A 136755-nucleotide genomic window follows, 5' to 3' on the forward strand; every position below is an offset into this window, starting at 1 on the left:
GTTTATAGAGGAATTTCCCGTAATTAGTCTCGTAATTGTCGTTCTAAATCATTTGGGTTTTGTTGACAATCACTTAGTTATGTGCTAGAAAAAAAAACTAAAAATATTATTCATCTGCATGCATAGATCGGTCCGTACTGAGAAAAACTGTGCCCTCTGTCTTGAGTTGTGATTTTCCAATGCCTCCACCACGTCGTATTTTTGCGGTACCTCGGGACACACTCCCCTTCTTTTCACTTCCCGGCCAAGTGGACCTCTACTCTTGTTTCGCTTCCGCACAGCATGAGCGCCAAAGTTGTCTCAACACTGTTGCAAATAGTGCAAATGTTTATAGTTTCGTGTTCTGATTGATTTCATGGAATTATTAACAAGACGAATATGGCGATTATGAATATCCATATCGTGCTACCTTGCGTTTTACCGCTGCAGCCATGTAGCACTGGCTTACACAAGATGGCGACCGAAGGAAGAAAAGTAAACATGGTTACTCCGACGAGTTTTGCTGAAGATATTGCCGCTTTTCGCAAATTAATTAGTGCAGCTACATCGTGTCATGCCACTGCAACAGCACTATCTCGAGGGGATCTGATTCTTTAGACCTGAGATTTGGCAAAACTAGCACTACCCACGATGAGGAAAATTTATACCGCATTCCGCCACGGTCCGTTACAAATTAAATTGACAGAATAAGAAGGTACTGGATCTCAACCTTACTTTTTTCATATTTTGACGATAAAATTGTCAAAATAAAATATTCTTTGGCGGACTGGGCTGGAAATCTTTACTCCCAATTTCTTTGTACATATGCGAGACCATTTTGAATAACATTAAATTGGCTCGGATTTAGAGAGGTGTTTCTCCAAAATGGCCTTTTGGACACACCCCTTAATTCCATGAAATTTCACAAATTTCATAACACCTAGCGAAACACTATTTTTCAGATTATATGCAGAATAACATATCATATGTGAAAACTGGAAGTCGCTGCAACAAATCTGTCGCGAGATATTTTATTCTCAAAATTGGAGATAGTTCACCAAATCAGCCTCCGGTACCACCTGAGATCTGCTACGTCTCGCCCTATCCCTCACATTCTAACGTTCGATGTCCCCAACCTCAAGAATTTCTGCAGGAACCATTCTTGCTTCCCTACGGCAACGAAGAAGTTTTCGAAATTCTCTTTGGAACTCGCCATTCGTGAACATGTAAATAAAAGGATTTATTGAAGCACTCACAAAGAGCAGCATCGTGCACGTTAAAGCTACTGCTCTTGGGCAGGTATCGGGAGAAAAACGCCTCCAAAAGATGATTATCCATAGTGGTATCCAGGAACACAAAAACCCGGCAGCTATATAAAGTAGCACCCGAGTGATGTTTATTTCTCTCACTGAACTGCGTACTATACTGTCACTGGCCGATTGACGAAGCGAGGAGGCCATGTGCAATTCATGTTCACTGGTTTTTGAAAATACTTTGTAGTAGCTGAAACTACCAATGAAGAAAGGTAGAAGAAAATAAAATCCAAAGATGATCGAAAAGTGAACAATCTGAATTGTTGAGTTTGCGAAACCAAGGGTACACACTTCATAGCCAGGACTGAATTCAAAATAGAGGCGATTTGAGACTCGACCAGTCAACAGATAAGATGCAAGGAAAAGCCACATACAACACAACCAGATGATGGACTTTTGTGGAGAAAACAATCTATTGTACAGATTGGTTTTGACAATTCGTATGTAACGGTTAAAAGCCAGCAAACATAGGGTTGCTGGGGTCGAGTAGGTGGCGAATGCATCAACAAAGCCTTGAATTTGGCAAAGGGCGTCACCAAAATCCCATCTTCCGATGATCAAGGTTGCAGCCGTTAACGGCATTTCCACCGTTGCACACAGTAGATCGCTGATTGCTAAAGCAGTGATGTACAGGTTGGTGGTTGATCGCAAGTTTCGGTTTTTGAACACCGCTAAACAGACCATGACATTTCCAATGAAACTCGTGATGTTCAATGCAAGGCACACAATCGCTTCAGTTATAATAACTTCTAAACTTCGGTGTGGTAATACCAGGTTGGACATCTTTACCAACAGAAATAGAAGGCAACGTTTCGTTGTTTTATGATTTGTGTCCTTTGGAAAGAGAAAGTTTTGTTGCACCACAGTTGTATTCCAATTGCTTAGGGTTATAGACGATGATAGGGCTGAATGCGTTAGGTGAAAACAAACGATTATTGTGAAAAAAATCCAATTCAGTGACACGTTTCTAATGATGTACAAATTTAAGCAGAAAAGTCCCTTTTAAGTCTTTTTTTTAAGTTCATGTCATTACTAATGACGCAAACGTATACAGTCATCTATTCATCGATAACTCACTGGGATGGTTGATTCTTACGTTCTCTCTTTGAAAAGTGGAAAGAGTGCTTTTATATTCAATTCCGGCATTCGCCAAGTGCGAGTAATGTCTTCGAATGTCAGCGAATAAAGTAAGTAAATTAAGTAAAAGATGATAAACTGACTAAGGGGAATCGAGTCATCATTGTACCTTAGTTTGCCATCGAGTTACCAAAGGTTTCCAGATAATCTCTTCCCACGGCAAAGTAACGAATTTTCTGCTTTTCAAAGAAACAGGCAATATAATTATTCTTTATCACAGATCAGTAAAAAAGTAATCAAACTGAATCGTGTCGAAGGTACAATGGAGTCTCTCTTATCAGTTGACAGCACCTGTTGGAAGTCACGAGAGCACAATTTCATTACCACAAAAGGATTTTGTAATGATTTCGAGATCTTAAATATAAAAAAGCACTTTGGGAGACAGATCTGTACAAGTAATTAATTTCACGCACGATAATCACTTTCAACTCAGGTGACAGAGATTCGTGCTGCATGGCTGGCAAGAAAAAAAACTCAATCATCTGACCATGAAATAGATATTGACATTGGTTTTAACCAACGAAAGTCTGACGCTGGAAACGTCAAGTTTCTTTCTGAGAAGTATTATAAACTATAGTTGATTAATACGCGGAGATAAAAACAGAGGATAAAATACAAATAAAACTCTGGAAGAGTAATTATGCTTTCCCCTATCGATGCACCTGTCCATGTTGTGGTTAGCAGATTAATGAGCGAGCCTTAATGAATATAAACTGGCGCGTTTTTTACTTGATTTGATTTATTATTGTAAGTGAGGTAGCTCTCCCATAAGCCCCGCTGGCTTCTTTGGTCTCCTCGCCTTCTACTGAGCTGTTATCGCTGTAAATGAATCTTTGTATTCGTAAAATAAGGCAAATGATGATGATGATGATGAACATAACTTGACATCAGATACAATGAATATATGAAGCTCATATATTTTGAACTGCGGTAGTAGATACGTATGATGCACGATCCTCGCAGAAGAGAGCGCTATTTATGCAATAGCGAAAATCAGACCTGAAAAAAATCAGGCCTGTACGGGATTCGAACCACTCACCTCTGCGATACTAGTGCAGCGCTCTACCAATTGAGCTAACAAGTCAACTGGGAGCAGGCCGTTAAGTTGATTCGTAATAAACCCGTGATGATAAATCAGATACAATGAATATATGAAGTTCATATATTTTGAACTGCGGTAGTAGATACGTATGATGCACGATCCTCGCAGTAGAGAGCGCTATTTATGCAATAAATATCATAAACGCGGTTTAATCTCATTTCCAGTTTTTATCAAGAACCTTTTAAACAAGCAAGACCGAAACATTTTGAAGAAACTAAAATCAACGGATTGCCACCCCCTGAAAGACATCATTCCTGTCCAAAAGACATATGTACACAATCTTAGGATAAAAGGCTGCGCACGCCCGAAAATTAATACACAGCGCTTTATGAACACCTTTGTAAATAGGTTGATATTTAAGCTCCATTTATTGTAATGAAGTACTTTTTAATTCATAATATGTATGTAGATTTCTGTTGTAGTTTTTCCAAATTCATTGTAGCATAAGATATGTAGTTTTATCTTATGATGGAATAAAGACTTTATTATTATTATTATTATTATTACTATTATTATTATTATTATTATGCAATAGCGAAAATCAGACCTGAAAATAAAAAAAAAGGCCTGTACCGGATTTGAACCACTGCGATACTAATGCAGCGCTCTACCAATTGAGCCAACAAGCCGACTGGGAGGAGGTCGTTAAGCTGATTCGTAATAAACCCGTGACGATAAATCAGATACAATATCTACATAAATCAGATACAATATCTGCATCATACGTATCTACGACCGCAGTTCAAAATATATGAACTTCATATATTCATTGTATCTGATTTATCATCACGGGTTTATTACGAATCAACTTAACGGCCTGCTTCCAGTTGGCTTGTTAGCTCATTTGGTAGAACGCTGCACTTTAAGTACTGCAGAGGTGAGTGGTTCGAATCCCGTACAGGCCTGATTTTTTTCAGGTCTGATTTTCGCCATTGCTTAAATAGCGCTATCTACTGCGAGGATCGTGCATCATACGTATTATTATCATTGTCATATCAATAAAATTGTTATCAGCTCTAGGCGCCAATTTCTATCTCTTCGCCGGTTTCTTTTTCAAATTCAATATTTGACTTCTAGAAAGACATTGATTAACTTTAAAGCGCGCAACTGTAATTCGATTTTCATACCTCTTGCTGGGGAATGTCGCATTGTCAACTTTTGTACCCTTCTTCGTATTTCAAATTTGCCTGTACTCAAATTCTCCTGCCTAATGAATGTAAAGAAAGTGAACACACAAACCGAAAAAAAAAAAAGAAGACGGACACATACACAGACATAGTAACAAGACAAAACTGATCAGCAACAAGAAAGAAAATGACGAGAAACAACAATACAAAAAAAAAAAAGAGACAGAATAGAATAACCTTTCCGTCCTGCTTCCAAAATCCACAAGACTTAAAGGTTTGATTCTTGTTCATACCGTTCCTTGCGATCGTTGCTGGTGAAGATAGTAGCTTCCCTTAGCGAAATTCTTGTTTTTTCACTGCGGCAACAGGGCAGTTTGCGAAATTCCCTTCGGAACTCACCATATGTGAAATCGTAAATAATGGTATTAATTGAAGCACTTCAAAATACAAGAAAAAGTAGCAAGCAATGCTGCAGTTCATGAGCTGGTTTCAGGAGAAAAACCAAACCAGAGGACAAGTGCCCATATTGGTATCCAGCAGCACAAAAATCCAGCGACCACGAGAAACATCATTCGAGTAAGCTTTGTTTCTTTCACTGAGTTGCTTACTGCACTATTGTCAATCCTCTTCTGTAGCGATGTGACTAAACTCTGTTGATGCTCATGTATTTTGACAAATATCTTAAAATAACTGAAAATGCTGTTGAACAACGGTAAAACAAAAATAATCCGAGAGCGACGTAATAATGAACGATTCGACTTTCACTAGTTGGAAAATAAAAATGAGCATATTGCTTAGCTTTAAATAAAATCGATATTCAGCTAATTTGTGACTCGGACAATCAGCATGTAAAGTGGAAAGGGAAAGCCACAAGCAATTCAACCATATCTTAGATCTCCAGGGTGAAAAAATTTTCTTGTACTGGCTCGTCTTTACAATTTCCACGGAGCAGTTAATTGCTGTCAACCAAGAGTCGCTGGGATCACGTTTGAGGCGAATATATCAACAAAGCCCTGAAATTGGCATAGCGTGTCGCCAAGGACCCAACTTCCAATGATCAGCGTTGCATGCAGCAGCCATACTTATCTCTATTGTAACACAAAGCAAGTCACTGACTGCTAAGGCAATTATGTACAGGTTAGTGGTTGCTCGCAGGTTGGCGTTTCTGTATGCTGCTAGACAAACCAGACTGTTTCCAATAATGCTAGTGATGTTCAAAACAACGCATGCACTCGCCTCGGCTCAGTCATGACTGTAGTTAAGCTTCAGCTTGGTAGCGCTAGGTTGAACATATCACCCCGTGAAAATAAGAGAAAATAATAAACAAACAAATAAACAATTAGGTAAGCAAATATGAAGGTAAATATTGAAGGACTCCGAAGAACCCCTTTTTCCCTGCTTAGTTCATCTTCCGCGCCCTTTGTTGTCAGGGTTTGCAATTGTAAACTGTCCAATTGTTCTTCTGTCCATTAATTTTAATGATTCATCTATTTGTTCGTGTATTTTTTGGCCTTTCGTATTTCACCTACGTGCCCCAATGAAGTCTCTTTTACCGTCTCAAACTATTATTTTATCCAATACGAAGCAAAGTCAAAGAGAGGCTTATTACAGTTAAAGAAGTATGAGGATTTAAGGGAGGCTACAATCGCGTTTGCTTCGGCATCATTTTATTGCTGTTGTTATTTATTAACGCTTAAGTCTCAAGAAAAATACACAGTCTTCATTGTTTTACTTTAACTATTATGATGTTAACTCTTAAAATGGCTACGCACTTCCATCGACTATTCTCTCTCCAAAAATAATGTTTGTCTCGCATGGGAATCTCGTCTTCCTGTTTATCATTGTTGGTTAGTAAAATGCAGGTGTTATGTGTTTGTTATGAGTTCATGAGTTTCTGCAGGTGCTTCCATGCAGTTGTATTTCCAAACCGTAAAATTCGCTCACTTTTTCCGTTGATTCTTTTAAGAGTTTATTGTCTCCTTTTGCAATCGTTGCAACCATTGTGGCCTCACTCGGCGCCCCTTGGGATGACCAATATCATTGTCGATAAGAGTACAGACCACACCACAGGCGTCGCAAGCTCACGTCTCTAGCAAAAGCGAACGACTTTCATGAAAGCGTCACGCGTTGTGTGACGCGGTGTTAAGTTACGCGAGCAACCTTTGAGAGTTTGAATGCGTTGTAAGGAATAGTATGGGGAACAAAATATGGTCGTCTGATAACAGGAAAGACAGTGACGGCAAAGCAACCCCAAAAACGACGAAAATCGCCAAAGAACACAACGGACACACAAGGAATGAGTAAGTTTTTTTAATTCAACCTTTAAAATGTTCATATTTCGGAATATTTAGTGTTTTAAATGGACCATATTTTGTTCCATATACTATTCCTTATAACGCATTCAAATTCTCAACGGTTGCTGGCGTAATTTAACACCGCGGCACACAATGCGTGACGCTTTCATGAAATAATCCTTTGCTTTTGCTCGAGACGTGAGCTTGGGATGCCTGTGACCACACTAAACCACTGCCGATTGGTTACATATCATGTCAAAATATTTATTTCTGAAACTCAACCTTAATTTTTTAGCGTGACTAGATGTACACAAGGATAAAGGAGGTCTTCTTAATCAGTTTCGAAAATACTTATGCGTAAAAAACAATTAAACTGAAAGCAAAACTCGTGTACAAATTGCTGTCTTATCTTACCTTACTTTGAACAGATTTCTGTATGAGGCCTTCATAATTTTCCAGTGGTGATACTAAGAATAGAACAAGGCGCCACAAAGCCGTTCAATGAGAAAATTGTAAGTAATGCGCTGAATACTTGTCTTTCTGGAAAAAATGGATACCTTAATTTTTTATTCTGTTTTCGTATAGAGTAACAGGTTATAAAGAAAGCTGGTTGCAATAAGTTTTCTAATCTCTCTAATCCATTTTCACTGCATTACTGCAGTAGTGTAAGACTAGAACGGAAAATATGCGATCCATGCGAGTAGTCCACCCATTAAATCCCACCCATCCCACCCCCAGGGGAGGACATCCATCACACAGTAATCTCGTGCGTGGGAGATTAACGTCTCCTACTCCTAACCCTGTAGGAGACGGGACCTCCATTTATTTGTCCCTATCCGAGAAGACTAGAATATCTCACCATTTCTTGATATTATAGGAAGGTAGCATATTCTTCTCAATTATTTTAAGACCTTGAGTGTTGGTCCGGCCGGGGCTTGAACCCTCGACCTCCCGCACAACAGTCCAGCGCTCTATCCATTGATAGTCTGAAAGAAGAAGCCACTGAATTATGAGTTTTATTTTGGCCAGTGCTGCCTGAATGCATTCTTCTATCCACCAACTCAGTCTTATGTCAACACTCCAGTGATTTCAAGAGCTGGATAATCGTTCTTCCCTTGTGGCCTGAATGCATTCGTGTACCCAATGACAATTATTTCAACATTTTCTAGACCGAAGTTTTATCAGATTTAATAAAATGACTGAGAAATGAAACCTATCGTTTATGTCAACGGGAAATGCATAGTCGTGAATGAGATAGGTATTTTGAATTTTCCTGAAGTCTATTTTACTCGAGATGTGTGTGACAATTCTGTTAACTGTCCACGATTTAGGTTTGCATCCAAAATTTTTTGCCAAGTACTAGCAGGCTTAAAATTTGATGTGAAGTCTGATCGAGTAGACCTAGCAAAAGCTCTAGCTAACTTAGGCAGATGCAATGAAAACAATTCAGGTCACAGAGGAATGTCGAATTATAGGTCACCAAAATAGCTCAAAAGTGGTTAAACTCCCTTACCAGGCTCGAATTAATATTTCACTGGTCTTCAACCGTCATAATGCGGGGAATTTAGGTTTTTTTTCAGAGTTAAGAATTAGGTTTACATAAAGAGAAACATGAGTGAAATTTCTGAAAGTAACTTGGAGAAAACTCGCCTAACTCTAGCCGAAATCTGCAGACTTCTCGCGCACGTTATTTCACTATCGCAATAGCAAACTAATACTCTGACCTCACAGTTCGTGTTTTCCTTGTCCAAACTGATGTTTACTTTTCAGGGCATTCTGCTAGAGGTATATATAACGTACGGAATCGAAATACCTCGTACTTCTCAAACAACGTCACAAAATTACAATTTGCTTACTTTCTTCATCGACTTTCCATCATCAGCCGTTTCATTAATTGCATATTTGGCCTATATCGTCCCAACTAACTTGTAGCAGATGGAAGCTTTGGGTTTGAATACCGTCTAAGACTTGAACAGGAAGGTATTACAAAAGTATTAAACTTACCTTTATCAAGGATGTTTATGTTTTTGTCCAATTGCCTTTTACGTCGAACACGCAAGGCGAAACAATACTTTTCTTTATCCCCATCAGTGTGACAATGTAAAGAAAAGCTTCTTGAAATATAAGTTTTCTTCCTAAACAGATTTTATTCAAGTTTGAGGATACAGAGCTGATGCTTCTACAAAATCATGAAAAGAAGCGGCAACGTACTGTCTTAAATAGCGTTATTTGTCATTAAAATGTCCCCAGGTAAGGGAGATCTCAAAAGATAAAATTAGTTTAAGATTTAAGCGCACGATCAAGCTTAGAAAAAACATGTAGAAGCAGCAACGTGCCGTCTCGAATAGCGTCCTTTGTTATGAAAATGTCCCAAGGTAAGGTTGCACGTCACGATATCAACATGATATCACGGATTTCCAGCCGTGCGGGAAGATGAAAAATTAGAATGATTTTTTATCGTGAATTAGCTGCTGACAAGTCACTCGCTTTTCGTGTCGCTCTATTAGGTTTTCTCGTTAATAAAGTCGACTTTTCTCTTGAAAAAGGCCTATGGTGTTTATATGGCAAACAAAATAATACATGTTTGCTTGAAGACATGGAATTTTTCTTCTCGTGTTTAACCAAATATCTCGTTGTTTTCCTTTCTTTATAACATATCAAAATACTCAAAACGCAAGTGGTAATATTTAATACCTCTTTGGGAGCAATACAAGATTCTAGTATTGTGGTTGGATTTCCCAAATCCCCTTGACAATGGCCATATTGAAAACAGCAACAAGACTGAAGCGAACTGTGCGTAAGAGGAAAGAAATCTTGGGAAACTGCTCGGAGAGAATGGAATCACGTTTCCTCAATATTCAAAGTTTCTGACAGCACGCGATCTTCGGGGAGCTCACTTCGGTTTCCCTCGCGTAGCAAAACTGAAACTTTTTTTACTTAACGGCCGTATCTAAATACATCCATATATTTGAAAATTGACTCAAGAATATAAACTTTTGCTGCATAGTTCGTGAGTTTTCGTCAGCATTATTTGTTTGCTGTATAATTTCGCACTGGGCTGTCTTATTTCATACTGAACTTGCCACTGGACCTGAATCGATACCTGAACGAAGAGGTACGAACAAGACATAAAATTTGCCCTAGGTTTGAAGCTTCCGAATGTGCCAAGACCCTTGGAATTCGAAGTGTTTTGCAGATGTAAGCCGCCAGGCTTTCCTTGTTCCTGACTATTTCAATGAACGCAGGCTTCAATGTTTTAGCGTACATGTGTAAAATATTGTAACCGGCGACGCCAGACGTAGTTGATAGCAGAATGTTGAGGCACGTAAATTTTCTAGCTGTTATTTGCCAAAAAGGGGAAAAAAAAGACATTTAAATACAAAGTTTGGTAAAGAGGACCTCTCATTGGTATGTTATATTAATGTCAAAGCTATTCGAACACTGCTATTCCTTATGCTAATTTATCATGGCAGTCTCAATCCTCTTTCAATAGCGGAATCTTAGATCAAGCTCACTCAGCATGAAAAAAAAAAAAAAAAATAACTAGTGGTTTTATTTTATCATTGTTCTCCTCCTGTCTCTTTCGAACTAGTTAGGTGAGACAGTGTTTTTCGCTCTTCCAATCAAATTGTAGCTTTCTTCAGGAAAGGTCCATCTTCCATTTACCGCTCTTGAGTTTTTGGAAGCCGTTTCGAGTTTTTAAAAATTCGCTCTTGAAATCGGCCTTCATAGTAGAAATGTCCATTTTTACGTCATTTACAAAGACACAGGAATAGTCCTTCTACTTCTAAAAACTTCCTCTTTTTAACCTTAAATCAAAGATAAATCGTTCTTCTTCAAAAGCCCGTTTTTGGGTTTCTCACTTATTGCTTCTGACAATTTGGAAAGCGAGTTTTATCAACGCTGCTGCGCTAATTTAGGACCTTTCTTCTCTTATTCTGGGCTTTTCAAGGCGCAATCGCATTCAAATCTCAGTGTTTATGAATAATTAATGATATCCAGCCCTTCTGCCCTCTGGTGACACTGTGCTTATAGTGGCTCTGCTGATCGAAGTGTCATATTGGTCTTGTATGCTAGAAGTAACATCTTGTGAGGATGTTCGAATGGTTTTGTGGTTGTACGGTACCAAATTTTCTCAGCAGGATGGGTTATCGTAGTAGTAGGAGTTTTCGTAGTGGTATTGGCTACATCTCAAAAAAACTATATTGGGTGTGGGGGTCGCGATACTTTGCGTGGAGCGAACTGATCTGACTTTCCATAATATTTCAAATTTTCCAACCATCCCAAGTCCCTGTCCATAACTCTAAGGATGCCGTTCATGAGTTCCTTGAAAGAAACCACACAAAGTAGTCAGATCGGTGAGTTAATATTTTATTCAGGCTGTGTTAATGTTCATTCAACTAGGAAGACTCTCTTACGTCTAAGGGACCCTCTGAGGGCTGGTCTAAGCTACTGCTCCATGACGAGATAAAAATAAAAACAATTTCACGATTCTCTAAATATTAGGATTTTTTAATGTAATTGTTGTCAGGGAGTGAATATAAGATTATCTTGTGGTAACCATACTTGTAACTTTAAAACTCGGAGGTTTAATTATTTGACATTTTTAAAGCTGTCTTCTACGAAATTTTTTCGCTGGGTTCTTTACTTAAGTTATAATTTATTTGATTAAAGTTGGTCCAAGCCTCAGCAAATTTGAAATCCCGAAGAATTTTTATTATTACTTTTTTAATTAAATTTTTCTATGGAAACGCTTTTGTATGTTTTTACCTATGATGTAGATTCTCAGGTTCGTTCTTCCAGTTCCTCAACATCGTTGTCATTAACCGTAGGAGCTTTTTTGGGCACAATTATTTTCTTTTCATGGCGGCAACAGAGCAACTTACGAAACTCCCTTCGGAACTCACCATTTGTGAAAGCGTAAATAAAGGGATTGATTGAAGAACTCAAATAAAAGCAAAACATTGCTAGCATGGCGATAGTTCTTGAGCTGGTTTCAGGGGAAAAACGAAACCAGAGGACTAGTGCCCACGATGGTACCCAGCAACACAGAAATCCCGCGGCCACGAACATTAACACTCGACTAATGTTTATTTCTTTTACAGTGTTGTTTACTGCTCTAATTTCAGTCCTGTTCCGTAGCGATGAGACAACATTCTGTTGATGCTCGTGGGTTTTGAGATATATCTTATAATAACTGAAAATACCGATACACAACGGTAAAATAAAAAGGAGTCCCACAGTGACACAAAAATGAACGATTTGACTTACAATAGTTGAGAAAGTAAAGGCACACACTGCGTAGCTTTGGACGAATCCAATTCTTATCCAATTTGTCACTTGAATAATGATCAAGTAAATTGCAAAAGAAAGCCATAAACAACTCAGCCATATCTTTGATCTGTGGGTAGAAAATATCTTTTTGTAATGATTCGTTTTTACAATTTTCAAATAACGGCTAAACGATGTCAAACCGAGTGTTGCTGGGGTGATGTAAAAGGCGAACAAATCAACAAAACCTTGAATGTGGCAAGCAACGTCACCAAGGACCCATCCTCCAATGAACAGCGTTGCAGAAGCTAACGGCATATCTACTGTTGCAACCAGCAGATCACTGAATGCTATGGCAATGATATAAAGGTTGGCAGTTGATCGCAATTTTGGGTTTCTGTATGCTGCTATACAAACCAGACTGTTTCCAATGGTACTTATAACGCTCAACGCAATGCATATGCTTCCCTCAGCTATGATATTAGCTAAGCTTCGTCTTGGTAGCTCTAAGTTTGACATCTTTTCTACAAAAAAAAGATAATGGGTGATATTAAAAAAATGGTCGTTCAATGAATATGTGAATAAACAATTAATAACAAATAAAGCATATAGAGGCAAGGTACTCGTTAAAATTTTGCCAAAAGTGCTTATACAGCAAAAGTTGTATTATAATCTGAAATTTATCTAAACTATTCCTAGACCAGAATTAGACGATAAATTGGTATGACACTAAATAATGCCTCATGTTATCAGAATAAGTTTTAAAAGAATTAGTGTTAAACGGAAAGGGGAGCGCATCAATGGCAAATAATAATAATAATAATAATGATAATGTTAATGACGACGACGACGACGACGACGACGATGATGATGATGATGATGATGATGATAATCACACACAATTGCTGGAGTCGTCGAGCTATACAAGCAGCTATTGCCAACGCGAGTATACACGAGTCAGAAGACCGACGCAAGCGGGGAAGGCGAGGTGAGGTGCAGATTATGCGGCAAGGCTCCAGAGAGTGTGGCACATATCTTGTCAGGATGCAGTTCGCTGGCCCAGAGCAAGTATCTCTCTTGTCACGACGCAGCACTGAAGGTACTGTTTTACGAACTGTTGTATGATGAACGATTTATAGACGAGATACAATCCTGGTACTCACCCGACAAGCCGAAGCCCGTGTATGAGTCAGAGAATGTTAAAGCTTATTGGGACGTCCCTATATAGGAGCGTTCGTCCCTTCGTTCGTCCCTAGGAGCGTTCGAGCCTTCGTCGGAGCGTTAGTCCCTTCGCTCCGACGAAGGGCTAACGCTCGAAACGTCAGCTTTTGTAATCATTACGGTGGCCAATTTACCATTTCAACTTTGTTGATATATCCAAATTATGTCCCTATATATGCTGATCAACAAGAGGTCAGGTGCAATAGGGTGGATGCACGCATTGTAAATCATATGTGCAAGAGAGTTGTGACGCTGGAAATGAGCTGTCCGTGGGTTAACAATCGGACAAGAAAGGATAAAGAGAAGACACTGAAGTACGGACCCCTTCGCGGGGAACCAAGGCAGCAGTTCCCAGGCTACGAGGTGAAGCAATATAACATCATAATGGATGCCCTCGGGGGGTAATCACGGGAGCTGGATGTCATGATGCGCGAGCTGGTGGGGGGCAGAAGCACAGACGTACTGCGAAAGATGCAGAGGGCAGTGCTCTCGGGCACGCTGAATATTGCCCGGACTTTCAAGGTGGCAGTTTGAGTTCCTGTTAGAAGGAGGACCGTATACACAACGGAAAAGCTTTTTAGGATTAGTCAATGTACCTTTATTTTTTACTCCATGGCTCACAGGTTACGGTTTTCGCCCTATGCATCCTGATTAGAATGTAGCATTCAGTTGATTTCTCTGCGACAGTAATAATAATGATAATAACAACTTTATTAAAGGAGGGTAACATATGATAGTAATTGAACTGATATTGAATTGATGAACTAGTGGCCCTCGATCCTAGTATAGAAGTACCATAACTAGAGTTAAATGTGTAAAATGCATGTAAAATTAATTCGAGGATTCTAAACAGGTTTATAAGAATTAATGCTAGCTAAAAACTGAAATATGCCACATGCGTCGGGTTAAAATACAATATGCCGCTTGGGTCGCCTCGGTTTCGCGGTTGAAAATTTTCTACTTCATCGTTCCTCGTTAGGATATGTCTGTCAACAACTCAGAATCGAAATAAAATAGATGATGATCATCAGCGAAGATTAATTATACAGAGCATATCATCAACAATTTAACAACTGAATTAAACAAGGATGAAGCACGTTTCAGTGATCAGAACGATACCAGAACAAAAAATTAAAAGAAACAATAATTATTACCTTTCTCAATTTGTCCCACAACCAGTAGATCGATTCTTTTAAAGCAAATTTGAGAGTCGCTAAGCATGAAACTTGATCCGTGATTACAAGAACAATAAGTAGGACGAATGTGAAGAGTATTTTGCATAAAGATATGTAGGAAGAGTGTGGGCTTGCAACCATCTGGTATAGCATTAAGTGAGTCTTAACTAAAAACAGTTTATTTTTACAGTTTTTCCTTTCTAGACAGTTTTGAGTTAAGTGTAAATTAATTATAAACCTATCCTGTGTTTTAATCATTACCTTTCGATGACACCGCTTTATCTTATCATCTCTTTTGTTCTTTATCTCTTCATTAAAATGCATAAACTTAAAAATGTTCATTTACGATGATTCTGCTATAAAAAACATCTGTTTTGGCGTCGACACAACTCGGACCGGATCACGGACCGTAACTTAGGTACTGAGCGCAGATCGGATAGTAGAATAAGAGAACAACTGATTGAATGGACATTTTGAAACAATATGTTCAATATGAATTTCAACCTCACGATGATAATTTTTTTAAACACCTGTTTTGGCATGACTCATGCTATCATCAGCTTGTTGTGTTGAATCCGTTGAAGTTACATGAAAATTTGAATTGATTACGTAATTTTAATGAAACGTCTAAAGACAAATTCAACGGATACAACACCATAAAGACTAAATAAACAAATGATGAAAATCGCAGAACTAACGGTTTGGAGAACACTGTTAATTTCATAATGTGAATAGAGCAAAGCTCCCGATCGTGAACAGTTTACTGGTCGAGGCACACCATCATGACATAACTTAGTCTGCCATGCGAAGGTTAGACAAATGATGCACGAAGCAATTTTAAAATTCGCGACAATTAAGAATAGTTTTACAGGCGAATGAGTTTCAGCAATGGGTATTGTTTAGTTACTTTGACTGTATTGTTGTATTGTGTATTCCTGGCTCGGGGCTGAAGGTAATAACTCAACCGTTCAAAACGCACCATTTCTTAACGCAACTTCGACTAAAAATTTTCAGCAATTACTTGTATAAGAAGTGTTAATTCCACGTGGAAAAAGTTATATGATTATAGAGCCTTGATTAGTTATTTTAAACACTAGGTATAATATAGCTAATAAATTCAGGTGCCCAAAATGAATATGCGCGTGAGTGCTTCATAATCCTATTACGCTCCTCGCGAGCTTCATATCCCCATGATACAATAGAATAGAATACAATATTCTTTATTTCGAGAGGGTAGATACATGATTAACCCAGTAAAGAGTTTTCTAACACGTGGCCCTCCAATAAACCCACCCAACCCAACCAAAGGGAGGACATCCATCACACAGTAATCTCGTGTGTGAGAATTGAAATGAACGTCTCCTTCTCCAACCTTGTAGGAGACGGGACCTCCATTTATTCGTCCCTATCAGAGAAGACTAGAATATCTAACCATTTCTTGATGTTATAGAAAGGCAGCAAATTCTTCTCAATTATTTTAAGACCCTGAGTTATCAAACATGAACGCGCCCTGACGTATGAACGAGTTGTTAAAGAACTGAAATCACCGTCACTTAACGCTAAAACAGAAAGCAATCCAACGGCGATGTCAACTTAGGTAAGGAAAGGCGCACATAAACCAGCTTTGGATAAATTCTGCGCCTCTAATAAGTAAGCACCCTAATTCCACTAGGCTTCCCTATTTTATATCTTCGATAGGACTGTGAGGAGACGTGTTTATTGAGATCAGCGATTCTTGTCTCTGATTGCTGGAGCTAAAAAACGTCTCTCGTGTACGAGGCCTAAACGCGTTTGTATGTTTTATTTTCGTTCTGATTCTTGAGGTGTTGTCTCCCTCGCTCCTTTTCTTTTCCAAGCCACAACAGCCCGTTGCAAGCAAAGATCTTAAGCAAACATGACACATAAATTTTCCTCCCGCTCTTCAACGGATGAATCGAGACAGCTCGCTGTACAAGCGTGCAAGATACAAAAACTTAATGTGCGTCTGATATACCTCTTTCTTAGGGTTATAAGGTCGGAAAAGTCATTGTTTATCACGAGCGTGCGAAACAGACAAGATTAAAGAGTATTCAGCATACCTCACCTCTAAATACGTCATGAATTTCTCTTAACTTTGCTGTGTGATTTCAGAGCAGGAAAGGCCTCTCTATGCCTATGCCCAGAGATCGACTCTTATGTATTTTTAACTTACATACATACATACATACATACATACATAGATACATACATACATACATACATACATACATACATACATACATACGTTAGTTGACCACTCCCCATGGGGGCTTTCCAGGGCCAATTCCCACCCATCCCACCCCAGGGGAGGACATCCATAACACAGTAATTTTGTGCGTAGGAATTAACGTCTCCTACCCCTAACCCTGCAGGACACGGGACCTACGGTCTATTCGTCCTTATCGGAGAAGACTAGAATATCTATCCATTTCTTGATTATAGAAAGGTAGCAAATTCTACTCACTTATTTTAAGACCATGAGTATCGGTCCGACCGGGGCTCGAACCCTCGACCTCCCGCACAACACAATCCGGCGCTCTAACCAATTGAGCTAACCGGTAGGCGACATCTGCAATACAGCCAACCGCGAGACTGGAGGTCTAAACTACTGCAAGACTCCAGAGTCTGTATACCTGACTATGATTTCAAGAAAAAAGATACCTTTTTATTCTGCTGAAGTTTATATCAGTTAGCCGTTTTTGAAATGCTACGTAATTTATCGAAAAATAACCTCAGAAAATTTCAACTTTCTTGTTTGTTTGCGACTTTCAGCAGCAGTTTTCATTAGTTACCATCCTCGGAGACCCAGGGGCTGTGAGTCGATTTCAAGTTAAGGGCAGAAGAGCCCCTGGGGACATTGTCTTCAAGACTAGTTCCAAACGGTCGCAGTCGTTCTGGCGTCTGATTTGCGCCAGAAAATCTTTGTGTTTTTCCGACCAATCAGAGTGAAGTGTCGTTTGGAGTCCTTTCGTGTGTTTTAACACGCACATATACAACAAGCTCTGTTGCTCGGTATGTTTGTTTGCGCCGTGCGACGAAGCTTTGCCCGAGGTGAAAAGTTTCAGTCTCGGCATACAATGTAAGAGAAATCGATCAGATTGTCCGCGAAATCTTACCGGAAATTATACTGAATACTTTCGCAGGTATCACAAGAGAACGAGTTTAAAAGTTTGCGAGGTTCGTATAAAACATAATGGTTGCAAGCATTGATATGTCGCTTTAAACGTTAGATGAGATGTAAGCCTAAATCTTTCAAGATTTTCTGTATAATTTGCTGTAACTGAAACTTTTCCAATCCCGCGAAGCTATTTCGTCGCACCTATTCAATATTTTAAATTGAAAAATACAGAGGGATAGATTGTACTTAAGCAATACCTAAATAGTTCCTTAAAACTTAATATTTTACCAAAGAAAATGTTTCTCTAGAGCAAAAGAAGTAGAAATGGGTATTTGCTACATAAAGTGGGTACTTGCTACGTTAAAGGGTTATTTGCTACGGAGTGGTTTTTGTGCAATAAAATCTTTTAATTGTGACATAAAATTCATAAAACAGGTTTAACATGTTTTCTTTCACAAGCGCAGAACTTTCCTACAAAAAAAACGGATTTAAAGTAAAATATAATGATTTTATAAAGAAACAAAATAATTGACCTTCTCAAAAAATTCTGACTTGTTAAGTCGAGCTAATACTATATGTGGGAACGCAGTTTTGATCTAAAATTAAGATGGTGTAAAAGTAAAATATTCCAGATCCCAGAGGGGTTTTAAGGCAATAAATAAGAACTTGAAGACCTTTAAAGTCCGTCAAAATTTTTTATTTTCGTGATTTTTTCGATGCGCGTACCAAAGATTGAGTATTTTCTACATTGGTCGTGTTTAGATTGATATACTGACTAAAGATTTCGTATTTGTCGGTAACTTCGGATAGAAGTATCATAAGTGAAAAATAGACTGATATATTCCACTGTGAAAACGGGAAAATATTGGACAATTTTATATTTAAAAAAGAAGAGGAGACAAGGTAGCATAGCAGATACTCAGCCATGAATCTGTAGAGAGAGAGAGAGAGAGAGAGAGAGAGAGAGAGAGAGAGAGAGAGAGAGAGAGAGAGAGAGAGAGAGAGAGAGAGAGAGAGAGAGAGAGAGAGAGAGAGAGAGAGAGAGAGAGACTGGAATAACTTTTCCGTCCCGCTTCTAAATCCAACAGACGTAAAGGTTTTTTTCTTGTTCATCCCGTTAGACGAGATAGTTGCAAGTTAAGATAGTAGCTTACTATGGCACCTTTCTTACTCTTCCACGGTGGCAACAGAGTAGTTTGCGAAATTCCCTTCGGAACTCGCAACTCGTGAGAGCGTAAATAATGGGATTTATTGAAGCACTCAAAAACAAGAAAAAAGTGGTAAGCAGTGCCGCAAACCTTGGGCAGGTTTCAGGACAAAAACGAAACCAAAGGGCAAGTGCCCACGTTGGTATCCAGCAACACAAAAATCCAGCTGCTACAAGGAACAATATTCTAGTAAGCTTTGTTTCTTTCACTGAGTTGCTTACTGCACTACTGTCAGTCCTGTTCTGTAGCGATGTGACTACATTCTCTTGATGTTCATGGGTTTTGAGAAATATCTTATAATAACTGAAAATGCCGATACACAACGGTAAAAAGAAAAATAATCCGGCAGTGAGGCAATAATGAACGATTCAACTTTCACCTGTTGGGTAATCAAATGAGCATACTGCGTAGCTTTGAATAAAATCAATTTTGATCCAGTTTGTGACTCGGACAATCAGCAGGTAAAGTGCAAGGGAAAGCCACAAGCAACTCAGCCATATCTTAGATCTTCGGGGTGAGAAAATCCTCTTGTAGTGGTTCGTCTTTACAATTTTCACGTAGCGGTTAATTGCTGTCAAACCAAGAGTCGCAGGGGTCACATTTGAGGCAAATATGTCAACAAAGCCTTGAAATTGGCATAACGCGTCGCCAAAGATCCATCTTCTAATGATAAGAGTTACAGAAGCTAAGCTTATCTCTACTGTACCACATAGCAGATCACTGACTGCTAAGGCAATGATATACAGGTTGGTGGTTTTTCGAAGGTTTGGGTTTCTGTATGCTGCCACACAAATCAGACTGTTTCCAAAGATGCTTGTGATGTTCAAAGCAATGCATACACTTGCATGCCTCAGTTATCACTTCAGCTAAGCTTGGGCTTGGTAGCGTTAAGTTGAACATATTACCCTCTGAAGATAAAAGAAAGGAATGTGTAGATAAATAAATAGATGAATGAATGAATCAACAAAAGAGTATTCCAAGAAAATATGTAGGTGAAAAATATGTAGGTGAATACTCTTTCCCATCTAAGTCCATATTTCGTGCCCTTCGCTGACAGGGTTTGCAATTATAAATTCTTCAATTGTTCTTCTATTCATTTGTATGCTCATTCATCTATGTATTAGCTTTTCGTATTTCCCTCACGTGACCTAACAAGGTGTTTTTTTTTCCTCGAGTTATTATTAGCATGGTTAAAGAGAAGTCAATTAAGAAGCCGAATGAAGATTTAAGCGAGGGTAAAATAATATTGTAGCATTTAATTGCTTTGAACGTTGGCGTAACTTTTCAACGCTAGCGTCCCAGGAAAAGCACACTGTCTTTATCCTTTTACTTAAAGTATCATAAATTGTAACCCTTAAAATTAATGGCTATGCACTTCCATCGGCTAATCCGGCCTCGGGGTTAACGAAAAATCGTAAAGGGGCCGCTTTTTTCGACTCATCACTGAAATGGAACTGGGCTTACGTTTACCACGGAAATTAAATGCAGAACAATAGATTTTTTAACCGAGTTAGGTTAATTTTAAACCACCTTTCTGCGTCGTCTAACTCAGGTTGGTGGTTTCTTATCTGTTAAGTGCACTGACTTTTTTCTTGGAATGTGTCAATCCCCTCACATGTTATTCACCATGGGACAAACAACTGCTTTTAGCTTCGAACATGGCGTGCGAGAACAATTTTAACAACAGCGCCAGCGACTTTTCTCAAGCGAGTTTCTGGCTCCCTTCTCAACATGTGTCGACAACACCATATCAGTGAAGTTTACAAGGGACCTTCATGCCTGAACCATTGCCTGAACAGGGAAGCCCTATACCATTCTCCTCATTCACCCGCAAGCTTTTCTGAAACGAGCGCAAGCTCATCAACAGATAGCACAGCCAAGAGGAAGAGAGAAGCTCTTGGACGAGCACAGAAAAGGAAATTTTTAATCGAACTCCGTTAGGAACATAGGAGTACCTTCATAGGAAGCGGCAGATACAAAAATGGCAAGAAATAGCGGACGAAGTTAACAGAGCTAGCGATGAAATAAATGCATCTTCAGGGAAGACAGAACTTGTTCATTATGTTTCATGTTGCCCTTCTGGATGGAAAAGAAATGTAATCTTCTCTGAAATGAAATATAGCACGAATGAAATCAAGAACAATTCTAAGTAAGTGCATTTTCTTACACTGAACGTTACAGATATGGAGCGATAACTTTCCCTACTAACTAGACGCCACAAGCCACGCGCTTCTCTACCGGTATTGCGGAAAAAAGCGAATATTTCTTTTGGTTATAAATGGTAAGACAAAGTGACATAACGCTTCGAAGGTCTGGAATTTCATACTATAGAAGCCAAGCATGGCAGGATTCCGGGAGATTTCCTCAAACCAACGCTGATGTCTCGGATACAGCCAAACTCGGGGACGATTCCTTCAACGGCGATTGATAACACTCTGACGTCTGCGCAAAATCAACATCATGTCCGACAGAACTGACTTGGAAATTTGCGCACTATTCAATAGATATTCAATAGATGCCTCAGCCGTGAGAGAAATGAAAAGAAACGAAAACAAAGAAAGAGAAGTGAGAAAATAAGAACGCGGTCCTCGAAATCTTCCATTTTGTTGGGTTATGTTATTTATATCAATTAAGTTTATCCACTTTACAACCCGGCCGCTCATAATATATAACCGGTCATGTCGCCTCAAACAAGTATTAACCGAGTTCAATTATTTGAAAATTTTAACCAGGTTTTTAAAAAATAAACCCGGTTAACTCTCTTAGTGCGGCCGCATCCAATTATCATTTAAATCAGTCTGCCGAGTAGTTTCTACTGGTAATTCATTTTTTCGTATTCTAGTATTTTTCCTGTTTTGGGAGACCAACGTTGATTTGTATTTATCATTACTTTTTAAAAACTCTTTTTAAAGGTGTTTTTTTTTCATTTTTGCAACTGAAAATTTGCATTACATTGAAAAGGATCCCAAGTAATCTGTAACAAAACATACGAGCATAGAACGATATATGCCAAAACTCTGACAAAGGGAATGGCGAGAGTAATATCTAAAATAGATTTTACGCAAAACGGTTACCATTTATTGTCTTGAAGTCATTTTGAATGAACTGGACTGGGCTGAATGAGAACCTTGAATTATTCTATTCTAGTCTAAAATAATTATTGTTAAATGGAAAGAGGGAGCAAGAAAATGGAAAAAGAACAACTCAGAATCGAAATAAATCGAATAGATGATGATCATCAGCGAAGATTAATTAGACAGAGCACGTAATTAATTCAATAACTGAATCATACAAGGATGAAGCATGTTCCAGTGATTCGAACTATACCAGAACAAAGAAATAATAATGATAATGATAATACCTTTCTCAATTTTTCCGTCGCAGGCCAGTAAATCGATTTTTTTCAAACAAATTGGAGAGTCGCGAAAAAATTGAAATTCGTTTCGTGATGACAAGAACAAGAAAGGGGAAGAAGATGACGAGTATTTTGCATACAAATATTTATTTAAGACTCCAATTACCATTTCCTTTAAATGTTCATTATTTTACTTCATAGCAAGCGAATAAGGGGGCAGGAACAGCATTAAGTGAGTCTGAAATAAAAGCAGTTAATTTTAACAGTTTTTTCCTTCTAAACAGTTACGAATTAATTTTAAATTAATTTAAACTTACTTTTAAAGCTAGTTGTAAACCTATTTTGGGTTTGAATCATGACCTTTTGTTGACACTGCTCTATCTTAAGATCTCTTTTGTTCCTTATCTCTTTATTGAAATACGCAAACTGAAAACTTCTGTCGAATTAATTTACGGTGATCTTACTATGAAAAAACATTTGTTTCGGCGTCGACACAACTCGGACCGGATGACGGACAGGACCACGAATGGATCATGGACCGTAACTTGGGTCAGAGTGCGGATCGGATCGTAGAATAAGATAAAAAGCTGGTTGAATGAGCATTTTGAAATAATATGTGCAATATGAATTTCCATTTCACGATAATAATTTTCAAAGACATGTTTTCGCATTAGACTGAAATACGATGAAAACAAGTCAGATCACTGAAGAACATCGAACGGTACGTAAAATGGTTCTACGGCGCATTTACAGCGCAGCGCGTTTCAATTACAATGCTAGCGTTAAAAATCAGGTTAAAAAAAGGGAAAACATAGATCACTTGTGAAATATCTTTACCATATCAAACTCACGGGGTACAAATAGTCTCTTACTGAATTTCGTGACCACGCCCACTTCATCGGCCCACTCAAATCGAGTGCGATTTTTGGATGTTATATCATCTTGCCGACTCTCTGTATAAAAAGTTAACAATGTACCACCGAAATATTGAACTATAATATCATGGCTTTCCATTTTGTGTATTTTCGTACTACAAAGTAAAGTTTTTCCCTCGTCATTTTCACCTTTTCCCGAGCGGGTCCGTCAAAATTAAGAAGGCGTTCGCGGTCAAAACAAGACCGAGCAAGGAGTCTTGGGCGATTTCTCTCTTACGCAAGCGCAAATTGAAAATGTACCGCTAAAATCAAAGAGAGGAACAAATTTCCTTTGTTTTGATATGTAAATTGTCGAACAAGGAGCACACTGAACCTCGTCAAATGGCTAGTCAAAACAGCCACACCTTCCTCCTTTTGCTCGTTTCCTGTTTTATAAGCGTGAAAGCAGTGGGAGAAGAATCGGGTAGCTCGGAAAGCGCTTCGCCATCGTTTACTTACGAGATAAACAAGTAAGATTTGTAAAGTTGTTTTCCGAAAGAGTCGGAATAAATACTTTTTTTTCAGGTTAGATTGCTGTTTTTACCCTAAACGTCGTCCAATAAATTTTTGTTGCAGCCTACTAATCTATACAATTTCGAAGGAAAATATTCGTGTTTTTACTGTTCAGCTGTTTGAACAATCTAAGCCACTATTCTAATTGGCGGTTTTCCTCAATTGGGCATGGATTTGACACACCGGGAAGCGCCCCAGAACCTTCTTCGATGTCTTATCTCGATCCTAGTAGTTTTTGCCGAATCCGCCATTTTGGATTGAAATCATGGTACATAAGAATGAAGCGAAGGCGGTTTCTCCGAAGACGGCTTCTGTACTCAGCTAACGGAACAGCGTCTTTTAACCCATCTCTCCTGGAAAACAATCTTAGCGGCGACATTCATCCACATCCTGGACCAAACTCTACTTCTAATTCTTCATCTACATCGACGAACACAAATATTAGCTTTCCCTGCAACACGAAGTCAAACATCAGGATTGCTCATTTAAATATCCGCTCCTTGAAGTCCAGGGAACACTTCACTCTGCTAAAGGACTCCGTTGTCTCAAATAATTTCGACATCTTTACGATATCAGAGACTTGGCTGGATTCTTCAGTCAACAACGAGAGCATTCATATTCCAGGCTACACTTTGTATAGACAAGACCGTGGCCCGCACAAACCTGGCGGCGGACTATGTGTTTACATTAAGAAAAACTACAAAGTTTCATCACTGGAGAATGTATCCTCAGTTTCTGATAATAACTTTCAGCAATTGTGGCTAAAAGTGCAAAGTCGCTGTTATAAGTCATTCGTCATCTGCACAGTATATCGACCACCGAGTACTCCATTAAATTTTATAGATGATCTTGTCAACAGTCTTATCGAATCCCTCCTGTCAGGTCTTGATGTCATTATATTGGGTGACCTCAATTGCAACCTCCTTCAAGATAACGCAGAATCCCGTGCTTTAAACGATTTTTGCTCTACTTTTAACCTTACCCAATTAATCAATAAACCAACCAGAGCCACGGAGAATGGGGAATCGTTAATCGATGTTGTGATGACCACGAATGAGAAACTAATTGCTTCAAACGACGTCCTTATGTCAACTATTAGCGATCACAATCTTGTTTACATCTCGCTGAAGTTAAAAAAGCCAAGGATCAAGCCCTGTTACGTCACTATTAGAAGCTATACTAATTACAGCGCCGACAATTTCCTACGTGATTTGTCATATGCGCCTTTTCACATAATAAGCCTATTTGACGATTTCAACGATCAAGTTGATGCATTCAACGAACTGTTCTTGGAAGTACTAAGTCAACATGCTCCAGTCAAGAGGGTTAAAATTAGATCTAAACCTAACCCCTTTATAACACCAGAAATTCGTCAACTAATGAGAACGCGCGACCAATGGCGCAAACTTGCGGGAAAAACAAATGACCCTTTCCACTGGAACGGATACAGATTTTTTCGTCAAGAAGTGAAAAGGGAGATTCGTGTGGCCGAAAAAGTTCACGTCAGGACTCAGATCCTGGATAGCAATGGAAATTCTAACTCAATTTGCAAAATCATTAACCGGTGTCTACCACATAAACAACAAGATAGTTTTATGGCTTCTGAGGATCCCACTGGGTTAGCTAACGAATTAAATGATTTCTTCATTTCCGTCGGCAGTATTACTGCTCAAAAAGCCAGGGACTTATCTTTACATCATGGACTTAATATAAATTTGGATGTGCCGACTCCTTTACACATATCCACCGACGTTAGCCCCGAATTATTCGTTCTCCATCAAGTCACGGAAAATCAGGTAGAAATGGTGATTAGAAGCCTACCATCTAACAAAGCTCCTGGAATGGACAAGATATCTTCTAGAATTCTTAAAGACAGTTTACCCAGTACGCTAACAACAATTACCCACATTGTGAATAACTCCTTTGTTACCAACACATTTGCACGTGCATGGAAAACAGCAGAGGTTACACCTATTCTCAAATGCGGTAATCCAGATGTCCCTAACAACTATCGCCCCATCTCATTATTACCAATAGTCTCAAAAGTCACTGAAAGGTTGGTACATGGACAACTTATGGAGCATCTAATTAGAAATAATAAACTGGCAGCACATCAGAGCGGAAATAGAAAGCTTCACTCGACAGAAACAGCTCTGTTGTACGTTACAGATCAATTGCTCCAGGCTATGGATAACAAGAAAGTTTCCATCATGGTCTTATTAGATATGTCTAAAGCATTTGATAGTATTCGACACGACATCTTGTTATCCAAGCTACAAAATCTCGATTTTTCCCAGGGTGCGTTGAATTGGTTTCAGAGTTACCTTTCTAACCGACAACAGTGCGTTCGAATTGGTGACGCAGTTTCTAAAGTACTCCCACTTGAGTTCGGAGTTCCGCAAGGCTCTATTTTAGGTCCGGTTTTGTTTACAATCTATGTTAACGACCTCCTTTCTGTTCCTAAACGTTGTCTATCTGCCTCCTATGTTGATGATTGTAAATTGTATTTGTCCTTTTCACCTGCCGAATTACCCACGTCCATCCTCGCTCAGTGGTGCTGTAAAAACTCTCTTTTGATTAATCCGGACAAAACTAAGGTTCTAGCTGTTGGATTACCACAACTTTTAAAGAAACTGTCATCATTCAGTATAACACTTTTTGACAAGGAAATAACACCTGTGCCTGTCGTTAAGGACTTGGGTGTTCTTCTCGACACACACCTCAGTTATAACCAACATATCACTGAGATTGCCTCTAAATGCCTTTTTAAATTGTACCAAATTAACAGAATCAAGCACCTCCTGGATAGGAAAACACTTCTGTTAGTAATAAATTCATTTGTCTTTAGTAAACTCCAATATTGTTCAACTGTCTGGAGTAATACCAGCAGCAGCAATATTGACAAGTTACAAAAAGTCCAAAACTTTGCTGGGCGAATTATTCTGGGACTAAGAAAGTATGACCATATTTCGGATGGGTTGCGATCGTTGAAATGGCTTCCTATTAGAGAGAAACTCATTCTAAATGACGCTACTATGATGCACAAATGTATTAACAAGCTTGTTCCAGACTATCTTGCTGATATGTTTAAATCACGTTCTCAAGTCCATAATAGACAAACTCGATCATCTGGTGCTTTGGATATACCTTTATGTCGCCTGTCAACAGGGCAGCGCTCCTTTGCTTTCAGAGGAGCCAAACTCTGGAACTCCTTGAATGATAACATTAAGTCCTTAAAATGCCCCAGGAATTTTAGACGTCATCTTACAAATGTTTTATTAAGTTGATATATTATATTATTGATATATATTTTGTAATTATAATATTATTGTATTTACATTCTCAATTAATTTATATATTTGTATTTTTTTTTTTTTTTTTATTCTATTGAGCTGAAAAGCTCACTTAGGGAGCATCAATAAAGTGTATGTATGTATGTATGTAAATTTTGGAGTTATCGGTTAGCTATTGTGTATTATTTGGTCTCTTGTATTGGCTCTTGTGAACCGGTACACGAGGACAGAACCCCGAAGGGTCTCCACTCATCGAAGCGTGTACTGTAGCTTATGTAGTGAATTTTCAGTCTCTTGTTGGGTTTGTCAACCTCCGTGACTTCAATATCATACAATTTTGTATCTTTTCTCTGTGAAGTGACCTTTTTAACAGGGGTGTATGTTGAGTATTCGTTGCAGAATCGCTTTGGTTCTCTTATCTCTCTCTTTGGCTTGTCCGCCATTTTGAAAATTTGCTCAGGAGGGCATCTGGGTTAGCGGCCGCGCCAGGCTGGAACCGACAAAAACAAATGTCCATCGCAGTGGGGAAACAGTTTGATATGCTGCGGAAGTGTACATCAGTTTGCAGTTTTCAAAATACTACGTACTTTAACGAAAAATAAAATTAGAAAATTGCAATTTCCTTGCTTGCGACTTTTTATCAACAGTCTTTATTACTTACATATCTGGCCTATCGTCCGGTGCAACCTGTAGCACCTGGCAACTGAAAGGAGAGGTATAACAAAAGCACAAAACGTAACCTTTTGAGAATGATTCACGGAATGTATGGAAGTGTGGTTTGACAATGATGTCATTAGGTGTCTTTTTTTTTCGAGAATAAGAGGACGCAATGGATGGCGCACGAGGGACAACTACACACAAAAAAAAACCTGCAGTAAAAAATTTTGCTTTTCTTTTTTCGAGTCGGAACAAGACACTCATAATTCATCGATAACACGACTTCTCTCACTCTTTTCTTGTTTCCTTAAGTTTTTGCATCAAAGCCGTGTGAATGCAGATTCGGACGGGTTTTTCCCGAACCGACTCACTTCCATCCATCCGTCATTACACACGTTGGCTTTTACTATGGTTTTCTTTGGGATTGCGCGCGTATAATCGAACGAGTCACATGATAAAATATTTTACGTGTCTTTGATATCGCCAATCAGCTGCTGACACGTCACTCGTCTTTTGCGCCATTCTGTTGAAATCATTTCATACTAAAGTCGACTTTTCTTGTCCTTATTGGGTTGATTGATATGATAAACAAATACTACAAGGTTGCTTGTAAATATGGAATTTCTCTTCTGATGTTGAACTGGATATGTCACTTGTTCGCTTCTCTTTCTCATGAGACATCGAGTTGATTTAAAACATAAAACCTTACTCGGGAAAAAGGAACTCCGAGTGCTATAGGATACTCGTGGTAGGCGAGGCCTTTTCATTAAGTTCTTCTTGACTTAACTTCCGGTATACTGCTAGGATAGGAATTTCGTATCAGTCGTGAAAAATTTAGGAAATAAAAGAATCTACAACCTCCATCGAAAATCTAATTAGCCTAAAAGCAGTCCAAAAGAAAAAAAAAAACAGAATAAAATAGAATAAAGAATGAAAAAATAAAAAGAAAGAAAGTGATAACAATTCATTCTGGTCTTAATTGAGGATCTAATTCTGAAACAAATTTAGAAGAGTTAACAGTTCGCTTCGTATTCTTCCTGTTCGATGACTTCATTCTGAGTAGCCGCAGGAGCTTCGTTTGGGGCAATCCTTGCCTTCTCACTGTAGCAACACAGCAGTTTGCGAAATTCCCTTCGGAACTCACCATTTGTGAAAGCGTAAATAAAAGGATTTACTGTAGCACTCATATAAAAGAAAAACATTGCTAGCATGGCATTAATTCTTGAGCTGGTTTCGGGGGAAAAACGAAACCAGAGGATTAATGCCCACATTGGTATCCAGCAACACAAAAATCCCGCGGCCACGAACAATAGCACTCGAATAATTTTAGTTTCTTTCACGGAGTTCCTCACTGCACCATTTTCAGTCCTGTTCTGTAGCGATGAGACTACATTCTTTTGATGCTCTTGGGTTTTGTGATATATCTTATAATAACTGAAAATACCGATACACAACGGTAAAATGAAAAGCAATCCCGTAGTGATACAGTAATGAACGATTTGACTTCCGATAGTTGGAAAACCCATTGCGCACACCGCGAAGCTTTGGACAAATTCGATTTTGATCCAATTTGTGACTCGGATAATAATCAGGTAAATTGCAAGGGAAAGCCACAAACAAATCAGCCATATCTTAGATCTGTTGGGCGAAAAAATCTTCTTGTAGTGATTCGTTTTCACAATTTTCATGTAACGGTTAAATGCTGTCAAACCAAGGGTTGCTGGCGTAACGTTAAAAGTGAACACATCCAAAAAACCTTGAATCTGGCATACAACGTCGCCAAAGTCCCATCTTCCAATGATCAGCGTTGCAGAAGCTAACTGCATATCTACTGTTGCACACAGCAGATCGCTGACTGCTATGGCAATGATATACAGGTTTACTGTTGATCGCAAGTTTGGATTTCTGTATGTTGCTATACAAAGCAGACTGTTTCCAGTGATGCTTATAATGCTCAGTGCAACACATACACTTGCTTCAATTACGACAACAGGTAAGCTTCGGCTTGCTACCTCTAAGCTTGACATCCTGTCTACAGAAGATTAATCAAAAACTGAAAATCAATGAGCATATGAATAAATAATTAAGTAAAAGATTGAAGAAAACGATGAACAGATTCAGCAATAATCCTTGTTAACTACCTAAGTTCATTGCACCCACCTTCACCGCTCTCAGTTTTCGCGGCGTGTCGACGGACTGATTTTTTGCTATTCACTATTTATTCATCTATACATCATTTTGACTTCATATTTTTAACTTGCGTGACCCACCAGACTGACTATAAAATGAGACCGAGGGGTTGTTGAAAGACTCGAACAAACATGGCCGTTAATTTCATCCACAGCGATTTAATCAAGCTCGAAAACAGAGGGATTTGATAAAAATATGCATATTTAAGGAGGTGTTAACAAATATTTAGGCTGGCGATATTTAATAATCATTTGGCTGGCAGTGGTTTCATTATTCGTACGTTTGTGCTTTTTAGATTGTATCGCATATACTGCGTTAGCTATACTGTAATGATGAACTGGTTAAATCATTGTAAACTTCTTCAAGCAAAGCTCACTTTTTTGTTATTATGGACTGAAATGCACATTTCTAATCGAACATATAGTTTATGGTCTGTCGCATGTCTAATTTGCATCACTAATTTTTTTTTCCCAGAAAAATGGCTCATCCTCGGTGTAAAAACCTTTGAAGCTCATGAGTGACGTAAAACAAAGACAACAAAACATGATAAACAATAGCGTACATGAGATACAATGAATATATGAAGATCATATATAGCGTACAGCAAAACAATATATAGATCATATATAGCGTACAGCAAAACAATACCCCATGAAACAAAGAAAACCTCTTTAGGTTTTTACACCGAGGATGACCCAGAAAAATTTACTCCCTAGCTAAAGCGTCGTCGTCTCGTGGATTCATCGCTATCTCTCTTGGCGACAAAATGCTAGGATATATCGCCGATAATCGGAGGGAACCGAGATATTCGGCGATAATTGACTGTGTTATTTTTCACAATACTATAACAGCGTCGAAATATGACAATCTATTTTTGAACTAACTCTTGCTGTTAGTAAAACCTTAATCTCAGTACTGAAGGCGAGATACATACATAACTGGGGGTATACGCCATAATTTTCACAACATTTTAAAAAAAGTTTCTACTAAAAACAATCTCTTTCATAAATTGTCGTCTTATCTTACCTTCCTTGAAACAGTTTGCTTCAAATGGTCTTAATATATGTCCACTAGTAAAACTTAGTGTCAAAAGCGCTCCAAACCTGGGAAGGAAGAAAAATTTAAAACGATATGTTGAATAATTTATTGTGTTGTGTATCTTACAAAGTGAGGGGTGGCAGAAAAAGCTAGTTTCAATAAGTCTCTATCACGCTACCACCACCGGATAATTGTTTCCTTTGGCTAGCGGCCAGAAGGCATTCGCGTATTCAACAACCGTTTATTTCAATAATGAATAAAGGCTGATAGTTTCGAAAGAAACTGTTTGGGGCTGCGTCGGTGGGAGGAACGAAATAATTTGGATATATCAACAAAGTTGAAATGGTAAACTGGCCACCGTAATGATTACAAAAGCTGATGTTTCGAGCGTTAGCCCTTCGTCGGAGCGAAGTTTATTTCAATATATTTGAGGTCTATCCATAGGATTTGTTATCAGCCTGCCCCCTCCCACTATGTCGACGGTTGACAGCTAAATTAAGATGATCAGTTTTACCAAACCTATTAGTAAAAGATGGCAGAGTTTTCCCTTCTAAATTGTCATCAGCAGTTCTCACCAGTGGCAAATTTTTCTAATTATAACTCGCAATGGGGTTTGAATTGATGCGTGAACGAAGACGTATTGAACTAATCCAATCCTAACCCTAACCCTAATCCTAGCGATAACCCCAGCCCTGGACCTACCCTAAACCTAACCCTTACCCGTGGCAAGATTGAGGTTTCCAGATGTGTGCAAATTAAAAAAAAACCATCGAAATTGATTAAAAATTTTCTGCAGATGCAAGCCAGGTTTATTTTTCAACGTGGTTTTTCCTTGTTCGACAATTTTAACAACTGTAGACTTTTTTGGCACATGCACGCGCTCGAGCATTGTCCATACCGCCAGAAGTAGTTCACAGAGGCGGATCCAGGAAGTTTTGATTGGGGGGTCCAAACTTTGGTTCAGAAAGGACCGTTGGACTCCTTTTTTTACTTCTCCCCCACACCCCTCACACCCCCCCCCCCAGTCGCGGTTGCACGTTATAATTCCTTGGCTGCTTACCGTTTACTTGGATTCATTAAAAAAACAGCGAGTTAAAAAGTGATATGCAATCCTGTCGATATAAGAGTTTCAGTCTCAAAGTTGTAAGCGTCAGGTCTGTTAGTGGGGTCCAGACCCCCCGGACCCTCCCCCTAGATCCCCCACTTGTTCATCAACGGAATTCTCACCGAAGAATGTTATAATTTCTTTAGCGGTTATTTACACCATACTTCGCAGGGTCTCAGCAATTGTAATTGCTTGAAAAGAAGAACGAAAAAAAAAAACAAACAAACAAAAAAAGCAAACAACAAAAAAAAAAAAAGAAAACACTCGAATACTACAATTTGTAATTTTGACCTCAAGCATTTTATTGTCAACGATATTTCAACAATTTCATTTTCAATACAGATGTTCAAAGACAATTCTCTCCATTTGCATTTTTAATCAAGCTTACTTAGCATGGATAAAATAAGGTTTGGTTTTTATAGGCAGAGAGACACTTTTGTTTATTTTTTGAACTCAGGGTGGTCTTTTCAGATGCTTGATAGCAACCTGCTATCAGTAAGACTCCTGAAAACTATTGATTCCCGCCGTCTCTCTCAAACCATTTTAGTAATTAAAATAAATTCGTAGCTGAGGACGACAGCTTAAGGAATTGTGCTTAGAATTTTTCCTTTAAATAGGAATTTTAGTCAAGTTTAGGAGAGCATGAAAACTGTGGTTTTAGGAGTCACCTGTCAATTTTTTATAATTTACATATTATTATTACAGCATTAAAATTAATTCAACTTTTCACTTAACCTTCATTTTTTTTTTTAATTAGTTATCTATTTTTGTGAAGCATAAAACTGCTATGAATCTTGACTGAATAAAGTAATAAACAGACAACTACTCGAGGTGGCCACGTTACAGAACGGATTAGCAAGGTAACAACACACATGAGAACGAGTGCATTTTTCATGAAGCACGAGAGCAAAGTTGTAACGCGAGTGAAAATTAATAATAGTGGGCACACTGTCAAAATTTCGTCTGCCTTGACTTTCTGTGATGCTTTTCTCATGTAAATTAGTAATAATAATAGCATGATTTCTCGTGCAGTTTGGTGTAAGTAAACAGTCGTAAATTTTTGGAAGACTCCAAAATTTACTCGTGCGTCAGCACCAAATTGCACAAGAAATCATGTTATTACCTATACAAAACACTGAAGACGTACACAGTCAGCTGGACAGACTGATACATGCATCTTTAGTAATCGCTCCGAGTGGAACTGCGTCATTGTATTTAAACATCAGGTCATATTATGGAAAATTGGTTCATGGTCTTGTGCCAAAATGTGGGGGTAAGTGGAATTTGGCGATGTTCCGGTTTTACGATTTCCCGATTTTTGGCGTTCTTGAACTAAAAATTCGCGGAATTCACGATTTTGGCAAGCAGTCCAAGGAATCCTTTGCAGGTGGTGGCTCGGTACTGAATCTTGTAAAACCTCAGAAATCTTTTCCTTCTCCAGGGCACGAGTTAGTCTACGTTGTCCGATGGAAAGCTGTAACGCAGTGATGATGAAGAAGTGCTCGTAGGTCAAAGTGGTGCGCGGTCATACAGTACCAATGCTCTTGGCTAGATATCCAGCCAGATTTCATAGTTATGAGGTTACTCTACGCGCTCCGCTCTAAAAACTATAACCAAGATGTGGGGTGAGAAATTTTCGCTTGCAAGGAACTGATACGACTTTTTGCAATATTTAAAATTTCACAGCAATTCCAAACCCTCGAGGATGACCTTCCAGACTTCGTTCGCGGGCGGCTTTAAACAAATCCCACAACGCGAGGCCAGTATCATAATGTTATTTAATTTATTTTGTTCATGCTAACATTTTAATCAAGTCAAGTACTCCCCGTTTTCACGTACATACGATTATAGAACCTGGCAATCTGATTTATAAAGTCAATTCTGAGGCCATTCTGAGCCGTTGCCTCACGACAAAAGAAGAATGAAATCTGGTGTTACTAGGGTTAAATATCGTTCCCGGGTTTCTTGAAATTTCAAAAAGTCGCCATCTTCGATATCGTCCTTTGTCCAAGTGATTACTTGCAAAAAAAAAATTTCCAGGCTTTAATTAATGAAATTTTCTGCTCAGCATTATGAGGAATTTCATCAACGTTTTGAAATTGAATAATGCAAACAAATAAGCAAAGACATATATTCGAACAATTCAAAATAAGAGAGCAACAAGAATAAAGAAGGAAAAACATTGACGTTTCCTCCAGGCCTTAAAGGATAATATTATTCTGATAAAAGTCTACAAGACTTAAAAGTTCGTTTCATGCCTTTCTTCATTCCACAAAATTGTTTTCAGCAACAGAGCAGTTATATGAAATTCCCTTCGGAACTCGCCATTCTTGAAAGTGTAAATAATTGGATTTACTGAGGCACTCAAAACCAGGAGAAATATTGGGAGCAAAATTGCAATTCTTGGGCAGGTTTCAGGGGAAAAGCGAAACCAGAGGACCATAGCCCACATTAGCATCCAGCAACACAAAAATCCCGCACCCACGAAGAACAGCATTGGAGTAAGCTTTATTTCTTTCACTGAATTTCGTACTGCCCCATCGTCAGTGTTGTTCTGTAGTGATGGGACTACATTCTGTTGATGCTCGCGTGTTTTTGAAATATCTTAGAATAGCTAAAGATACCGATGCACAACGGTAAGACAAAAAGTAATCCAACAGTGATGCAATAGTGAACGATTCGACTTTTACGAGTTGGATAAGTAAAGGCGCATACTGCGTAGCTTTGGATAAATTCAATTTCTACCCAATTTGTGACTCGGACAATAAACAGGTAGAGGGCAAAGGAAAGCCACAAACCGCTCAGCCAAATCTTTGATCTGCGAGGTGAAAAAATCTTCTTGTAGTAGTTGATCTTCACAATTTTAACGTAACGGTTAAACGCTGTCAAACCGAGGGTTGCTGGGGTCACGTAGCAAGGAAATACGCCAACAAAGCCTTGAATTTGGCATATCGTGTCGCCATAGTCCCACCTTACAGTGATCAGCGTAGCAACACGTAATAGCATTTCCATTGTTGCAAGGATCAGATCGCTGATTGCTAAAGCAATGATAGAAAGGTTGGTGGTTTGGGTTTCTGCATGCTGCTATACAGACCAGGCTCTTTCCAATGATGCTTGTGATGTTCAGTGCAACGCATACGCTTGCGTCAATTATAACAACTGGCAAGCTTCGGCTTGGTAACTCAAGGTTTGACATCTTGTCTACTAACAAACAATAAATTGATTATTGAATAGTGATAAATTAATCAATTGATAAATATAAATGAAACTATTATTACCGTTATCCCTGTATATGTTTGAATAAACAGATTCATTCATTTATCAATAACCAGACAAGTACTTAAAAAATTTAAGGCAAAAACGGTCCCTTTCAACTACCTACGTACACAGCGCACGCTTTCATGAATGGCGCCTAGTGTTTCTCATCAGTTCTCAAAGATATCAGCTGTTTCACTATTTTACTAATTTTTTTTAACTCGAAATCTCTCTCACAAAAAAAGCTCATTTGCAGATTACTTTAAAACTGACCACGGCTTCTTCTTTTCAAGTCTTACTTCTGAATCAGTTTAATGAGTTTCTATGTAATTTTTTTTCGAAAGGGGATATTTTTTATGAAATTTAAATTGACTGAAACTTTACTTAGACTGAAATGCGGGCTGTCTATGAATGGTAATTTACGTCGCTCGTAGGACACATATGCCTTATCTGCACTTTGCATGACTGTCCCTCTTATCAGAGGAAATTAAATCCCCTTTGCCCCAGAAACTTATTTCCAAAGGTATATCGAAAACATAGGCAAAATGAGACGAAAAAAAAGCAATCAGCAAAAGAAGGAGTAGCTTCAATAAATCAATATAGACAGTCAAAAGAATGCATGTGGCTAGTCTGGTATAGCACAATTTTTGTAGAATTGAAAGGAACTAGAGGTGTTTAAGGAAGATAGAAGGTAGTAACGCAGAATATTTGTCTCACATGAAAAATAGAAAATCTGCCGCATCCCACATATTTACGAGTACACTGTATCACAACTGGTAGGAAGATTCCAGAATGTTTCGTCGAATTGACGTTCAACTAATAATCAAATGATAACAAATATTCATATTTTACAATGATAATAATGATAACAATAGTAATATAATAACAATAATAATAATGATAATAATAATTTAAAGGGACTAGCTAGCACGAAAGCCCCATCGTTCCCCTATTCTCTAGGCTCCAAAAATAATTACCTAAGCTTTCTTTTTATTTCGCCTGTTGATTAGAAATATGTTTTTTACCAAGTTATTGCAGTTCAATTTGTTGAGACTGTTTTAGGATATTCCGTCAGTCTGCGGTTTAGTTGACTCTGGCGCTACTTGCCCTGGCTTAAATACTGGTAGCGGAATAATAATTTCTCGTTCAAGCCGTATGTTCTCTAAATTGCTGCAGGTGGAACCGAACCTTGGGTACAAGTCTCAGACATTTGAATAAGAGCGACGCTTTTGATGCATGATAAGGGACCTTAAGCAAACCACGACAGCAACGAGGACTTGGCAAAACAAAAGATCAAATGGGCAAAACAATAGCTCAGCACGTGCGTTTTAAAACTTTGTACATTTCTCAGCCGTCCTCTGCAAAAAAAGAACGTGAAATCACCAAAATTGGCGTCGTCTGCGAATGGAAACCACAACGGCATTAATTTAATTTCCATTTGGAACTCAAAGATGTTTAAAAGCGTTATGCTTAAGTTGAGGTGTGGCGCCGTAAGAGACGGTAAACTAATGCAGCCAATTTCAAAATTCTAACTAAAAACAGAAATTCTAGCGTTACCGTCCTGACTGCTAAAGGTCCCTAATGATAACGAGCGTTGGAAATAAAACGCTTACACTTGAAACATATTTCTCTGTCTTTTTGTTTCTATTTCGCTTGCTTTATTATTATTATGGTTATCATTGTAATCCTGGCCCCGGTTGTCCGAACGTTGCTTGGATCATGCTATCCACTGGATAAAACTCTACAATGTATAGCGCAGTACGTTTTGGTAACACTTTGAACAACCAGGCGCTGATTCTTATCATAGTTGTCGATATCATAACGATAGTTAGCATACTTCGAATCTAGTTTATCATCATTACTATAATATTCAGAGTTGTTCCTCAGAAAGATCGAATAATTTGGAGTTTTTCCACTTTAATTGTGTCGACATATCAGATATCAGCGCCAACATCACCAGGAATCAGGGACATTTCGAGCCCGTTTCGAAATGTCAGCGGTATATCGTATTACAGACAATTCATTATGGCGGCGGTGGAAGTGAAGTGAACACGTAACTTTCTATTTTCGTAAAACTCCACCAGGGAAAGGCCTGGTACCTTTCTATCCCAGAAAGCCAAAGGAGACGTCAAAACAAGGAAAATGGCAGCCAAATTGTGCAGTTACTGGGACTTGTATCTTTCGCGTTCTTCCTTCCTAAACTTTGGGTTATTTAAAAATGGTGTATTAGGCTTTTGAGCTCTGTGAAAATACGAAGAGTTTCTCGAGGAAAATTTGTGGGCCAACATGTTCGACAGTTTACAAGCGATTTAGTTGAGCAAACTTCTTCAGAAGGCATATCGAACTACACAGTTGCGAATCTTACAAGGTTGTTCCAACGAAAAAAGAACTGTAACACCTAGTCGAAGCAGATTTTAAGAGTTTGTATGGGAAAATGGAGTCAGAATTATGAGTTTACTCGTATACCTTGGGAAAAGGTAGGCTTGAATTTGAATATTTCTTTTTCGTACTGATGGACACTTTAACCGATGCAGGCTGCATTTTCAAGTGCACAGCGAAAGAATATCCCATTCTTAGACAGCTATTTTGAAAAAACAATCTTTTCCCATGCATTTTCTCAAACTGTTTAGGCGCCATTTTGCTTGTAACACGAGAACCGCCTCCACCATATTGTCCCAAATTTCTGGCAATGATTTGTTTCGAATGTTTCCCCACTAATTCGTTTTTCGGCCTGCTGGGGATGATGTTGATTTGCATAAGTCATAATACTAAAGCTGGTAATGGATTGGGCTTCCTTCAAGTCTGCGTCGCCAATGTTTTTTGTTGTTATTTTTTATATTTGAAAGTTTTCGATAGTAGTGCGTTTCTTTTACAGAACCGTTTCCTTGTTGATTTTGTTTCTCTCTCCTTTCACTTTTCGCAAATTGTCTGAAAGAGTTTCCCTCTTTTCATCAACTGAAAGTTATTGATGAAATTAAAAACAGAGAGTGAAGAAAAAAGGCTGTCCATGCTTGGTTTCCAGCAGATACAGATCTCCGTAAGTGTATGCGGGCGTAAAATAATATTTTCTTACAAAAGTTTACAAAGGCTTATGACAAAAAAAAAGCATATCAAATGGTTTTACCATAAAACTGTTATCATTTTCTTCTTCAGTACAAGCAAGAGTCAAAAATTAACATCTTATACCTAAAAATCTTTTCCATCGAAGATATCAGCTGTAGCCGCCAGTTTACTCCGCTTGTTTTCAGTACTTTTCTCTTTTATTACAGATATTTTCCTGTCACGAGGGATGTTGATTTGCATATATTACATCTTTAAAGCCGACAATAGATCATAGGCTTCCTTCAATTTAATGTCGCCCGACTAAAGTTTTAGATAATTTTCATAATTCAAACGTAGAAGTTTCTATATTTTGTGAAAATATTTTTACAAAGACAAATAACAAGATAAACGATATCGAATTTAAATCAAAAGAGCTAGAAATGATGGCTTATGGCCCTAGTATTATACACGGAAATGTCGAAATATTTTGTTCCTCGCCCAAAACTCTATCTTGTTGTCAAATTTAGGGTAAAAACATGAAACCTTGAAAAAGGATGGTGTTTCTCATCAATTACCAAAATAATTCAAGGTTGAAAGCAATTTGTTAATAAATAATCTCCAAAGCCTACCATAACGCGGGCGACGTTCTCACATGAGACCTTGAGTTCTTGATAATCTTCCGGCAGTAAAACTCACAATCGAATAAAGGGGTGTGCATTGCAAAATTATATTACCATGTTTTAAGCCATGCACAGCTGTTCAATAAGGAAATAGTAGATCGTGAGCTGAATAATAAAATGTATCCATATGCGTAAAGGATCGATTGACGTCTTTTTTATACTTTGTTTCTCAGCTGAATGAGAGGTGACAAGAAAAGCCTGACGCAATAAGTCTGAATCACGCGAGGACTAAAGGATGACTGTTGCTTACGGCTAGGGACTCCAATGGAGTTTATAATTCCTATCTCTAGCTCACCCTCCGATCGGTTAGGCAATTGCGTCGTTTAACATTTGTTTAAGTCATTCAATTAGATGACAGGCAGTTTACACGAGGTGATTTCGAGGAGGCCAGGTTTGGAAGGCGATTGAGCCAGCGGTTTTCCATAGAAAGGAGCAAGAAACATGTTCTAAAGAAATTTGCATGATTCCGTCGTCTGATTTTAGGAAACAGTTTCATTTAATTTTTTCTGTTCCATTACTGGTAAAGCTGCGTCAAATTTAAAAATGTATCGCCTTTTCGATGGTTTTTGTGGTGCTAGGCCGAGCATAATCCTTCGCTGGGATCTTAAGAACACGCAACTTTACGCGTTTTGTGCAATAAATTTTGTAACGACATTCAAATGTTGTGCACTGCATACGAAATACTAAAATCCACTTCTCTAGTGCACTCTACAGGACTAAACAAACTTCGTAAAAAAAAAAATTAAATAAGGAAAGAATACGAAAAAGAAAAAGAAATATGAAAAAAAAAGAAGCTAACGAGCAGCTTGAGGTGACCGAAGACGCCATATGACTTACATGAAGTGATGGGTACTTACGAAGACCCAAGTTTTACTCTACTACTTTCGGATCCAGGCTCCGGTTCTCCTTTCATCGTTCCCCGTTCCCTGTTCCGGTTCTTTATTCTCCGTCCTCCGTTCCCCTTTCCCCATTCCATATTCTCCGTTCTCGGTTCTCGGTCTTCTGTTCTACGTTCCCTTTTCCTGTTCCTCTTCCCTTTTCCCTGTTCTCTGTTCCATGTTCTCTGTTCTCTGTTTCCTTTTCTCTGTTCCCTGTTCTCTGTTCTCTGTTTCCTTTTCTCTGTTCCCTGTTCCCCGTTCTCTGTTTCCTTTTCTCTGTTCCCTGTTCCCTGTTCTCTATTTTCTGTTCCCTGTTTGCTGTTTCCCGCCCCTGTTCCCTGTTCTCTATTTTCTGTTCCCTGTTTGCTCTTTCCCACCCCTGTTCCCTGTTCTCCGTTCAGCATTCCCTGTTAACCGTTCTCCATTCCCTATTTTCTGTTCCCCAAGATTAAGGAAAAGAAATGGAAACAATCAGATAGGAAAAACTACGCCCTCTTTCTGTGGGTGTACGACTTCGTTGCTGGACTATTGTTGTTTCATCAAACTCGCACGTTAGCATTCATTCACGCGAGAAAATGGAGCCTGTTCCATACTTATTCGTCGACTTTTATAATTTTATTTACATATCAATTCATTTTCTAAGCTTTATCTACCTATTACCTATTTGCGCTGTAAGTATCAGTCTTAATCAAGATATATAATCAAACTGAAACCATTACTTATGGAATAATACCACAACTTTGGGTTCTTTACTATTCTCACTTTATATCAATGATCTACCTAACTGCTCAAAAAACTATCCTTTCGCTGATGGTACAAATATTTTTTTTTTCCAAGTGACAACCTGATCCATCTTGAATCCACTATGAATAAGGAATTGAATTCTCTCTTCAAGTACTGTAATATCAACAAACTATCTATAAATTTTACTAAGACAACCTATATGGTAATTTCATCTGCAAGATTAAGATCATATATTCATATTCCTAACATTGGAGCTTTTTGGCTGCCGCACACTTCCTTCTTCAAGCTTTAAGAGCGGCCGTCTGTAAATATCGCCCGGAGGTGTGCATATGAAGAAATCGAAAATCACTAAACTTTGCCAGAATATAGGTCTGGATGAACTATTTCTAGAAAAAATACTTTGAGTTCAATTTTCATTTTTCAAAAAATACTTTGAGTTCAATTTTCATTTTTCGCGAACTGCGGCAAAATCGATTTTGTGGCTCTTACGTCAGCTTCACGAGGTTTTAGACAACCATTATTTGAACGCCGCTTGAAAATAAAACAAAACGGTAAATGCGACCAAATCTTTTCCTCATGAAAAGAACACGTATTCACAAACAGCCTGAAGTGTTCTTTGTTCGATTCCGTCACAATCTAAATTTTTGGGGAGTTTTTCTTTTTTTTTTTTTTCCAACATTTCAGTCACTTTGACGGACAAAAAAAATGGCAAAATTGAGAGGGTAAAATCGGACCTTGGTACATGGCATGGAATTATATCAAGTTAATCCAGCGAAAGAACAAGGCTTCTTCAATAACTCCAATGAAATTTTTGGGCTACTCAAACTACGAAATTTTAGGACCCTTAACAAAAGTGACTCAGAGCTCAAAACGCGCCATTCCTTGTCACGCAATTGGAGGTGAAAAATCAACAATGCGAACGTGGAAAAGACAACAGGCCATAGGCCGCTTTGGGAGCGAAATATCATTACCAATCTGAATAAAAAGTCAACTTTGATCAACATTTGTCGTTTCTGCTTCTCAGGTTAACTGAGATTTAAAATTTTAGCGGTTATTTTCGAAACAAAACAAGCCAAAATGTAACATTCTCCTGTTCAAAGCGGCGGAGGACGGATACAAACCGTGAACTAAATATGTTTGCCATATTTACACTTTGATTTGAGTATTGAAAAAACCAGGAAAGATTTATTACTCGACGTTTCGGGGTCATCGTGACTCCATTATCAAGAGACTAGTTTAAAAACATGCAAATAAGGAAAGGTACAAGAATAGCATAAATTAGACTGAACGGCTTAAACAAACACCTTGGCGCGGATGGAATCCGTTTGCACGTTCAGTGTTGGCTTACGCATGCGAATATACAACATTTCATTAACAAGGCAATCAAATTTGCCGTTACATTTCGTGATGACGTTGAATTGCTCGATCAAGCGTTCAGGCATTTCACTATTGTGCTGGAGGTGGTAGTGTTTGTAGATAGAAGATGATTTCCTTGTGTGCCCTTCTACGCGCTCGTGTAAGTGACCACGAGTATAGCCCACATACCCTGCATCACACAGGTTACATTTAAATTCATAAACGACACATTGTTGGTTAACAATAGGGGGCTTAATTTCGTGTTGCTTAAGCTGTTGATCGAGCTTAGGGCTAACGAACACTGGTTGGACAGTCACGCTTAACTTCGAGCTTAGACTGTTCAGTTGTTGTTTAACATGATTAGCTGACGACTGGTCCTTGAAGGGTAACACTAATCTCACAGTCTCCGATGGTACGTCTGGTGATGGACAGGGTTCTGCAGATGAAATCCTTCTCTCAACGAACCGCTTGATCGAGCAATTCAACGTCATCACGAAATGTAACGGCAAATTTGATTGCCTTGTTAATGAAATGTTGTATATTCGCATGCGTAAGCCAACACTGAACGTGCAAACGGATTCCATCCGCGCCAAGGTGTTTGTTTAAGCCGTTCAGTCTAATTTATGCTATTCTTGTACCTTTCCTTATTTGCATGTTTTTAAACTAGTCTCTTGATAATGGAGTCACGATGACCCCGAAACGTCGAGTAATAAATCTTTCCTGGTTTTTTCTATGCCTTTGCTTTAGCAAATCCCTGCTGATCAAGGATTTGAGTATTGTTTTATAAATTTGTAATTACCGTGCATCAGCGCCAAATATTGATTGTGTATTCACTGCCGTGAAGTGCCCGATCAAAGTTGACTTTTTATTCAGATTGGTAACGATATTTCGCTCCCAAAGTGACCTAGGGCCTGTTGTCTTTTCCACATGCGCATTGTTGAGTTTTCACCTCCATTTGCGTGTCTGTTATATAATTACTCACGTTCTGTTACTCATTGATTGAAGATGGCATAAGTATGCCGAAACATGTCTCTCAAAAAAGTTGTCTATTTCTTACAATATTTATCATACTTGCTACTACTACGACCTTATGGAAATCTAATATTAGTCTCACTAACGAGATGTAGATAACATTGGCACTCTGAATCGTCAAATTAAGGCGATGACGGCCTAACATACCTATACATGCGCCAACCTTAGAGATTATTTGCTTTACACGACTGTTTCAACTAAGGCGATCATAAAATACCGCGCTTAGATATGAAATAAACTCAAGAGCCCCATTAATTTGTTTGTCATCTGTATGTATATCAAAAGGGTCTGGGATTTATAGCATGGAGGCGGTCCCAAAAATGCACAGCTTCAGCTTTAAAGACATTATTAAACAGTGGACTACTAAAAAGCCCTCGTTCAATTTTATGCAGTTAAGCTTTTCTTAATGGCGTAAGCTTAGGACGACGCACAGGACAGAACTGTAAAGTCAGCGTACAAAAAATATCACATTCAGACATCACTTCCAGTAAATCGATCGTTTTCAGATTGCATGAACAATAACGGTCCACAAGAATTGATCCCTGCTTAGCCCCTGTAGATACACCCTCAAGACTAGACGTCATGTCCTGAAACTCTTAAAACTGGTAAACCATTCGCGCTCAGGACCAACAAATTACCCAACAACACACTACGGTTTACAGTATCATAATATTTACCCATATCGGAGAACTACAGAATATAGGGCCACTGAGGTCCTCTTTGTTGACATGCTTTGAAGAACGAGGCGGAACGCAACAGGATATATTGTGATTTAAGATGCAAACAAGTGGCCCTTCATTCTGTAGTTTTACCCACATATCGATAAATACGGCTTCCGTCAGCTGGCCTTTATCCGTTTTTCTAGAAATAGAATCAGCAAAAATTAAGAGCTACAATTAATCGAGTGGAATTTGCGAAAACAACATTGATAATGACTCAGGATTTTGTGTTTCTGCTACGAGTGAAATAAGGGGCCGTTCTACGGCCCTCTCTAAGATTTTAAAAAATACAGACAGAAGAGAGATCGGACGGTAATTGTCCATATTCTCAGCCTTTCCCTTAAAAAAAAATAATAACCCGTGGAATTTTCCAGCCATCAGGTACTCGACCAGACTGCAGCGAGGTGTTTAGACAAGGGCCTGGTGACAATTTCAGCCGCGTCTTTCAAGAGTCGGGCGGAAACTATGGTGCTACGTTCATGGTTTTTGGTTTTATCAATGGAGTTGATCATGTAAATTGGCTAAATCTGTGTTTGGTATGAGTCGAGAAACAAAGACGTTTTTCGTAATTGGTAAGACGCTTCAAGAAAAGTTAAAATTAAAAGTCATTTTGTATGTTATAACTGTCAACAATGGGGTTTGGTAATTATATAAGTGCCTTAACACACGTCAGTTTCAAGAGCTTTCCTTAAGGGATCCTCGGTTTTGCTGAAATGCTACGGCGATGTCACTCATAATCGAACAAGGCGTTTGCGTCACAAAACCAACTATTTAAAACCTATGAGGAGGCGGTCAAAAAGGAAATTCTTGCACCTGTTTTAAATAATCATCGGTCGAACACAGATTCGGAACCTTTTGAAGTCTGTGTTTCTTGAAAAGTGATACATAATAACGAAGGTAGTTGCCATGAGTCTTTCTAAATTCATAATTAATCCCCTCAATCGAATATGTCAGCTGTAGGCGCCACGTCATGTCGCTAATTCTGTACTTTCTATTTTTCAAATCAAAGATCGCCATCATCCCACACAAAGAGGCATATCAATATTACTTTTTTCTCTTTTGTTTTGCATTTATACTTGGTCAAAAATCGAAACAGTTACTTTTTAGACGTTTTGGCCACTCTTCTTCCCGAATATGATCATGGAGATTTATGGTGCTCAAATTGAAAGTTTTTGCAAGCACGAGAACACCAAAGTTTCCTTTAGAAAAGTTCCAGCAGTTTTCAATTATTTGAAAATAAGTAGGGTTTTCATGTTTTTAAGATAAACTTGAATGTTCTCTATCTGCGGTTACAGCACTCGTGCAGTATATTGGTCGCTCGACCAATCAATAGGTAAAGTACAAGAAAAGTCCAAACGCAACACAACCAAATTTTGGCTCTGAGGGACGAAAAATATTTCATATGATGCTCCGTTTTTACAATTTTCACGTAGCGGTTAACTGCTGTTAAACCAATGGTTGCTGGGGTCGCGTATGTGGTGAACACATCAACAAAGCCTTGAATTTCACATGCGGCGTTGCCAAAGTCGCATCTTCCAATAATGAACGGTAAGGAAGCTAAAGGCATTTCAATTGTTGCGCACAACAGATCGCTGACTGCTAAAGCAATGATGTACAGGTTGGTGGTTGATCGCAGGTTTGTGTTTCTATAAGCTGCTATACAAACCAGACTGTTTCCAACGATACTCGTGATGTTCAAGGAAAGGCAGACACCTGCCTCAGTTATAACGGCAAGTAGGCTTCGACTCGGTAACTCCAGGCTTGACATCTTGCCTAACAAAACAACGATTGAAAAAAACGAAAAAAGAAGGCTAACTGAATACGTATTTGATGAAGTTAACATTGAAGAAACATGTCTACTGCGAGGATCGTGCATCATACGTATAGAAGAAAAGGTAAGTAGGCTCCGTAGAGTAATCTTTCATAACGATTACTTTTGGTTTGACAATTCAGTCTATTCCTTCATGTATTTATTTACTCCTTATTTTTTTTAATGTATTCATTCATTTTTGGCCTTTTATTTCATTTACACGACCTGACGGACTTAAATAGGAGAAACGTAGTACGTCAAGTGCTGAATCAGAAGGGCAATATAACTTTTTCCATTACATTGCATCGTTCGAAAACATATTAAGTTGAAGCGAAGCATTACAATCACATTACTTCGACGGCATTTGTTGATCACATGTGTACCAAATGTTATCGTTACACGTCGTTAGAATCTCAGAAAATAGGGCTATGCATTACTTTTTGGCTCGAAGTTACTCCTGCTGGCCTTCAGCGAATGATGTTGATAAGCATAAGTCATAACCCTAAAGCTGGTAATGGACTATGTTTGCGTCGCTTAAGTGATTCTTCTCTCTTTTTTTTTATTTCTCTTTTTCTTTTTCTTTTTTCTCATGTGCGTTATTTTCTTCTTTGGAAGGCTTCGGTAGTGATGCGTTTCTTTTAGCCAAGCGTTTCCTATTGATTTTGTTTTGTTCTCCTTGCCTTTTACTTTTAGAAAATCACATAAAAAAGTTTCCTTTTTTTCACCAGCTGAAAGTTATCGATGAAATTGAAAAGGAAAGAAGAAATAAGTTTTCCATGCTAACTTTCCAGTAGACGCACATCCCCGTATATGTATAGGGGTATAGAGAAATGTTTTCTAGCAAAAGTTTACCAAGACTGAAAAAAATATGATATGGACTTCTTTTCAAAATTAATAAACTTGAATGTTCTCTTCTTTTCAAAATTAATATTCATGACAGTTTGCTTGGATTTTTTTAAGTTATATTTAAAAAGAGATAAATTTGGAGAATCTTTAAGATTATCTGGTAGTGCATTCTATGCTACTGCAGATTTATGAGCAAAGGACCTAAGACCCAGTTCGGTTTTGGGCCTATTAAGTACAACATTCAGGGATTTCCTCAGGTTATAGCTGTTAGAGTTCTTGGTCACCAAACAATTGATTTCCCGCAATCAATTGGTTTTGGTGCCTGCACAACGGCTTCAACTTTTTCATTCAGTGGATACTTGTAATCCTTTGTCAGTTAACACGTTTCCAAGGTATTTCACCCTACTCACACCTATGTGGCACTTGTCATAGTTCAGTGTCAAGCCATTTTCTTCTAATTTCTTCATCACTTCATCCAGCATTTTATCATGCTCTTCTTCTGAAGTGCCAACTACACGAATATCATCATGAATATTGTGGGGTAGTGGCTAGACCTTGCTTGGAGCCGGCCTAGAAAAGGAAAAATAAGGCGCTTCCTTCCCTCCAATAGCCTAGGTGGACACCTTGGGCAAGTGTTAGCACACCCTTAGCCTCCGTTAAGCAGGGTTACGGTCCCACTGCCTTGTGGTGGCTAGGGATAGCTAAAGGCTAAGGGAGCAAACCCCGACAGAAAAACCGGAATGGAGCCCCGTAAGGTAGTTTTGACGCTATATCATTTTCTGGCAACTCCTGCAGTCGACCTGGTCCCGAACGTACTGGCCTTGCCTTTCCTTCGGACTCTACCAGCAAGACCGATAGGGGGAATCTGGGACTTGGGCAAACCAGTATCTCCATATCAACCGCCCAGGCAAGCGCATGGAGAGACAACTTCAGCATGCCCTACGGCCTCGCCTGGCATGGAAACAACCGGGGAGTGGCAGTTACCGGTTCTAAGTCATGGCTTGATTGGCGTAGAGCCAGACGTCAGGGGTCATTCTTGACAGTGGGAGGGGCTTTTTAGCCCCACTGGATAGCTACCGCACGCTTAAACTGGGCAGCCCCCAGTAAATAAGGTTCTTTCCCGCCACTGCCCGCCTGTCTTGCAGGGGTGAGCAGGACTTAAGTCTGGAAACAGTCTGACGAGTGGGCTGCGACTTATTCATCTAAGAATCAAGGATCTATTGGAAGAAGACAAGCTCTTACACTTGGGAGCTGAAATGTCCGAATGATGCTGACCGGACTTACCAAGGACATGCGCGACATTGACGGGGCACGCAAAACAGCTGTCATCAGCAGAGAATTGGTTAGGCTCAAAGTTGATATCGCTGCTTTACAGGAAACGAGCATAGCTGGCTGCGGAAGCCTAACGGAAAAGGAATACACATTTTTCTGGCAGGGTAGAGATGAAGATGAGCCTAGAGTACATGGAGTTAGTTTTGCTGTCAGCAACAAGCTAGTACAGATGGTGGAGCCGGGCTCAACCAAGTCTGAGCGCATCATGCACATAAAACTCAATACCGATCTAGGTCTCACCAATTTGCTTTCTGTCTACGCTCCAACCCTGACTTCGAGTACCGATGCCAAGGATACCTTTTACAGCCAATTGGATGATGCTATCAAACATATCCCAAACAACGAAGTGCTGATTCTCCTCGGCGATTTCAACGCTAGGGTGGGCAACGATCAAGGCTCCTGGTCTGATTGTCTTGATCACTTTGGTGTTGGCAAATGCAATGAAAATGGTTGCACCTATCATCACCTCTGTATTACAAACATATTCTTTGGCATGAAGCTGCGCCATAGGTCCTCGTGGATGCACCCCATATCTAAAACCTGGCACCAACTTGACCTCCTCATCTCAAGACGGGAACACCTTATTAACACTCGTACTACAAGGGCATATCACAGTGCTGATTGTGACACTGATCACTCCCTTGTCTGCACGAAGATGCAGTTACGTCCAAAGAAGTTCCATCGTGTCAAACAATCTGCTACACTTCGCATTAATGCTTCTGCCACCGCCATCCCTGAAAATGTCTCTATATTCAACGACATCCTGAGCTCGAAACTCGGAGACTGCCTGGAACTTAACACAGAGGACCACTGGAGCCATATCAAGGACACCACCCTTGCTGCAGCATTAAAGGCCTTTGGCAAGAAGGTACGCAAAAGCCAGGATTGGTTCAATGCAAATATCGCGACTCTTCAGCCGCTCATCGAGGCAAAGAGGAATGCCCTGCAGAACCACCAGCGTAGTCCATCACCTAGCTCTTTGGAAGCACTTCGGGAGGCCAGGCGTCGTGCGAATGAAAAATGTAAGATCTGTGCTAACAACTTTTGGATGAGTCTCTGTGCTGAAATCCAGTCAGCTGCTGACACTGGAAATTCTAGGGGCATGTTTTAGGGTATCAAGAAGGCGATTGGACCTACACAGTCCAAGTCCTCACTACTCAAAACATCAACTGGTGACATCATTACTGATAAATCAAGACTGATGGAGTGCTGGGTGGAATACTGTAGCGAGCTCTATGGTAGATCGAGCTCTGTCTTACCCTCTGTCCTTGACTGTATTGAAAGGCTTCCCATCATGTTTGAACTAGACGAGGCCCCCACTAAGGAAGACCTCTCAAAGGCAATCAGTCACATATCGTCTGGAAAGGCCCCTGGGCTTGACGGTATCCCGGCTGAGGTATTCAAATGCAGTGGAAACCAATTGCTCGACAATCTCCACCAGCTACTCTGCAAATGCTGGAAAGAGGGATACGTTCCACAGGAGATGAGGTATTCTATTAACTCAACCCTATACAAGAACAAAGGAGACCGCAGTGATCGCAACAATTATCGTGGTATCTCACTTCTGTGCATTGCTGGAAAGCTGTTTGCCGGAGTAGCATTATACCGCCTTCAAAAGATCGCTGAAAGGGTGTACCCTGAATCCCAGTGTGGTTTCCGCCCTAATCGGTCGACTGTGGACATGATTTTCTCTTTGAGACAACTCCAAGAGAAGTGCAAAGAGCAACAACAGCCACTCTACATTGCATTCATCGACTTGACAAAGGCGTTTGACCTTGTTAGTAGAGACGGCCTTTTCAAGATTCTTCCCTTACTTGGCTGTCCTCCTAAACTCCTGGGCTTCATCAAATCTTTCCATGATGGATCTCGGGGTACAGTGCAGTATGATGGAAACAGGTCTGAAGCATTCGATATAAACAGTGGCGTAAAACAAGGATGTGTGCTAGCCCCAACTCTCATCAACATCTTTTCAGTTTTACTGAATCATGCTTTCAAGTCCTCTGAAGAAGGTATCCTGATACGATCTCGTTCTGATGGTAAACTCTTCAACCCTGCACGCCTTAGAGCCAAGACCAAAGTCCGTAAGGTAGCCATCCGTGACCTTCTCTCTGCCGATGATGTTGCCCTCGTTGCTCACAGCGCTGAAAAACTACAACTCCTCCTCAATCAGTTTTCTGACGCATGTGAGGCCTTCAGACTTACAATCAGCCTAAAGAAGACGAAAGTCATGTACCAGGACAATGCAGCCACACCCGCCGTAACGATCAAAGATTACACCTTGGAAGCCGTCACACAGTTTACCTATCTCGGCTCCACCACCTCAAACAACAACTGCCTTGAAGTGGAGATTGGAAAGAGAATTGGCAAGGCTGCAACCAACATGGCTAAGCTGTCTGCCCGTGTCTGGGAGAAAAAGAGGCTAACTACCCAAACTAAAGTTGCTGTGTATCGTTCCCGCATCGTGAGCACCTTATTGTTTGGTAGCGAGTCTTGGAAACCTACGCTAGTCAGGGGAAGCGTTTAAACATCTTCCATATGAGATGCCTTCGTCGCATCCTCTCCATCTCATGGACAGATAAGGTCTCTAACAATGAGGTATTTGCAAGAGCCAATATCACCTCGATGTTCACCCTGATAAAACAGCGCAGATTGAGATGGCTCGGTCATGTGTACCGGATGGAGGATAGGCGAATCCCTAAGGATCTGCTTTATGGCGAGTTGGAATCCGGTTCGAGGCCTGTTGGCAGACCTAAGCTGCTTTTCAAGGACGTATGCACGAGAGATATGCTCGCCACTGGCCTGCCAACAGATAACTGGGAGCTACATGCTGCCGATCGGAGTGATTGGAGGTCTGTGTGCAGCCTGGCACTCCAGGCGGGAGAGCAAAGGCAGAAAGCTGAAGCCGATGATAGAAGAGCTAAGAGAAAAGCAGCAATGAACAACGCAACGTGTGTTCCAGTGGCATGTGTCTTCGTGTGCAGTGGATGCGGCCGCGTCTGCCGTTCTAGAATTGGGCTTTTTAGCCACGAGAGAAAGTGTTTGTCGCAATTGCGCTAGTCATGGACATGGTCCGATGACTGCATACTACTACTAGATTGTGTGTTCCAGGGCAATCTTTAAGGATCTGCCAGAAGATGTGTTGAAATTTCTCAGTGGCCATATTTACAACAAATAAGAGACACTTATAGCAGTAAAGACCATTAGGTCTTGCAAAGGTTGTAATATCTCCTGACTCTGGAGCAAGTTCTATTTGATGAAAAGCCACGTTCAAATATAACTTGGAGAATACTTTTGCCCCTGACATTTCTTGCAGAGTCTCTTCAATAGTAGGCACAGGGTGTTTCTCTCTCAGTATTGCTCGATTGGCCTGCCTCATGTCGAAACGTATGCGCACGTCACCATTTGGTTTTTCCACCGCAACAAGAGGACTAATCCAACTTGTAGGTCCATTAACTTTCTCCATTACATCAAGTGCTTCAAGGTCCTCTAATTTGTCAACTACCTTTTGTTTTCTGCTGAACGGAATTCTTTGCATGGCTTGGGCGATTGGGGTGACACTTTACAGTACAATACAATACAATATTCTTTATTTAGCGAAGGTGATGTACTTAACCCAATGAGTTATCTAACTTACGGTCTTCACAACAATACAAAATACACATATAAAACAATGCCTAAACAGCAATATACCACTTACTACAAGAGAAACTAAAAAACTCTACAAATATTTAGTTTAACATAGATCTAAGATGATAAAAGCTAATTACCTTTTAATACAGTTACAGTAAAGAGAAAAACGACACTCATAACACATGAATTCTTCAAGATGAGAAACATTACTAACAAACTTAATAAAGAATAATATAAGAAGTTTATGCTAAAAATTATTTAATCTTGATGAAAAAAATAATAGGGAAACCGAATGATTTGGGGCTACAATTATGAGTTTAATTACGTGAAAATCCTCCATAGACTTATATTTTTAGCGAGTGGATGATAAAGAAAACAGGCGATATTCAAATTAAAGAGATGAAGCTTTTACCGAAACATTTTTACTTGTAAGGTAACTTTAAAAGGCTTCCGAGCAAACTTTGAAACATTTTTGATAAGTAACTGTCACGATGTGAACCTGTCAATTAAAAAACATCCAACAGTATTGATATGAAAAACACATGACTTGAGTGACCATGCGATTAATCTTCGAAGACTGACCTCAATTCCGTTTTAAAGTGTTATGGAAAGTCAAATTGTATGTGAACGCAAATGTCCGTTTTGGAGTTTTCAGTCTGCTTGTTTGTTTGTTTCTTTGTAATGGTGTGTGTAAACCTTGTCTTTCTTCCACCGAAAAGCAGAAGTCAATAAGACTCTTTCCAGCTACACACAGGGGGATTTAATGCGACTTCCTTCGGCTTTTAGTAGTGAAATTTACGGTAGAAATGTACAAATTCAAGCGACTTGCAAGGAATAGACGAAAGTGTCAGTTATAGCCTAGAAGAACTTAAAACTTCGCTCAACGTATCACAAACGAAGAAGTTGTGTTGAAGAATTCGGATTTTAATTAATGAGAGTCACACTGATTAAATCTGTTTCCATCGAAGATATCAGTTGTAGCCGCAAGTTTACCCCGTTTTTTTTTTTTTAAGAAGTTTTCCTTTTTATCACTAGGATATTCCTGCCATGGGAGATGTTAATTTGCATATATTTCTTCTTTAAAACCGACAACAGATCAAGTTTTAAACGCAGACACGTCCTGTGGATTTCATTTTTAAACAGTCCATACCTGCTATCCGGCTAAATTTGTTACACCTTATTCTTATACAGGAGTATGAAAGAATGTATTCTGGAAAATATTTTTACAAAGATAAATAACAAGTAAAACGATATCAAATTTAGATCAAAAGAGTTGTGACCTAGTTATAAACTTCTGCTTCGTTTAATGAAGTACGAAGCGTCCACAATCAGTCTCACCAAGTGCATTTCTTGTCAGGGCTACTCAGCCAATCGCTCCTCACTAGATGAGATTGTCACGAGATACAGAGGTTATAACTACGATCAAACTAATTAATAGGATATGAACATTTCATGGAATTTGATGAAAGTTGGCCATGATATTCTTTAGATATTAACAGAACAAGTTTTGTTAGGCTTTAACAAAATTCAGAATATTTTTCTTGTGACGTTCCGGCGCGTGATAACAGCCGATATATATTCGTTTGTTCAACCTCAAAACAAATTTTCTCAGGAACCAAAAGGATATGAAAAACGAACCTCACCTTGGCTAGCCTATTATCTGCGTCATAAAGTCTAGTTTCCGGAGTCTGGCGACTCAGTTAAGCCGACACCTTCAGTTTTTACCTAGACAGAAACTGTTTAAACCTTTTTTCTTAATGCCAGAATCTATTGTTTGTGATACACAGTTTTCCATAGTTTCCTTTAAAGCAGCGCGACTGAGACGTTTTTGCCGTAAGGTACCCAGCCTATTTTGTTGAAAGTAGGCAGACCAAGAAATTAATCTCCTCCAGTAGTACATATGGGCGTAATAAAAAATGTACTTAACTTTAACAATATCTTTGCAAAGATCAATAAAAAGAAAAACCTTTCAAATAAAAATGACACAAGTGTTATAATTGGTGACTTTCAAGGCAAATATGTTAGACGGAATTCTGTTTCTAAAACTCTATCTTGTTGTCAACTTCTCCCTGAATTTAGGCTGAATTCATAGATTGTTATTGTTCAACCTCATTCGTCAGAAAAATTTAAAGGTGAAAGCGAATTGATAGGTCAAATAATTGTCATAAAGCCTACCTTATCTCAGACAACTTTCTTCTAAGAGTCCTCGAGTTCTTTATAATTTTCCGGCGATTATGTTCAGAATCGAACGAGACGTCTGCATTGTTAAATTATCATTTTAACGGCTCTGTGCAGCTGCTCAGGAGGAAAATAATGGAACATGAGCTGGCTAAATTCTACATTTCTTACGTAATGACAGATGAATTTCATTGGATCCGAACAAAAAAGCAAGAAATGATAGTGTTTCTCATCATGTGACAAAATATATAGTTTAAGGTTGAAAGTAATTCGACAGTAAATTAGTGTCAGAGCACGCATTAAACACTTTCACAAGATGCAAGGCGATATCGATTGTGAGGGTCAAATTTCCCATGATCTGGAAATCGCTATGTATTAATGTAATAATGTACCACCACATGTCATTTTCTAGTTCTCATAGATTAAGAAAGAAACGCCAGACGAACGGATTAGAAAACTCATCCTTCTTCTCGTGGGCGTAAGACATAATTTCTGGTCACTTCTTGCTTTATCAAACTCCTACGTTTAACATTCGCATCCCCTTGCGAGAGAAAATGAGGCCTACGTTAAATTTAATGGTGAACTTTATTTATTTATTTATTCATTTATTTATTCTAATACTTACTCCTCCATCTATTTCCTTTTTTTCATATCTGTATCTTTAAATTATGTCTGTGCCAAGTATAAGTCTTATTTAAGATATATATTTCTATGTAAATACTGAAGCTAATCTTAATTAGTTTATATTTTAGAAAAATTCATTATCTGACGAGGAAATTCCGCGTTAGATTGCCCGCAAAAACCGATATCGCACGAACCACGAAGTGATGAGTACAATATCGGTTTCCAAGTGCTATTTACCGCAGAATTCAAGAGTCAGGTAATGGATCTCCTTGAATTAAAAAATTAAGTAAAATATAAAGATAATATAGTTTATTTTCACCCTGAGCGCAAAACAAGAGATGCGAAACAATATCACTTGGCCTCGTTTTCAACTCGCAATTCCATGCCAAATACCCCGCTTCGTTAACCAATCAGACTGCAAGATTTTATTCAATTTAAGCGATTCTTTAATAATAAAAAGCGGTCACCTACCCAGTCCAGTTGATAACCCTTCAGTTGCTATTAGTGATAGGCATCTTCTTTTCTCCTTACAATATGACCAATAAATCAGACATTAAAGTCACGAGAATAAAGAAAATGATCACCAGTTGAGAAAATTTGATTATTAAATAAACTCTCCTTGTCAGTACATTGGAAATATATCTTGAGAACAGTATAAAAAAGATGCATATTGATATTAAGATGTAGAGGGTAAAATCATTTTTTTAATGAGCAGCTGCAGCTACTGCATGTACTTTTCATCTACATAATTGGATACTGTGGAATTGTACAATAAAGTTGCAGTCACGATGTCTCTACGCGCTTATCTTTATTATTCCTTTGACAGAAACGGAACCAAGTGAATACAAACAAAACATGAAGCGAAGCGATAGAAGCGATCAAACCGAAACAAAGCGGTAAACAACGATCATGACTTAACCACACAGAAATAAACCCGAACTCAACTTAAACAGACGCGAACTAAACTTGACCTATCGCAAAACTAATCCTGAACTGAGGCAGAACTAAACCGCGTGAAATAACGAAAATAAATCAAGAAGAAGACCTTATGGCGTCGCATTAGAAACTCTAAGAATACTCAACGAATGGAAAAATTCCGCAAGCTTAGGCAACAGATCAAAAATCGACTTCGTAATGAAAGGAAGAGGTATATCAAAGAGATATCAGATGAAATCCATACGTCTACGAAGCGCTTTTGGTCATTCTTTTCTTAGAAATGTAAAAGGAAGCCATTTCCCGATAAAGTAGCCCCTAATGGAGTCTTATTCTCTGATGATCGTGCGCGTGCTGAAGCTTTTAATTACTTTTTCAGATCGATCTATAAGGATCATTCAAACTGTAAGATTTATCTCGATGTACCGGCTCTCCCAGACGTTACTGAACGTTTATCCCATGTCGTAGTGTCAGTTGACGAAACGCTGGACATCCTTCGCACTTTGGATACTAATAGAACAATTGGTCATGGCAAATTACCCACCATTGTTTTGAAAGAGTGTGCTGAATCTCTTACGCCATCCATAACAGCGATCATGAACTTCAGTCAACACAACGGCATTCAATGTCTGATTGGAAAAAAGCGAACGTTCCTCCCATCTTCGAAAAAAGGGAAAAAAGAGCTGGTTGAAAATTATCGACCCGTGTCTCTATTTCCAGTAATATCTAAAGTCCAGGAGCGATGCGTTAAAGATATGTTGTATCCTTTTCAACATGGTTTTAGAAAAGGGAAGTCATGTGTCACCTAGCTCATTGAAGTTTTCTACGACATTGGTAAAGCTTTGGATCGTGGGTTAGAATCTGACGTTATCTATCTTGACTTTGCAAAGGCTTTTGATTCTGTGTGCCCAGCAAAACTAGTGTCTAAACTGGAAGCTTTTGGAATTGATAACCCTTTACTCTCTTGGTTCCACTCATACCAAACTGAAAGGCATCAGAGAGTGATTATAAATTGAACTTCAAGTAAATAGATTGCTGTTGGATCTGGTGTCCCTCAAGGATCTTTATTACGACCTATTCTATTTATTATTGTATGTTAATGACATGCCTACTGTAGTTAAGAGTGCGTTTCTGGCTATGTTTGCTGATGATTCTAAATGTTATCAGATCATAAATAATGTAAATGATTGTAACGATTTGCAAGAGGTTTTGCACTCGCTCTATGATTTGTCGTTAGCGAATGAATTATATTTTCAGCCTAAAAAGTGCAGTAATCTACGTATATCTAGAAAGCGCATAAGCCCCCATCGTAGCTATAATTTAAATGGTATAGATTTGGAGGTTGTCACAACTGAAAAAGATTTGGGGATTATAATTGCAAAGGACAACTCCTGGAAAGAACACTTATTTATGATAGTTGCTAAAGCAAATAGGCTTCTAGGTTTTCTTAAATGACATTGCGCAGGGTTGGTTGGTGAGAGCCCACTTTTTGCGACTTTACTGCTCCTTAGTGCGTTCCCACTTTTGTTATTGTTCTCAGGTATTGGCACCTCAGTCTATTTTTAGTAATTTACTCTTAGTAGAAAGGGTACAGAGAAGAGCCACACATTTTATTGTTAGAAATAGTACCCTATCCTATAAGGATCGTCTTGTTAGGCTTAAACTATTACCACTTAACTATTGGTTGGAGTATTTAGATCTCATTTCTTCAAATGTCTTCATGGATATATAGATCTAACCCGACCAATTGATAATTGTTTTTCACCTGTTACCAGTCATACTCACCTAGGACGCTCAGCTTTTACCTTTAAACTAAATAGGAGCAAAACATCTACTTTTCCAGACTTTTATTTAATTAGAATTATCCCCTTGTGGAACAATATTCCAGTTGATGCAAGGCAGTCAGAGTCCCTTGGCTCTTTTGTAAGCGCAAGCTTAAGGAGTCTTACTTTAACAGACTCTTAAATGTCTTTGATGGCGAAAATTATCGCGCTTTTAAAATAATGTGTCCTAAATGTCGTCGGGTAAATACCCACTCGGTTTGTAGCTCTTAGTTTCTAGTTATTGTCTTCTTTTTGTGTAAGTGTATTAGATTTAGGGGATAGAGGGGATAAAGGGGATAGGATGCTTAGTTTTTGAGGGTTGGGTTGGTATTTAAACCTAGTAGGGGACTCCTGTCCTATTGATTATATACCAGTACTTTGTACAAATCCTTAAATAAATAAATAAATAAACCCAGGTATACAAAAAAAAAAAGAAAAAACAGGAAACCTAACGAATGAAACAAAAGAAGCACATGCTATAAGAATAATTCAAAAGCTATTTCATTTAAAGCAAAAACGAAGACAACGGACAAAGACAATTACGTAATAACTTCTAATCCTAGCGCCTTCAAAACTTGTTCTTCTTGTTGTCTCATGACGCACGTGACCTGGCGTCACTCTTTCTCGATAAACCCAGACGAACCAGGCAATCCTGTTACATTTCCTCCTTTCGGTAACGGTGATTGACGTTCCCTAAACTTGAAGAAGTGTCTTGAGAGTAAAGTGGCTCCGGTTAACGTGCGAAGCGCCGGTCATTCTCACCCCATGATAGTTTGTATTGCGTCGCGCACCGAACGAAACAAGGAATTTTCTGTAAATTCTCGAAACACGTTGGTAACTAGGAATCTTCATGAAGCGGTAAAAAGGGGAAAAATCGCCTTAGGCAATAACTAAAAGAAAGCTCTTTCACACCGCCGTTTATCTTCTTCCTTAGCTTGCTTTCTGCTTGTAATATTGGACGAGATTTTTAGACTCGCCAGGCGGCTCAATGTTGCGGCCGAAAGCTATGGGGTTTGATCGTTTTCATCCGAGTTACCTTTCCTGAATCTATGTAAATTTTTCGGATTCTGATGAAGCTTGGTGGCAATGTTCTTCAGAGATCAATGAACCAAACTTTGCGAGGCTTAAGCGAAATTCGGAATGTATTTCTTGTGACGTCTCGGCGCGCGACAACAGCAGATACGTTTTCGTTTGCCCGACTTCAAAACAGATTCCTGAAGCACCAAAGTGATATCAAAACGCCCCTCACTTTTGTTGGCCTATCAACTGCCGAGTCATACAGTCGAGTTTGCGGAGGCTAGCGATTCAGTAAGTCCACACCCTCAGTCTTGTCTTTAAAGGCATTCACGTGCCGTCCAAAAACAGAAAGTGTTTAAACCTTTTTTTTTTCTTAAAGATAATTTTGCGATGAAAACGCAAAATTGTATCCAAAATTCAACGCACGGCAAATGGCAGATTTATCTTCCCTCTCACAGAATTCTTTTTAATTGCGAAAATTGGCTGACGGAAACCATTATTAATTTGAGATTGAAAATTTTAGTCGAAGTTGCGTTTAACAATGGCGCGTTTTGAGCGAGCCTGAACGTGTTCAGCCAATAACACTACACCTGTCAAACTAAACAATGCCCGTTGTTGAAACTCATTCGCTTGTAGAATTGTTCACAATTGCTGCGAATTTCAAAACTACTACATGCATCAGTTGTCAAGCCTTCGCCATACAGATTAAGTTATGTCATGATGGCGTGCGTCGACCAGCAAACTGTACGCGATCGGGAACTTTTGCTCTATTTTACAGTATGAAATTAACAATTTTTTCCAGTCCGTGGTGCTGCAATTTTTTTCATTTGTTTATTTATTAATGTACATATTTATTTCATATTTGATACTTTCGTAATTTCGTGAAAATAATAGAATCAAATTAAAATTCCAACCCATGAAAATATTTTTTAAGTCTTTGGTTAGCATGAGTCATGGCTGACTTCGTTTTCACACATTACATTAGAATTACGTTCTTAATTCATATTTTGATTTAACTACAACGGATTGAAAGCAATAAACCGATGATAGCATGAGTCATGCCAAAACATGTCTTTTAAAAAATAATTATCTTGAGGTTGAAATTCATATTGAACATATTATTTTTAAAATGTTCATTCAACCAGTTGTTTTCTTATTCTACGATCCGATTTGCCTTTGACCCAATATCTAGTCCGCGTTTCATTCGTGATCCTGTCAGTGATGCGGTCCGAGTTGTGTGGATGTCAAAACATCGTAAATGAAATCAACAGTAGTTTTTAGTTTGCGCATTTTAATGAGGAGATAAGGAAGAAAAGAGATCTTAAGCTAAAGTGGCGTCATCTCAGTAAAGGTAATGATTCAAACAAAAAATAGGCTTACAATTAGCTTCAAAAGTAAATTGAAGGAAAATTGCTTTTAGTTGAGACTCACTTAATGCTACACCAGAGGGTAGCAAGCCCACAATGTTCCAGCCCCCTTATTAGCTTGCTTTAAAGCAAAATAATAAGAACTCAAGGGAAATGGTAATTAGAGTCTGAAATATATAGTTATATGCAAAATACTCGTCATCTTTTTCCCCTTTCTTGTTCTTGTCGTCACGAAACGAATTTTTTATGTTTCGCGACTCTCCAATTTGCTTGAAAAGAATCGATTTACTGGCCTGCAGACGGACAAATTGAGAAAGGTACTATCACTATTATTATTATTATTATTATTATTATTATTATTATTTTGTTCTGGTATCGTTGGGATCACTGGAATATGCTTCATCCTTGCATAATTCAGTTGTTCAATTGATGATGTGCTGTGTATAATTAATCTTCGCTGATGATGATCATCATCTATTTTATTTCGATTCTGAGTTGTTCATTTTCCATTGTTGTGCTCCCTCTTTCCGTTTATCGATGATTCTTTTAAAGCTTATTTTGACAACGTGAGAGGAAATATCCAGTGTCTTACGAATTTATCTTCTAATTCTGGTCTAGGATTACTTCGATAAACTTTAAATTATGATACAATCTTCGCTGTATAAGCACTTTTGGCAGAATTTTAATAAGTACTTTGCCTCTGTATTCCTTATTTGCAGTTAATGTTCGTTAAATTAGCGCCAGTAGAATTAGATCTAAGTGATCGCTAGAGTTCAATTATTTCGACAGGTTCACGCGCGTTTTTAGGGAAATGCCGATATCACGATTTACTGCCTTACCTACAGACATTTTTATAGCCACTTGCTAAGACGCTATTTGAGAATGCATGTTGCTGCTTCTAACTATTTTTTTCTACACATGAGTTTGGGTCTTGGACTAACTCTTTTTCCGAAAAAAAAAATTGCTCGAAATTGATCCATGAATCCTTATGACACAATACAAGAACACTACCGTTTCTTAATGTGCTCGATAAAGAATAGCGGAGGAAAAGAGCAACGCAAACATCGACATCCTCAATCAGAGTCAGTTTTCTGCCTTTTTTGATTCTTCCCCGTTCAAGTTGCCATCTGCTAGATTGTAATACAGGACGATAGGCCAAATATATAGCAAATGGAAGTTGCCGATACGAATTCGATGTCGAAAGCAAGCAGATTTTAATTTCCTGAGGTTACTTTTAGAAAAAATACGAGGTATTTTGAATACCCTAAACTGCTATACACTTAGCAAAATATTTTTTTCCGGATATCGTGGTCAAGCATTAAGCCGTCGGAGTTTTGTTCTAGTTAACAATTGGTTCATGCTTTAGCGTGCACTATCGAGTTATGGAGCACGCGGGAAGTTTGGAGAGCACGAAAGAAGCGTAAGAGTTGCCCGAGGCGAGAGCTGAGGGAAACTCTAGCTTCTTGAGTGCTCTCCAAACTCCCCACGTGCTCCATAACTCGATAGTGCACAGCTGAAAGCATGAACCAATTGTTTTAGAACATAGCCGGTGGAATTGTGCATCAAATCCGACGCGAAAAACGGACAACAATATCAGTTGAAGCGAATCGTGACGGCGCTGTTTCCGAGTCTCCTTTTCCTCTGTTTTTCTCTCTTTCTGCCTCATTTAAGAGCTCTAGCCCAAGGGAAAAGGTTGAAACATTGTCTTCGTTTTCGGACTAGTAGGCCGAGTTTCTGTTTGTATCCATTATTGTCGCGAAATATATTATTTTTCCCCGCGCTAACAATGGCCGCTCGCGCGAAAAAAAAAGTTCTGGCGAAGTCGGATTTGCTGACGCTATCAGCGTGCACTATCGGGATTTTGAGCACGCTCACGTATAATGAATTTCATTGCGCGACTCTACTAGCTATGTTCTAATTCAGGTTCCCTCCTTTTTTACTGCAATAGTGGACCAAAATTACCAAAAAGTTGGCAAGTCTCGAACAGAGGCATCTTTCATTGACTTAGTTTTCACTAACACAAATGAAAATTTACTGTAAATGCTATAACTGTTAATGCTTGGCAAATTCCTTTGGATATAAGCTTAGATCATCGACATCAATCAGTTTCATCATGAACTCCACAGTTATGTTGATTGCAATTTCTAGGTGGCTTCTATGTATGAAAAACCGTTTTAGTTCATGGCAGACAATTCCTTGAAAACGCTGCTTGTTTCAGACTTATTACAACCAGTTTTCTTTATCACCGCCTGTTAGTCTGTACGAACACAAAGTAAAAAAGAAATAGAGTAGTCGATTTTTGCATATATTGGGAGAGACAGTTTAAAATTTTCTCATAAAAGAGGTTGCTTTCAACTTTAATTTTTTTTGAAGTATTTGAGAAGCTGTTTAAGACGACCTCCATATGTCCATCTATTCACGCTGAAATCATATTTCTAATGACAACAAGATAGAGTTTCAGAAATGAATTGTTATATTTTTACACGATATTTCAAAATGACCCAAAGACAATAAATGATAACCATTTTGTGTAAACTCTATTTTATATGTTTTTCTCGCCTTTCCGCTTTGTCAAAAGTCGGCATATATCGTTCTACGTCTAAATATTTTGTTACAGATTTCTTGGGATCTATTTCAATTTAATGAGAAATTTTCAGTTGAGAAAAAAGTTTCTTAAAAGTAAAGATAAATGCAAATCAACGCCGGTCTCCCTGAACAGGAAAAAAAACTAAAATTGAACAGGAAAAAAACTAGAATTGTCAGTAGGAACTTCTTGGCAGACAGATTTAAATGATAATGGCTGCAGCCGCACTATGAGAGTTAACCGGGTTTATTCTCTAGAGACCTGGTTAAAATTTTCAAATAATTCGGCTCTGTTAAAACTTAGTTGAGGTGAAGTAACTGGCTTATATTTTACATAAATGACATAAACCAACAAAATGGGTGACTTCTAGGACCACGTTCTCACTTTCTCGCTTCTCTTTCTTTGTTTTCGTTTCGTTTCATTTCATTCACGGCTGAGGCAGTCTCTCTTACATCTAATGCGTACTACGCAATTTTAGCGTGGAATTGCGAGTTTATAACGAGGCTAAGTGATGATGTTTCGCATCTCTTGTTTTGCGCTTTGCGCTCAGGATATCATTGTTTTTTTTTTTATTATTATTATTTTTTATTCAATTATGCGCTTGAAGGAAATCCATTTCCTAACTCTTGAATTCCGCGTTAAATAGCACTGGGAAACCGATATTGCAACTCATCACTTCGCGATTCGTGCGATATCGGCTATTGCGTGCAATTTAACGCGGAATTCCCTTGTCAGGTAACAAATTTTCCTATAATATAAACTAGATTAGATTAAGTAATTATGTAGAAATGTACATATCTTAGTTAAGACTTATAATTATAGCACAAACACATAAAAGATAGAGATATAAAAAAAAACCAAATAGAGGAGTAAGTATTTGAATTAATTGATAAATAAACAAAGACGATCATTAATTTAAAGTAGGCTCCATTTTTAATTTTCTTGCGTAAGGTGAATACGAATGTCAAGCGTAGGGGGTTTGATAAAACAATAAGTGACAAGCAATAGAGTCTTACTCCCACGAGAAGAGGGTTAAGTTTGCCAATCCGTTTGCCTAGCTTTCTTTTTCTTAATTTAAGAGAACCAGAAAACGAACGATAACATTTGGTGGTACATAAGTTCATAGCGATTTCTAGATCATGCGAAACTTGACCCTCACAATCGCCTTGCATCTTGTGAAAGTGTATAAGATATCCTGTGACATTAATTTACTGTCAAATTACTTTCAACCTTAAATTATTTTGCTACTTGATGAGGAGCACTATCATTTTTCAACGCTTCAACGGATCCAATCAAATTCATCTGCCATTACGTAACAAATGACGAATTTATCCAGGTCATAAATCGATCCATAATTTCTTATTGAAGAGCTATACACAGCTTATTAAAAGATAATTTTGCGATGAAAACGCCCCGTTCGATTCTGAGCGTCATTGTCGGAAAATTATGAACAACCTGAAGACCCCGTAAGAAAGTTATTTTTATCTTGTATTTTAAAAAAACTTTTTATAGTATTTTCGAATCATTATACTTTTTAGTCCAGAGCCTCTCCAGCCTTATGGCTGATTGAGCCACCCTGGTAAAATAAAGATTACCTTAACTTAACCTTACCTAAACGATGAATAGATAAATAGAAAGTGAACGAAAAAAAAAAAAAAACAGACAAGGAACAATGAGGGTAGGAAGGTGCATGCTATGGAATTAGCGACTGTTCTTTGTCTTCTCCTTTCGATTATTTGTCTCGTTATTATTGAATGTGTCTATCGAATTACTACTTCAAGTACGTGTTTATTTATTTATTTAAATATTCATCTGTTGTATTTTTTGGTAGACAAGATGTCAAACTTAGAACTACCAAGTCGAAGCTCAGCTGCTGTTATAATTGAAGCAAGTATATGCGTTGCTCTGAATATTACGAGCATTATTGGAAACAGTTTGGTTTGTACAGCAGCATACAGAAACCTAAACTTGCGATCCACTACCAACCTGTATATCATTGCCTTAGCAGTCAGCGATCTACTGGTTGCAACGATCGAGATACCTTTAACTTCTTCAACGCTGATCGTTGGAAAGTGGGACTTCGGCGACGCGTTATGCCAAATTCAAGGCTTTGTCGCCGAATTCGCCTTTTATGTGAACCCCGGAACCCTTGGTTTTACAGCGTTCAACCGTTACGTGAAAATCGTAAAGACAAATCACTACAAGAAGATTTTTTCACCTCGCAGATCTAAGATTTGGCTGAGCTGCTTGTGGCTTTCCCTTGCCCTTTACCTTTTTACTTTGCGAGTCACAAATTGGATCAAAATTGATTTTATTCAACGTTTCGCATTGTGCGCCTTTACTTATCCAAGCAGTGAAATTCAAATCATTAATTATTGCATAGCTGTTGGATTTTATTTTGTTTTACCGTTGTGCATCGGTATCTTTAGTTATTATAAAATATTTCTCAAAACCCATGGGCATCAGCAGAATGCAGACGCATCGCTACAGAACAGGAATGAAAATGGTGCAGCACAAAAGTCAGTGAAAGAACTAAACATTACTCGAATGTTGTTTTATGTGGCCGCGGGATTTTTGTGTTCCTGGATACCGATGTGGGCAATTGTCCTCTGGTTTCGTTTTTCCCCTGAGACCTGCCCAAGAACTGCAACTTTGCTTACTATCTTTCTCTTTTTTTTTTAGTACCACAGTAAATCCAATCATTTACACTTTCACGAATGGCGAGTTCCGAAAGGAATTTCACAAACTACTCTGTTGCTGAAAACGATGTCGTGGAACGAAAAGGACATGCAGCGAACTTTTAGTCTTGCAGACTTGAAAGAATAATATTCTCTTTAGGAGGCCGGACGGAAATGTTATTTTATTATTTCTCTTTGTTATCGCTCGCTTGCTTCGCTTTTTTTCATTTTGTTTTGAATTGCATGAGTGTTTGTTTTTGTTTGTTTGTTTGTTTGTTTGCGTAAAGGAATTTCTGAACGCATACAAAATTCCTTTTAATACTGATCAGAAGACTGAAAAAAAGTTTTTTCTGCAAGTAATCAAAACTAAAAATAAGGTTTCAGCCGAAGAATTTAACAAGAATGTAACAAGAAATTGGCTAGACAAAGGGCGATATCTAAGAAAGCGACTTTTTGAAACTACAGAGAAAACCTGGGTACGATATTTAATTTAGCCCTAATAACATATTTCTTTATAACATAACCAAAGTAAAGCGCGCGCTCTGATTGGTCAATTTAGCGTCCCCCATTTGTCCATGGGTGTACGCTGCTGACGTGAGCAAATGCAAAGACTATTTTTCCGCGCGCACTTGTTTTTTTCTGGTGACGTAAGATTTGTTAAATAAAAGGGAACTTTTTAGCTACAATGTATCGATGTTATGTTATAAAACAAATGGTAAACACCACAGCGTACACTATTGAGTTATGGATGCACTTGGGAGGTTTGCTAAACACTCAAGAAGCTAGAGTCGCTCTCGGCTATCGCCTCGCGCGACTCTTTCGCTTCTTTCGTGCTTAGCAACCTCCCGCGTGCATCCATAACTCAATAGTGTACGCTGTGGTGTTTACTATTTGTTAATTTGTGATGGAGTAACAGCTCAGAGTAGCCCTTAAAGTGGACTTTATATATCAGATTGCCGGGATCCATAATTGTATATAAATCAACACGGGGAGCACTTGCTTTTTATCAATATTTTGCAGGAACAAAATATAGTAAATTCAGTTATAAAATGGCTTCGAAGTTTGTTGTTTGTTTAAAGGCCTATTTTCATCCAAGATCCTTTGCAGTCGTTTGTTTTTGTTTTGGAATCGCGCTATTGTTAAATGGCGAACTCTGATAGTCATTCACAAACGCTATTAAAAATAACAAACAAAGATTTGGTGAAGAACACAGTAAACAAATTTGCAGCTAAATATTTGAGACTGAAAAATCATAAATCGAGTCTGTGTATAAAACTTGTACAAAGCCTACTTGATGTTGAAGGAAATTGTTCGGCTTCAACACTAAATAAAATATAAACAAATAACCAATATTGGCCAAAACTGATTTACTTTACGCATTTCAATTATAGAAAAATGACTTGTACAAATGAGATCGCTTACATACATATCTCAGGATCTCAAGTACAAATCAGTCAAATAATTATTCTCACCTCGAAAAAATCTCCCCGGAGTCTCTAGTTCCATTGTAAGAACAGTGCAATAACATTTCTGCAAAAGCACTGTCTGTAGTGTTACCGAAACCCATTGTTGTTTTCCTTGCCCTCCATAAATCATACACAGACTCTCGAAGTCGAATAATCTTTGCCGAGCCGGGCAGACCCGGCCTTCCTCTAGACCGCTTCTTCGGCGGCATCAACTTTTCAAATGACGTTTTTCACCGTCATACATGTAAGAATTAAAAACTATTTACTGATATGGATACTACGATAGTTTGTTGTTCGCACATGATTCAAGATTGAACTATGAAAGCCCTAATTAGTCAGATGGAAGAAGATATCAAAGGGATTCCGCAACTTCGGGGAAAATAGCGTATTTTTCATATATGAAAAATAATCTGGGCGCGCAAGGCATCTCGGTTGAAAATGGGTCTTTAAATCTGCTCACGAACGAAGTCCGGAATTCACTCGTGAGGGTTTAGGACGGCGCGGAAATTTCAAATTTCGAAAGTCACATCGTTCCCCTGCGAGCGAAAATTCCTCGCCCCACTTCTCGGTTATAGCTTTATAACGGAGCGCACATTAGGCCCACAACTATGAAATCTGATTGCCAAAAAAGAAATTTATTCCTACAGAGAATAAATGAATTTATGCGGCTCGCTACGTGAGTTGATGTTTGACTAGTAGGGGTCAGTTTACATACGGGACTCTTAGTTCTGAGTATTTAATCAGTGCAGGCCAGAGTTCAGGCCTCTCTTTCTCCAGCTTCAGTAGGAAAACGTTTTCGCGGTCTTTGGACATACAATCGAACGTGCAAGGTTATAATTTACCCAACATCCAGCATTTGGAAAAAAGAAGAGAAGCTGAGAAAAAGTTAAGTATCGTTTAGTGATATTTTGCTACAAGCGAAGTTTTATTTTCATTCATCGCTGCCTGGGATCAATGATGGCCGCCTTAGCTAAACCACGCGCTCTGGTGTTTGAGCATTCATTTGTGCGACGATTCGGCGAATTCGTAGACAATACCCAGTCAACAGATCTTTATCGTCGGGATTTGCAGCTTGTTGATACGTGTGAGGTCGTGATTTTTGGTACAGGAGGGCGCACAGTCGACATAACGATTCGTTTCGACTTGAACACGATTAGAGGCACCGATATTTACTTGTTGTATTCGTCTTCGCATCCATCTCACTTTAAGAATTCCATTCCTTTTTCTCAATTTCTGAGACTTCGTCTTTTATGTAGTTATGACTCTGATTTCCACCACAAATCAGAGTCAATGTACCAGTTTTTCGATAAACGTGGTTACCCTGATTCTGTCGTTCAAGCGGGTTACCACCGCGCCCAACTTATTGATCGACATTCAGCACTACAAACGTCACAAAAGGAAGACTCCGACCGCATTCCATTCACTCTCACGTTTCACCCTCACAACCACTCAGTTAAATCCATTATTCTTAAAAACTTTAAATTACTTCAAAACGATCTAGAGACAAGCACTAAAATTCGCAGCCTTCGCTTATTTCATTCAAACGCAACAGAAACATAGGCAGAAACATAGGTTTTTGGGCAGAAGTTCTTTTCAGACTAATGACCAACCAGGCACTTTTAAATGCGCTCGTGCACGATGCAAAACGTGTCCTTTCATTCACCACACTAAGAAAATATCGGGACCCAAACGATCCATTAAGATCTCCGATCACTTCACGTGCACCTCCGCCAATGTAATCTATTGCATAATTTGCACTTATTGCAAAAATATTTACATTGGCGAAACAGGCAGAAGACTAGGTGACCGATTCCGAGAACACCTTCGCGACGTGGAGGGGAATGACAAGGCCACATCGAAACCAGTCGCTAGACATTTTAATTTACCTAATTCTTCTAAGCAACATATGGCAATCTACGGTCTTTCCTTACACTTAGGTAGCACGGAAAGCCGTAAAACTCTTGAAAAAAAGCTCATCTCTCAAACCGGCAGTCTAAATCCCACAAGTATCAACGAACGCTTTTCATTCCACTAATTTATTCGTGTTTTTCTCGTTGCCATGTTCCCACCAATAACGTAGCTCCATTTTCTGCCTTTAAAAGCACCCACGACCCACAATTCCTCTGTTCGCTCCGACGAAGGGCTAACGCTCGAAACGTCAGCTTTTATAATCGTAACAGTGGCCAATTTACTATTTCAACTTTATTGATATATTCAAATTATTTCGTTACCCCCACCGACGCAGCCCCAAACAGTTTCTTTAGAAACTGTCAGCCTTGATAAGGAAGGTAGCTGCCATGAGTCTTTCTAAATTTACAATTAATCACCTCGATCGAACATGTCAGCAATAGGCGCCACGTCATGTCACTAACTTTTGTATATTCTACTTTTCAAATCAAAGATCGCTATCACTCCACATATAGAGGCACATCAGTATTTTTTCCCTTTTGTTTTGCATTTATACAAGAGCAAAAACCGAAACAGTTTCTTTTCAGACCTTTTGACTACTTATTTTTCCTCCTGAATTGTTATTGTAGAGTTTTAAGGTGCTCAGAGTGAAAGCTTTTGCACGCGCGAGAACACCAAAGCTTCCTTAGAAAAGTTCCAGCAGTTTTCAATTCTTTGAAAATGAGTAGGGTTTTCGTGTTTTTATGATAAAGTTGAAAGTTTTCTAGCTGCTACAGTACTCCTCCGGACATAACCCAATCGAAAAGGTCTTATTCATGGTGCACATGAATAAGCCTTTTTTATGAAAATGTAAATAATCCTTTCGACCTTTTGAAAATGGTAGTCTTACCAAAAGAAAAAACTTTCTCTTGGCCTTACAGATTCGCCTCGTCTTCTATCTCTCTGATTTCGTAGACATCAGCCGCGGCACATTTGTTTGATGCATGGCAGCAACACAGCAGTTTGCGAAATTCTGATTTGAAACCACAATTTGTGAAAGCGTAAATGAGAGGATTTATCGTAGCACTTACAAAAAGAAAAAAAGTAACAAGATTTGCTACTCTTCTAGGACAGGTATCTGGAGAAAAACGCTTCCAAAGGATGAATGCCCACATTGGTATCCAGCAAAACAGAAATCCAGCGGCCACGCACAATAGGACTCGAGTAACGTTTATCTCTTTCAATGAACTCCTTCCTCCAAAATTTGTCCTGTCACGGAGTGATGGAGCTATGCCTCTTTGATGTTGATGGGTACTGGTTAATATTTTGTAGTAACTGAATATACCACTGCATAGTGGTACAATGAAAAACAACCCACATGTCATACAAAAATGAGCGATTCGAACACTCTGATTGGCAAAACCGAGGGCGCACACTTCAAAGCCGGGTACGAATTCAAAGCTGAGTATATTGGTCGCACGACCAGTCAATAGGTAAAGGAAAAGAAAAGTCCAAACGCAACACAACCAAATTTTGGCTCTGAGGGGCGAGAAATATTTCATATGGAGCTCCGTTTTCACAATTTTCACAAAGCGGTTAACTGCTGTCAAACCAAGAGTTGCTGGGGTCGCGTACGTGGTGAATACATCAACGAAACCTTGAATTTCACATGCGGCGTCGCCAAAGTCCCATCTTCCAATAATAAGAGTTAAAGAAGCTAAAGGCATTTCAATTGTTGCGCATAAGAGATCGCTGACTGCTAAGGCAATGATATACAGGTTGGTGACTGACCGCAGGTTTGTGTTTCTATAAGCTGCTATACAAACCAGACTGTTTCCAATGATACTTGTGATGTTTAGGGAGAGGCAGATGCCTGCCTCAGTTATAACAGCAAATAAGCTTCGACTTGGCAGCTTCAGGTTTGACATCTTGTCTACCAAAATAACGATTGAAAAAGTTAATAAAGCTATAATAGAGAAATATAGAAGGCTAACAGAAAAGGAAAATTAGGACTAAATGAGGATAAACCGGAGTGCTTCGAGTGTTGGGCAATATAAATTTTTTTCCATTATTTTGCGTCTTTGAAGAAGATATAAAGTTGACGCGAAGCTTTACAATCATATTACTTCGGCGGCATTTATTGATCACTGTCTACCAAAAGCTATCATTACACGTCTTTAGAATCTAAGAAAATAGGGATATGCATTTCTTTTTGACAAGACGTTACTCCCGCTAGCGAGGCTAATCATAGAATTATCTCATTGCGGAAGAGATGGGGAAATTGCATATTTGCATGGGTTTCCAGATCACTCGCGCATGAATTCTGTGAAAACTACCTTCCTATATGCCACTTTGATTTGTTCCTTTTTAGTATTTTTCGCGTGCATTTTTTATTTCTGCAATCATGGAGTGCTTTCTTAATCTCCTACAGATGCAAGCAATCCAAGCTGAGAACATGTCGTGAGTATTTTCCTTACGCAGACACAAGTGACACTGACAACTTATACGGATGGGATGCATAATTGTAGCTAGTGTTGGAAATAGAAGCTTACAACTAAAACATATTCGATCCTTTGTCTTTTCGTTTCTATTTCGCTTGCTTTATTATTATCATTGTCATTATAATCCTGATAATTATCATAGTTGTCGATATCCTTAATATGATTATCCTTCTTGCAATCACGTCTATCATCATCATTGCCATAATTCAGAATTGCTCAGCTGAAAAGTTCCAAAACAAAAATTTGTTTTTCCACTTTACTTGGATCTGCATATCAGGTTTCGGCTTCACTTTCTTTAGCACGTTTCTTTTGCTAATTAGTTTTTTGGCCTTCAGCGGACAATGTTGATAAGCATAAGTCATAACCCTAAATAATTTGAATATATCAACAAAGTTGAAATGGTAAATTGGCCACCGTTACGATTATAAAAGCTGACGTTTCGAGCGTCATTCGCTCCGACGAAGGGCTAACGCTCGAAACGTCAGCTTTTATAATCGTAACGGTGGCCAATTTACCGTTTCAACTTTGTTGATATATTCAAATTATTTCGTTACCTCCACCGACGCAGCCCCAAACAGTTTCTTTAGAAACCATCAGCCTTTATTCATAACCCTAAAGCTGGCAATGAACTATGTTTGCGTCGCTTAAGTAATTATTTTCTTTCCTTTTTTTTTTTTTTTTTTTTTTTTTTTTTTTTTTTTTCTTCCCGTGTGTGTTGCTTTCATCTTTGGAAGTCTTCGATAGTGATGCGTTTCTTTTACCCTAGGGTTTCCTTGTTGATTCTTTTTTGTTCTTCTTGCCTTTTACTTTTAGAAAATTATATAAGAAAGTTTCCCTTTCTTCACCAACTGAAAGTTATCGATGAAATTGAGAAGGAAAGAAAAAATAAGCTGTCCAAGCTAACTTTCCAGCAGATGTTCAACTCCGTATATGTATGTGGTAGAGAAAAATGTTTTCTAACAAAAGTTTACAGTTTAAAAAAAAGCATAACAGTTTTAACAGAAAACTGTTATAAATTTTTGCTTCGGCCATAGCATCATATAGGCAAGGGTCCAAAATTGCCATTCTATATCCAAAACTCTTTTTCCATCGAAGATATCAGCTGTACCTGTCGGTTTATTCCGCTTTTTTTCAGCAGTTTCCTTTTAATCACTAAAATATTACTGCTATGGGTGATGTTGATTTGCATATTTTACATTTTTAAAGCCGACAACAGATCAAAATTCAAACGCGGACATGTCCTGTGGATTTCGTTTTAAATTACCTTTTAAACAGTCCAAACCCTTTTTTCCTCTTCAAAAGCTCAGGGTCGCTAACGACGTAAAAATATGTAGAAAGATCAGTGGAAAGTCCATGCATGCTCTCCAGCTAAATTTTGTAACTGCTAAATTTTCGTATAGGAGTATGAAAAAATGTATTCTGAAAATATTTTATACAAAGATGAATAACAAGTAAAGTGATATTGAATTCACATCAAAAGATTTGTAATTTAGTTATAAGCTTCCGCTTCGTTTAACGAAGTACAAAGCGTCCAAAGTCAGTCTCACCAACTGCAGTCCTTTTCAAGGCTACTCAACCAATCACTCCTCACTTAAATGAGATTGCCACGAGACCGATACTGAGGTGGTAATTACGATCAGTAGAGCCTATGAATTCGAAAGGGACGGGTTACTGGCAGTTAATCAACACAAGACTCGCAGGCGGCTCAATGTTCCGGCTGGCCAATATATTCGTCAGATATCAACAAACCAAGCTTTGCTAGGCTTAAACGAAATATAATCAGAATATTCTTTTTGTGACATTCCGGCGCGTGACAACAGCCGATATATCTTCGTTGGTCCAACCTCAAAACAGATTTTCTCAGGAACCAAAATATGGAAAACGAACCTCACTTTGGCTAGCCTATTATCTACCGAGTCATACAGTCGAGTTTGCGGAGGCTGGCGACTTAGTTAAGACAACACCTTCAGTTTTGTGTTTAAAGGCATGCACGCGCCTACCAAAACACAAACTGTCTAAACGTTTTTTCATAATATCAGAATCTATACTTCATGACACACTATTTTCCATTGTTTCCTTTAAAGCAAAGCGCCTTAGACGATTTTTCCGTAAGGCACCCTATTTTGTTGACGGTAAACTTAACCAAACTATGACTTAACCAAGAAAATAATCTCCTCCAGTAGTACATATGAGTGTAATAAAAAATGTACTCAGCTTTGAAAATATCTTTGCAAAGATCATTAACAAGAAAAACATCCCAAATGATCATTTTTATAAAAGTGTTATAATTGATGGCCTTCAAGGCTAGTATTTTAGACGTTATTCTGTTTCTAAAATTCTCCCTTGCTGTCACTTTCTCCTGAATTTATGCTGAATCTGTAGAAATGTATTGTTAAAAAAAAAGTGGAAACGAATTGATAGGTCAAATAATTGCCATAAAATTTACCTTATCTCAAGCAACTTTCTTCTAGAGTCCTCGGGTTCTCTATAATTTTCCGGCGATAATGTTCAGAATCGAACGAGGCGTTTGCATGGTTGAATTGTCATTTTATGGGCTTTGTGCAGCTGCTCAGTACGAAAATCATGGATCGTGAGCTGAATAAATTAATCATTTCCAACGTAATGACGGATACATTTGATTGGATCCGAAGAAACATCGAAAAATGATGGTTTTCCTCATCAGATGGAAAAATGAATTTAAGGTTGAAAGTAATTTGACAGTAAATCAGTGTCAGAGCATGCCTTTTGCACTTTCACAAGATGGAGGCGATTGCGAGGGTCAAATCTCGCATGATCTGGAAATCGCTAGGTATAAATGTAATAATGTACCACTGCATGTCATTTTCTAGTTCTCAAAGATTAAGAAAAAACCGCCAGACAAGCGGATTGGCCCCTTCTTATCTATCCTCCCTTATTTCCCTTAGACCCCCCTCCAAATATAATTTAAGAAATTCCAGCGATAAGCTTTTACTTAGCCATCCATCATTTAAATCGAAAGCTACACTGGGGGACCGTTCCTTTACCTGTGCTGCTCCGAAACTATGGAACGAACTACCGCTGGATATTAGGAGCGCAGGAACAGTAAATATTTTTAAAGCTAAACTTAAGACTCACCTTTTTCGTAGTGCATTTTTATAGCTTTTTTTTTTTTTTTTTAGCCATTCTAAGTTTACTTTTCATTGTTTCTTTAAATTATTGTAAGTCTATTTTAATGGTAATTTTTAATCTTGTAATGCGCATTTGAACATTTTATGGAATTTGCGCACTATAAATTTTAATATTATTATTATTATTATTGGCAAACTCAACCTTCTTCTCGTGGGCGTAAGGCTTCATTTGTGGTCACTTATTGTTTTATCAAACTCCTACGCTTGACATTCGCATCCCCTTGCGTCCTTGGGCTCTTTACAATTTTCCGGCGTTAATTTTCAGAATCGAACGAGTCGTTTGCATGGATGAATTGTCATTTTATGGGCTTTGTGCAACTGCTCAGTGGGAAAATCATGGATCGTGAGCTGAATAAATTAATCATTTCCAACGTAATGACGGATGAATTTGATTGGATCCGAAGAAACATCGAAAAATCATGGTGTTCCTCATCAGATGGAAAAATAAATTTAAGGTTGAAAGTGATTTGACAGGAAATCAGGGTCATAGAATGCCTTTTGCACTTTTACAAGATGCAAGGCGATTGCAAGTGTCAAATCTCGAATGATCTGGAAATTGCTATGTATAAATGTAATAATGTACCACTACATGTCATTTTCTAGTTCTTGTAGATTAAGAAAAAACCGCCAGACAAACGGATTGGCAATCTCAACCTTCTCGTGGGGAGAGAAAATGAAGCCTACTTTAAATTTAATAATCATCTTTGTTAATTTATTTATTTACTAATTCTAATACTTGCTCCTCCATATATTTCCTAATTTTTTTTCATATCTGTATTGTTAAGTTAGTCTTTGTGCTATAAATATAAGTCTTAATTAAGATTTGTATTTCTAAATAAATACTTAAGCTAATCTAAATTAGTTTATATTATAGGAAAATTCATTAGCTGACGAGAGAATTCCGCGTTTAACAATTGCACGCAAAAACCGATATCGCACGAATCGCGAAGTGATGATTGCAATATCGGTTTTCAAGTGCTATTTAACTCGGAATTCAAGAGTCAGGTAATGGATTTTCCTTGAATCGCAAAACTGACTGTAAAGTAAAAAAGAGAAAAAACGGATAACATAGATTGTTTTCATACTGAGCGCAAAACAAGAGATGCGAAATAATATCACTTGGTTTCGTTTTCAGCTCGCAATTCACCTCGCTTCGTTAACCAATCAGATTTTATTTAACTATGTGATTCTTTGATAAATAGCGGTCACCTGACCAGTCCAGCTGTTAACCCTTCAGTTGCTGTTAGTGATAGGCATCTTCTTTTCTCCTTACAATATCATCAATAAATCAAACATTAAAGTCACGAGAATAAAGAAAATTATCATCAATTGAGAACCTTTCACTGTGAAACAAATCCTTCCTGTCATTGCCATTGGAAATATATCTTGAGAACAGTATAGAGAAAATGCATATTGATATTAAGATGCAGAAGGTAAAGCTATTTTTTTAATGAGCAGCTGCAGCTACTGCCTGTATGTTTTATCTACATAATGGGATGATTGTGGAATTGCAAAATAAAGTTGTAGTCACGATGACTCTACTTGCTTACATTTATTATTCCTTTGACAAAAACGGAACCAAGCGAAAATAAATAAAACATGAAGCGAAGTGATAGAAGCGATCAAAGCGAAACAAAGCGGTAAACAACGATCGTGACTTAAAACACTCAGAAACAAACCCGAACTAAAATTAAATAGATACGAAATAACTTTGAACTACCACAAAACTAATCCTGAACTGACGCATAACTATGACTAGGTTTAGACTAGAGGAGAGTTTTCTGGATTCGTAAATGAGTAACATCAGCTATATACGTATAATGCACAATCCTCGCAGTAGATAGCGCTATTTATGCAATAGCGAAAAACAGACCTGAAAAAATCAGGCCTGTACGGGATTCGAACCACTGACCTCTGCGATAGTAGTGCAGCGCTCTACCAATTAAGCTAACAAGCCAACTGGGAGCAGGCCGCTAAGTTGATTCGTAATAAACCCGTGAAAGTGATAAATCGGATACAATGAATTCAGTTCTGATTTTCGCTATTGCATAAACAGCGCTATCTACTGCGAGGATCGTGCATCATACGTATCTAATACCGCAGTTCAAAATATATGAACTCCATATATTCATTGTATCCGACCAGCTATATAGGATGTAGAAGGCACAGAATCGTTGTTTGTATCAATCAAAGGACCAGCTTTAGATCGTTCGACAAGAACGAAGCAACGCAGGACAAGATCTTGCTTGTTGGCTCGCCAAAATTCCTCAAAATCGCCTACAGCTCTTCTACTTTGAGTTTTCTTAAATCGTTTGTAGATTTGGAATGATCAATTTAGATTGCTAAAATTATCGATTGAAGTCATGTGTGAAGTTTTAAACAATAGTTTGCTTGGAAAACTACACGAAGCACGCTGTGTTAGCCTCAATCTGACGACTCGGCCAGCCGTGAGGGAGACTGTGACCAAGTTGTGGCGGGAATTCGAAAATGGAGTATTTTGGAGTATTCGGATTTGTAGGCGTTTACACTGAAACAATATTCGAATTTCTGACCGTTTACGCACAACGACAACTCCGGAAACATTCGAAATGAAATGGTTATCAAGCCCAGTGTTGTTTTGTCGTTCGATCGACAAAGTGAAAATGCCTCCCCCAAATAGGCTAGAGTAGATCCAGATGTCACTGAGGCAAATTTGAGTTGCACAGATGCCAAGCCATCTACGTCGTCGGCGATTAAGGGTGGCTGAAGTTAAACTTCCTTGCAATAATAATTTGCGTTTCCTCAGAAATACTGAGGTACACATGATAAAATTTATCGCCTGAGCCTGCAACAAGATTAGGCAACCAGAGACCGCCAGCAATGTTAGCATCAGATCCTCCATTTTGGTTTCACCGCAAACTCAAAAGATTGCAGGCGGAAATAATATCCGGATTCGAGAAAAAAAAGCGGTTACACGACAAAACTTTCCGGTTTCAAAAGTTATCGGATTCAAAGTTCTAACTTTAAATTTCGGATTCAAAATCTCCGGAGACACGACCAAGCCGGGAAGTTTTTATTTCGGATTCGTCCACTTTCGTGTAAACGGCAAAATCAATCCGGTACTAAAACGTTTCGGATTCATCACGAAATCTGGAACAATTTCCTCTAGTGTAAACCTAGTCTAACCCCCGTTAAATAACGAAATCGATTACTCAAACCCAGGTGTACAAAACAAAATTTAAAAAAAAAAAAAAAAAAATACGAAAACTAACGAATGAAACAAAAGAAGCACATAGTATAAGAATAATTCAGAGAGTGATTTCATATAAAACAAAACCGAAAACCACGGAAAAAGACAACTAACAACTACGTAATAACTTATATCATTATTTTTTTGAGTGGGCGGTATTCTAAAAATCCTGCGATCTGATTGATTCCGAGAGCGGGCAGTATTCTCCCATTCTGCCCGCGCACAGCGGACTGTATCCTTTTTAGAACCGGTCACAAGATTCGTTGCAATTTTTCACAAATATATCTCATTTTGCCGGCTAGGCAGAATAAATAACATTAATTCTTTCTCCTCTCTTTGTAGTCCTAGATTTTTTTTAAAAAGATTCACACGCGGCCTAAAAGCATCCTGTTGTCTAATTATCCTTCACAAAAGACAACTCAGAAAGTTTAAACGAGGGGTAGTTGCTGTTAAAAATTCTGTTTATCATTGTGAGTCTCATTCGTTAATATCTGAATTCTTCAGCACAACTTGTTAGTTTGTGAAACTTTGAGCGAAGTTTTGAGTTCTTCTGTATGAATATACTTTCGCATATTCTTTGCAAATCCCTTGAATTTGGACATTTCTACCGTAAATTTCACGACGGAAACCGAAGAATTCGATGAATTAAAGTCGCATTAAGTCCCTTAGTGTCTAGCTGGAAAGTGTCATTGACTTCAACTTTTAGGTGGAAGAAAGACAAGACTTATACACACCATTGTAGAAAACAAACAAGTAGACTGACAACTCCACAACACACATTTGCATTCACTAACAATTTGACTTTTCGTGACATTTTAAAACGGAACAGAGGTAAATCTTAAAAGATTAATCGTCGTTGCGGTAAATAATACTTTCCGTAAGATCTCTGTGTGTTTTTTATTTTTTACGAGAAGATCGTCGCATGGTCATTTAACTCGTGCGCGTTTGTTATACCAGCATAGTAGTGTTTATTCAAAAGTGTACATGCGCTTGTAAATGTTCCGGTGAAAGCTTTCTCTTTAATTTGAATAACGTCTGTTTTCTTTATCATCCACTCGTTTAAAAAATTTTGAGTTTATGGAGGATTTTCTCGTAATTAAACCCGTAATTGTAGTCCTAAATAATTCGGGTTCTTTTGGCAAAATTTCGTTATGCGTTAGAAGAAAATAAAAATGTTATTCACCATCCTAGGTCGGTCCGTATTGGAAAAAACTGTGCCCTCTGTCTTGAGTACAGCCCTCGACCTACAGCCTCGACCGGTATCCAAGATCTCGGGCACAGTTTTTCCAAATGCGGATCTCCCGGCTGGTGAATAACACTAAAACCTGGAACAACGTCCTGTGCCATTTTAGCAGTTTGACTGGACCGGTGCTTTGTAACTTCCTTGAATAGTTATAATTTTAAAAAGGAAACCTAAAAAGAGGTTAGCGAGAAAGTTTTTCTCGAAAGCTGCCTACTAATTCTGCTAAGCCTTGCGCGTTTTTCGTTTAGCATGGCTGGATAACTGAATGCATCTTAGTCACTTTCTCCTCCAGCCAACGCCTAAAGAATAGTGATGCCTGGAACAGGTGATCTAGTCCGCTGCTGGAAGGTGTGTTAAGAATTGGCACTCGATCTAAATTAACTCTATTTCGGCCTCAACCGACTGGTATTGCTAACAGTCTTAAAGTGTTCAGAAATGACTTTACGGCACGATATAAGCTGAAGGATTACCTTTTTCTCGACGTAGTTGTTTTATTTTTCGAACAGTTTCCAGCCCCACCAATTTCCCAGAAAATTGGGATTAAAACTCTCAATTTGGGAAGAACGTTCTTAGTTCAGCTGAGATTCTTTGTTTATAATTATTGATTACAAATGCCACACCGCTCATTATACATTTTTCCTCAGTTCTAGTTCACCTTATGTATCTCATTTTGTTTCCAGCTCCATACTTAATATTATTCTCCTATTTCAAACATTTTGCACTTTGCCTCTGTTTGTCTTTATCCTGACTTTTTATCCTTCCTTTATCCTTTTTTATAATTATTTCCCTCTCTTTCCTTTCCTCTGCTATAGCTATTTGTTGTTTCTCTTATCCTTACTGGCTCTTCTAAGTAATGTCCTCATTGCATTCAACTCTGTATGAGATCCTTGCTGCGAAGTTAACAAGTTTCACAGCGATGACTAACTGACAAGAAAAATTATCATACAAACAAGTTTGTTAAAAACGTCATTAATAGATATTCGTGGCCGTAAAATTACAAGATGAGCTTAAGATTGAAATGATTTTAGCGTTGCGAGACAAACCCTTGAATGTGCAATTTTTGGCAATATTGCATCCGTTACCCGCTGGTAATTTTCAGTTCATTGATACTTAAGCTTTTTCTTCTTCTTCCGACGGAAGAGATTTTTGTTATGAAATTGAAACAGGCTGTCTACACATGGTAATTAAGTTATTCTTCACCATTCCTATCAGAAAAAAGTCTTGCATATAAAAAAATCTCAAGCTATATCTCAGCTTCGGTTTAAAAATAAGCAGCGTTCATTGTTAGCTTGAGTTTGATCAGTTTCCTTTCCTTAATGACTACATTGAATTTAATACCGATGATGGCCAACAAATAATTTTGTTGCTGGATATTTCAGCGGCCTTTGATACCGTAGATCATCGAATCTTTTTAAGGACAGACGTCACTGTAAAAATACGAGGGGAAGCCACAAGCAATTCAATCATACCTTAGATTTCTGGGCCGAAAAGATCTTCCTTTAGAAGACAAAGAGCGTCCCTTTCAACTACCTAAGTCTATAGCGCGCGCCTTTATGGCTCCTAGTGTTTTTTAGTTGATAAGGATATCAGCTGCTTCTCTATTTTAGTATATTTTATTAAAAAATTCTCTCCTACGGAAGAATTTGATATACGCATCACATTACTAAAAGCTGACCACCTCTTATTTCAAGACTTCCTTCTGATGTTTTGCACACAAACGCGTCGAAAACTAAAAGATCAGGCCCCGGTTGTTCGAAGGATGGATAACGCTGTACACTGGATAAATCTCTATCCGGTGGATAGTGCAGTACGTTTTGGTAACACTTATCCGCTGGATAGCGATTTATCTGTTGGATAGCGTTATCTGCTCTTTGAACAACCGGAGCCTGTATTTGTACGACAGACACTACGTTTGATAAAAAAGGACAAGTTTCTAAGAAAACATTGGTGTGCGCCTCGGAGGGGTATACCCGGCCCGCCTTTGTCTCCTCTGTGTTTCCTATGAATCGATAAACAAAGAAAACTGTTGTTCGTAAATGGTTAAGTGAAAAGTTATTTGATTTTTGTAATATGGCCAAGAATAGAGATTGGTAATGAAATAATCGTCTAAGCAGATCTCAATTTCAAGATCTATCCAAAAGGGAGCAGGGAGTTTGTATCACAAAACCAACTGCATAGAAACAGCCGGTCAAAAGGAAAATTGGAAAACGTATTCTGAATTATTATCAATCCAACACAAAACCAGCACCTTTCTTGAAAAAAGACAGATAAATAAAAGTTATTTCCAAGGAGTCTTTCTAAATCCCAATTGGTAACTATTGTGGTATTTTTTTATTCTAAATTTTTTCTCCCTCAAAAAGCCAACGCGTAAATTATACTCTAATGCAGACCACAACTTCTTTTCCAGCCTTCCTTTAAATCATTTCGCTTAATCAGCTTCTATGGCTTTTTTCATTTTACCATTTTCTCTACTAAAAAAACTCCAGTCTAATTTATTGCAGAGTGAATGAAAAGTTGCCTTAAGCTTTTTCTTCTTCTTCATCCGAAAGAAGAGATTTTTGTTTTGAAATTGAAACAGGCTGTCTACACATGGTAATTAAACAACAAATATATATGAAATACATATATATGAACTGCGGTTATGAAACGTATATGTGCACGATCCTTCGCAGTAAAGCACTATTTAAGCAATAGTGAAAATCAGACCTGAAAAAAATTCAGGCCTGTACGGGATTCGAACCACTGACCTCTGCGATACTAGTGCAGAGCTCTACCAATTGAGCTAACAAACCAACTGGGAGCAGGCCATCAAATTAATTCGACATAAACCCGTAGATGATAAATCAAACAACAAATATATATGAAATACATATATATGAACTGCGGTTATGAAACATATATGTGCACGATCCTTCGCAGTAAAGCACTATTTAGGCAATAGTGAAAATCAGACCTGAAAAAAATTCAGGCCTGTACGGGATTCGAACCACTGACCTCTGCGATACTAGTGCAGCGCTCTACCAATAAACTCTACTGGTTTCGACATAAACTCTACGGGTTTATGTCGAATTAATTTGATGGCCTGCTCCCAGTTGGCTTGTTAGCTCAATTGGTAGAGCGCTGCACTAGTATCGCAGAGGTCAGTGGTTCGAAACCCGTACAGGCCTGAATTTTTTTTCAGGTCTGATTTTCACAATTGCTTAAATAGTGCTTTACTGCGAAGGATCGTGCACATATACATGGTAATTAAGTTATTCTTTACCAATCCTATCAGAAAAAGGTCAAATTTCATTTGCCCTAAGAAGGCATTTTCAAACGTATGTCAAAAGTGTAGGTAAAACATTTCTTTCGCCAATGAGTATGTTTGTCAGTATGGAAAGAGACAAAAAACGGGGAAGTGGGAATAAGTACCACAATAATCAACAATGGATGGCAACCGTTCCAATTTTGCTTATCAAAGTGACATATCTCATTATTTTTAAAAGCAGTTTTCTTTCAGTCATGCATTTTCAAAATTGCGCCTTACGCAAGACTTAGAATCGATTGCTTTCTTAGCGATAGCTATTATCCGACGTGGGGGCGTTATACTTTTATGTTCCTTTTATTTAGCATTTATGTACGTGTAAATGCGTCTAAAACTAAAATATTTCACTTTGCTTAAAATATCAGTATGTAAGACAGACACCAAGCTTGGAAAAAAGGGGAAAAGTCTCTAAAGAAATTGTGGTGCTGCGTCAATGGAGGTATTATCGTAACAGGATAATTTGGTTTTATCAACCGAGTTGATAGTTAACAATTATTCCACGAGCGCGCGTTGGATATGAGATGATAATCATTTCATATCCCACAAGAACGAGTGGAATAATTGCTTTATTAAAAACGTTAAATTAAATTATTAAATTTTACTAAATTTTTAGCTCCCTTTTAATTTTAAGCTGATGCGTACGCTTACCATATTTGTAGATTATGGTATATTGGCTCATATACCATAATGGCTAAGCCAATAAAAAGTCTTGAATTGCAGTATCCAATGATCCAGTTTTTAATAATGTATATTGGTCACTGTTGGTCGCTTCTGTGTTTTGCATGAATCGATAAACAAACGAAGTTATTCGCAATTGATAAGATGCTTCAGGAGAAGTTAAAATTAAGAGTTCATTTTGTTTAGTGTACTATTCATGGCAACATACCTCAAATTCAATAACTTTCTTTAAAGGATCCTCGGTTCTGCTGAAATGCTTCGTCGATATCACTCATCAATAATCGAGCGAGGCGTTTGCATCACAAAACTAGCTGGTTATAGCCTATGAAGAGCCGGTCAAAAAGGAAATTCTAGCCCCTGTTTAAAAATAATCGGTCCAACACAGAGTCGGCACTTTTTAAATTCTGTATTTCTTGAAGAGTGACATATGATAAGGAAGGTAGTTGTCTTTGTAAATTCACAATTAATCACATCAATCGAATATGTCAGCTATAGGCGCCACGTCATGTCGCTAATTCTTTATTTTCTACTTTTCAAATCAAAGATCCCCATCACTCCACATAGAGAGGCACATCAGTATCACTGTTTTCCCTTTGTTTTGCATTTATACACGAGCAAAAATCGAAACAGCTTCTTTTCAGACCTTTTGATTATATATTCTTCCTCTTGAACCATGACTATAGAGTTTTATGGTGCTCAAATTGAAGGCTTTTGCACGCACGAGAACACCAAAGCTTCTTCAGAAAAGTTCCGGCAGTTTTCAATTCTTATTTGAAAGTAAGTAGGGTTTTCGTGTTTTTATGATAAAGTTGAATGGATTCTATCTGCTACAGTACTCCTGCAGACATAACCCAAGCTAAAAGGGCTTATTCATGGTGCACATGAAAATGTAAATAATCCTTTCGCCCTTTTGATAACTGTAGTCTTATCAAAAGAAAAAACTTTCTCTTGGTCTTACACATTCGCCTCGTCTTCTATCTCTCTGATATCGTTGACATCAGCCGCGGCACATTCGTTTGATGCATGGCAGCAACACAGCAGTTTGCGAAATTCTGATTGGAAACTACAATTTGTGAAAGCGTAAATGAGAGGATTTATCGTAGCGCTTAGAAAAAGAAAAATAGTGACGAGATTTGCTGCTCTTCTAGGACAGGTATCTGGAGAAAAAACTTCCAAACGATGAATGCCCACGTTGGTATCCAGCACCGAAAACAGGAATCCAGCGGCCACTCACAATAGGACTCGCGTAACGTTTATCTCTTTCAATGAACGGCTTCCTCCGCAATTGGTCCTGTCACGGAGTGACGGAGCTATGGTTCTTTGATGTTGATGGGTACTGGTTAATAATTTGTAGTAACTGAACATACCACTGCATAGTGGTACAATGAAAAATAACCCAGATGTTATGCAAAAATTAACGATTAGAACACTCTGATTGGCGAAACAGAGGGCACATACTTCAAAGCCGGTTACGAATTCAAAGCTGAGTAAATAGGTCGCACGACCAATCAATAGGTAAAGCACAAGAAACTTCCAAACGCAACACAACCAAATTTTGGCTCTAACGGGAGAGAAATACTTTATATGGAGCTCCGTTTTTCACAATTTTCACAAAGCGGTTAACTGCTGTCAAACCTCGGCGGCATTTATTGATCACTGTGTACCGAAAGTTATCGTTACACCTCTTTAGAGTCTCAGAAAATAAGAATATGCATTTCCTTTTGATAACACGTTACTCCCGCTAGCGAGACTAATCATAAAATTATCTCATTACGGAAAAGATGGGGATATTGCATATTTGCAAAGGTTTCAAGATCACTCGTATGAATTCTGTGAAAACCACCTTCCTATATGCCAGTTTGATTGGTTCCTTTTTACTATTTTTCGCGTGCATTTTTTATTTCTGCAATCACGGAGGGCTTTCTTAAAATCTCCTACAGATGCAAGCAATCCAAGCTGAGAACATAACGTGTGTATTTTCCTTACGTAGACGCAAGTGACACTGCTAATTTATTCGGATGGGATGCATAATTAATAACTAGTCTTGGAAATAAACGCTTACAACTAAAACATTTTTTTTCTTTCGGTTCTATTTCGCTTGCTTTATTATTATCATCGTCATCATTATAATCCTGATAATTATCATAGTTGTCGACATCCTAATTACGATTATCATTCTTGTAATCACGTCTATCATCATCATTATTGACATAATTCAGAATTGCTCAGCAGAAAAGTTCGAAAATGTTGTTTTTCCACTTTACTTGGATCTGCGTATCAGGTTTCGGCTTCAATTTCTTTCGCACGTTTCTTTTACTAATAATAGTTTTTTGGCCTGCAGCGGATGATGTCGTTAAGCATAAGTCACAACCCTAAAGCTGGCAATGGACTATGTCTGCGTCACTTGAGTAATTCTTTTCTTTCTCTTTTTTTTCGTGTGTTATTTTCATCTTTGGAAGTCTTCGATAGTGCTGCGTTTCTTTCACCCTAGCGTTTCCTTGTTGATTTTTTGTTTTGTTCTTCTTGCCTTTTAATTTTAGAAAATGATATAAGAAAGTCTCCTTTTCTTCTCAAACTGAAAGTTATCGATGAAATTGAAAAGGAAAGAAAAAATAACCTGTCCATGTTAACTTTCCAGCAGACGCAAAACCCCACATACGGAGATGGATGTAGAGAAATGTTTTCTGACCAAAGTTTACAAAGACCAATAAAGAAAAAGCATATAAAACGGTCGAAAATTGACATCCTATATCCAAATTCTTTTTCCATCGAGGACATTAGCTGTAGCTGCCGGTTTATTCTTTTTTTTCAGTAGTTTTCCTTTTAATCGCTTAGATATTTCTGCCATGAGAGGTGTTGAAAAAACCAGGAAAGATTTATTACTCGACGTTTCGGGGTCATCGTGACTCCATTATCAAGAGACTAGTTTAAAAACATGCAAATAAGGAAAGGTACAAGAATAGCATAAATTAGACTGAACGGCTTAAACAAACACCTTGGCGCGGATGGAATCCGTTTGCACGTTCAGTGTTGGCTTACGCATGCGAATATACAACATTTCATTAACAAGGCAATCAAATTTGCCGTTACATTTCGTGATGACGTTGAATTGCTCGATCAAGCGTTCAGGCATTTCACTATTGTGCTGGAGGTGGTAGTGTTTGTAGATAGAAGATGATTTCCTTGTGTGCCCTTCTACGCGCTCGTGTAAGTGACCACGAGTATAGCCCACATACCCTGCATCACACAGGTTACATTTAAATTCATAAACGACACATTGTTGGTTAACAATAGGGGGCTTAATTTCGTGTTGCTTAAGCTGTTGATCGAGCTTAGGGCTAACGAACACTGGTTGGACAGTCACGCTTAACTTCGAGCTTAGACTGTTCAGTTGTTGTTTAACATGATTAGCTGACGACTGGTCCTTGAAGGGTAACACTAATCTCACAGTCTCCGATGGTACGTCTGGTGATGGACAGGGTTCTGCAGATGAAATCCTTCTCTCAACGAACCGCTTGATTGTAGTTTCAACCAGTGGCTTTGGGTATTTCAAGTTATGAAAAACCCCTCTAAGGCGGTCACATTCCTCGGAGAAGAAAGACCAGTTAGAAGATAATCGATAAGCGCGATCCACCATGGTGTTAACTAGGCTGCGCTTGTACTTAATGTCAACATGACTCTGGAAATGCAGAAGGAGACCCGTTTAAGCCGTTCAGTCTAATTTATGCTATTCTTGTACCTTTCCTTATTTGCATGTTTTTAAACTAGTCTCTTGATAATGGAGTCACGATGACCCCGAAACGTCGAGTAATAAATCTTTCCTGGTTTTTTCTATGCCTTTGCTTTAGCAAATCCCTGCTGATCAAATGAGAGGTGTTGATTTGCATATTTTACATCTATGAAGCCGGCAATAGATCGAAATTCAAACATGGACATGTCATGTATATTTTCTTTTTAAGTGACCCTTTCAACCATCGATCCAAACGCTTTTTTCCTCCTCGAAAGCTCAGAGTTGCGAGTGACATAAAAATACTTGGTAAAAGATCAGTAGAAAGTCCATGCATGCTCTCCAGCTAAACTTTAAAACTGTTAAATTTTCGTATAGGAGTATGAAAAAATGTATTCTGAAATATTTTTGCAAAGATGAATAGCAAGTAAAACGATATCGAATTCAGTACATCAAAAGAGTTGTGATTGAGTTATAAACCTCCGCTTCGCTTAACGAAGTACGAAGCGTCCACAGTCAGTCTCACCAACTGCAGTCCTTTTCAGGGTTACTCAACCAGTCACTCTTCACTTAGATGAGATTGTCCCGAGACCGATAAGAGGTTATAACTACGATCAGTAGAGCCTCTGAATTCGAAAGGGACGGGTTACTGGCAGCTTATCAACACGAGACTCGCTAGGCGGCTCAATATTCCAGCTGGCTATAATATTCGTCAGATATCAAAAAACCAAGCTTTGCTAGGCTTTAAAGAAATTCAGAATGTTTTTCTTGTAACTTCCCGGCGCGTGACAACGGCCGATATATATTCGTTTGTCCAACCTCAAAAGATATTTTCTCAGGAACCGAAAAAGATACCAAAAACGAATCTTACTTCGGCTAGCCTATTATCTGCCGAGTCATCAGTACAGTCGAGTTTGCGGAGGCTGGCGACTCAGTCAATTAAGCCGACACTTTCATTTTTGTTTTTAAAGACATGCACGTACCTACCAAAGCAGAAACTGTTTAAACCTTTTTTCTTAATGTCAGAATCTATACTTTATGACAAAAGTTTCCACTGTTTCCTTTAAAGCAAGGCGCCTAAGACGATTTTGCCGTAAGGTACCCTGTTTTGTTGACAGTAACCTTAACCAAGAAATTAATCTCCTCCAGTAGTACATGTGAGTGTAATAAAAAATGTACTCAGCTTTGGAAATACCTTTGCAAAGATCATTAACAAGAAAAACCTCCCAAATGAATTTTTTTCATAAAAGCGTTATAATTGATGGCCTTCAAGGAAAGCATTTTAGACGTTATTCTGTTTATAAAACTCTATCTGGTTGTCACTTCTCCCTGAATTTAGGCTGAATCTGTAGAAATGTACTGTTCAACATCAGTCGCCAGAAAAATTTTGAAGTGAAAACGAATTGATAGGTCAAATAATTGCCAAAAAGCTTACCTCATCTCAGGCAATTTTCTGCTAGAGTCCTCGGCTTCTTTAAAATTTTCCGGCGATAATGTTCAGAATCGAAAGAGGCGTTTGCACTGTTAAATTGTCATTTTATAGGCTTTGTTCAGCTGCTCAGTAGGAAAATCATGGATCGTGAGCTGAATAAATTAATCATTTCCTACGTAATTGATTGGATCCAAAATAAACATCGAGAAATGATGGTGTTCCTCATCAGGTGGTAAAATAATTTAAGGTTGAAAGTAATTTGACAGTAAATCAGTATCAGAGCATGCCTTAAACACTTTCACAAGATGTAAGACCATTGCGAGGCACAAATTTCGCATGATCTGGAAATCGCTATGTATTAATGTAATGATGTACCACCACATGACATTTTCTCGTTCTCATAGATTACGATAAAAACACCAGACAAATGGATTGGCATACTCAACCTTCTTCTTGTGGGACTTCATTTCTGGTCTCTTATTGTTTTCGCAAACTCCTACGCTTGACATTCGCATCCCCTAATTTTTTTTATGTTTATATTGTTAAATTAGTCTTTGTGCTATAAGTATAGGTCTTACTTAAGATATGTATTTCTATATAAATGCTTCAGCTAATCTAAATTAGTTTATATTACAGGAAAATTCATTATCTGACGAGGGAATCCCGCGTTTAATAATTGCACGCAAAAACCGATATCGCACGAATCGCGAAGTGACGATTGCAATATCGGTTTTCAAGTGCTATTTAACTCGGAATTCAAGAGTCAGGTAATGGATTTTCCTTGAATCGCAAAATTGAATATATATATAAAAAAAAGGATAACATAGTTTGTTTTCATACTAAGCGCAAAACAGGAGATGCAAAACAATATCACTTGGTCTCGTTTTCAACTCGCAATTCCACGCTGGATACCGCGCTTCGTTAACCAATCAGATTTTAATTAATTATGCGATTCTTTGGTAAATAGGGGTAACCTAACCAGTCCAGCTGTTAACCCCTCAGTTGCTATTAGTGATAGGTATCTTATTTTCTCCTTACAACATCACCTCTAATTCAAACATTAAGGTCTCGAGATTAAAGGAAATGATCACTAATTGAGAACCTTTAACTGAGAAACAAATTCTCGCTGTCAGTGCCATGGGAAATATATCTTGAGAACAGTATAGAGAAGATGCATATTGATATTAAGATGCAAAGGGTAAAGCTATTTTTTTAATGAGCAGCTGCAGCTACTGCCTGTATGTTTTATCTACATAATGGGATATTGTGGAATTGCAAAATAAAGTTGAAGTCACGAAGACTCTACTCTCTTACATTTATTATTCCTTTGACGAAAACGGAACCAAGCGAATAGAAAGAAAACATAAAGCAAAGTGACAGAAGCGATCAAAGCGAAACAAAGCGCTAAATTAAACAGCGATCGCGACTTAAACACTCAGAGGCAAACCCGAACTAAAATTAAATTGACACGAACTAACTTTGAACTACCACAAAACTAATCCTGAACTGACGTACAACTATACCACGTGAAATAACGAAATTGGTTATACAAACCCAAGTGAACAAAACAAAAAAAATCTTACGAATGAAACAAAAGAAGCACGTAATATAAGAACAAAAAAAAATCTTACGAATGAAACAAAAGAAGCACGTAATATAAGAATAATTCAGAAAGCTATTTCATATAAAACAAAAACGAAAACCACGAATAAAGACAATTGCGTAATAACTTATATTATTTTTCTCTCAGCTCGTGAGCGGGCGGAATTCTACAAATCCTGCAATCTGATTGGTTCCGAGTGCGGGCAGTATTCACCCCTTCCGGCAACGCTCATAGCGGGCGGTATCCGTTTCGCTTGGGTGACTTTGCAGAACATCTCAAGCTTCGTTGCAATTTTTTCACAAATATATCTCATTTTGCCGACCGGCACAATTTTGGAGCAAAGACTTTGGTCACGACCTTCTGGCGATAATTTTTAATTCTTTCGTCTCTCTCGCTCTCAAATCACTTTGGTTTTTCCGTAAAAACTGATTTCGAAATAAATTTGATGGTACTGAATTTGTTTTGAAAACATTGAAACGCGACCTAAAAACAATTTGTTATTTAATAATCCTTCCCAAAAAGTAACTCAAAGGCCGTTTAGACGGCAGAAAATCGGGTACAGAATTGTCAAAAAAGGAGTACGGACCTGACATTTTTGCCCGTGTAAACAATCCGTACCATGTTTTGGGGGATAGGTACGGACCCATGTTTTTTCTTGTTTTGGGGCCATAGGGGCCCCAAAAAACTGCAGTGTAAACGCAACCTTGCTAACTTGGTCCTTATGCCTCTTTTTGTCCGACCCGTGATAAAACATCATCCGTGTAAACGGCTAAAATTATACGGTCCGTTCTATTTTTTTGACACGTCCGTACTCGATTTTTCTGCCGTGTAAACGGCCTTTCAGAAAGTTAAAACGAGAGGTAGTTGCAGTTAACAATTACGTTAATCAATGTGACTCTCCCTCGTTAATATCTGAATTCTTCCTTCTTCCACATAATTCGTGGGCATCGAGTTATTAAAGGATTGACTGATCAAGGTGACAAGATGGCGGGCCGTGGTAGAGTTCCTACCACTTTTAATAATCTGAGCCTTCTTATCACACTTATTCTGGTATTTAGCTCCATTGACATCTCTAAGAAAACTTCAATAAGCACTGGATCAGTTGTCTACTGCGAATATTCATGTACTTTGAGGAATATTTTCACTACGAAGGCTGCGTGTGTGAGAAAGAGAACGAGGTATCTCGGAGCCAAACTGAGCTACTACCCGAATAGCGACTCTTGCTTTCCACTGGCAAGAATTGCCATCAGTGGAGACGTTTAAAAAAATCCCGGACCTACTGTGGAAAGAAAGAGAAGCGGAGAGAACCTACTAAAAGTGTGTGCACCGGCTGCGGCAAAGCTATAAGAAAGAACCAAAATGGCGTGCTGTGTTCTGGTTGTAGTGGCCTTTTCCACTTAAAGTGCACTGGCATGAATAGAAAGAAATTGAACAGCTACCGTAGGAACGGCACATGGCTTTGATTTACTTGCTGTATGCCTCAGTTTACAGACAGCTTTTTTGAGGATTCGGTGAACAAAGAAGTACTGAGTGTTATGAGTGATGACGATTCGATACCTGACTCATTGGAATGGTTTTCAGGGAATACAAGCAGCTACTATAAATCCAACATTAAAATCGCTCATCTGAATATTAACTCCATTCAAAACAAGCTCGATGAGGTTAAAGAAATGTTGAACCGGAATATGTTTAATATTCTATTTATTGGCGAAACTAAGCTGGACGGATCGTATTCCTCTAGTTTACTCTATCACCCAGGATACCGGATTGTACGACGAGATCGGAAAAAAGGTGCAGGTGGATTAATGGCGTTCATACGGGAAGACTTGTCTGCCTACAGGGGTCAAAAATTAGAGCCGGAGTCGGTCGAGGAAATATGTTTAGATGTTACGGATTTTAGAAAGTGCCGTTTCATTGTCTGTGCATGCTACAGATCCGAGAAAGTCAACAAGCCTGCAGAATTTATATCGTCGCTGAGTTCTGCAATCGAACTGATGTTTAGGTGCCGCCAAGAGATAATTTTAATAGGAGATTATAATTTGGGCTTGTTAATGAAGATGAAAGAAGAAGGAAAAACAAGGCACTCAGGGATTTGTGCGACAGGTTTTGTTTATTCAAACAAATTACCGAACCTACGAGAATTACGGAGAAAAGCCAATCATTGATAGATGTTATCTTGGCCAGTCATCCTGAACGTTTCGCCACCAATGGCAACTTGCATCTTGGAGTTAGTTATCATGATTTAGTATTCGCAGTCAGGAAACAGAAAATTCCAAGACCAACCGCACGCAAGATTGAATATAGAAGTATGAAAAATTTGGATGAAAAGGAACTTCTAGAAGAACTAACGAGGGTCCCTTGGGACTCGGCGTAACTTTTGAAGATGCTGATGACCTATGGGATCACTGGGCGAAGCTTTACTGCGAGGTGTTGGACAAACACGCTCCTCTAAAGAAAAAGTGGATCAGAGGTGACCAGCTGCCGTGGATCACTCCTGAATTACAATGTGAAATTTCTCGGCGAAGTCGACTGTTCAAGAAATACGCTAGAAATCCAACTGATTCTTCTTGGGAAGAATACCGTAAACAGAGAAACAAAGTAACTTTATTAAAAAGGAAAGGGGTGAAGTCGTTTTGTGTTGATGCTTCCTTGAATAAAAAGCATCATGCAGAATTTTGGAGGAAAGTGAAACCGCATCTACCAAGTAAGGCGAAGACCCAGTTCAAGATCGTTTTGCAGGGGAACGAGCAATTGATTACGGACCCCAAATTTGTTGCTGAGATATTTAATGATTATTTTTGTGACGCAGCAACAAGTGACGGCGCTCAAATGAGTGTGGATGAATTTACAGATCCCCCTAGCGTCAAGAGGATTCCTGAACATTTCGGACATGCTAACAATTTTGATTTTCAGCTGATAGAGGCGGAATATTTGAAGGACATACTGCTGAAGCTTAATCCAAGGAAAGCTGTAGGATGCGATAACATATCGCAAAGATTACTGCGTATCACAGCTCCCGCCGTTGAACAGCCACTGACATGTTTGATTAACTATCTTATAACAAGTTGCAGTTGGCCTATGGTTTGGAATGTGTAGCAATGTTTCCCCCATTTATAAGAATTCGGAAGAGACCGACAAGGCTAACTATCGGCCATTTTCACTATTGACTGCTTTTTCCAAAGTTTTTGAAAGAGTCATGTTTGCGAAACCAAGGGTACTTTATAGCCAGGACTGAATTCAAAATAGAGGCGATTTGAGACTCGACCAGTCAACAGATAAGATGCAAGGAAAAGCCACATGCAACACAACCAGATGATGGACTTTTGTGGAGAAAACAATCTATTGTACAGATTCGTTTTGACAATTCGTATGTAACGGTTAAAAGCCAGCAAACATAAGGTTGCTGGGGTCGAGTAGGTGGCGAATGCATCAACAAAGCCTTGAATTTGGCACACGGCGTCACCAAAATCCCATCTTCCGATGATCAAGGTTGCAGCTGTTAACGGCATTTCCACCGTTGCACACAGCAGATCGCTGATTGCTAAAGCAGTGATGTACAGGTTGGTGGTTGATCGCAAGTTTCGGTTTCTGAACACCGCTAAACAGACCATGACATTTCCAATGAAACTCGTGATGTTCAATGCAAGGCACACACTCGCTTCAGTTATAATAACTTCTAAACTTCGGTGTGGTAATACCAGGTTGGACATCTTTACCAACAGAAATAGAAGGCAACGTTTGGTTGTTTTATGATTTGTGTCCTTTGGAAAGAGAAAGTTTTGTTGCACCACAGTTGTATTCCAATTGCTTAGGGTTATAGACGATGATAAGGCTGAATGCGTTAGGTGAAAACAAACGATTATTGTGAAGAACCTCCAATTCAGTGACACGTTTTTAATGATCTACGAATTTAAGGAGAAAAGTCCCTTTTAAGTCTTTTTTTTTTAAGTTCATATCATTACTAATGACGCAAACGTATACAGTCATCTATTCATCGATAACTCACTGGGATGGTTCATTCTTACGTTCTCTCTTTGAAAAGTGGAAAGAGTGCTTTTATATTCAATTCCGGCATTCGCCAAGCGCGAGTAGTTTCTACGAATGTCGGCGAATAAAGTAAGTAAATTAAGTAAAAGATGACAAACTGACTAAAGGAAATCGAGTCATCATTGTACCTTAGTTTGCCATGGAGTTACCAAAGGTTTCCAGATAATCTCTTCCCACGGCAAAGTAACGAATTTTCTGCTTTTCAAAGAAACAGGTAATATAATTATTCTTTATCACAGATCAGTAAAAAAGTAATCAAACTGAATCGTGTCGAAGGTACAATGGAGTCTCTCTTATCAGTTGACAGCGCCTGTTGGAATTCACGAGAGCACAATTTCATTACCACAAAAGGATTTTGTAATGATTTCGAAATCTTAAATATAAAAAAGCACTTTGGGAGACAGATCTGTACAAGTAATTAATTTCACGCACGATAATCACCTTCAACTCAGGTGACAGAGATTCGTGCTGCATGGCTGGCAAGAAAAAAAACTCAATCATCTGACCATGAAATAGATATTGACATTGGTTTTAACCAACGAAAGTCTGACGCTGGAAACGTCAAGTTTCTTTCTGAGAAGTATTATAAACTATAGTTGATTAATACGCGGAGATAAAAACAGAGGATAAAATACAAATAAAACTCTGGAAGAGTAACTATGCTTTCTCCTATCGATGCACCTGTCCATGTTGTGGTTAGCAGATTAATGAGCGAGCCTTAATAAATATAAACTGGCGCGTTTTTTACTTGATTTGATTTATTATTGTAAGTGAGGTAGCTCTCCCATAAGCCCCGCTGGCTTCTTTGGTCTCCTCGCCTTCTACTGAGATGTTATCGCTGTAAATGAATCTTTGTATTCCTAAAATAAGGCAAATGATGATGATGATGAACATAACTTGACATCAGATACAATGAATATATGAAGTTCATATATTTTGAACTGCGGTAGTAGATACGTATGATGCACGATCCTCGCAGAAGAGAGCGCTATTTATGCAATAGCGAAAATCAGACCTGAAAAAAATCAGGCCTGTACGGGATTCGAACCACTGACCTCTGCGATACTAGTGCAGCGCTCTACCAATTGAGCTAACAAGTCAACTGGGAGCAGGCCGTTAAGTTGATTCGTAATAAACCCGTGATGATAAATCAGATACAATGAATATATGAAGTTCATATATTTTGAACTGCGGTAGTAGATACGTATGATGCACGATCCTCGCAGTAGAGAGCGCTATTTATGCAATAAATGTCATAAACGCGGTTTAATCTCATTTCCAGTTTTTATCAAGAACCTTTTAAACAAACAAGACCGAAACATTTTGAAGAAACTAAAATCAACGGATTGCCACCCCCTGAAAGACATCATTCCTGTCCAAAAGACATATGTACACAATCTTAGGATAAAAGGCTGCGCACGCCCGAAAATTAATACACAGCGCTTTATGAACACCTTTGTAAATAGGTTGATATTTAAGCTCCATTTATTGTAATGAAGTACTTTTTAATTCATAATATGTATGTAGATTTCTGTTGTAGTTTTTCCAAATTCATTGTAGCATAAGATATGTAGTTTTATCTTATGATGGAATAAAGACTTTATTATCATTATTATTATTATTATTATTATTATTATTATTATTATGCAATAGCGAAAATCAGACCTGAAAATAAAAAAAAAGGCCTGTACCGGATTTGAACCACTGCGATACTAATGCAGCGCTCTACCAATTGAGCCAACAAGCCGACTGGGAGGAGGTCGTTAAGCTGATTCGTAATAAACCCGTGATGATAAATCAGATACAATATCTACATAAATCAGATACAATATCTGCATCATACGTATCTACGACCGCAGTTTTAAATCTTAAACTAATTTACCCATGATGTTTACTTTTCAGGGCATTCTGCTAGAGGTATATATAACGTACGGAATCGAAATACCTCGTACTTCTCAAACAACGTCACAAAATTACAATTTGCTTACTTTCTTCATCGACTTTCCATCATCAGCCGTTTCATTAATTGCATATTTGGCCTATATCGTCCCAACTAACTTGTAGCAGACGGAAGCTTTGGGTTTGAATACCGTCTAAGACTTGAACAGGAAGGTATTACAAAAGTATTAAACTTACCTTTATCAAGGATGTTTATGTTTTTGTCCAATTGCCTTTTACGCCGAACACGCAAGGCGAAACAATAATTTTCTTTATCCCCATCAGTGTGACAATGTAAAGAAAAGCTTCTTGAAATATAAGTTTTCTTCCTAAACAGATTTTATTCAAGTTTGAGGATACAGAGCTGATGCTTCTACAAAATCATGAAAAGAAGCGGCAACTTACTGTCTTAAATAGCGTTATTTGTCATTAAAATGTCCCCAGGTAAGGGAGATCTCAAAGATAAAATTAGTTTAAGATTTAAGCGCACGATCAAGCTTAGAAAAAACATGTAGAAGCAGCAACATGCCGTCTCGAATAGCGTCCTTTGTTATGAAAATGTCCCTAGGTAAGGTTGCACGTCACGATATCAACATGATATCACGGATTTCCAGCCGTGCGGGAAGATGAAAAATTAGAATGATTTTTTATCGTGAATTAGCTGCTGACAAGTCACTCGCTTTTCGTGTCGCTCTATTAGGTTTTCTCGTTAATAAAGTCGACTTTTCTCTTGAAAAAGGCCTATGGTGTTTATATGGCAAACAAAATAATACATGTTTGCTTGAAGACATGGAATTTTTCTTCTCGTGTTTAACCAAATATCTCGTTCTTTTCCTTTCTTTATAACATATCAAAATACTCAAAACGCAAGTGGTAATATTTAATACCTCTTTGGGAGCAATACAAGATTCTAGTATTGTAGTTGGATTTCCCAAATCCCCTTGACAATGGCCATTTTGAAAACAGCAACAAGGCTGAAGCGAACTGTGCGTAAGAGGAAAGAAATCTTGGGAAACTGCTCGGAGAAAATGGAATCACGTTTCCTCAATATTCAAAGTTTCTGACAGCACGCGATCTTCGGGGAGCTTACTTCGGTTTCCCTCGCGTAGCAAAACTGAAACTTTTTTTACTTAACGGCCGTATCTAAATACATCCATATATTTGAAAATTGACTCAAGAATATAAAATTTTGCTGCATAGTTCGTGAGTTTTTGTCAGCATTATTTATTTGCTGTATAATTTCGCACTGGGCTGTCTTATTTCATACTGAACTTGCCACTGGACCTGAATCGATACCTGAACGAAGAGGTACGAACAAGACATAAAATTTGCCCTAGGTTTGAAGCTTCCGAATGTGTCAAGACCCTTGGAATTCGAAGTGTTTTGCAGATGTAAGCCGCCAGGCTTTCCTTGTTCCTGACTATTTCAATGAACGCAGGCTTCAATGTTTTAGCGTACATGTGTAAAATATTGTAACCGGCGACGCCAGACGTAGTTGATAGCAGAATGTTGAGGCACGTAAATTTTCTAGCTGTTATTTGCCAAAAAGGGGAAAAAAAGACATTTAAACACAAAGTTTGGTAAAGAGGACCTCTCATTGGTATGTTATATTAATGTCAAAGCTATTCGAACACTGCTATTCCTTATGCTAATTTATCATGACAGTCTCAATCCTCTTTCAATAGCGGAATCTTAGATCAAGCTCACTCAGCATGAAAAAAAAAATAACTAGTGGTTTTATTTTATCATTGTTCTCCGCCTGTCTCTTTCGAACTAGTTAGGTGAGACAGTGTTTTTCGCTCTTCCAATCAAATTGTAGCTTTCTTCAGGAAAGGTCCATCTTCCATTTACCGCTCTTGAGTTTTTGGAAGCCGTTTCGAGCTTTTAAAAATTCGCTCTTGAAATCGGCCTTCATACTAGAAATGTCCATTTTTACGTCATTTACAAAGACACAGGAATAGTCCTTCTACTTCTAAAAACTTCCTCTTTTTAACCTTAAATCAAAGATAAATCGTTCTTCTTCAAAAGCCCGTTTTTGGGTTTCTCACTTATTGCTTCTGACAATTTGGAAAGCGAGTTTTATCAACGCTGCTGCGTTAATTTAGGACCTTTCTTCTCTTATTCTGGACTTTTCAAGGCGCAATCGCATTCAAATCTCAGTGTTTATGAATAATTAATGATGTCCAGCCCTTCTGCCCTCTGGTGACACTGTGCTTATAGTGGCTCTGCTGATCAAAGTGTCATATTGGCCTTGTATGCTAGAAGTAACATCTTGTGAGGATGTTCGAATGGTTTTGTGGTCGTACGGTACCAAATTTTCTCAGCAGGATGGGTTATCGTAGGAGTAGGAGTTTTCGTAGTGGTATTGGTTACATCTTAAAAAATCTATATTGGGTGTGGGGGTCGCGATACTTTGCGTGGAGCGAACTGATCTGACTTTCCATAATATTTCAAATTTTCCAACCATCCCAAGTCCCTGTCCATAACTCTACGGATGCCGTTCATGAGTTCCTTGAAAGAAACCACACAAAGTAGCCAGACCGGTGAGTTAATATTTTATTCAGGCTGTGTTAATGTTCATTCAACTAGGAAGCCTCTCTTACGTCTAAGGGACCCTCTGAGGGCTGGTCTAAGCTACTGCTCCATGACGAGATAAAAATAAAAACAATTTCACGATTCTCTAAATATTAGGATTTTTTAATGTAATTGTTGTCAGGGAGTGAATATAAGATTATCTTGTGGTAACCATACTTGTAACTTTAAAACTCGGAGGTTTAATTATTTGACATTTTTAAAGCTGTCTTCTACGAAATTTTTTCGCTGGGTTCTTTACTTAAGTTATAATTTATTTGATTAAAGTTGGTCCAAGCCTCAGCAAATTTGAAATCCCGAAGAATTTTTATTATTACTTTTTTAATTAAATTTTTCTATGGAAACGCTTTTGTATGTTTTTACCTATGATGTAGATTCTCAGGTTCGTTCTTCCAGTTCCTCAACATCGTTGTCATTAACCGTAGGAGCTTTTTTGGGCACAATTATTTTCTTTTCATGGCGGCAACAGAGCAACTTACGAAACTCCCTTCGGAACTCACCATTTGTGAAAGCGTAAATAAAGGGATTGATTGAAGAACTCAAATAAAAGCAAAACATTGCTAGCATGGCGATAGTTCTTGAGCTGGTTTCAGGGGAAAAACGAAACCAGAGGACTAGTGCCCACGATGGTACCCAGCAACACAGAAATCCCGCGGCCACGAACATTAACACTCGACTAATGTTTATTTCTTTTACAGTGTTGTTTACTGCTCTAATTTCAGTCCTGTTCCGTAGCGATGAGACAACATTCTGTTGATGCTCGTGGGTTTTGAGATATATCTTATAATAACTGAAAATACCGATACACAACGGTAAAATAAAAAGGAGTCCCACAGTGACACAAAAATGAACGATTTGACTTACAATAGTTGAGAAAGTAAAGGCACACACTGCGTAGCTTTGGACGAATCCAATTCTTATCCAATTTGTCACTTGAATAATGATCAAGTAAATTGCAAAAGAAAGCCATAAACAACTCAGCCATATCTTTGATCTGTGGGTAGAAAATATCTTTTTGTAATGATTCGTTTTTACAATTTTCAAATAACGGCTAAACGATGTCAAACCGAGTGTTGCTGGGGTGATGTAAAAGGCGAACAAATCAACAAAACCTTGAATGTGGCAAGCAACGTCACCAAGGACCCATCCTCCAATGAACAGCGTTGCAGAAGCTAACGGCATATCTACTGTTGCAACCAGCAGATCACTGAATGCTATGGCAATGATATAAAGGTTGGCAGTTGATCGCAATTTTGGGTTTCTGTATGCTGCTATACAAACCAGACTGTTTCCAATGGTACTTATAACGCTCAACGCAATGCATATGCTTCCCTCAGCTATGATATTAGCTAAGCTTCGTCTTGGTAGCTCTAAGTTTGACATCTTTTCTACAAAAAAAAGATAATGGGTGATATTAAAAAAATGGTCGTTCAATGAATATGTGAATAAACAATTAATAACAAATAAAGCATATAGAGGCAAGGTACTCGTTAAAATTTTGCCAAAAGTGCTTATACAGCAAAAGTTGTATTATAATCTGAAATTTATCTAAACTATTCCTAGACCAGAATTAGACGATAAATTGGTATGACACTAAATAATGCCTCATGTTATCAGAATAAGTTTTAAAAGAATCAGTGTTAAACGGAAAGGGGAGCGCATCAATGGCAAATAATAATAATAATAATAATAATAATAATGATAATGATAATGACGACGACGACGACGACGATGATGATGATGATGATGATGATGATGATAATCACACACAATTGCTGGAATCGTCGAGCTATACAAGCAGCTATTGCCAACGCGAGTATACACGAGTCAGAAGACCCACGCAAGCGGGGAAGGCGAGGTGAGGTGCAGATTATGCGGCAAGGCTCCAGAGAGTGTGGCACATATCTTGTCAGGATGCAGTTCGCTGGCCCAGAGCAAGTATCTCTCTTGTCACGACGCAGCACTGAAGGTACTGTTTTACGAACTGTTGTATGATGAAGGATTTATAGACGAGATACAATCCTGGTACTCACCCGACAAGCCGAAGCCTGTGTATGAGTCAGAGAATGTTAAAGCTTATTGGGATGTCCCCATATAGGAGCGTTCGTCCCTTCGTTCGTCCCTAGGAGCGTTCGAGCCTTCGTCGGAGCGTTAGTCCCTTCGCTCCGACGAAGGGCTAACGCTCGAAACGTCAGCTTTTGTAATCATTACGGTGGCCAATTTACCATTTCAACTTTGTTGATATATCCAAATTATGTCCCTATATATGCTGATCAACAAGAGGTCAGGTGCAATAGGGTGGATGCACGCATTGTAAATCATATGTGCAAGAGAGTTGTGACGCTGGAAATGAGCTGTCCGTGGGTTAACAATCGGACAAGAAAGGATAAAGAGAAGACACTGAAGTACGGACCCCTTCGCGGGGAACCAAGGCAGCAGTTCCCAGGCTACGAGGTGAAGCAATATAACATCATAATGGATGCCCTCGGGGGGTAATCACGGGAGCTGGATGTCATGATGCGCGAGCTGGTGGGGGGCAGAAGCACAGACGTACTGCGAAAGATGCAGAGGGCAGTGCTCTCGGGCACGCTGAATATTGCCCGGACTTTCAAGGTGGCAGTTTGAGTTCCTGTTAGAAGGAGGACCGTATACACAACGGAAAAGCTTTTTAGGATTAGTCAATGTACCTTTATTTTTTACTCCATGGCTCACAGGTTACGGTTTTCGCCCTATGCATCCTGATTAGAATGTAGCATTCAGTTGATTTCTCTGCGACAGTAATAATAATGATAATAACAACTTTATTAAAGGAGGGTAACATATGACAGTAATTGAACTGATATTGAATTGATGAACTAGTGGCCCTCGATCCTAGAAGTACCATAACTAGAGTTAAATGTGTAAAATGTATGTAAAATTAATTCGAGGATTCTAAACAGGTTTATAAGAATTAATGCTAGCTAAAAACTGAAATATGCCACATGCGTCGGGTTAAAATACAATATGCCGCTTGGGTCGCCTCGGTTTCGCGGTTGAAAATTTTCTACTTCATCGTACCTCGTTAGGATATGTCTGTCAACAACTCAGAATCGAAATAAAATAGATGATGATCATCAGCGAAGATTAATTATACAGAGCATATCATCAACAATTTAACAACTGAATTAAACAAGGATGAAGCACGTTTCAGTGATCAGAACGATACCAGAACAAAAAATTAAAAGAAACAATAATTATTACCTTTCTCAATTTGTCCCACAACCAGTAGATCGATTCTTTTAAAGCAAATTTGAGAGTCGCTAAGCATGAAACTTGATCCGTGATTACAAGAACAATAAGTAGGACGAATGTGAAGGGTATTTTGCATAAAGATATGTAGGAAGAGTGTGGGCTTGCAACCATCTGGTATAGCATTAAGTGAGTCTTAACTAAAAACAGTTTATTTTTACAGTTTTTCCTTTCTAGACAGTTTTGAGTTAAGTGTAAATTAATTATAAACCTATCCTGTGTTTTAATCATTACCTTTCGATGACACCGCTTTATCTTATCATCTCTTTTGTTCTTTATCTCTTCATTAAAATGCATAAACTTAAAAATGTTCATTTACGATGATACTGCTATAAAAAACATCTGTTTTGGCGTCGACACAACTCGGACCGGATCACGGACATGATCACGAATGGATCACGGACCGTAACTTAGGTACTGAGCGCAGATCGGATAGTAGAATAAGAGAACAACTGATTGAATGGACATTTTGAAACAATATGTTCAATATGAATTTCAACCTCACGATGATAATTTTTTTAAACACCTGTTTTGGCATGACTCATGCTATCATCAGCTTGTGTTGAATCCGTTGAAGTTACATGAAAATTTGAATTGATTACGTAATTTTAATGAAACGTCTAAAGACAAATTCAACGGATACAACACCATAAAGACTAAATAAACAAATGATAAAAATCGCAGAACTAACGGTTTGGAGAACACTGTTAATTTCATAATGTGAATAGAGCAAAGCTCCCGATCGCGAACAGTTTACTGGTCGACCCATAACATCATGACATAACTTAGTCTGCCATGCGAAGGTTAGACAAATGATGCACGAAGCAATTTTAAAATTCGCGAGAATTAAGAATAGTTTTACAGGCGAATGAGTTTCAGCAATGGGTATTGTTTAGTTACTTTGACTGTATTGTTGTATTGTGTATTCCTGGCTCGTCGCGTAGAATTCCTTTTCCCGCGCGGTCAACCAAAAATTTCCCGTGCGGGAGTGGGCTAGTCAAGTGACGTCAGGCATTCCTTGAAGGGTTTACTTAGTATTAGAACATAGCTAGCAGAGTCGCGCATTTAAATTCATTATACGTGAGCGTGCTCAAAATCCCGATAGTGCACGCTGATAGCGTCAGCAAATCCGACTTCGCCAGAAATTTTTTTTTCGCGCGAGCGGCCATTGCTAGCGCGGGGAAAAATAATATATTTCGCGACAATAATGGATACAAACAGAAACTCGGCCTGCTAGTCCGAAAACGAAGACAATGTTTCGACCTTTTCCCTTGGGCTAGAGTTCTTAAATGAGGCAGAAAGAGAGAAAAACAAAGGAAAAGGAGACTCGGCATCAGTGCCGTCACGATTCGCTTCAACTGATATTGTTGTCCGTTTTTCGCGTCGCATTTGATGCACAATTCCACCGGCTATGTTCTAAAACAATTGGTTCATGCTTTCAGCTGTGCACTATCGAGTTATGGAGCACGTGGGAAGTTTGGAGAGCACTCAAGAAGCTAGAGTTGCCCTCGGCTATCGCCTCGGGCAACTCTTACGCTTCTTTCGTGCTCTCCAAACTTCCCGCGTGCTCCATAACTCGATAGTGCACGCTAAAGCATGAACCAATTGTTAATTCCAGTTTCGAACGAGTTGTTAGCCTAAGTATATAAAGGACACCTGAAAAATGGCTCGAGATAATCGCAGCGTAAACTTTTATGCCGACTTGAATAAAGTGTCAATGGCGGATGTTCTGGATGTTGGGCCAAACAAAAAGAAAAGGAAAACGCTGAAGGGTGTCTTCAAGCCTGAGCGGTGGTGAAGAACGCAAAGGTAAGGATATCGAACGATTGCCATGACAAACCTTCACAAAGCTGGAAAAAAAGCCGTCAAAATATGGACAAAAATTGACTATAAATGAATTTTTATTGTAGTCTGAGAAGCCTGTTTATCTGATCAAGTGGCGAGGTTGGGGGTCCGAACACAACACGTGGGAGTCAGAATCCCACATTTTGGATCACGGTCTTTTACGGTAAGTCCTGCTTTAGACGCCAAAAGTATTAGACACGTTCCCTTTAGTTTTTATTTCCGCTCGTATTTTTTAAATAAAAAGCAAAATTTTAACGAAATTCTGCCGATTCCTTGTAGACCACCTGGCGCTACCGTTGATTATTTCATGCGCAAGCATTTAAAGAAAGTAAATGTTTTTATTAGGAGGAGATTTTCGCATGTACCAAACTTTCTTCCACCGGATTAGCTTCTCGCTGTTAAATGCATCCCATATTTTGTCCAGCTATTTCAGAAATCCATCTCCTCCAGAGGACGTGCTTTTGCTGAGAACCTCGAGAGATTGAAAAATACCATCGAGAGTGCACTTTGCAGCCCCAAAAGGTATGGTTTTTCAGTCGTTTTGGTCGTAAATAGGGTATTGATTTTGGCCATTTTGGTCAGTAATAGGGTACGGTTTTTGCACTTTGGCTTTGAAATAATTATGTGTTTTTAAAAAGCTTCTTTTTCATGTTATCGATAAGACCATCAAATATAGTCCTTCACATATAATGTTTAGATCAACTGCCCTAAACAGGGTATTGAATATCAGGTAAGGTCATAAATAGGGTGGGAAAATTCACAGAGTTTGGTCATAAATAGGGTAAGGGTTTTGGGGAGTGGGGTGCACACCCCCACCTAATTTTTCCAGGCCTCAGGTAGAGTTACCATCTTGCCATGCCATTATATCTGAAATGATGTCCACCCTTTTTTCTTTAAAGGAGGTTTGCCTAATTTAATTTGAAAAATAGCAACTAGTTCTTTTTTTGCAATTTCTTGAGGTCCTCAGGGTAACTTTCACTGATCTGATGACAGCTGTTGTTTGCAATTGAAGTAGATGTCCAGGAATTTCAACATGAGGGCAGTAGTGATTCCTATGCAGAAAGAGCTTGTGATGCTTCTGCAATAAAAATTTTAACAGCATTCTTAGCCACTAGACTCTCTCCCTGTGCCAAATAGGAGATTTCCCTCTTTTGGTAACTTCTTTGTTTATGGGCACATCCCTCATGCTCCAAAACCTCTATCCTTTTTTCTACCAGCAAAATCTAGCTACAGCTATCCCACTGAGTATATTTTCTTTGAAAGTATTTTTGCATGTTGTCATTTTTCTTCTTCACACCTGCAAAATGACAGCGAAAAAAAGAGGACAGATTGAAAAATATTGATTACCAGTGGATTAAAAGTGTGGCACTTATATTGTACATGTTAATGAAACTTGTAATCCTTGAATACAGGTATTTTTGCATGGTGTATGCAGTAGAGATATAGCTATACTATGATATGCATACCCTCGCCAGTAAATGACTTGACAGGTCCCATTTCTTGCAGTAAACCAGGAAGGTGGCATAACATAATGTGTATGTAAGGTGTTATGGGATTTGCTTTGGCTTATTCAGGCCCTCCAATTTCAAACTGCAAAGCAGAAGAGCCCATTCTTTTACCTACAGTAAATATAATAAATATATATAACTACATAGAAATAAATATTTCAGTGAGAATGTATAATTGCTGCTGACACTGAAAGTAGTCTTCTGAATATATTGACGGCCATATTATTACCTAGCTTGGGAAATCCTGGCCATCTTTCTCAGACGGACTCCAACTTCCAAATATGTCCTAAAGTTTTTTGAAGTCCTGTACATAATAAACAGATGCATGATATTTCAAAATAATAAAATAAACAAATAACTTAATAAAAAAACCAGGTAACAAGTTGAAATTCATGCAAAATTTAGAAGCAAATCAACTCAAAACAGTATAATTGTACTTAATTTTCACAATTTGGTCAGCTGTTCACAAACCTCAGGAGGTAGAAAGGAGGATAATTTAGAGGGAAGGCTTGTTAACAGTTTCTTCTTTCCATTTCCCCTAAGAGATGTCCAGTCTAAATTTCCTTGTTTGGCTGTCCAAATTCACAGGGATACACTACACACTCTAACAGCTTCAAGGAATGTTTTCAGATGTATTCCCCTCTGGTCTTTGCTTGATTTCTTGAAATCATCTTTCTAAGTAGCAACAAAATCTATTCTTTATGTTCATAATAAATGAACAAGAAATTAAAGCAGACTGCTGTTGTTCAAATTTGCTTTAATTTACACTGTAGACTTTACACTACAGGCAAATCTTTTTTATCTTTATTTCATTTACCTCATCCCAGTTAATAACTTCATAGATAATACCCTTCTCTAGAATATCTGTAATCTGCAGAAATATGTGGAGCTCATCAATCATGACCCTTTCAATCGGTATGTCAAAAAGAGGCTGTGCATGGCATCTGGGATCCTTATACCATCCAGGGTTTAAATTGCATTTCAATTTCAAGAAAAAAGTCAAAGGCTTGGTAAAGTCATTCCTGTAAAATATTAAATATTAATGAGTGTTGCAGTTGTTGAGGCCCATATGGTAATTGTGTAAATGGCTACATCCAGTGATTGAGAATTTATTGTGTAAGTAAGTATTTACTGACAAAATTGTATTTAGTTTTTGTTGTTATGTATATCATCTTTTTAAGTAAATTATGTATTGTTACTGAAAAGCCCCACCAGGGAAGTGTCAATAAAGTGATTGTATTTGACTCACAGATGTTACCTTTCTTCATTGCTACATGTACACCAAACACATGAATGTTTTCATGCGGCAGCCTTCATACCCATACAGATTAGAAGAAACTGGAGGGAAAAAAAAGATATATGGAACAGTAAATAATTAATTTTTACTGAGAATGCCTTAAATTGAACTTGAACAACTTATATTGCAATATTAATAACATCAATTTCATTTAAACAATTTTTTACCTTTTTTCTATGCTTGAATTAATGATGAAGTGATTGATAATTTATAATGAAAAGTGAACCATAATTATAATATCTGGCTTTTTAAGAGGGTACAGATAAAAAAAGCATAAACCACATACATGTATGTGCTCCTCTCAAAAAAAGGTGGTTAGAAAATAGTTATGTCTGGATTTGTTAACCTTGTAGTCACCACAAAGATAGAGCTGGATTTTCAGTTGCTTTCCATCAGCTCTAGGACTTTTGATACTTTCTTTTGAGAGGGAGTTAACTTCTTCAAAGATATTTTGGAGGCTGGTTCTTAAAGTATCATAGTCCTCCTTACACTTAATCACTGAGATTGTATGACTTCCTGGACAGATTAAAGGTAAACAAGAATTATTTTGTTAAAAATGGCATTCTCTTCATAAGAGATATATGCTGCCAAATTTGCACATAAATATATTACCTTAACTAGACACGACAGCCTGGCCATCATCCAACAGTGAGAATGAAAAAACAACAAGGCCACTGTTGTGGGTTAAAGCAGCCCCATCCCCACTGAGCTTGACCCTGTGAAAGAACATTAAACTAGTCTTTAAGTAACATCTTCCTCGGATTAAAAGTGGAAAATATGAAATGAATTTTTTAATGGAAATAAAATCAAAAGATATGGTAATATTGAAAGTACCTTGAAGACTTTATCCTCGGGAGCTTCAATGTTATTGGCTTCAATCGATTTCGATCGATTTCTTTTATTTCTGTATTTATCATGAGTTAGGTAACGATTTCTTTGGGGTGTTGCATGGTATGTTGTTACAGTTGCTTCATTAGCGGTAGGCTACATACAATATTCGAGGTGTTGTCTTTTATATTCGCGTTTTACGACCGTCCCCACGCCCTCAAAATTAAATACTCAATGACTAGGGATTGTCAGTTTCTCTTAGAAGTAGTTCTTTGCATATACGAACATAGTTTAGATTGTCTTGTGAGGTGGTTTTTCTTGCTTTATTATTATTTTACATTTGCGAGTTTTCATTTCGTTGATGTACCATTCCTATCAATTTTGTTGATGAAGGCATAATAAAGAGGGTCGCCTACGGCTCGTGTTGACACACCCCAATCGTGGTTACTTATTGAATTATTATAACTGTTTTATATTCGTTTGAGCGGGGTAGCGAATTAGAATATAACTTTCTTTCTGTTGTGTCTGTGCCGCGTGGGCCTTTCCTCACGAAGAAGCATGTAAACACGTGCATTCATTAAAGTTTTCCGCTAATTGCGCGTGCTTCGAACCCTCGACCTCCCGCACAACACAATCCGGCGCTCTAACCAATTGAGCTAACCGGTAGGCGACATCTGCAATACAGCCAACCGCGAGACTGGAAGTCTAAACTACTGCAAGACTCCAGAGTCTGTATACCTGACTATGATTTCAAGAAAAAAGATACCTTTTTATTCTGCTGAAGTTTATATCAGTTAGCCGTTTTTGAAATGCTACGTAATTTATCGAAAAATAACCTCAGAAAATTTCAACTTTCTTGTTTGTTTGCGACTTTCAGCAGCAGTTTCCATTAGTTACCATCCTCGGAGACCCAGGGGCTGTGAGTCGATTTCAAGTTAAGGGCAGAAGAGCCCCTGGGGACATTGTCTTCAAGACTAGTTCCAAACGGTCGCAGTCGTTCTGGCGTCTGATTTGCGCCAGAAAATCTTTGTGTTTTTCCGACCAATCAGAGTGAAGTGTCGTTTGGAGTCCTTTCGTGTGTTTTAACACGCACATATACAACAAGCTCTGTTGCTCGGTATGTTTGTTTGCGCCGTGCGACGAAGCTTTGCCCGAGGTGAAAAGTTTCAGTCTCGGCATACAATGTAAGAGAAATCGATCAGATTGTCCGCGAAATCTTACCGGAAATTATACTGAATACTTTCGCAGGTATCACAAGAGAACGAGTTTAAAAGTTTGCGAGGTTCGTATAAAACATAATGGTTGCAAGCATTGATATGTCGCTTTAAACGTTAGATGAGATGTAAGCCTAAATCTTTCAAGATTTTTTGTATAATTTGCTGTAACTGAAACTTTTCCAATCCCGCGAAGCTATTTCGTCGCACCTATTCAATATTTTAAATTGAAAAATACAGAGGGATAGATTGTACTTAAGCAATACATAAATAGTTCCTTAAAACTTAATATTTTACCAAAGAAAATGTTTCTCTAGAGCAAAAGAAGTAGAAATGGGTATTTGCTACATAAAGTGGGTACTTGCTACGTTAAAGGGTTATTTGCTACGGAGTGGTTTTTGTGCAATAAAATCTTTTAATTGTGACATAAAATTCATAAAACAGGTTTAACATGTTTTCTTTCACAAGCGCAGAACTTTCCTACCAAAAAAACGGATTTAAAGTAAAATATAATGATTTTATAAAGAAAAAAAATAATTGACCTTCTCAAAAAATTCTGACTTCTTAAGTCGAGCTAATACTATATGTGGGAACGCAGTTTTGATCTAAAATTAAGATGGTGTAAAAGTAAAATATTCCAGATCCCAGAGGGGTTTTAAGGCAATAAATAAGAACTTGAAGACCTTTAAAGTCCGTCAAAATTTTTTATTTTCGTGATTTTTTCGATGCGCGTACCAAAGATTGAGTATTTTCTACATTGGTCGTGTTTAGATTGATATACTGACTAAAGATTTCGTATTTGTCGGTAACTTCGGATAGAAGTATCATAAGTGAAAAATAGACTGATATATTCCACTGTGAAAACGGGAAAATATTGGACAATTTTATATTTAAAAAAGAAGAGGAGACAAGGTAGCATAGCAGATACTCAGCCATGAATCTGTAGAGAGAGAGAGAGAGAGAGAGAGAGAGAGAGAGAGAGAGAGAGAGAGAGAGAGAGAATGGAATAACTTTTCCGTCCCGCTTCTAAATCCAACAGACGTAAAGGTTTTTTTCTTGTTCATCCCGTTAGACGAGATAGTTGCAAGTTAAGATAGTAGCTTACTATGGCACCTTTCTTCCTCTTCCACGGTGGCAACAGAGTAGTTTGCGAAATTCCCTTCGGAACTCGCAACTCGTGAGAGCGTAAATAATGGGATTTATTGAAGCACTCAAAAACAAGAAAAAAGTGGTAAGCAGTGCCGCAAACCTTGGGCAGGTTTCAGGAGAAAAACGAAACCAAAGGGCAAGTGCCCACGTTGGTATCCAGCAACACAAAAATCCAGCTGCTACAAGGAACAATATTCTAGTAAGCTTTGTTTCTTTCACTGAGTTGCTTACTGCACTACTGTCAGTCCTGTTCTGTAGCGATGTGACTACATTCTCTTGATGCTCATGGGTTTTGAGAAATATCTTATAATAACTGAAAATGCCGATACACAATGGTAAAAAGAAAAATAATCCGAGAGTGACGCAATAATGAACGATTCGACTTTCACCTGTTGGGTAATCAAATGAGCATACTGCGTAGCTTTGAATAAAATCAATTTTGATCCAGTTTGTGACTCGGACAATCAGCAGGTAAAGTGCAAGGGAAAGCCACAAGCAACTCAGCCATATCTTAGATCTTCGGGGTGAAAAAATCCTCCTGTAGTGGTTCGTCTTTACAATTTTCACGTAGCGGTTAATTGCTGTCAAACCAAGAGTCGCAGGGGTCACATTTGAGGCAAATATGTCAACAAAGCCTTGAAATTGGCATAACGCGTCGCCAAAGATCCATCTTCCAATGATCAGAGTTACAGAAGCTAAGCTTATCTCTACTGTACCACATAGCAGATCACTGACCGCTAAGGCAATGATATACAGGTTGGTGGTTTTTCGAAGGTTTGGGTTTCTGTATGCTGCCACACAAATCAGACTGTTTCCAAAGATGCTTGTGATGTTCAAAGCAATGCATACACTTGCCTCAGTTATCACCGCAGGTAAGCTTCGGCTTGGTAGCGTTAAGTTGAACATATTACCCTCTGAAGATAAAAGAAAGGAATATGTAGATAAATAAATAGATGAATGAATGAATCAACAAAAGAGTATTCCAAGAAAATATGTAGGTGAATACTCTTTCCCATCTAAGTCCATAACTCGTGCCGTTAGCTGAAAGGGTTTGCAATTATGAATTCTTCAATTGTTCTTCTATTCATCTATGTATTAGCTTTTCGTATTTCACTCACGGGACCTAACAAGGTTTTTTTTTTCCCTCGAGTTATTATTAGCATGGTCAAAGAGAAATCTATTAAGAAGCCGAATGAAGATTTAAGCGAGGGTAAAAAAACATTGTAGCATTTAATTGCTTTGAACGTTGGCGTAACTTTTCAACGCTTGTGTCCCAAGAAAAACACACTGTTTTTATCCTTTTACTTAAAATATCATAAATTGTAACACTTATAATTAATGGCTATGCACTTCCATCGGCTAATCCGGCTTCCGGGTTAACGAAAAATCATGAAGGGGCCGCTTTTTTCAACTCATCACTGAAATGGAACTGGGCTTACGTTTACCACGAAAATTAATTGCAGAACAATAGATTTTTTATCCGAGTTAGGTTAATTTTAAACCACCTTTCTGCGTAGTGTAGCTCAGGTTGGTGGTTTCTTATCTGTTAAGTGCACTGACTTTTTTCTTGGAATGTGTCAATCCCCTCACATGTTATTCACCATGGGAAAAACAACTACTTTTAGCTTCGAACATGGCATGCGGGAACAATTTTAACAACAGCGCCAGCGACTTTTCTCAAGCGACTTTCTGGCTCCCTTCTCAACATGTGTCGACAACACGATATCAGTGAAGTTTGCAAGGGACCTTCATGCCTGAACCATGGCCTGAACAGGAAGCCCTATACCATTCTCCTCATTCACCCGCCAGCTTTTCTGAAACGACCGCAAGCTCATCAACAGATAGCACCGTCAAAAGGAAGAGAAGCTCTTGGACGACCACAGAAAAGGAAATTTTTAATCGAACTCCGTTAGGACATAGGAGTACCTTCATAGGAAGCGGGAGATACAAAAATGGCAAGAAATAGTGGACGAAGTTAACAGAGCTGGCGATGAAATAAATGCATCTTCAGAGAAGACAGAGCTTGTTCATTATGTTTCATAATGCCCTCCTGGATGGAAAAGAAATGTAATCTTCTCTGAAATGAAATAGAGCACGAATGAATTCAAGAACAATTCTAAGTAAGTGCATTTTCTTACACCGAACGTTACAGATATGGAGCGATAGCTTTCCCTAGTAACTAGACGCCACAAGCCACGCGCTTCTCTACCGGTATTGCGAATCAAAGCGAATATTTCTCTTGGTTATAAATGGTAAGACAATGTGACATAACGCTTCGAAGGTCTAGAACTTCATACTATAGAAGGAATGCATGGCAGGATTCCAGGAGATTTCCTCAAACCAAAAGTACCATAACTAGTGTTAAATGTGTAAAATGTATGTAAAATGAATTCGAGGATTAGGAACAGGTTTATAAGAATGCAAGCTAAAAACTGAAATATGCCACATGCGTCGGACTAAAATACAATATGCCGCTTGGGTCGCCTCGGTTTCGCGGTTGAAAATGTTCTACTTCATCGTACCTCGTTAGGAAATGTCTGTGAACAACTCAGAATCGAAATAAAATAGATGATGATCACCAGCGAAGATTAATTATACACAGCACATCATCAAAAATTTAACAACTGAATTAAACAAGGATGAAGCACGTTTCAGTGATCAGAACGATACCGGAACAAAAAATTAAAAGAAACAATAATTATTACCTTTCTCAGTTTGTCCCACAACCAGTAGATCGATTCTTTTAAAGCAAATTTGAGAGTCGCTAAGCATAAAACTTGATCCGTGATGACAAGAACAATAAGGAGGACAAATGTGAAGAGTATTTTGCATAAAGATATGTAGGAAGAGTGTGGGCTTGCAACCATCTGGTATAGCATTAAGTGAGTCTTAATTAAAAATAGTTTATTTTCACAATTTTTCCTTTCTAGACAGTTTTGAGTTAAGTGTAAATTAATTATGAACCTATCCTGTGTTTTAATCATCACCTCTCGATGACACCGCTTTATCTTATGATCTCTTTTGTTCTTTATCTCTTCATTAAAATGCACAAACTTAAAAATGTTCACTTACGATGATCCTGCTATGAGAAAACATCTGTTTTGGCGTCGACACAACTCGGACCGGATCACGGACAGGATCACGAATGGATCAAGGACCGTAACTTAGGTACTGAGCGCGGATCGGATCGTAGAATAAGAAAACAACTGATTGAATGGACATTTTGAAACAATACGTTCAATATGAATTTCAACCTCACGATAATATTTTTTTGAAACACCTGTCTTGGCACGACTCATGCTATCATCAGCTCGTCGTGTTGAATCCGTTGGAGTTACATGAAAATTTGAATTGATCACGTAATTTTAATGAAACGTGTAAAAACAAATTCAACGGATACAACACCATAAAGACTAAAAGCTATTCTAACAGCCTTGAATTTCATTTGATTCTTTTATTTTCACCAAGTTACTGAGTTATCAAACATGAAATAGCTATGTCAATTAATAAAAAAACAAATGATAAAAATCGCAGCACTAAAGGTCGGCACACACGAGGGGACTAGTCCTTGCGACTAGTCCCAGCGACTAGTTTCATGCGACAAGTCCCGTCGTGTGAACTACACATTTATGTGGTCGCAGGGACCAGAATTTGGTCCCTGCGACTGGTTGCACGAATTCAAACTGGTTTGAATTCGTGCGACCAGTCACAGGGACTTGTCGCATGAAACAAATGTTTGTCCCTTCGTGTGAACTGTTTGTGCGACCAGTCCCTGCGACTAAACGCTAAATAAGCCAATCACGGGTCAGTATGATGCGTGACTTCCGGTATTTGTAAACATTGCAGTTTCTATGAATTTTCCCTGAATTCTAGATTTCTACAACTGAAGAACAAAAAACTATTTCTAGTTTTGTAAACATATACAGATATCTTGCAGCCGTTTTGATGGAATTTTTACCTTATTTTACTCTGTGTCTCTTAAAAATAAAAAACAAAAACAAAAACGGAACACGTAAAAGCATGAATAATCCGACTGAATAAGTGCAGTTCATTTGCGTTGATGTTTAATAGTGCTACAATGAAAAGTTACCAAATTTTCATTGTTTTCGTGTAACGCACAAGACTAAGAGACATCTTTTGCCTCTTAATTTTCCTATGTTCTTGTGCAATTGAGTGCCCTCGTGTGAACGCCTTAAGGGACTAGTCCCTGCTACCGGTCCCCTCGTGTAAACCCTTCAAAGACCTGTCGCCGGGACTAGTCGCACGGACTAGTCGCACGGACTAGTCGCACGGACTAGTCGCAGGGACTAGTCCCCTCGTGTGTGCCGACCTTAACGGTTTAGAGAACACTGTTAATTTCATAATGTGAATAGAGCAAAGCTCCCGATCGTGAACAGTTTACTGGTCGACGCAAACCATCATGACATAACTTGGTCTGCCATGCGAAGGTTAGACAAATGATGCACGAAGCAATTTTAAAATTCGCGACAATTAAGAATAATTTTACAGGCGAATGAGTTTCAGCAATGGGTATTGTTTAGTTTGACTTGTGTATTGTTGTATTGTGTATTCCTGGCTGGGCTAAAGATAATAACTCAACCGCTCAAAACGCACCATTTCTAAACGCAACTTGGACTAAAAATTTTCAGCAATTACTTTTATTAGAAGTGTTAATTCCACGTGGAAAAAGTTACATGATTATAGAGCCTTGATTAATTATTTTAAACACTAGGCATAATATAGCTAACAAATTCAGGTGCCCAAATTGAATATGCGCGTGAGTGCTTCATGATCCTATTACGCTCCTCACGAGCTTCATATCCCCATGATACAATACATGTATCTTATAAACCAAGCGCGAGGGCCGTACTGGGAGAATATCGGCCCGAGGTCTCGACAGTACGGACCGAGCGCAGCGAGGTCCGTACAAAAAAGACCGACGGCCGTCTTAAGGTCCCTAATAGGAATAGCCTGAGAATCAGGCTCTCTAGGGGTTTTAGGAAGGGAGGGAGGGGAGGGGAGGGGAGAAGGGAAAGGCTCTCCTTTCCCCTTTCCCCTCTCCCCTCCCCTCCCCTCCCCTCCCCCTCTTCCGAAAACCCCTAGAGAGCCTGATCCTCAGGCTATAATAGGAAGGTTACGGTAAACCACGACGGCAACGGCAACGGCAGCGAAAACGTGGCTAAACAAAAGACCTAATTGGCAGAATAATAGCTTAGCACGTGTATTTTAAATTTTTGTACTTTTCTTGGCCGACTTCTGCCAAACAACAACGTGAAATTGCCAAAATTTACGCTCTCCGGGAATGAAGCCACCGACGGCAAATTATCGAAGTTTAAATTTGAAAGTTAACCCCACTCACATATGTGATGCGGAAGTTGAGGTGTGGCGCCGCAAGAGACAGCAAACACATCCAGACATTTACGAAATTCTGACAATAAATTTAAATGAATTTTTTAATCGACGTCTTCTTTGCCCAAAAGTTTAAGAAAACATAAGCTTTCGGCTGTCGATCTACAGCCTTCCACAGATAAAACATGAAATGTAAATTAGTAAAATATATACAAAAAGCGAGATAAGGGTGATAATAAGAACAAAGTAAAAATGTGGAAAGGGTGGCTATTGTTTAAAAACATGACAGGACAGAAAACGCGGGCACTGTAAGTGCCTCCCGTTGTCCCTTACAAAGCCTTAGAAAACTTTTCTAAGGCTTTGTATGGGACAACAGGAGGTACTTACAGTGCACGTGTGTTCCCTCCTGTCATGATGCTATACTGATTAGGGATCGGCTTAGAGTTATTGTCCGCATTCTTGATAGCAGGGGTGTGCCAAGCCTCCAGAGTTGTTCTAATACGAAAAGAACCTTTGTCGATAACTCGAGAATGATTGAAATCAATGCGATGATCAAATGACCACACAAGTTTCTCAATATTTGACCCATTAGCACATGTCTTTACATTCCTAATGTGTTCTTTCTTGCAGGTTTCAAAGCAACGGCAGGTTTCACCTACATAACACCCGGTCACAATCGACACAGGGTATTTTATAAACCATATTGGGTTGATGTTTAACGGGTGGTTTGAATTTAGGATAGTTTCTTTGTCCCTAAAGCTGTTTGTAAAAGCAAAAATTTGTGTTGGCGATCTTTGAAAAACCGAGTTCAGGCTATTGAAGAACAGATATTGCGCTGACGTCTCGTTGCAACGACTGCTAAGTCACTTCTGAAACACAACGGGGCGACGTTCTCGACCCAGTTTCTTACCGGTGATTTTGCTGCGCGCGCCGTTGTCAACTGACTTTCCCGTCCTACGTTCCCGTCCTCTTGCTAATTCTCTTTATCTTATCTACTCCAAGACGCGAGGGACGCGAACACTTTCCTCTTTTTCCTGTTTTTCTCTTTTGTTATCATGATTATAATCATCATCATCTCCATTAACATTACCATTATCATTATTATTGTTATTAACATCTGTCTGCCATAACAATAATACATTTTGGTTACAATGAATATATGAAGTTCATATATTTGAACTGCGGTAGTAGTTACGTATGATGCACGATCCTCGCAGTAGAGAGCGCTATTTATGCAAAAGCGAAAATCAGACCTGAAAAAAATCAGGCCTGTACGGGATTCGAACCACTGACCTCTGCGATACTAGTGCAGTGCTCTACCAATTGAGCTAACAAGCCAACTGGGAGCAGGCCGTTAAGTTGATTCGTAATAAACCCGTGATGATAAATCAGATATTATGATTATATGAAGTTCATATATTTGAACTGCGGTATTAGATACGTATGATGCACGATCCTCGCAGTAGAGAGCGCTATTTATGCAATAGCGAAAATCAAACCTGAAAAAAATCAGGCCTGCACATTTTCATATTTCACTTCTCAAGTTTGGATCGAATATATCCGCTGTAGGCGCCGATTCATTTAACTCTTTTTTTCCCGTTACGGATGGCGTTGATTTGTTTATACCATTAGTTTAATGCTAGCAATCATTATCGTTTGCGCGTAGAAAGATGTATTCTAAACATTTTTAACGAGGGCAAGTAAAATACGAATGGTTCCTACGTTCCTTTCTAGTCCGACCCCACTGCAAAACTTAATGCAGTGAAAATGGACTAAATTAAATTAATGAAAGGCACGTTTTATTTGACACGTAACGGTCATCATATTTTTTCCTCGTTTAATTAGTGCATCATAAAAGAAAGAGTCGAGATAAGACATTCTATTTTTGGAAACTCTTTCTTGTTGTCAGTCCACCCTGAATTCAGCGTGAATAGAAAGACGCATACATAAATAAAGGCTTTCCTAATCAATTTCCAAAAGACTAAGAAATAAATAAAATAAAGTTATAAATAAATTTCTTTATTGCATATTCATCGTATCGATATCCTTCCCTACTTTAAACAGTTTTCATAGAGGTTCTCTCTAATTTCCATCTGTAATACTTAGAATCAAACAAAGCGTTCCGAAAAGCGGTGCGCTGAATAATTGAACTCTTTCTTTCCCAACGCTTACAGAATCGACGCCCTTTTTAACTCTTATTTTGCACATAGTGACAGCTGCAGGTGACAAAAAAAAAAGAAACTGACTGCATTAAGTCTGAAACACGTAACTACTAATGGATGACTGTTTTTTCCTGGTGGCCTGAATACGATCGTTTATCTATCACTTTTCATTTCAATATTTTTCAGATCGTTGTGTTATTGGGCTTTCTAAGATAAACGAAATATTATATCATTGATCAAAAACCTATCGTTTATTGCATCGGTAACCCATAGAAAATCGAAAGGACTAAACCGCACTTTCTTTCTGCTTACCAACATAATAACGCACTCTAGATGCTGGAAGAACACTCGAAAGTAGTAAATTAAGAGCAGGAGGCGAGTTATTTCGCTGGTAAACCGATGGGAAGTGCGGTCTGTTGATTAATAACTTCCGCAAAGATGGCGAGAGCAATTGATAAAAGAATCAATGGGTGAAGTTCCACCACTCTATTACAAAGAAGATTATTTCGCTTCCTGAGTTTCCCAAAATAGAAATATTTGAAGAAAACTTTTGATCTCACTATGGTGATGGATAGAGTCACAAATGAGAAGCTGAACTTGTCTGTAAATTAATAACCGGAGCTTCACCAAAAGTTGCCGGTAATAAAAACGAAACCTCTAAAGCTTTCATTTCACTAACGTCAAAAAACTGCTTGCGTTGAATTGGATAGGTATTTCGAGTTTTCCTGAAAGTCTTTCTTACGCGATGAGTTTGTGACGATTGTGTGCTGCCCGAGATCTAACCTTGTATCCTAAATATATTTTGCCAAATATTAGCACTTTTAAGCATTCTCTAATTGTCATTCTAATTAGACCTAACGAAAGCGCTAACTTAGGGACGTAAAATAGTTCAAAGGCGGTTAAACTTCCTTACGAGGTTCGAACTGTTTTCTTTCAATTTTACCAGTCTTCACCCGTCGAGTTTGTATTTGTTAGCGTTAAAAAACAGATTCGAAAAAGGAAACACGAATCACTAGTGAAATATTTGTAACTAACCTTAATTCCACAGGAGAATTTCCCTAAAATGGTATTTGCTGCGGCAAAATCGTTTTTCTCGTCCAAACTAAGTTACCTTTTAGAGCAAAATATAGTTTCGCCATTCCGCAATTTCTCTTAATTTTGCTGTGTGATTTCAGAGCAGGAAAGGCCTTTCTATGTCTGTGCCCAAAGATCGACTCTTTTATGTATTTTTAACTTCATCGCGGCGACATCTATCTGCAATATACCCAACCGCGAGACTGGAATTCTAAACTACTGCAAGACTCCAGAATCTGTCTACCTGACTATGATTTCAAGAAAAAAAAAATCTTTTTATTCTGCTGAAGTGTATATCAATTAGCCGTTTTTGAAATGCTACCTATTTTATCGAAAAATAACCTCAGAAAATTTCAACTTTCTTGTTTGCTTGCGACTTTCACCAGCAGTTTTCATTAGTTACATATCTGGCCTATCGTCCGGTGTAAATTGTAGCAGCTGGCTTTGGACAACGCCCAATACTTGAAAGGAGAGGTATTAAAAAGCTTAAAAACTTACCTTTTTTGAGGATTTTTATGTTTTTTCAAGAGTTGCTTTTTTTCCCCGTTCATCATCACGAACACTTTTGTGAAACAACATTTTTCTTTGTAGTAAACACAGTGTAACCATGTAAACGGAATGTATGCAAGTGTGGTTTGACAATGGTGTCATTAAGTGTCACGGATCAATTTCTAACTTACATTTGTTTTTATTCGTGAAATATAATTAGTCCAAGACCTTAGCTAAAGCTCAAACAAAATAAATAGAAGCAACGACACGACTTCTAAAATAGCGTCCTTGTTTAAAAAATGTTCTTGGGTAAGGCAGCACGTTATGATATCAACATTTCCTTGTCTTGTGTAAAGATTAATTTTTTTCGTTTTAGAAATCATGACTGAATGAATTGTATAGTACTCGGCGTAACCCTACACTCCTTGAAAGAATAATAAATTAGCAAGGAAAACACTGAAGTTGTGTACAGTCAGCTGGTCAGACTGAGAAATACAAGTTATTATATAGACTGAGGTGTTTTACTTAGTTCTTATTAACCGAGCGGGAGGTCTGTATGGGAGAATCTTGACCGAGGTAGCCAGTGCAGACGAAACGCAGAGAGGTCTGTACCAAAAATCAGCAGAAAGTGGAAAGAATTATTGAGGAGAGCTATAGTGTCTTTGTATCTGGAAAAGCTGGCAGTGGAAAATCGTTCTTTCTGCGATATGTGGTAGAGAAAATTTGACAGAAAGGACTGAATTGTTTTGTAACAGCACTAACTGTCACCGCTGCACAGAACATCGGTAGTATAACCATCCATTCACTCGCTGGTATCGGTACTAGGTCAAAAAGTAGTCATGAACTAATTTGTGCTAAAAGCAGTAGTCTTCCAAATGTTGCTCTGTTTTGAATAGGCGGGCCGTTCTTCTTACATTCAAGTTGAAATTTGCCGTATATTGTCAAAGGTAACAGCGTGACCCGACTTTTCGCAAAAGTTTTCTAATATTCTGTGAATACGATTAACAATTGGTTCATGCTTTAGCGTGCACTATCGAGTTATGGAGCACGCGGGAAGTTTGGAGAGCACGAAAGAAGCGTAAGAGTTGCCCGAGGCGATAGCCGAGGGAAACTCTAGCTTCTTGAGTGCTCTCCAAACTTCCCAGGTGCTCCATAACTCGATAGTGCACAGCTGAAAGCATGAACCAATTGTTTTAGAACATAGCCGGTGGAATTGTGCATCAAATCCGACGCGAAAAACGGACAACAATATCAGTCAGTTGAAGCGAATCGTGACGGCGCTGTTTCCGAGTGTCCTTTTCCTTTGTTTTTCTCTCTTTCTGCCTCATTTAAGAGCTCTAGCCCAAGGGAAAAGGTCGAAACATTGTCTTCGTTTTCGGACTAGCAGGCCGAGTTTCTGTTTGTATCCATTATTGTCGCGAAATATATTATTTTTCCCCGCGCTAACAATGGCCGCTCGCGCGAAAAAAAAAGTTCTGGCGAAGTCGGATTTGCTGACGCTATCAGCGTGCACTATCGGGATTTTGAGCACGCTCACGTATAATGAATTTAATTGCGCGACTCTGCTAGCTATGTTCTAAAAAGATTTAAAGTTACTCTAGCTTGAAAAATTCAAAATAAAGGCTTATATGCTTGTCACAATAGCAGTCATTCCAACGGTTTTTTATTATAAATTTGTTCTTACTGTTACATTTCTGTTCCTAGCAGCGAGCGCTGTTCCAAGCAATTTACAACACGCTTCTAACGGCTGAATTCTAACGGTTTCAATCCCCGTTATTTCTCGCCACTCCGGGGCTCGTCCGGAAAACTCTTGCGCCTTCGGCGCTCGCCTGCGATACAAAGCGTTAGCGGTAAACAATACTAAAAAACAATATGGCAGAAATTCAAACTGGCGAATAAACAACGAATAAAACCAGGTAAAAAAAATAACATTTTGCCGTGTTCCCTTGGCCAGACGTGTGATAGGAGTACTTCACTACAATACAGCCACCTCACATAACATTAGTTCTGCTCTCTTAATTCTAAGTTAAGTGTAAAACACTTCTGGAACTAATTCCGTGGTATCCTAGAATGTCCCTGATAGGCGGCCGCTGTTTGTTATGCTGTTATCGTGAATGCAAATGAAAGAGTAAGCGTTTCTATGGAAAATTATTCCTAGCAATAATTAGGTGATATTTCTGTAAAGGTAATTGTACGCTTAAAATCCCAAATTCCCTTTTTTTTAACGGAAAACAAGGGCTTTTCTGGTCTTTTTATAAATTTTCATAAACGACTCAAAACCAGCTAAGTCCAATCAACTAAAAGGGTTTTGTTCTCACATATTATAAGTTAAGAGAAAAATCTCGTGTTTTAGGATACTGAATACGTTTCTGATCATGATTAGAATACATACATTAGGGAGAGAAGCTCAAGGGAAAGTATTTTTCTTTAGTGACTAGCTGTTCACTGATGTTAAACAGAAAGTCGAATTAAATCAATTTATTCTCCATTTAATCATCAAGCCCTTGGATCTGAAACTACCCAGCAAGCACAAAAGCTTTGACGCTATCGATAGAAAATTTGGTAGGCTCTTGTTTTCGTATCTTTGGAATGCTCCATTTACAAGGTTTTGACGTACAGGGCAATTCATCTTCACTCTCTGTGGTTGTGCTAGCAGCTTTCTTACATACATCTTCCGTAGCAAATAAAGTAGCAGCTAGGTGATTGCACCGTCCATCATTTCCTGAGGGGCATGGACAGACAGCTTGTTTAACTTGTGAACTTACATTTATGATCATTTTGACAGTGTAGATGTTTTTATTCTTGTCAGCTTGTTTTCACCCTCCTGCTTAGTATAAATTGCTTCCACTTTTCCTGATTTATAAAAATTGTATCCCTTGACGATTGGTTTTTCAACTGACAATTGTTTTTTTAAACTCCACATCGTCGATTAAAAACTTCCAAATTTGGGGATAGCCAACATTCAGCTTCGAGTTGATTACTACAACAAATCCCTCGGTAGGAAAGTCAATAACAGTTGTCTCTTTTTCCTCTTGTAATCCAAGTTTCTTGTGCTTGTTTTGAATATTTATGCCCCCATCAGGATCGATGAGGTTTTTGGAATCCAAACCAGAGCGTATGTATTTATTTACTCTGAAAATGAAAGAGACTTTTGTACTAAAATTCACTACATTTTCGGCATATATAGTAGTTGCACAAAATACTGACCTTTTGATCAATTCGTTCCTTTTACCCGAAACTTTCGCTCCTCTGCAGGTCAACCAATGTTTTAATATTGCCACTGTGCAATTTTCAGGGGGCTTTGAGAGCTCTGCTCCAGGAATATCTTGTTCAGTAAGCGTTGTTGTATCACCATCGCTGTCCTTCTTCGCCGCCATCTTGAAACGCGTCCCCTAAACTCGCCCCAGCGTACCTTGCGCCTACTGACTCGATCCATTCCCCCGCTCAACGTAAAAATGGGGAATATCGTGCTTGTGATTGTAATGCCGTAAGTCAATCATGTTGGATCACGTGATTACAGAGAGTATTGTTAAAAAGTAAGGTTTTTACTACAAGCAGGGCGTTGTGGTTCATCTTTACTTTAGCTCTGTTCGAGGCTGATACTCTCGATACTACAGTGATCAGATTATTCGGTTCGGAATTTAAATTGAGTGCACATATTTTAGTATCTTTCCATTTCGAACTCGCAACCCTTCCACTTTACCACGACATCAACATGTTGGACTGATGTCTCATATTCAGGACCAGTCAAGGATACTTCACTAAAAATAATTTAAAATATTATACAGTGCAGACTCATTGGTGCGAGCAACAACACTTTCGACAATTAAGATGCTTTTTTTTTCAAACAACTGAATTAGCACCTCAAGACATATATTAGTATGTGTAATCAAATGGCGACGAGTGAGATTAGGAAATAATTTCACTTGCGTTTTGTCAAAATTCTGATAATTTTCCGAGCCTTTAGGTGAGGGAAATTATCAGAGTTTTGACAAAACGCAAGTGAAATTATTTCCTAATTTCACGAGAAAACCATTTGATTACCTTTTAATATCGTGGGTGACAAATTACGTTCACAACCGTAAAAGTTTTACTGGTTTATTGTATCTGTATCGAAAACCGAGAACATGAAGAAGAATATAGTTTTCGTTAAAAGTATACATCATTGTTAAAGTTCGTAATTTTCTGAGTTTCTTCACAAAAAACCCCTTTCGAATTCTTCGTGCCTGTTAATAATGTTTCAAAATTAAGGCAACTGTCAAATCTTTCTCAAATAATTGGCTCTAATTTGTCATGAAATGATGAATGAAATTAAAATAGCGCCCGTTGAAATGCGCTGGCGCTAAAGCTAAAATTTTGCACGAGGCCATATCAAATTTCGACAGTTTAATTTGTTTTGAAGGGGAATTGTCACTGAATTTATTTTATGGTCTAAGAAAAGTTGCCTAAATGAAAGTCAGGCAAATATGCATAAGAGATGTTACCATGGCAATTTTGTAATTTCACATGTGAAATTAAAAATTAACGCTGAAATTTCACGCCAAAATTAAGGAGTAATTTTTTACCTATGATATTATTCATGTAAGAATATTCATCAACCGCAAAAGCTCAGGGTGTTTATATACTACAGACACTGACCTTGCTTGATACTCTTTACCTCGAGAACTTGTTTGTTTGAAATTTTAAAAAGATGCGAAATCATTCCATCTCTTACCAGTTTCTTTTTTTAAACATCTTCAACTTTTCCGACTAGGTTTCTTTGCTTTTTTTCTCTCTCAGAAGTCTAAGCCTAAGCAAAGTAGAAGACTGGCGAGTATTATTTTTAAATTCTTTTCCAGCAACCTCTGTTTGTGCTTTACTGATGATTTACTACAGTTATGAAACGATTACAGTTAGCAACATAATATAAAAGTAGGCAGTTAAGACTGCATATGGCTACTGTTACCGCATCCCACATGTTTATGAGTCAGGCCTGTTGTATAAGGGAAGGAGGATTCAAGAATATAGCGACTAATAGAGTACCAAAGCCATGACGTCGCGTTACCATGGAAGCAATTTTCGCTGCTTCTAAACAAACTTTTAAGATGGCGCCTGTGCTTGTGTTGTATTGTACCTTTGAGTAAAATGGTTCAGTGTTTCGCGCCCGATTGCAATCATCAGTTCGAAAGAGAGACATGCAAGTTTTTTAGGTTTCCCAGCGAAGGTAGTAGTGAATTTAACTGGTAGAAAAAACTGCAAAGGTAAGCATAACTTCATGTTCGGTTGAGCGTGTAGGTAGCGTGACCAAGATCAACAATAGTGATAACCTTTGACTTATTAAACATGGATATTGATTGAAATGGTAAAGTGCTCTCTTTTCGAAAAAAATAAAATGTTTCTTCGAAGTTTCCACGATGTGTAAGTCAAACCTATTTAGATATTTCTGAGAGTAGTCTTCTTTCAATTTCGTACCGGAGACGCCATTGTGAAAGTATTTTGAGATGTTTATCATCTTTTGTCGTGTCACGGCAAGAAATGAAAAAAATATATCTTCGGATATGCTGGGCATAATTCGCTGATTCGATCGGTAAAATACTCTCTCATCAAAGAAGAAATTTTTTCCTCAAGTTCACACGATCCACCGATCACACCTTTTCAGACATTTCTGCAAGGTAGAACTTTCCTTTTTCAAACGTCATCCTGAAATGATTGTGAGATGCTTATCATTTTCTGAAGTAGTCAGAAACAAATAATAAGAAGCACAGGGAAACCGCATGATCACGTACTAATTCCGAGTAACATTCGAAGCGATCCGAATAAATTCGTCAGCAAGCGCTGACTAAAGACCAAAGATGTCCCGAACCAAGCAAAAGCAGAAAGCGAGGAATATCGGGTAAACCTCGGCACACTTCGTTATGGGCGAAGAGGTCGTTCGTATTTTATTGTTAGACTCACTCGACAGGACTGCCTTCGCCTGCATAGGAGGCAGTAGCAATGAAAATGTCAGTTGAACATCACTCAAATTCAAAGTATACGTACTTGTTTTAACACGTTAAAACTAGTAACGCTTTTAGAAAGTCGATGAATCCTTCCCTGCCTAATGACTGTAAAGAAGCAAACAGACAAACCCGACCGAAAAAAAAAAGACACAAGACAGACACATACACAGATAATCACACATAGTAACAAAACAAAACCGACCAGAGACAAGAAACAAAAAGAAAAAAATAAATAAATAAGAGAAAAAGAGAGAGAGAGAGAATGGAATAACTTTTCCGTCCTGCTTCCAAATCCACCAGACGTAAAAGTTTTTTTCTTGTTCATCTGGTTCCACGAGATCGTTGCAAGTTAAGATTACTATGGCACCATTCTTGCTCTTCCACGGTGGCAACAGAGTAGTTTGCGAAATTCCCTTCGGAACTCGCCATTCCTGAGAGCGTAAATAACGGGATTTATTGAAGCACTCAAAAACAAGAAAAAAGTGGTAAGCAGTGCCGCAAACCTTGGGCAGGTTTCAGGAGAAAAACGAAACCATAGGACAAGTGTCCACGTTGGTATCCAGCAACACAAAAATCCAGCAGCTAAAAGGAACAATATTCTACTAAGCTTTGTTTCTTTCACTGAGTTGCTTACTGCACTACTGTCAGTCCTGTTCTGTAGCGATGTGACTACATTCTCTTGATGCTCATGGGTTTTGATAAATATCTTATAATAACTGAAAATGCCGATACACAATGGTAAAAAGAAAAATAATCCGAGAGTGACGCAAGAATGAACGATTCGACTTTCACCTGTTGGGTAATCAAATGAGCATACTGCGTAGCTTTGAATAAAATCAATTTTGATCCAGTTTGTGACTCGGACAATCAGCAGGTAAAGTGCAAGGGAAAGCCACAAGCAACTCAGCCATATCTTAGATCTTCGGGGTGAGAAAATCCTCTTGTAGTGGTTCGTCTTTACAATTTTCACGTAGCGGTTAATTGCTGTCAAACCAAAGAGTCGCTGGGGTCACATTTGAGGCAAATATGTCAACTAAGCCTTGAGATTGGCATAACGCGTCGCCAAAGATCCATCTTCTAATGATAAGAGTTACAGAAGCTAAGCTTATCTCTACTGTACCACATAGCAGATCACTGACTGCTAAGGCAATGATATACAGGTTGGTGGTTTTTTGTAGGTTTGGGTTTCTGTATGCTGCCACACAAATCAGACTGTTTCCAAAGATGCTTGTGATGTTCAAAGCAATGCATACACTTGCCTCAGTTATCACCGCAGCTAAGCTTGGGCTTGGTAGCGTTAAGTTGAACATATTACCCTCTGAAGATAAAAGAAAGGAATAGGTAGATGAATAAATAGATGAATGAATGAATCAACAAAAGAGTATTCCAAGAAAATATGTAGGTGAATACTCTTTCCCATCTAAGTCCATATTTCGTGCCGATCGCTGACAGGGTTTGCAATTATGAATTCTTCAATTGTTCTTCTATTCATTTGTGTACTCATTCATCTATGTATTAGCTTTTCGTATTTCCCTCACGTGACCTAACAAGGTGTTCTTTTTTTCCTCGAGTTATTATTAGCATGGTTAAAGAGAAGTCAATAAAGAAGCCGAATGAAGATTTAAGCGAGGGTAAAATAACATTGTAGCATTTAATTGCTTTGAACGTTGGCGTAACTTTTCAACGCTAACGTCCCAAGAAAAACACACTGTCTTTATCCTTTTACTTAAAATATCATAAATTGTAACCCTTAAAATTAATGGCTATGCACTTCCATCGGCTAATCCGGCTTCGGGGTTAACGAAAAATCGTGAAGGGGCCGCTTTTTTCGACTCATCACTGAAATGGAACTGGGGTTACGTTTACCACGGAAATTAATTGCAGAACTATAGATTTTTAACCGAGTTAGGTTAATTTTAAACCACCTTTCTGCGTCGTCTAACTCAGGTTGGTGGTTTCTTATCTGTTAAGTGCACTGACTTTTTTCTTGGAATGTGTCAATCCCCTCACATGTTATTCACCATGGGACAAACAACTGCTTTTAGCCTCGAACATGGCGTGCGAGAACAATTTTAACAACAACGCCAGCGACTTTTCTCAAGCGAGTTTCTGGCTCCCTTCTCAACATGTGTCGACAACACCATATCAGTGAAGTTTGCAAGGGACCTTCATGCCTGAACCATGGTCTGAACAGGGAAGCCCTATACCATTCTCCTCATTCACCCGCAAGCTTTTCTGAAACGAGCGCAAGCTCATCAACAGATAGCACAGAGAAGAGGAAGAGAGAAGCTCTTGGACGACCACAGAAAAGGAAATTTTTAATCGAACTCCGTTAGGATCATAGGAGTACCTTCATAGGAAGTGGCAGATACAAAAATGGCAAGAAATAGCGGACGAAGTTAACAGACAACAAACATATGAAATACATATATATGAACTGCGGTTATGAAACGTATACGTGCACGATCCTTCGCAGTAAAGCACTATTTAAGCAATAGTGAAAATCAGACCTGAAAAAAATTCAGGCCTGTACGGGATTCGAACCACTGACCTCTGCGATACTAGTGCAGCGCTCTACCAATTGAAAAATTGAGAAATAAATATTGTATTGCGTTTCATAACCGCAGTTCATATATATGTATTTCATATGTTTGTTGTTTGATTTATCATCTTGCGGGTTTATGTCGAATTAATTTGATGGCCTGCTCCCAGTTGGCTTGTTAGCTCAATTGGTAGAGCGCTGCACTAGTATCGCAGAGATCAGTGGTTCGAATCCCGTACAGGCCTGAATTTTTTTCAGGTCTGATTTTCACTATTGCTTAAATAGTGCTTTACTGCGAAGGATCGTGAACATATGCGAAGTTAACAGAGCTAGCGATGAAATAAATGCATCTCCAGGGAAGACAGAACTTGTTCATTATGTTTCATATTGCCCTTCTGTATGGAAAAGAAATATAATCTCTGAAATGAAATAGAGCACGAATGAATTCAAGAACAATTCTAAGTAAGTGCATTTTCTTACACTGAACGTTACAGATATGGAGCGATAGCTTTCCCTAGTAACTAGACGCCACAAGCCACGCGCTTCTCTACCGGTATTGCGGAAAAAAGCGAATATTTCTTTTGGTTATAAATGGTAAGACAATGTGACATAACGCTTCGAAGGTCTGGAATTTCAAACTATAGAAGCCAAGCATGGCAGGATTCCGGGAGTTTTCGTCAAACCAACGCGGATGTCTCGGATACAGCCAAACTCGGGGACGATTCCTTCAACGGCGATTGAGAACACTCTGACGTCTGCGCAAAATCAACATCATGTTCGACAGAACTGACTTGGAAATTTGCGCACTATTCAATAGATATTCAATAGATGCCTCAGCCGTGAGAGAAATGAAACGAAACGAAAACAAAGAAAGAGAAGTGAGAAAATAAGAACGCGGTCCTCGAAATCTTCCATTTTGTTGGGTTATGTCATTTATATCAATTAAGTATATCCACTTCACAACCCGGCCGCTCATAATATATAATCGGTCATGTCGCCTCAAACAAGTATTAACCGAGTTAAATTATTTCAAAATTTTAACCAGGTTTTTAAAAAATAAACCCGGTTAACTCTCTTCGTGCGGCCGCATCCAATTATCATTTAAATCATTCTGCCGAGAAGTTTCTAATGGTAATTCATTTTTTCGTGTTGTAGTGTTTTTCCTGTTTTGGGAGACCAACGTTGATTTGTATCTATCATTACTTTTTAAAAACTCTTTTTAAAGGTGCTTTTTTTTTTTCATTTTTGCAACTGAAAATTTGCATTACATTGAAATGGATCCCAAGTAATCTGTAACAAAACATATCAGCATAGAACGATATATGCCAAAACTCTGACAAAGGGGAATGGCGAGAGAAATATCTAAAATAGATTTTACGCAAAACGGTTACCATTTATTGTCTTGAAGTCATTTTGAATGAACTGGACTGGGCTGAATGAGAACCTTGAATTATTCTATTATATTCTAAAATAATTATTGTTAAATGGAAAGAGGGAGCAAGAAAATGGAAAAAGAACAACTCAGAATCGAAATAAATCGAATAGATGATGATCATCAGCGAAGATTAATTATACACAGCACGTAATTAATTTAATAACTGAATCATACAAGGATGAAGCATGTTCCAGTGATTCGAGCTATACCAGAACAAAGAAATGATAATGATAATAATAATACCTTTCTCAATTTTTCCGTCGCAGGCCAGTAAATCGATTTTTTTCAAACAATTGGAGAGTCGCGAAAAAATTGAAATTCGTTTCGTGATGACAAGAACAAGAAAGGCGAAGAAGATGACGAGTATTTTGCATACAAATATTTATTTCAGACTCCAATAACCATTTCCCTTAAATGTTCATTATTTTACTGCATAGCAGGCGAATAAGGGGGCAGCAACAGCAATAAGTGAGTCTGAAATAAAAGCAGTCAATTTTAACAGTTTTTTCCTTCTAAACAGTTACGAATTAATTTTAAATTAATTTAAACTTACTTTTAAAGCTAGTTGTAAACCTATTTTGGGTTTGAATCGTTACCTTTTGTTGACACTGCTCTATCTTAAGATCTCTTTTGTTCCTCATCTCTTTATTGAAATGCGCAAACTGCAAACTTCTGTCGAATTAGTTTACGGTGATCGTACTATGAAAAAACATTTGTTTCGGCGTCGACACAACTCGGACCGAATCACGGACAGGATCACGAATGGATCATGGACCGTAACTTGGGTCAGAGTGCGGATCGGATCGTAGAATAAGAGAAAAAGCTGGTTGAATGAGCATTTTGAAATAATATGTGCAACATAAATTTCCATCTCACGATAATAATTTTCAGACATGTTTTCGCATTAGACTGAAATACGATGAAAACAAGTCAGATCACTGAAGAACATCGAACTGTACGTAAAATGGTTCCACGGCGCATTTAGAGCGCAGCGCGTTTAAATTACAATGCTAGCGTTAAAAATCAGGTTAAAAAAAAGGGAAACATGGATCCCTTGTGAAATATCTTTACTCTGCGGAAGTGCACATCAGTTTGCACTTTTCAAAATACTACGTACTTTATCGAAAAATAAACTTAGAAAATTGCAATTTCCTTGCTTGCGACTTTTTATCAACAGTCTTTATTATTTACATATCTGGCCTATCGTCCGGTGCAACCTGTAGCACCTGGCAACTGAAAGGAGAGGTATAATAAAAGCATAAAACGTAACCTTTTTGAGAATGATTTACGGAATGTATGGAAGTGTGGTTTGACAATGATGTCATTAGGTGTCATTTTTTTTCGAGAATAAGAGGACGCAATGGATGGCGCACGCGGGACAACTACACACACAAAAAAAAACCTGCAGTAAAAACTTTTCCTTTTCTTTTTTCGAGTCGGAACAAGGCACTCATAATTCATCGATAACACGAATTCTTTCACTCTTTTCTTGTTTCCTTAAGTTTTTGCATCAAAGCCGTGTGAATGCAGATTCGGACGGGTTTTTTCCGAACCGACTCACTTCCACCCATCCGTCATTACACACGTTGGCTTTTACTATGGTTTTCTTTGGGATTGCGCGTGTATAATCGAACGGGTCACATGATAAAATATTTTACGTGTCTTTGATATCGCCAATCAGCTGCTGACGCGTCACTCGTCTTTTGCGCCATTCTGTTGAAATCATTTCATACCAAAGTCGACTTTTCTTGTCCTTATTGGGTTGATTGATATGATAAACAAATACTACAAGGTTGCTTGTAAATATGGAATTTCTCTTCTGGTGTTGAACTGGATATGTCACTTGTTCGCTTCTCTTTCTCTTGAGACACCGAGTTGATTTAAAACATAAAACCTTACTCGTTAATAGGAACTCCGAGTGCTTCCAATAGGAGTCATTGACCACTCAGTGCCACTAAGCTATAGGATACTCGTGGTAGGCGGGGCCTTTTCATTAAGTTCTTCTTGACTTAACTTCCGGTATACTGCTAGGATAGGAATTTCGTATCAGTCGTGAAAAATTTAGGAAATAAAAGAATCTACAACCTCCATCGAAAATCTAATTAGCCTAAAAGCAGTCCAAAAAAAAAAAAAAAAAACAGAATAAAATAGAATAAAGAATGAAAAAATAAAAAGAAAGAAAGTGATGACAATTCATTCTGGCCTTAATTGAGGATCTAATTCTGAAACAAATTTAGAAGAGTTAACAGTTCGCTTCGTATTCTTCCTGTTCGATGACTTCATTCTGAGTGGCCGCAGGAGCTTCGTTTGGGGCAATCCTTGCCTTCTCACTGTAGCAACACAGCAGTTTGCGAAATTCCCTTCGGAACTCACCATTTGTGAAAGTGTAAATAAAAGGATTTACTGTAGCACTCAAATAAAAGAAAAACAGTGCTAGCATGGCAATACTTCTTGAGCTGGTTTCGGGGGAAAAACGAAACCAGAGGACCAATGCCCACATTGGTATCCAGCAACACAAAAATCCCGCGGCCACGAGCAATAGCACTCGAATAATTTTAGTTTCTTTCACGGAGTTCCTCACTGCACCATTTACAGTCCTGTTCTGTAGCGATGAGACTACATTCTTTTGATGCTCGTGGGTTTTGTGATATATCTTATAATAACTGAAAATACCGATACACAACGGTAAAATGAAAAGCAATCCCGTAGTGATACAGTAATGAACGATTTGACTTCCGATAGTTGGAAAACCCATTGCGCACACCGCGAAGCTTTGGACAAATTCGATTTTGATCCAATTTGTGACTCGGATAATAATCAGGTAAATTGCAAGGGAAAGCCACAAACAAATCAGCCATATCTTAGATCTGTTGGGCGAAAAAATCTTCTTGTAGTGATTCGTTTTCACAATTTTCATGTAACGGTTAATTGCTGTCAAACCAAGGGTTGCTGGCGTAACGTTAAAAGTGAACACATCCAAAAAACCTTGAATCTGGCATACAACGTCGCCAAAGTCCCATCTTCCAATGATCAGCGTTGCAGAAGCTAACTGCATATTTACTGTTGCACACAGCAGATCGCTGACTGCTATGGCAATGATATACAGGTTTACTGTTGATCGCAAGTTTGGATTTCTGTATGTTGCTATACAAAGCAGACTGTTTCCAGTGATGCTTATAATGCTCAGTGCAACACATACACTTGCTTCAATTACGACAACAGGTAAGCTTCGGCTTGCTAACTCTAAGCTTGACATCCTGTCTACAGAAGATTAATCAAAAATTGAAAATCAATGAGCATATGAATAAATAATTAGGTAAAAGATTGAATAAAAGCATGAACAGATTCAGCAATAATCCTTGTTAACTACCTAAGTTCATTGCACCCACCTTCACCGCTCTCAGTTTTCGCGGCGTGTCGACGGACTGATTTTTTTCTATTCACTATTTATTCATCTATACATCATTTTGACTTTTTATTTTCAACTTGCGTGACCCACCAGACTGACTATAAAATGAGACCGAGGGGTTGTTGAAAGACTCGAACAAACATGGCCGTTAATTTCATCCACAGCGATTTAATCAAGCTCGAAAACAGAGGGATTTTATAAAAATATGCATATTTAAGGAGGTGTTAACACGTATTTAAGCTGGCGATATTTAATAATCATTTGGCTGGCGGTGGTTTCATTATTCGTGCGTTTGTGCTCTTTAGATTGTACCGCATATACTGCGTTAGCTATACTGTAATGATGAACTGGTCAATCATTGTACACTTCTTCAAGCAAAGCTCACTTTTTTATTATTATGGACTGAAATGCACATTTCTAATCGAACACATAGTTTATGGTCGGTCGCATGTCTAATTTGCATCACTAATTTTTTTCCCAGAAAAATGGCTTATCCTCGGTGTAAAAACCTTTGAAGCTCACCAGTGACGTAAAACAAAGACAATAAAACATGATAAACAATAACGAACAGCAAAACAATACCTCATGAAACAAAGAAAACCTCGTAGGTTTTTTACACCGAGGATGACCCAGAAATATTTACTCCCTAGCTAAAGCGTCGTCGTCTCGTGGATTCATCGCTATCTCTCTTGGCGACAAAATGCTAGGATATATCGCCGATAATCGGAGGGAACCGAGATATTCGGCGATAATTGACTGTATTATTTTTCACAATACTATAACAGCGTCGAAATATGACAATCTATTTTTGAACTAACTCTTGCTATTAGTAAAACCTTAATCTCAGTGCTGAAGCCGAGATACATACATAACTGAGGGCATACGCCATAAATTTCACAACATTTTTGAAAAAGTTTCTACTAAAAACAATCTCTTTCATAAATTGTCGTCTTATCTTACCTTCCTTTAAACAGTTTGCTTCAAATGGTCTTAATATATGTCCACTAGTAAAACTTAGTGTCAAAAGCGTTCCAAACCTGGGAAGGAAGAAAAATTTAAAACGATGTGTTGAATAATTTATTGTGTTGTGTATCTTACAAAGTGAGGGGTGACAGAGAAAGCTAGTTTCAATAAGTCTCTATCACGCTACCACCACCGGATAATTGTTTCCTTAGGCTAGCGGCCAGAAGGCATTCGCGTATTCAACAACCGTTTATTTCAATATATTTGAGATCTATCCATAGGATTTCTTATCAGCCTGCCCCCTCCCACTATGTCGACGGTTGACAGCTAAATTAAGAGATGATCAGTTTTACCAAACCTATTAGTGAAAGATGGCAGAGTTTTCCCTTCTAAATTGTCATCAGCAGTTCGCACCAGTTGCAAAATTTTCTAATTATAACTCGCAATGGGGTTTGAATCGATGCGTGAACGAAGACGTATTAAACTAATCCAATCCTAACCCTAACCCTAATCCTAACGCTAACCCTAAACGCTGAACCAACCTTAAACCTAGCCCTTACCCGTGGCGAGATTGAGGTTTCCAGATGTGTGCAAATTAAAAAAAAACCATCGAATTTGATAAAAAATTTCCTGCAGATACAAGCCAGGTTTATTTTTCAACGTGGTTTTTCCTTGTTCGACAATTTTAACAACTGTAGACTTTTTTAGCACATGCACGTGCTCGAGCATTGTCCATACCGCAAGAAGTAGTTCACAGAGGCGGATCCAGGAATTTTTAATTGGGGGTCCAGACTTTGGTTCAGAAAAGACTGTTGGACTCCTTTTTTTACTTCTCCCCCACCCCCCCCCCCCTCCCACCCAGTCGCGGTTGCACGTTATAATTCCTTGGCTGCTTACCGTTTACTTGGATTCATTAAAAAAATCAGTGAGTTAAAAAGTGATATGCAATCCTGTCGATGTAAGAGTTTCAGTCTCAAAGTTGTAAGGGTCAGGTCTGTTAGGGGGGTCCAGACCCCCCGGACCCTCCCTCTAGATCCTCCCCTTGTTCATCAACGGAATTCTCACCGAAGAATGTTATTTTTTCTTTAGCGGCTCTTTACACCATACTTCGCAGGGTTTCAGCAATTGTAATTGCTAGAAAAGAAGAACGAAAAAAAAAAAAAAAAAACAGAACAAAAAAAGCAAAAAACAAAAAAAAAAAAAGAAAACACTCGAATACTACAATTTGTAATTTTGACCTCAAGCATTTTATTGTCAACGATATTTCAACAATTTCATTTTCAATACAGATGTTCAAGGACAATTCTCTTCATTTGCATTTTTAATCAAGCTTACTTAGCATGGATAAAACAAGGTTTGGTTTTTATAGACAGAGAGACACTTTTGTTTATTTTATGGACTCAGAGTGGTCTTTTCAGATGCTTGATAGTAACCTGCTATGACTCCTGAAAACTATTGATTCCCGCCTGTCTCTCTCAAACCATTTTAGTAATTAAAATAAATTCGTAGCTGAGGACGACAGCTTAAGGAATTTTGCTTAGAATTTTTCCTTTAAATAGGAGTTTTAGTCAAGTTTAGGAGACCATGATTGTTTGAAAATTGTGGTTTTAGGAGTCACCTGTCAATTTTTTATAATTTACATGTTATTATTACAACATTAAAATTAATTCAGCTTTTCACTTAACCTTAATTTTTTATTTTTAATTAGTTATCTATTTTTGTGAAGCATAAAACTGCTATGAATCTTGACTGAATAAAGTAATAAACAGACAACTACTCGAGGTGGCCACTTTACAGAACGGATTAGCAAGGTAACAACATACATGAGAACGAGTGCATTTTTTATGAAGCACGAGAGCAAAGTTGTAACGCGAGTGAAAATTAAAAATAGCGGGCACACTGTCAAAATTTCGTCTACCTTGACTTTCTGTGATGCTTTTGTCATGTAAATTAGTAATAATAATAGCATGATTTCTCGTGCAGTTTGGTGTAAGTAAACAGTCGTAAATTTTTGGAAGACTCCAAAATGTACTCGTGCGTCAGCACCAAATTGCACAAGAAATCATTTTATTACAAAACACTGAAGACGTGCACAGTAGCTGGACAGACTGATACATGCATCTTTAGTAATCGCTCCGAGTGGAACTGCGTCATTGTATTTAAACATCAGGTCATATTATGGAAAACTGGTTTATGGTCTTGTGCCAAAATGTGGGGGTAAGTGGAATTTGGCGATGTTCCGGTTTTACGATTTCCCGATTTTTGGCGTTCTTGAACTAAAAATTCGCGGAATTCACGATTTTGGCAAGCAGTGCAAGGAATCCTTTGCAGGTGGTGGCTCGGTACTGAATCTTAAAACCTCAGAAATCTTTTCCTTCTCCAGGGCACGAGTTAGTCTACGTTGTCCGATGGAAAGCTGTAACGCAGTGATGAAGAAGTGCTCGTAATGCAGCTGGCCATGCATGCTAAAAGTAGAAGCTTGTAAAAAGTGGTGCGCGGTCATACAGTACCAATACTCTTGACTAGATATCCAGCCAGATTTGATAGTTATGAGATTGCTCTACGCGCTCCGCTCTAAAAACTATAACCAAGATGTGGGGTGAGAAATTTTCGCTTGCAAGGAACTGATGCGACTTTTTGCAATATTTAAAATTTCACAGCAATTCCAAACCCTCGAGGATGACCTTCCAGACTTCGTTCGCGGGCGGCTTTAAACAAATCCCACAACGCGAGGCCACTATCATAATGTTATTTGATTTATTTTGTTCATGCTAACATTTTAATCAAGTCAAGTGCTCCCAGTTTTCACCTACATACAATTATAGAACCCGGCAATCTGATTTATAAAGTCAATTCTGAGGCCATTCTGAGCTGTTGCCTCACGACAAAAGAAGAATGAAATCTGGTGTTACTAGGGTTAAATATCGTTCCCGGGTTTCTTGAAATTTCAAAAAGTCGCCATCTTCTATATCGTCCTTTGTCCAAGTGATTACTTGCAAAAATAAAATGTCCAGGCTTTAATTAATGAAACTTTCTGCTCAGCATTAAGAGGAATTTCAACAACGTTTTTAAATTGAATAATGCAAACAAATAAGCAAAGACATATATTCGAACAATTCAAAATAAGAGAGCAACAAGAAAAAAGAAAGGAAAACATTAACGTTTCCTCCAGGCCTTAAAGGATAATATTATTCTGATAAAAGTCTACAAGACTTAGAAGTTCGTCTCATGCCTTTCTTCATTCCACAAAATCGTTTTCAGCAACAGAGCAGTTTTATGAAATTCCCTTCGGAGCTCGCCATTCTTGAAAGTGTAAATAATTGGATTTACTGAGGCACTCAAAAACAGGAGAAAGATTAGGAGCAAAATTGCAATTCTTGGGAAGGTTTCAGGGGAAAAGCGAAACCAGAGGACCATAGCCCACATTGGCATCCAGCAACACAAAAATCCCGCGCCCACGAATAACAGCATTCGAGTAAGCTTTATTTCTTTCACTGAATTTCGTACTGCCCCATCGTCAGTGTTGTTCTGTAGTGATGGGACTACATTCTGTTGATGCTCGTGTGTTTTTTTAAATATCTTAGGATAGCTAAAGATACCGATGCACAACGGTAAGACAAAAAGCAATCCAACAGTGATGCAAGAGTGAACGATTCGACTTTTACGAGTTGGATAAGTAAAGGCGCATACTGCGTAGCTTTGGATAAATTCAATTTCTACCCAATTTGTGACTCGGACAATAAACAGGTAGAGGGCAAAGGAAAGCCACAAACCGCTCAGCCAAATCTTTGATCTGCGAAGTGAAAAAATCCTCTTGTAGTAGTTGATCTTCACAATTTTAACGTAACGGTTAAACGCTGTCAAACCGAGGGTTGCTGGGGTCAAGTAGCAAGTGAATACGCCAACAAAGCCTTAAATTTGGCATAATGTGTCGCCATAGTCCCACTTTCCAGTGATCAGCGTAGCAGCACGTAATAGTATTTCCATTGTTGCAAGGATCAGATCGCTGATTGCTAACGCAATGATATACAGGTTGGTGGTTTGGGTTTCTGCATGCTGCTATACAAACCAGGCTCTTTCCAATGATGCTTGTGATGTTCAGTGCAACGCATTCGCTTGCCTCAATTATAACAACTGGCAAGCTTCGGCTTGGTAACTCAAGGTTTGACATCTTGTCTACTAAAAAACGATAAATTGATTATTGAATAGTGATAAATTAATCAATTGATAGATATAAATGAAACTGTTATTACCGTTATCCCTCAATATGTTTGAATAAACAGATTCATTTATTTATCAATAACCAGACAAGTACTCAAAAAATTTAAGGCAAAAACGGTCCCTTTCAACTACCTATGTACATAGAGCACGCTTTCATGCATGGCGCCTAGTGTTTCTCAGCAGTTCTCAAAGATATCAGCTGTTTCACTATTTTACTAATTTTTTTAACTCGAAATCTCTCTCACAAAAAAGCTCAATTGCAGATTACTTTAAAACTGACCACGGCTTCTTCTTTTTAAGTCTTACTTCTGAATCAATTTAATGAGTTTCTATGTAGTTTTTTTTCGAAAGGGAAGATTTTTTATGAAATTTAAATTGACAGAAACTTTACTTAGACTGAAATGCGGGCTGTCTATGAATGGTAATTTTCGTCGCTCGTAGGAAACATATGCCTTATCTGCACTTTGCATGACTGTCCCTCTTATCAGAGAAAATTAAATCCCCTTTGCCCCAGAAACTTATTTCCAAAGGTATATCGAAAACATAGGCAAAATGAGAGGAAAAAAAAGAAATCAGCAAAAGCAGGAGTAGCTTTAATAAATTAATATAGACAGTCAAAGAATGCATGTGGCTA

At 38.4% G+C, this 136755-nt stretch overlaps 8 protein-coding genes, 3 long non-coding RNA genes, 1 other non-coding gene and 6 pseudogenes across 17 annotated transcripts in view; 5 read left to right on the forward strand and 13 right to left on the reverse strand.

Annotated features, from left to right (window-relative positions):
• LOC148736386 (histamine H2 receptor-like) overlaps window positions 1-3162 on the reverse strand; it is a 4295-nt gene extending 1133 nt beyond the window's left edge. Inside the window, exon 1 of the mRNA XM_088755702.1 lies at window positions 1-3162. This exon is cut by the window's left edge and continues 1133 nt beyond it. Within this exon, the coding sequence (XP_088611828.1) occupies window positions 1095-2075 (981 nt within the window). The 5' untranslated portion in view covers window positions 2076-3162 and the 3' untranslated portion in view covers window positions 1-1094.
• An 8145-nt stretch (window positions 3163-11307) lies between these two features.
• On the reverse strand, window positions 11308-14938 carry LOC148736387 (melatonin receptor type 1B-B-like). 2 transcript variants are annotated; one of them, XM_088755276.1, is made up of 3 exons: window positions 14599-14938; window positions 14041-14122; window positions 11308-12747 (listed from the first exon to the last, which is right to left on the reverse strand). In XM_088755276.1, exon 3 carries the CDS (start codon window positions 12740-12742, stop codon window positions 11738-11740), a length of 1005 nt encoding a protein of 334 aa, XP_088611402.1. In that variant the 5' UTR covers window positions 12743-12747; window positions 14041-14122; window positions 14599-14938; the 3' UTR covers window positions 11308-11737. The 2 variants fall into 2 exon arrangements, with proteins under 2 accessions (XP_088611402.1, XP_088611401.1); XM_088755275.1 differs by lacking the exon at window positions 14041-14122.
• Window positions 14939-18430: 3492 nt separating this feature from the next.
• On the reverse strand, window positions 18431-19863 carry LOC148736388 (beta-4C adrenergic receptor-like; annotated as a pseudogene).
• An 8575-nt stretch (window positions 19864-28438) lies between these two features.
• On the reverse strand, window positions 28439-30990 carry LOC148736389 (D(1) dopamine receptor-like). The gene is made up of 2 exons (XM_088754813.1): window positions 30912-30990; window positions 28439-29727 (listed from the first exon to the last, which is right to left on the reverse strand). Exon 2 carries the CDS (start codon window positions 29720-29722, stop codon window positions 28709-28711), a length of 1014 nt encoding a protein of 337 aa, XP_088610939.1. The 5' UTR covers window positions 29723-29727; window positions 30912-30990; the 3' UTR covers window positions 28439-28708.
• Window positions 30991-32803: 1813 nt separating this feature from the next.
• On the forward strand, window positions 32804-35041 carry LOC148736390 (uncharacterized). The gene is made up of 2 exons (XR_015999172.1): window positions 32804-32888; window positions 33470-35041. It is a non-coding gene; the product is annotated as an uncharacterized LOC148736390 (long non-coding RNA).
• LOC148736391 (octopamine receptor beta-2R-like) lies at window positions 33788-37007 on the reverse strand (annotated as a pseudogene). The gene is made up of 2 exons (XR_015999171.1): window positions 36001-37007; window positions 33788-35232 (listed from the first exon to the last, which is right to left on the reverse strand). The product of XR_015999171.1 is annotated as an octopamine receptor beta-2R-like (transcript).
• Window positions 37008-47657: 10650 nt separating this feature from the next.
• LOC148736392 (protein CFDP2-like) lies at window positions 47658-48833 on the forward strand. Its single transcript, XM_088753064.1, has one exon. The coding sequence runs from the start codon at window positions 47658-47660 to the stop codon at window positions 48831-48833; it is 1176 nt and encodes a 391-aa protein (XP_088609190.1).
• Window positions 48834-63694: 14861 nt separating this feature from the next.
• LOC148736393 (melatonin-related receptor-like) lies at window positions 63695-65242 on the forward strand (annotated as a pseudogene).
• Window positions 65243-67592: 2350 nt separating this feature from the next.
• Window positions 67593-73099, reverse strand: LOC148736394 (histamine H2 receptor-like). The gene is made up of 2 exons (XM_088755419.1): window positions 72857-73099; window positions 67593-69842 (listed from the first exon to the last, which is right to left on the reverse strand). Exon 2 carries the CDS (start codon window positions 69835-69837, stop codon window positions 68845-68847), a length of 993 nt encoding a protein of 330 aa, XP_088611545.1. The 5' UTR covers window positions 69838-69842; window positions 72857-73099; the 3' UTR covers window positions 67593-68844.
• Window positions 73100-82857: 9758 nt separating this feature from the next.
• LOC111333451 (histamine H2 receptor-like) lies at window positions 82858-92713 on the reverse strand (annotated as a pseudogene).
• LOC111346205 (uncharacterized) lies at window positions 90377-91990 on the forward strand. Its single transcript, XR_015999392.1, has one exon. It is a non-coding gene; the product is annotated as an uncharacterized LOC111346205 (transcript).
• Window positions 92714-97319: 4606 nt separating the features above from the next.
• On the reverse strand, window positions 97320-100739 carry LOC148736395 (melatonin receptor type 1B-B-like). 2 transcript variants are annotated; one of them, XM_088755346.1, is made up of 3 exons: window positions 100611-100739; window positions 100058-100139; window positions 97320-98758 (listed from the first exon to the last, which is right to left on the reverse strand). In XM_088755346.1, exon 3 carries the CDS (start codon window positions 98751-98753, stop codon window positions 97749-97751), a length of 1005 nt encoding a protein of 334 aa, XP_088611472.1. In that variant the 5' UTR covers window positions 98754-98758; window positions 100058-100139; window positions 100611-100739; the 3' UTR covers window positions 97320-97748. The 2 variants fall into 2 exon arrangements, with proteins under 2 accessions (XP_088611472.1, XP_088611471.1); XM_088755345.1 differs by lacking the exon at window positions 100058-100139 and having other exon boundaries at window positions 100611-100737.
• Window positions 100740-101701: 962 nt separating this feature from the next.
• On the forward strand, window positions 101702-105261 carry LOC148736396 (uncharacterized). Of its 2 annotated transcripts, XR_015999415.1 has the most exons (4): window positions 101702-102467; window positions 102569-102666; window positions 102928-103025; window positions 103463-105261. It is a non-coding gene; the product is annotated as an uncharacterized LOC148736396 (long non-coding RNA). The 2 variants fall into 2 exon arrangements; XR_015999414.1 differs by lacking the exon at window positions 103463-105261 and having other exon boundaries at window positions 102928-103456.
• LOC148736397 (uncharacterized) lies at window positions 104568-104944 on the reverse strand. Its single transcript, XR_015999413.1, has 2 exons — window positions 104829-104944; window positions 104568-104686 (listed from the first exon to the last, which is right to left on the reverse strand). It is a non-coding gene; the product is annotated as an uncharacterized LOC148736397 (long non-coding RNA).
• Window positions 105262-108034: 2773 nt separating the features above from the next.
• LOC148736398 (octopamine receptor beta-1R-like) lies at window positions 108035-111372 on the reverse strand. Its single transcript, XM_088754448.1, has 2 exons — window positions 111205-111372; window positions 108035-109413 (listed from the first exon to the last, which is right to left on the reverse strand). Exons 1-2 carry the CDS (start codon window positions 111329-111331, stop codon window positions 108455-108457), a joined length of 1086 nt encoding a protein of 361 aa, XP_088610574.1. The 5' UTR covers window positions 111332-111372; the 3' UTR covers window positions 108035-108454.
• Window positions 111373-123909: 12537 nt separating this feature from the next.
• Window positions 123910-124865, reverse strand: LOC148736399 (octopamine receptor beta-1R-like; annotated as a pseudogene).
• A 3122-nt stretch (window positions 124866-127987) lies between these two features.
• LOC148736400 (high-affinity lysophosphatidic acid receptor-like) lies at window positions 127988-130784 on the reverse strand. The gene has a single exon (XM_088754671.1). It carries the CDS (start codon window positions 130782-130784, stop codon window positions 129771-129773), a length of 1014 nt encoding a protein of 337 aa, XP_088610797.1. The 3' UTR covers window positions 127988-129770.
• A 4045-nt stretch (window positions 130785-134829) lies between these two features.
• The window catches only part of LOC148736401 (octopamine receptor beta-1R-like), a 2133-nt pseudogene continuing 207 nt past the window's right edge, over window positions 134830-136755 (reverse strand). Inside the window, exon 2 of the transcript XR_015999232.1 lies at window positions 134830-136079. The product of XR_015999232.1 is annotated as an octopamine receptor beta-1R-like (transcript). The remainder of the gene's footprint in view (window positions 136080-136755) is intronic.

This window comes from Stylophora pistillata, chromosome 3 (assembly GCF_964205215.1).
Source record: "Stylophora pistillata chromosome 3, jaStyPist1.2, whole genome shotgun sequence".
NCBI lineage: Eukaryota > Metazoa > Cnidaria > Anthozoa > Scleractinia > Pocilloporidae > Stylophora > Stylophora pistillata.

What these genes read in the sequence shown, in the direction of transcription:
- LOC148736387 (XM_088755275.1), bottom strand. Translation starts at nt 14,725, where the DNA reads ATGCAAAATACTCTTCACATTCGTCCTACTTATTGTTCTTGTAATCAC. An exon ending in TGTGGGACAAATTGAGAAAG is followed by an intron (nt 12,748 to 14,598) that starts GTAATAATTATT and finishes TTTTTTTTGTAG; the next exon opens with AAAAGATGTCAAACTTAGAG.
- LOC148736389 (XM_088754813.1), bottom strand. Translation starts at nt 29,722, where the DNA reads ATGTCAAGCTTAGAGGTAGCAAGCCGAAGCTTACCTGTTGTCGTAATT.
- LOC148736392 (XM_088753064.1), top strand. Translation starts at nt 47,658, where the DNA reads ATGCTGACCGGACTTACCAAGGACATGCGCGACATTGACGGGGCACGC.
- LOC148736394 (XM_088755419.1), bottom strand. Translation starts at nt 69,837, where the DNA reads ATGTCAAACCTGAAGCTGCCAAGTCGAAGCTTATTTGCTGTTATAACT.
- LOC148736395 (XM_088755345.1), bottom strand. Translation starts at nt 100,737, where the DNA reads ATGCAAAATACCCTTCACATTCGTCCTACTTATTGTTCTTGTAATCAC. An exon ending in TGTGGGACAAATTGAGAAAG is followed by an intron (nt 98,759 to 100,610) that starts GTAATAATTATT and finishes TTTTTTTTGTAG; the next exon opens with AAAAGATGTCAAACTTAGAG.
- LOC148736398 (XM_088754448.1), bottom strand. Translation starts at nt 111,331, where the DNA reads ATGCAAAATACTCTTCACATTTGTCCTCCTTATTGTTCTTGTCATCAC. An exon ending in TGTGGGACAAACTGAGAAAG is followed by an intron (nt 109,414 to 111,204) that starts GTAATAATTATT and finishes TTTTATCTTCAG; the next exon opens with AGGGTAATATGTTCAACTTA.
- LOC148736400 (XM_088754671.1), bottom strand. Translation starts at nt 130,784, where the DNA reads ATGTCAAGCTTAGAGTTAGCAAGCCGAAGCTTACCTGTTGTCGTAATT.